The following is a 144,179-nucleotide window of genomic DNA, read 5'->3' as shown; positions in this document are numbered from 1 at the left end:
AGATTCTTTACCAGCTGAGCTATCAGGGAAGATGCCTTCAAGGTGCTGGGTATTATTAAGGTACTGGGGTGTGGTAGGCAGAATTCTAAAAATGATCTACAAGATCCCCTGAACAGTAGTATGGTAAATGGAATGAATGGATGAATAGAGTTAACGTTCTTACTCTAATCTGGTGTTCTGATTTTCATCATTTGGCTTTGTATTATGATTATCTCTCTTTTCCAAGGCCATTAGGATGACCCTTTTGGATCAAGATACTACCTCAACTTCTGCCAAAATCATCTTTTCTCTGTTACTTTCTTCTTATAGCATAAAATTCTCTGCAGCAAAACACAACTCAGCATTTCCTGAATCATCACCCAATACAGATACAGACCATTGCTTCCATTTATTTGGTAATCTATCAATACAATTGGTCTAGTAAAGAAAAGAAAATATGGACAATCAAGCTGGGAAAATAGCAAGGGCAGAAGTCTATTGCCCCTAATGAAGCTCTGTAAGAAATTACAGCTCAGGATGTGAGGACTGGAAGGTTAGACCATGAGAAATTGGCAATTTGGTAGATTTAAGGAGATACAAAGGCCATAAACAGGAGAAAAGGGTTGTTAGCAAGAAGTGGATCATAAGTGGAAGAAAGTGCAGTTGACATTAAAATTAGTGGCAATCTCAGAATGTACAGAATCAGCAACATAAGTAAGTAAAGTTGTATCCAATGCAAAAGTCTGCACAGTGTTCATCTCAGCGCCCTCTGCCTGCAGATTTCTGTGCCCCAGTTCCTATCTGAAATATCTAGATAGTGCGTGCGTGCATGCTGTCATGTCCAGCTCTTTTTGACTTTGTGGACTAGTTGCTCACAGGGCTCCACTGTCCATGGGATTCTCCAGGCATGAATACTGGAATGGGTTGCCATTTTCTCCTGCAGGGGATCTTTCCAGCTCAGGGACTGAACTGGCTTCTCCTGTGTCTCCTGCATTGGTAGGCAGATTCTTTTACCACTGAGCCACCTGGAAAGCCCACATCTATGTAGAAGGCACTTTATAAAATGTAATGTTTGTATTTCCAGGTAAAATTTGAAATCTTTATTGGAGTAAATTAACTTCAATTTAACTTTGTATGGATTTTATTTTTCTTAAAGACAATAAAAATAGCACAACCATACCTCTTCTTAGAAGAATATATTGCTCATATGTGATAGAAGATCCTAAGCATTTTTGTCCTAAAAAATTCTCTTTTCACTTAGGGAAGTTTTAAGTTAAGTAAGGTAAAGCTCCATATGGGAGATTTATTAATACTGATAAAACAATAACTTCTCCAAGGCAACTTTCAATTCTTCAAGCTCCACTGAAGAGTCTGTGAAGAAATATTGCTGTAATACATGAAATAGCTCTCATCTCTCCAACTTAGGACAACTTTTCTAAAGCTCTCAAATGTGGTATGGAAAAAATTACCTAGAATGCCTTTTTATTTTCACTTCCTTCTTTCTTTTTGGGTAAAAATGAGATCTACTGATTTCATAAACTGTTCATTCTATTAAACTTGAATTTTTATTTTGACTTTCTTTAGTTTTTATATCATTGCTTGGTGCTATATTAATTAATGTTTATTACCGAGTATGCCTTAAAAGCAAAGGATGTACTTGGCAATGTAAGTGAAGTTATCATAGGTTTATTTTGTGCTATCTATATATTTGCAAGCTACAGGAAAATAGAGCTTTTGATTTCATATTCAAAGTTATCTAGATTTAACTACCCTCCCTGAGCCCTTGAATTCACATTTGCTTGAAGTTTAAGTAATACAGGAGCTTTTAAGAGTCAAGATGTTAAGTGCCCAGCTCTAACCTTTGCTAATTATGTCACCTTGACCAATTAATTTAATCTTCAAGGATTTCAATTTTTCATCTGTAAATTGGGGATTATAATAATGCTATCCTTAGAGGAATTTTTGTGAGGTTTAAATGAGATATTGCATGCTGAAGGTGTCACACATGTATAGCTTTTATTAAAGTTGATATAACTCCCCACTATAAAGTGGGGAATTCTAGTAACTGTCTTAAGTTGTTATGAGACAATATTGTAGAATATCTAAACAAATAATGGGTAATATTAATATTTGAATGCTCCTTTTTATTTTTTTTCTCTTCCTGTAGATTTTTTTTTCATTTATTTTTATTAGCTGGAGGCTAATTACTTTACAATATTGTAGTGGTTTTTGCCATACATTGACATGACTCAGCCATGGATTTACATGTGTTCCTCATCCTGATCCCCCCTCCCACCTCCCTCCTTTTTAAAATGATCCTTCTCTCCTAATCCCCAATGCATGCGAATACATACGTTTTTAAACTACAACACCACAAAATGGATCCAGCAGTGCATTTTACCTCCTTAGTAGAATTCTGCTATGGAATGGTAAGGAGTGATAAAAGGCCTTTTAAAATGAACAGTGCAAAGAAACAGAGGAAAACAACAGAATGGGAAAGACTGGAGATCTTTTCAAGAAAATTGGAGATACCAAGGGAACATTTCACGGAAGGATAGGCATGATAAAGGACAGAAACAGTGAGAACCTAACAGAAGCAGAAGAGATTAAGAAGAAGTGGCGAGAATACACAGAAGAACTATACAAAAAAGGGCTAATGACTCACAAAACCATGGAAGTATAGTCACTCACCTAGAGTTGGACATCTTGGAGTGTGAAGTCAAGTGGGCTTTGGGAAGCATTATTATGTACAAAGCTATTGGAGGTGATAGCATTTCAGCTGAGCTATTTAAAATCCTAAAAGATGATGCTGTTAAAGTGCTACATACAATATGACAGCAAGTTTGTAAAACTCAACAGTGGCCATAGGACTGGAAAAGTTTGGTTTTCACTCCAATCCCAAAGAAGGGCAATGCCAGAGAATGTTCAAACTACTGTACAACTGCACTAATTTCACACGCTAGCAAGGTAATACTCAAATTCTCCAAGCTAGGCTTCAGCAGTACATTAACAGAGAACTTTCAGATGCACAAGTTGGATTTAGAAGGGCAGAGGAACCAGAGATCAAATAGCGAACAACTGTCGGATCATGGAGAAAGCAAAAGAGTTCCAGAGAAACATCTTCTTCTGCTTCGTTGACTACACTAATGCCTTTGGCTGTGTGGATCACAAGAAACTGTGGAAAATTCTCAAAGAGATGGGAATATCAGACCACCTTATCTGCTTCCAGAGAAACCCGTATGCAGATCAAGAAGCAATAATGAAGAGTATGTCAAGACTGTATATTGTCACCCTGTTTATTTAACTTATTTGCAGAGTGCATCATGTGAAATGCTGGACTGGATGAATCATAAGCTGGAATCAAGATAGCCAGGAAAAATATCAACAACCTCAGATATGCAGATGATACCTCTCTAATGGCAGAAAGAGAAGAGGAACTTAAGAACCTCTTGATGATAGTAAAAGAGGAGAGTTTCAAGTTGACTTGAAACTCAACATTCAGAAAACTAAGATTATGGCATCTGGGCACATTATTTCATGGCAAATAAAAGGGGAAAAAGTGGAAGCAGTGACAGATTTTATTTTTTTAGACTCCAAATCACTCTGGATGGTAACTGCAGCCACAAAATTAAAAGATAGTTGCTCCTTAGAAGGAAAGCTATGTCAAATCTAGAGAGTATATTAAAAAACAGAGAGAGTTCAGTTCAGTTACTCAGTCATGTCTGACTCTTTGCAATCTCATGGACCACAGCACGCAAGGCTCCCCTGTCCATCACCCAGTGCTTGCTCAAACTCGTGTCCATCAAGTTAGTGATGCCATCCAACCATCTCATCCTCTGTTGCTCCTTTCCCTCCCGCCTTCAATTTTTCCCAGCATCAGGGTCTTTTCCAATGAGTCAGTTCTTCACATCAAGTGGCCAAAATATTGGAGTTTCAGTTTCAGCATCAGTCCTTCCAATGAATATTCAGGACTGATTTCCTTTAGGGTAGACTGGTTTGATCTCCTTGCAGTCCAAGGGACTCTCAAGAGTCTTCTCCAACACCACAATTCAAAAGCACCAATTCTTCAGTGCTCAGCTTATTTCTTCCTCAAAAGCATCAATTCTTCAGTGATCAGTAAGAATCCCTTAGAAGAAATAAAGTAGCCCTCATAGTCAACAAAAGAGTCCAAGGTGCAGTACTTGGGTGCTATCTCAAAAATGACAGAATGATCTCTGTTTATTTCCAAGGCAAACCATTCAGTATTACAGTAATCCAAAGCTATGCCCCAAACAGTAATGCTGAGGAAGTTGAAGTTTAATGGTTCTATGAAGACCTACAAGACCTTCTAGAACTAACACCCCCCCCCCCAACAGATGTCCTTTTTATTATAAGGGACTGGAATGTAAAAGTAGGAAGTCAAGAGATACCTGGAGTAACAGGCAAATTTGGCCTTGGAGTACAGAATGAAGTAGGGCAATTGCTTAACAGAGTTTTGCCAAGAGAACGCATTGGTCATAGCAAACACTGTCTTCCAACAATACAGGAGAAGATTCTACACATGGATATCACCAGATGGTCAATATTGAAATCAGATTTATTATATTCTTTGCAGCAAAAATGGAGAAGCTGTATATAGTCAGCAAAAACAAGACCAGGAGCTGACTGTGGCTCGGATCATGAACTCCTTTGCTAAGAAAGGTTCATACAGTCAAACCTATGTTCTTCTTGTTGTTTTTTATCCAGTAGTCTTGTATGAGTGTGAGAGTTGGACAGTGAAGAAGTCTGATGGCCGAAGAATTGATGTTTTCAAATTGTGGTGCTGGTGAAGACTCTTGAGAATTGCTTGGACTGCAAAGAGATTAAACCAGGGAATCAACCCTGAATATTCACTGGAAGGACTGATGCTGAAGGTGAAGCTCCAATACTTTGGCCGTATGATTCCAAGAGCCAACTCACTGGAAAAGACTCTAATGCTGGAAATATTGAGGGCAAAAGGAGAAGAAGGTAGCAGAGGATGAGGTGGTTAGATATCATCACCAACTCAATGGACATGAATTTGAGCAGACTCCAGGAGACAGTGAAAGACAGAGAAGACTGATGTGCTACAGTCCACGGAGTCTCAAAGAACTGGACATGACTTAATGACTGAACAGCAACAACACAAGAATAAAATGGAATAGCACATGGACAAAGCAGTAGCCTTCTTTGCTTTGTCCTCATCATAAAAACATAAATCTGTTACTTTTAGTGCATACTTGATGAAAACTATGGCGGGAAGTTCTACTTCTATGGTCATTTCCCATTATTTTGTTTTCTTTTAACTCATATAAAATAGTATTACTCATGGCATAGGATTGTGTCCGATAGTTGCATAGTTGCACTCACATCCAACTTTATGATTTCCACCCTGGATCTCCTAAAGTGGTGCAGATAATTCATTCAGAAGGAATGCTGGAGGTGCTATAAGCAGTCCACCCCTGGGAACTTATTCCCCTAGTGGCAGGAGTGTCCTCATGTAGTTTCATCAACGGAGGCTTTCAGGAGACATATGACCAGGCTGCTCATTGCCCTAGGAGCTAAAAAATTCACTTTTGGAGATGTGACCACAACCACTACCTTCTGATTAGTTTAAAGGGATTTCACCATCTTTCCTGAAGCTAATGAAAGGGGAGGACACAGAGTCTCTAATTTGTGCCCCGTCTTTACAGTGTGTAGCAAGGGGAACAAATAACACATATGTAGTTTAAATACTTACTATTATGATTCAAGTACAGTACTCTGTAAATATTTATCACTTCAAAAATCAATTGAAAATGAATATTATCATGTCTCTCCTAAAACTTTAAAGCCAATTAAAATTGTTATATTCAAACAATGCCTGGAAATGCAAAATTCAACTATTCTTTTAACAAAAGATATAAAAATAGGGTTTATAAAACCTGCTAATTGGCCTTAAAATTGTTGCTTAGAAGAGCATTACAAATGTCCTCTTAGGAGCATATCAGATCATAAGGAAGAGCCTACGGTCAAACAACTCCCACAGTCTGAAATTTATTGACTTGACCAGGTTATGCCCTACTTGTTACACACACGTGCATATATAATTAAGTAGCATGTGTGATATAATAGGCCAAGAGACTGTAATCATTTATGTACCACTTACTTTCTCTAAATGTCAGCAGAGCTCTGGCTAATAGTCTTGGATCAATTGATAATTGTAACAGAAGGAGAATGTTGTTAATTAAATAGGCACCATAGCATAATCATTAATAATTAGTTAACTTTGTGGGTTTTAAGTGTCAGACAAATCAGCCATTGGGATCCCCATTAACAATTGTGTCATCTACAAATTACCATCTCTGAACTTCAAATTTCTTCACTTATAAACTGAGAATAATACCTTTGTGTGGGGTTATTATAAAGTTTAAACAATATTACACAGTAAAAGCTTGATAGGTGTTTGTTGTTATTTTTATTAATTATAATAGAATTTGGAACCATTCAAATTTTGTTCCACTAAAATTACATTAAGTAACTAAAGCATTTAAAGTATTGTTTACAAAGGTAGAATAGTTTGGATTCTCTGATTTCAAGTAATATTGAAAATTTGAATTTCTCAGTAGAAAAGGGAAACGTATATTTGATAAAAGAGATTAGAATCTGACTTACAAGTACCAGTATGGATATGTATTGTGAATACATTTTATGTTTATGAAGGAAAGCATTTCTTAACTCTGTACACTGGAAAGGTTTAGAGTCGATTGTCAGCTCAGTAGAAATGAGCAACCTAAGCAAACATTCTGTGGTCTCTAAGTATTATCTCCCACTATAAAGGAACCAAGGCTCATTAGAAGCCTGGCACACAGTATGTACAAGAAATGCATGGATTAATTTATAATGACCAGAATGCAAGCAGGCTATCATAGACTCTATGATTGTATTAAAAAGATTCAAGAGAACAACAGAAGCTTCCATTGGCCGAGAATGGGACAAATTGAGCATTAGTAAGCATAGTAAATCTAAAGGACAAAATATATCAAATTATATAAAACCCATGGGATCATGATAATATTAAAAAGAGAAGTGATACTGTTTAATAGTGATTTCACTTATTTTAAAATTGCCAAGTAAAGTATCAAGCACTTTCCTGACTTTTTATATCTACTCTTCCATTGGAAATCAAGTAGTAGATAATATTTTTCTCTTTATAGATGTATTCTAGCTAATAAAGGAAAAAGAAATCATGGTACTAGAATATCACCATTTCTCAGCTCTAAAGGATTGAGACATCTATTAGCAATGGCTGCCACTATCACAAAAAAGAGAAGCAACCAAATATATCTATACCTGCTGATAAGGGGACACAACACTGTCATTCAAATACCTTTGCAAAATAATTTCATGAAGAAATAAAACTTGGATTTAATCAAGTTCTCAACCCAATTTACAGAAAATACAGAGACTTCTGTTGAACATCAATACAGCACCATAGGGAAGTATCAAAAAGGACACAGTATGAGATGCTTAAAATGAACAACCTGTTTCTTCAACAAATAAATGACAAAGTTCAAGAGATAAAGGGATCAAGAGAGAAGAGAGGAAGAGCAGGGCATCTGTAGACTAAAGAGACATAAGAGCTTTATCAACCAATCAAAATGAATAGAACTTATTTGGATTCTGACTTTAAATAACAAACAATGAAAAAGAAAGAATATCATTTATGTGATGATTCAAACACTGAGTAGTCATTGGGCGATATTAAGAGATTGGTTAACATTTTTACAAGTGATAATGTTATTGTGCCTGTTTTATTAAAAATGCTAATTATCTTTTGAAATTCCTGTGATTTCTTTTCAGATAAAGTGATAAAGAAACACAGTCTTCCTATAGAAAATTATTTGGCATGTATTTTTCAGATACTTTTTTCACTTAAATTCATTTTTTTAAATGACAAAAATTTACTAAGCTTTTTATAATGTGTAACTAGCCTTCAGACCATGCGGCTATACTTGGAACAGCAGGTTGACATGTGTGCTTTAAGGCTCTCCTAACTCCCCAAGGACACGGACTGTGGCTCATTCACTCTCTATCCTGAGTGCTTAGAATAAGGCTGTTATAGTTGGTGCCAAAGAAATATTTGTTTGAATTCGTGCTCAACTCAGCTGTGTACTAATCATATTATCACAAATAATAAATATTCTTCTATATGAGTGAAATACACACTAAGCTTTTTAAATAGATAAATAAATAAAATATTTTATAATAAATAATAGTAAAATAATATATAACAATTATATAAAATACATAACAAATATAATAAATAAACAAAATGTATTTCTTTTATAATAAATATAATAAATAATTTATATTTATAATAAATAAAATGAATAAATATTTTACTTATTTTTGTAAAATAAAGTAAAAAATAAAATTAAATTAAAAGTAGAATAAAATAAAAATTTACTAAGCTTTTAAAAATGTGAAACTAGCCTTCAGACCATGCGGCTATACTTGGAACAGGTTGACATGTCTGCTTTAAGCCTTTCCTCAGCTCCCCAAGGACAAGGACTATGGCTCATTAACTCTCTATCCTGAGTGCTTAGAATAATGCTGTTATAGTCGGCGCTGAAGAAATATTTGTTTGAACTTGTGCTCAACTCAGCTGGGTACTAATCATATTATCACAAATAATAAATATTCTTCCATACGAGTGAAACACACACTAAACTTTCCCATGTATTTGATCACAGGACAAGATGCTTTACAAAAGCAAACATATAAGTTTTCCTACGAGAAAATGTGTTTCAATTGTGTTGAATTAGACTTAATTTCTTGCTGTGTATTTTTCAGGACAAGAAAAGAAAATGGGAAAAAGATGCACTTAACCCTTGCTCTGTGCTGGGCTCCTTGTGTGTAACTATCATTTAATCCTCACAGGAGTGGTTGGTGACATTTTAAACATTCTACAGTGGAGGAAGCAGTGGACTGGGGAGGGGGTATTGGTGAGCTTAACAGACTTTTAAACTTACCGCAGGAGTATTAAGTAGATTCACACCAGTTTGTCTGATTCCATACCTATATATGCTCCTTGCAATTAGAATAAACCTCTTGGAATAGGGAAGTAGGTGACTATTCTCCTTATGGCAGTCAAAAGGATCCATTAACTGTTTTTCATGTTGTATTAGACATCTACACATGATATAGAACCCAGAAAAACTTGGGTTATGTTTCAAAGGAAACCTCTCTAGAGAGAAGTTGAAGGTGATCATATATTCAGGTAATTTATAGTCATTGTGGACCAGAGTATTATCTTTTCTAATGCATTTTTAAAAATCACAAAGACAAACAAAATTAGGAAAATGTATATAAGGCCCTTTATAAATATAAGAAAGTCATCATACTGATTCTTAAGGTCAATTATGTCATAAATGAGTTGAAAATGTGATCTTACCAAGAAGCCTATATTTAAAAGCCATATTTCTGATAAATAATTAACCTATTCATAACACAGCCAGCTTTATCATTTGGACATACTTCTCTAGCCAATCATTACATCACTTATTCATTTAACTAACTTGTACTTTGCCTTGTCTGCAAAGAGCTTGGAGTACATTTATGAAATCCTGCAGTATTCAGTCTATGGCAGATAAAACAGTTTGTGGTGTTACCTTCCTGAGGCAATGTTGATTGTTATAAAGATGTATCTATATTAAATTATTTTTATATGAGATAGTCTATGGTATATCTAAGGGTTTTATCTATGTATATATTTGTTCTTTGTCCATTTCTCTATGGCCCAGTTAAGAAATACAATATGATTACAGCATGTTCCCCATTTTGCTGTCTTTACACAAAGAAATTCCCTAGTTTCCTTTTAAAGCAATTAACAGCAACATTGTTAGTTGCTGAATGTCTCAAGTTGAGCCAAAAAATATAGTTCATAGAGCAATAAAAGCAATATTCTTAATTTAAATCTGAGGTCCCTGGGGCAGTGTGTTATTGTTATCATTTCTGGATACAAATTTAAAAGCTATATATATATATATTTTTTTTTTTCTCAAGCATTATTCCTTGGGCATATATTAAAAGATCTGATTTTCATAAACAGAACTCTCCTATATTATGGTTCAAATAAGATGACATGCTGTGAAAAGTTTCCTAATGAATAATTTGTAATCTCAAGGGTCAATTACACCTTTAGAAAAGTTTCTATAGCTCAATCTGTGGAGTGAGGCAGAATTTTAGGAAATACCATACCAAGTTGTCAAAGGAAACAAAGTCTAAAAACTGGAGAGAAACAAGCCAGTCCGAAATGTGACTTGCCTAATGTTAAATTAATGTTAAGGATTAATTAGAAAGATAAATTGCTTAGCAGTATGTTGCTGTTTTTGCTGTTTAGTCACTAAGTTGTGTCCCACCCTTTGTGACCCCATGGACTGCACACCAAGCTTCCCTGCCCTTCACCATCTCCCAGAATTTGCTCAAACTCATGTCCACTGAGTCGGTGATGCCATCCAACCATCTCGTCTTTTGTTGACCCCTTCTCCTCTTGCTTTCAGTCTTTCCTAGCATCAGGGTCTCTTCTAATGACTCAGCTCTTTGCATCAGGTTGCCAAAATATTGGAGCTTCAGCATCAATACTTGAGATGAATATTCAGAACTGACTTCCTTTAGGATGGCCTGGTTTGATCTCCCTGCTGTCCAAGGGACTCTCAAGAGTCTTCTCCAGCACCACAGTTTGAAAGCATCAGCCTTTTGGCACTCAGCATTCTTTATGGTCCATCTCACTTATCCTTGCATGACTACTGGAAAAACCATAGCTTTGACTATGAAAAGGCTTAATAGTTTGGACTTGTTTAAATTCGATTAACAAATGTGAGTTTTCTATATAAATTTGTATTTTTTTTTAAAACCAAATAACTCTCTTCATAAAGCTGATATACCCAAGTATCACACCATGGGGGCTTCCCTGGTGCCTCAGATGGTAAGGAATCTGCCTGCAATGCAGGAGACTCAGGTTCAGCCCCTGGATTGGGAGGATCCCCTGGAGAAGGGAGTGGCTACATGCGCCAGTATTCTTGCCTGGAGAATCCCATGGAGAGAGGACCCTGGTGGGCTGCAGTCCATGGTGTCACAAACAGTCAGGCACAATTGAAGGGACTAACACCTTACTTTGTTTTGTCACAAAATGATCACTCTCAAGGTCAGAACCACAATGTCTACATTTGTGGGACAGTAACATCTACAGAGAGTTTTTGGTAGCAATTCTGACAACGTGACTCACTGGGAAGATGTGGCTGATATATCCATGTCTATGTTTTGGTGCTCCAGAGAAATTTAGTAATAAAAGCATCCTAGAATTCCTTGTGCTACTGCTTTTAATTTATGCAGCAAAGCAGATTTTGTATTTTAAACAGCTTGAGCCAAAATTCCTCTTGAGGAGAGGACTGTCTTTGGCTATGAACACATCTTGGCTAGGTTTTGAAATTGTGAACACAATATTAACAAAAAACATGATCTAAAGAAAGATAGCACTAAAAGAAGTAACTAAATACTCTGCATAACAGGTTAAAAGAACAACATGGGGAGCAACATGTTGGAACAACATGGGGAACAGCATGGGGGAACGGGACATGTGAGCAGAGCAGAGTAGATGAAGGTAAGATGGTGAGAGAGGGAGGAGGAAATAAACTGCATGACAAAGGGTTAGAGCTGGCAAGGAAACAGAGTAAGGGAGAGAGCAGGAAAGTCTTCTTTTCTGGGAGACAACTTAATCTTTCTCTGCCGACCAAAATTTTTAGTGAAATTTGCTACATGTACACATTTTTGATTCAGAGTTATGTTAAGAGGATACTGTCAGAGCAGTTGCCGGGATGATTCAGAGATGAGAGGAGTGATTCATATACAAAAAGAAATTCATTTATACCTGCAGAAAATATTGAGTTATCTGTCAAGCACTTTTCTAAATTTTGAAGATGCAGTAGTGACTAAAATCAGTGAAAGTCTCTGCCCTTGAGGAGATTATATTCTAGTGCAAAGACAGAAAATAAATACATTGATCAATTAGTAAGTTATCTGCTAAGGCTATGAATAAAAATGAAATAGCATGTATAATTGGAGCTGGAAAAGAGGGGGATAGATGTTTAAATTATGTAGGAAGGTGAAGTTTGAGCAAAGGTTTAAAGATATAAGAGTAAGCCACACTAATGGTGAGTGAGAGCATTTTAGGCAAGGAGAACAACTGTGGTCTGTTAGGATGTATTTCTGGGGCAGCAAAAAATCAGTGTGGTTGGAGTGGAGGGAGTGAGATGAAGTCAGAGCAATAATGAGGCCAGATAATGCAACAGCGTTTCTAAGCTACTGTAAGAACTCGGGCTTTTACTCTGAGTGAAACAGGATGCTAGCAAAATGAAAACTACCCTTTTTAGTTGTCCCACTGTCTTTGGATATTCTGTTGTATTATGTTTGTTAGTTTTTTCTCTTTGCTCTTTTCTTTTCTGAGGATTGTATTGATACGGCCTCTAGCTCAGAGTTTCCTCAGCCATGTCCGGTTTGCTAATGAACCCACCAAAAGTATCCTTCATTTCTGTTACAGTATCTTTTTTATCTCTAGCTTTTTTTTTTTTATTCTTGAGATTTCCATCTCTCTGTTCACATTATTAATACAAATCTGATCCTGCATGCTGTCTACTTCATCCATTAGAGCCCTTACGAAATTAATCATAACTGTTTTAAATTTCCAGTCTAAGTCCATGTCTGGTTCTGATGCTTGCTCTGTCTCTTCAAACTGTATTTTTTGCCTTTCATATGCCTTGTAATTTTTTGTTGATAGTCGGACATGATGTACTGGCCCACTATAACTGATCTTCAGTAGTGTTGTGGTGAGGAGCAGGGGTAGGAGACCTATGATTAGGTATCAGTCTTTTAGTGAGCCTGTGCCTTTGGAATGTGAACTTCACGTGTTTCTCAGTTTTTTTCCCTCTTCCCCTCTTAGGTGTAGCAGAATGGCGAGAGTGGGCTGGAGCTGGATATTTTCCTTTTCCCATATGAAAGACTAGAATCAGCTGCAGTTGAGCATTTCCCTTGCCCAGTGTCAGTCCAACAGACTAATATAGTTAAAATGATATTATGGTTAACTAGTTCCCCTGAGGTCAAACCTTGTTAAGAAGAGTGTTCTGATGTGTTTTAAAATGGTTACTTTTCTTCTCCTCCTATTAGAAGCACAATGGAATTTTTCTATAATGTTTCTGTGGCATCTGGTCAAACTCCTGTAGGCAAATCTCACAATATTGTGGGGTTCCCCTCAAGACTGGGTCCCTCTGGAGTTTCAACTCTCAGTTTTGCCTACACTAAGCCTCCAGCAAATCATCAATTATAGTTCAGGCTTTTCTACTCAGGCACTAGCTTGCACTGTGGTTTCTATTGGCAAGCCTGTGTTCCTGTAAGCTAGGACTCTCTGTATTTGCTCCCATATAAACTATAGAATTTTTTTTCTATTTCTGTGAAAAATGTTATTGACATTTTGAAAGAAATTGCATTGCATCTTTGCTTTTGCTCATTTGTAGATTGCTTTTGGTAGAATGGACATTTTAACAATATTAATTTTTTCAATCCATAAACATGGAGCATCTTTTCATTTATTTGTGTCTTCTTCAATTTCTTTCATCAGTTTTATTGTTTTCATGTGCAGATCTCCAAAATCATCCCCAAGAAAAAGAATTGCAAAAGGCAAAGTGTTTGTCTGAGGAGGCCTTACAAATAGCTGAGAAATTAAAATGAGCTAAAGCAATAGAGAAAGGGAAACACATACTCAACTGAATGCAGAGTTCCAGAGAATAGCCAGGAGAGATAAGAAAACCTTCCTCAGTGAACAATGCAAAGACATAAAGGAAAACAATAGAATGGGAAAGACTAGAGATCTCTTTAAGAAAATTGGAGTTACCAAGGGAACAATTCATACAAAGATAGGCACAATAAAGGACAAAAAGAGCAAGGACCTAACAGAAGCAGATGAAATTAAGAAAAGGTGTCAAGAATACACAGAAAAAATGCACCGAAAAGCTCTTAATGACTGAGTTAACCACGATGATGTGGTCACTCACCTAGAGCCAGACATCTGCAGTGTGAAGTCAAGTGGGCCTTAGGAAGCATCACTATGAACAAAGCTAGTGGAGGTGATGGGATTCCAGTGGAGCTATTTCACATCTTAAAAGATGATGCCATTAAAGTGCTGCACTCATTATGATAGCAAATTTGGAAAACTCAGCAGTGGCCACAGGACCAGAAAAGGTCAGGTTTCATTACAATCCCAAAGAAAAGCAATGTCAAAGAATGCTCAAATTACTCTACAATTGCACTCATTTCACATGCCAGCAAGATTATGCTCAAAATCCTTCAAACAAGGCTTCAGCAGCACACGAACCAAGAACTTTCAGATGTACAAGCTAGATTTAGAAAAGGCAGAGGAACCAGAGATCAAATTGTCAACATCTGTTGGGTCATAGAAAAAGCAAGGGAATTCCAAAATATAAACCTACTTCTTTTTCACTGACTATGCTAAAGCCTTTGATTGTGTGCATCAAAACAAACTGTGGAATATTCTTAAAGAGATGGGGTTGCTAGACCACCTAACCTCCTCCAGAGAAACCTGTATGCAGGTCAAGAAGCAACAGTTAGAACTGGACATGGAACAATGGACTGGCTCAAAATTGGGAAAGGAGTATGTCAAGGCTGTATATTGTCACCCTGCTTATTTAATTTATATAACTTTTGTGTGGAGTACATCATGAAAAATACTGGGCTAGAAAGCATTTCCAGGCTAGAAAATGCCTTGGAAGAATAGCTATGTCAAATCTAGACAGCATTTTAAAAAGCAGAGACATCACTTTGCCAAGAAATGTCCTTAAAGTCAAAGCTATGGCTTTTTCCAGTAGTCATGTATAGATGTGAAAGTTGGACCATAAACAAGGCTGAGTGCTGAAAAATTGACACTTTTGAACTATGGTGCTGGAGAAGACTCTTGAGAGTCCCTTGGACAGCAAGATCAAATCAGTCAATTCTAAAGGAAATGAACCCTGACTATTGGAGGCGGTTGGATGGCATCACCAACTCAATGGACATGAGTTTGTGCAAACTCCAGGAGTTGGTGATGGACAAGGAGGCCTAGCATGCTGCAGTCCATGGGGTTGCAAAGAGTCAGATATAACTGAGTGACTGAATTAAACTGCTTCATTGGAAAGACTGATGCTGAAACTGAAGCTCCAATACTTTGGCCACCTGATGCGAAGAGCTGACTCATTAGAAAAATCCTGATGCTGGTAAAAATTAAGGGCAAGAGGAGAAGGGGGCGACAGAGGGTGAAATGCTTAGATGGCAACACTGACTCAACGGACATGAGTTTGAGCAAACTCAAGTAGATAGTGAAGAACAGGGAAGCCTGGTGTGCTGTATTCCATGAGGTCTCTAAGAATTGAACTCAACTTAGTGACTGAACAACAGATCTCTCACCTTTTGGTTTATTCCTAGGTATTTTATTCTTATGCTGTTATTGTAATGGTATTATCCACAATTATGATGTTTGTCTTAGATATATTTATAGAAGTGAGATCTGTGTATATACTTATAGAAGTGAGATCTGTGTATATTCTGAATTTATTGGATAAAGGTTTGAGAAAGAGAGGACTCAACATAACCATAACTCTCTCTAAGATTTGTACTTCTAGAAAGTAGGCAGTTTGAATTGTCATTAGGTGAGATGTGGAAGAAAGATATAAAGATGGAAGTTTGAGGGAGAAACTTATGAATAGAGTCTTGGGCATGTTAACTTTAATATAACTATTTGGTATTCAAGAGGAGATGTCAAGTACACATTGGATAAATGAGTCTGGAGTTCAGGGAGAGGAAAGAGATAAAGATATAATTTTGGGAACTTGGATATGCATATGATATTCAAAGTTTTGAGAATATGTAAGATCCCAAGGGAGTGTAAATACAGGAAAAAATGCAGGGTAATTCAAGGTTAAGAGATTACAAATTTTGTAAAATCAAAAAGAATGAGAAATAGATACAACAATTTATGACTCTGAGAAAGAAAAGCCTGACAAGAATATTGGAATTCAAGAAAATGAAAATGCGAGGATTGAGCCATTATGACTTTATTTTATCTCTTGACCCTATGAGAATACTACATGAATTAATTGCTAGAGTTTCTTTCTACCTTAACCATTTGAATTCAACCCCAGTGGGATAAATACAAGTTTGTTTGTTTGTTTTTTGCATTAGTTCAGTTCAGTTCAGCCGCTCAGTCATGTCCAACTCTTTTGCACCATGGACTGCAGCACACCAGGCCTCCCTGTCCATCACCAGCTCCCGGAGTTTACTCAAACTCATGTCTATTGAGTCGCTGATGCCATCCAACCATCTCATCCTCTGTCATCCCCTTCTCCTCCCACTTTCAATCTTTCCCAGCATCAGGGTCTTTTCAAGTGAGTAAGCTCTTTACATCAGGTGGCCAAAGTATGGGAGTTTCAGTTTCAGCATCAGTCCTTCCAATGAATATTCAGGACTGATTTCCTTTAGAGTGGACTGGTTGGATCTCCTTGCAGTCCAAGGGACTCTCAAGAGTCTTCTCCAACACCACAGTTCAAAAGCATCAATTCTTTGGCGCTCAGCTTTCTTTATAGTCGAACTCTCACATACATACATGACTACTGGAAAAACCATAGCTTTGACTAGACGGACCTTTGTTGGCAAAGTGATGTCTCTGCTTTTTAATATGCTGTTTAGGTTGGTCATAACTTTTCTTCCAAGGAGCAAGCATCTTTTAATTTCATTACTAATTTGCATTAGTAGTCCTGCCTAAAATACAGGGTCTTATGGATTTGTTGAAGACAGCAGTGGTAAAATCCATAAATGCCAATTCCCTAGAATTTGTGAGCAAGTTTCTTATCTCATCAAAATAGCCAAATATGTAATTTACTCAGGAATCTAGAGAACATACCTTGCCCTTGATATGGATTAGAGATAGATAATTTCACTGACTTGTTGCTATATCAATTTCAGAGTCAAATGGCAAGGAATTAGGGGGTCCAGGCAAGTTATTTCATACAATAAATGAGCTCTACTAGATGCTGCAGTTCCATAGAGTGCTGAGGTATCACTGATTAAATTAAAGTTTATTGTCATTATTTTAGCATTTACTCAAAAGTTTACACTTTATGATTCTTAGGGGGGAAAGCAATACATGTGCTTTCTATAGCTTGAGTGGATTTATCAATAATACCACTATTATTTAGCTCTGACAATTCTAGAATTTTAAGCAAATTTTTGTTTTATTTATTTTAATTTACCTATAGGACCGTGTTACTCTTTACTGTGAAAAAGATGAAATAGTATATTTTGGAATGAGACAAGTCTCTGGACAAAATATACAACATGAAAAAAAAGGGGGCTTAGTGTTTAGGGATCAACATTCTTCTGTTAGGCAGAGAAATAAGTTAAAACTATCCTGAGGTGGTCATAACTTCATTGAATAAAATCAGTGCTTTTGTTAACCAGACATTCTCAACCTCAAAGCACTCAAGTTTCCCTCTAATTGCCCAAAGGAAGCCTAGGAACATGACCAATATTATTTTCCAATATTGTGAAATTAAAAATAAACATTTTTTGCTGTTTTATATTTCCTTAGTGTGTTACATCTATTTGACTTGTAAAAACACTATCTTGTGTAGATTTTAGCTTGAAATAGTTTTCTACTTAACATACCTTGACATATTTTCAATATACATATTTTCTTTGATTGCTTAAATTTGTTCAAGAAACGTGTCAAGAAGATTGGTCAGATGGAAATCTCATTGAAATATTCATTGGACTTTATTTAATTCATTTTCCCTTTGCAGGTTACTGGAATGATTGCATAAGATATGGATCAGAGGGATGAAGTTACGCTCTGATGAATTAAAATGTCCTTATAAAAATACTCAAATTGTGACAAATCAAGATAGTTGACTACAAGTCAGTGCTTTTAGAGAGAAATTAATGTCTCTTACAGGTCAATTTGAAGACTACAAGAGGCTATGTCAATCTTTTAAAACTCTATTTCCAGTTATTTGGCACCTACTATACCGTCAGTAAGTAATTACAGATGAATGAACAAATAAAATACAATGACACCAAATCCAAGGAACAGTAAATGAAGACTCTATGGAATTTGGAGACAAGAATCAAAGCCATACATAAAATCAAATCAGAAAGTGTATTGGAGACAGCCATGAAAACCACAGGGAGAGCCATGGTTTGATTTAGTGGTCCATATATATTGTATCAGATGTGCTTAAAGGAAGAAGGCTGACATAAATAAATTGTGCTACTTGTTTTCTATACTCTTTTTCTCCTGTCATGCAAAGTCATTTCAATACAGAGATAATTTGAAGTAAGTGTTTGGTATGCTTATGAGATTACCAGATATAGTAGCATTATAAGTTGACAACAAAATACTAAAGTATAAATGTCACTGTGAATTAAAAAAATATACTCCTCTGAAGAATTACAAATTTTGTATGTTTTTTTTAAATTTTTATTATGAAATAATTTCAGCCTTACAGATAAGTTTGCAAAATTATTACAAAGAATTCTCATATACACTTCACCGAGATCACCCAAATATTTTACCATAGTTTCTTTCTATCTCAGATATACCATTCCCTTACCTGTAAATATGTAATACTCCAATATATTTAACCATAGTACGATTATCAAAATCAGGAAATTAACAAAGACATAATACTGTTATCACAGACCTTATTTAAGTTTGACCAACTGCCTCCCTATTGTCCTTAATCGCAAAAGATTGTGTTTGTTTTTTTTTTTTTTTCCTGACATAGAATCTAATCTTGACCATACTTGGCATTTATTTGGCATACCTGGCATACTTGGCATAATATATTTGAAAACTATAGAAAAATCAGAATTACACAAGAATCTACACAGTCAAGGGAACAATGAGAAGACTGCCAGTGAGTCATGGGTCAGGGTTCTATTCATCATCTGACCCATTCCTCACACATTTCTATTCTAACTACAGCAGCATCAACTTAAGCCTGTATCGAACAACACTCAAAAGGTCAGGTTTCCCCTCCTTCTCCAGGGCTTGGCTACCGGAGGTTAAAGTCATAGGTCCTTTGGGGGAAATCACTACTGCCTGCTCTTGTTGTAGTTTTGTAGGGTCTTTTTTCACTGGGATGCCACCAGGTTTTCAACTGTTTGGTTCTGGGTTTAAGGACTTCTTAGTGCTGGGGATTAGACAGGGGTCTGTGGCTTTCTACAGGGAAGCTGACCTCAGCTTTCTGCCCAATTATTCTGAATTTCTTTTCATTCTATGTATTAAAAAGTGCCCATGTTGGCCCTTATCTATCTGTTGCTAAGAATGTCCTTTTCTATTAACTGTCTCCATACATCTCTGTGAGTAAGCCTTGCAGCTACCATGCTGGTCTTGACCATTATAATTACACCCACTTTGCTTCTGACATCTAAGTGTTGCCACCTGGCCTCTGTTTTCCTAGCATCTTATCATACCCACTGTTACTAGAGGGTGCAGGTTGTGATAGTTTCGCCCGTTGTTGGATCTGCTTACGTAGCTCAGCTACCCCAAGGCTCTAAATCACACTGGCAGCCCTCTCCTCAGCATTCCTTATCAGCTTTGTAAATGGAACGGAATGTACCACCTGGGGCCTACTGAGAAATGAGTTAACTAATTCTTTTTGGCTTTTTTTTTTTTTTTTGATCTTATACAGCAAATTTATTTTTAAAGGGATCACTTTCTGAGCCTGTTGATCTTTTTCTTCATAGTCTGCTATTGGCACTTCTGGCATCTGTACTTCTACTTGTTCTGAGCTTCCAAGCACCATTCCAACAGTGTACTAGAATCCTCTCCTGAAGCTCTTGCTAGAATATTAAATCCTGTGTCACAATGTAGGCAAAGCTCAGGGATATTGACAGTTTTGTTCCATATCACCACAATAAAGCAAAAATTGCAACAAAGTGAGTCACATGCATTTTTTTGGTTTCCTGGTGCATATAAAAGTTATGTTTATAATATGATGCAGTCTATTAAGTGCAATACCATTATGTCTAAAGTTATTTTTTTACATATCTTTGTTAAAAAGTATTTTTCCTAAAAGATGCTAACCATCATTTGACAATGCAGGGTTGCCACAAACCTTCAATTTGTAAAAAAAAAAAAATTCAATATTTGTAAGTGCAGTAAAATAAAGTGCAATAAAATGAGGCACACCTGTGGTGCTCCCATATTAACAAAAATCTTCCTTATCTAGGTATATATTTTAATTTCTATGAGCCAGGTCTCTCAGAATTCACTCTTTGATATACTACCTTGGGTCCTGCCAGTATATTAGCCAGGAATGGAAGTTCATGTACTTATATTCACTCTTATCCCTTAGTAGACCCAGGTAATGCTGAGATCTGACCTTTATTTTGGGTCTAGTAGCTAGGAGGGGAGATGGCAGCACCCTGAGAAAGGCAAGCATTGTGCTATATGGCAACTGTCTAATTGAGGCTTCTGTGTCATCTTTCAGCAAAAGGCAAGGGCTTTATTTTCCAACAAGGGGCAGTGGGAAGTGGGATCAAGATAACAGAATAGGAAGACCTTGAACTTGTCTCCTCCCACAAACACATTAAAACTGCAGCCACATATAGAGCAACTTTCTCTGAAAATGACCAAAAGACTTACAGAATGGCTCTTCTACAACAAAGAATACACCATCCAGATAGAAAAATCAATAAAGATACAGAAAATACAGAACATACAATAAGGAAGCAGTGTATAAAATGGTATATGATACCAGATGTACTTAAGAGATATCTATAGAATGTGCATGTGTGCATGCTAAGTTGCTTCAACTGTGTCTGACTCTGTGAGACCCTATGGACTGTAGCCTGCCAGCCTCCTCTGTCCATGGGATTCTCCAGGCAAGAATACTGAAGTGGGTTGCCATATCCTCCTCCAAGAGATCTTCCTGACCCAGGGATTGAACCTGCATCTCTTACATCTCTTGCATTGGGTTCTTCACCACTGGTGTCACCTGGGAAGCCCATCTATAGAACATTCCTTTCAAAAATAGCAGAATACATATTCTCTTCTACTGCACAAGAAACATTCTCCAGAACAGATCACATCCAAGACCACAAAACAAGTTTCAATAATTTTAAGATTGAAATCACATTGAGCATCTCTTCTAACTACATGGTATAAAATAGAAATTAAACACAGGAAATAAATGAAAAAAATCCAAACACCTGGAGACTAAACAACATGCTACCAAAAATCAACTAAACAAGGAAATCAAAGAGGAAGACAAAAATGACTTGAAGTGAATGGAAATAGACATATAACTTTGCAAAATCTATGAAACATATCAAAGGCAGTTTTAAGAGGGAAGGTTATAGTGATACAGGCCTACTTCAAGAACATGAAAAAAATCTCAAATAAAATTAACTTTCACCCTATAGGAACTAGAAAAAGAACAAACAAATCTCAAAATAAGAAGAAAGAGGAAAATAATAAAGATCAGATTAGAAATAAAAAATAGAAACCCCAATAGAATGGACAACCAAGAAAAAAAATGGACAAATTCTTAAAAATGTATACCCTGCAAAGACTGAAACAAAAACAAATACAAAATGTGAACAGACCAATTACCAGCATCAGACAAACAAAACAAAACAAAACTCCCAACAAACGAAATTTCAGGACCAGATGGCTGTGCAGAGGCATTCTATCAAAACTTTTAAAGAAGAGTTAATGCTTATCTTTCTCCAACTACTCCAGAAATATGAGGAGGAAGGGACACTCCCAAACTCATTTTACAAGGTCAGCCTGATGTTAATACCAAAGATTCTACAAAAACAAAACAACTAACAGGTCAGTATTACTGGTGTATGTAAATGCAAAACTCCTCAACAACTCCTCAACAATATTAGTAAAACAAATTCACTCACATATAAAAAGGACCATAATCATGATCAAATGGGATTTATTCCAGGTTTGCAGGAATGTCAATATTAGGAAATCAATGTGGTACACCACATTATGAAAATGAAGCATAAAACTCACCTTATCATTTCAATAGAGGCAGAAAAAGAATGACAAAATGACAAAATTTAAATGCATTCATGATAAAAACCCTTAACAAAATTGATGTAGTGGGAACATATAACATAGTAAATGCCATTTATGATTAACTCACAGCAAACATTATACTCAATGATGAAAAATGAATGCTTTTCCTCTAAGACAAGAAGCAAGACAAGGATGTGAACTCTCACTAATTTTATTTAACATGATATTGGGAGTCCTAGTCATAGTAAGCAGATGATTAAAATAAAAAAAAAATTAAATGCATCCAAACTTGAAGAGAAAAAATAAAACAGTAACTATTTGCAGGTGACACAATATTATTGAAAACCCTAAAGACACTAACAAAAACTATTAGAACTAATAAATGTGGTAAAGTTATAAAATATAAAATTAATATATAGACATAAGCTGCATTTCTATACACTAAAAATGAACTACCTGAAAGAAAAATCAAGAAAACAATTCAATTTGCAGTCAAACCAAAAATAATAAAATGCCTTGGAATAAATTTAACCAAGTAGGTAGAAGACGTATACTCCGAAAACTATAAGACTGAAGGAAGCTGAAGATGATACAAAGAGATTAAAATATATTCTATATTCAAGGATTTGATTAATTAATATTGCTAAAGTGTCCACACTACTCAAATAATCTACAAATTTAATGCAATCCCTATCAAAATACAGCATTTTTTCACAAAACTAGAACTAAAATTTGTATGGAAACACAAATTACCCTGAATAGACAAAGAAATTTTGAGAAAAAAAGAATAAAACCTAACATATTACAGTCCCTGACTTAAAACCGTATACAAAGTTACAGTAATAAAATATGTGGTACTGGCACATGTAATGGATGCTAGGTCAATGGAACAGAATAAAGAGCTGAGAAATAAACCCTCACACATATGGTCAATTAATCTAGGACAAAAGAGGCAAGAATATAAAGGAGGGAAAAGACAGTTTCCTCAATAAGTGGTACCTGGAAAACTGGACAGTTCAATTCAGTTGCTCAGTCGTGTCTGACCTTTTGTGACCTCATGGATTGCAGCATGCCAGGTTTCCCTGTTCATCACCAACTCCCAAAGCATGCTCAAACTCATGTCCATCGAGTTGGTGATGCCATCGAGCCATCTCATCCTCTGTTGTCCCCTTCTCCTCTTGCCATCAATCTTTCCCAGCATCAGGGTATTTTCCAAAGAGTCAGTTCTTCTCATCAGGTGGCCAAAGTATTGGAGTTTCAGCTTCAGCACAAGCCCTTCTAATGAATATTCAGGGTTGGTTTCCTTTAGAATTGACTGGTTTGATCTCCTTACAGTCCAAGGGACTCGCAAGAGTCTTATCTAACACCACAGTTCAAAAGCATCAATTCTTCAGTGCTCAGTTTTCTTTATGGTCCAGCTCTCACATCCATACATGACTACTGAAAACATAGCTTTGACTAGATGGACGTTTGTTGGCAAAGTAATGTCTCTGCTTTTGAATATGCTGTCGAGGTTTAGCATAGTTTTTTTTCCCCAAGGAGCAAGTGTCTTTTAATTTCATGGCTGCAATCATGAAAAACTGGACAGCTATATGAAAAAAAAGAAAGAAAAAGAAAGAAAGAAAAAAAAAATTAGAACATATTTTCTCACCATAAAAATTAACCCAAAATGTATTAAAAATTTACATTTAAGACCTAAAGATGTGAAACTCTTAGAAGACAATATAGACAGTATCCTCTTTGGCAGTCTTAGCAATAATTTTTTGGATCTGTCTCCTCAGGCAAGGGAAACAACAATAAAAAGAAACAAATGGAACCTAATCAAACTAAAAAGCTTTTGTTCAGCAAAGAAAACCATCAATAAATGTAAAGACCACTTGCTGAATGGGAGAAGATACTTGCCAATGATATATATCATAAGGACTTAATATTCAAAATATATAAGGAGTCATACAACTCAACATCAAAAGAAACCAAACAATCCAATTAAAATGTGGGTAGAGAATTTGAATGGGCATTTTTCCAATGAAGACGTATGATGGTCAACAGACACGTGAAATGATGCTCAACATAATCATCAGAGAAATGAAAATGAAAGCCACAATAAGATACCATCTCACATCTATTAGAACATCTATTATCAAAAGATAAAAAATAACTCTTGTTGGTAAGGGTGTGGATAAAAAGGAACCCTAGTACACTGTTGCTGGAAATGCAGATTGGTGCAACCACTATGGAAAACAGTATGGAGTTTCCTCAAATAATTAAAAATAGAACTACTATATGATTCAGCAATCAGACACCTGGGTATTTATCTGAAGTAAATGAAAACACTAATTAGAAAAGATATATGTACCATACTGTTTACAACAGCATATTTACATTAGCCAATATATAGATGCAATCAAAGTCCATCAAAATATGCATCTATAAAGAAGACATGGTGTGTATGTGTGTGTGTGTACACATATACATATAAAACACATGCATATATATATATATATATATATATATATATATATATATATATATATATATAATCATTTCAATTCAGTCACTCAGGAGTGTCTGACTTTTTGCAACCCCATGTACTGCAACACGCCAGACTTTCCTGTCCATCCCCAACTCCTGGAGCTTACTCAAACTCTCATCTGCCGAGTCGGTGATGCCATTCAACCATCTCATTCTCTGTCATCCCCTTCACCTCCCGCCTTCAATCTTTCCCAGCATCAGGGTCTTTCCCAGTGAGTCAGTTCTTCGCATCAGGTGGCCAAAGTATTGGAGTTCCAGCTTCAGCATCAGTCCTTCCAATGAATATTCAGGACTGATTTCCTTTAAGATGGACTAGTTTGATCTCCTTTCAGTCCAAGGGACTCTCAAGAGTCATCTCCAACACCACAGTTCAAAAGCATCAATTCTCTGGTGCTCAGCTTTCTTTATACTCCAACAATCACATCCGTACATCCAACTACTGGAAAAACCATAGCTTTAGCAATATCTTTTTTTTTCCCCAGATACTTTGTAAAATCTATTGTAAAATCTTTTGCAATAGATTTATACATATATATCACATATATGTTTTATATATGTATATGTGCTATATACATAATAATACCACAATATTTATATTTAATATATATTATTATACCAATATACATTAATAATACAATCAATAATTGTATCCTTATAATATATAACAAAATTAACATAATATATTAATATAGTATAATTATATTATTTTATATAATGCACATACATATATAAAACATATATACAAAATATATGTATAAAACTATTGCAATATTTCTCAACCATTAAAAATAATGAAATAGTGCCATTGGTGGCAACATGTATGTACATGGAGTGTATTACACTTGGTGAAACAAGTCACACGGAGAAATACAAACATGCTATGTTTACATTTGTACGTGGAATCTAAAAAACAAACAAAAACTGAACCAATATAAGAAAACAGAACCAGACTCACAGGTACAGAGCAAAAACTAGTGGTTACCAGAGGAAGAAGGGTGGAGGGAGTAGTGAAATAGGTGAAAGGGATTTAGAAGTACAAGTTACCAGTTATAAATCAACACTACAAGGATGCAATGTGCAGCAGAGGGGATGTAGCCATTAAAATAACTTCATATGGCATGCAATCTTTAAAAATTTTGAAAATTACTGTTGTATACCTGAAAGTATAAGGAAGTCGTGCAAGCATGCTAAGTCGCTCCAGTCAAGCATGACTGTTTTCGAACCCATGGACCATATCTCTCCAGGCTTCTCTAGCCATGGGATTCTCCAGGCAAGAATAGTAGAGTGGACTGCTATTTTCTTCTCCAGGGGAATCTTCCCAACCCAGGGATCGAAACAGCATCTTTTACGTCTTCTGCGTTGGCAGGCAGGTTCTTTACCACTACCACCACAACTAAGATAACGACATATGGTACAACTGAACAAAAGGTGGTGAGGGGGTGAGGAGTGGCTCATTTATGCAAACCTAGCAGTATCAGAGTAATCAGAGGACTTAACTTTAAGTGCATCTACCCATCCCATGTCAATACCCTAACTCTTCCCTATCCAGGCCCTGACTTTAGCACAGGAGGCTTACCGAGGCTGAAAGTTCAGCCTTCTCTGACATTGTTACTGTCATAATGGAGTCCTGTGCCTAATCTTTTTTTGCCTTTTCATACTGTTTGTGGGGTTCTCAAGGCAAGAATATTGAGGTGGTTTGCCATCACTTTCTCCAGCGGACCACATTTCCGGAGAACTCTCCACCATGACCCATCTCTCTTGGGTCATGGCCCCACATGTCATGGCTCACAGTTTCATTGAGTTAGACAAGGCTGTGGTCCATGCGATCAGTTTGATTAGTTTTCTGTGATTGTGGTTTTCATTCTCTCACCCTCTGACAGGTAAGGACAAGGGGCTTACAGAAGCTTCCTGATGGGAGTGACTGACTGGGTCTTTTTCTGATGGGCAGGCCATTCTCAGTAAATCTTTAATCCAATTTTCTGTTGATGGGTGGGGCTGTGTTCCCTCCCTGTTGCTTGACCTGAGATTGAACTATGGTGGAGGTAATGAAGATAATGACGACCTCCTTTAAAAGGTCTTGTGCTTACTGCTGCACTCAGTGCCCCTTACCTTGCAGCAGATCACTGCTGACCCACGCCTCTGCTGGAGACTCCTGGACACTCACAGGAAAGTCTGGGTCAGTCTCTTGTAGGGTCACTACTCCTTTCTCCTGGGTCCTGGTGCACACAAGATTTTGTTTGTGCCCTCCAAGAGTCTGTTTCCCCAGTCCTGTGGAAGTTCTGTGATCAAATCCCACTGGCTTCCAAAGTCAAATTCTCTGTGGGTTCTCAATCCCTTTGCCAGATCTCCAGGTTGGGACATCTGTTGTGGGTCCTAGAACTTTTCTAACAGTGCAATAATTTCTTTGGTATAATTGTTCTGCAGTTTGTGGATTGTCTGCTTGGTGGGGTTAATGGTGACCTCCTCCAAGAGGAAATCGGTCTTGATTTCCTCCTCCAAGGAAATAAGTCCTGAATATCCACTGGAAGAACTGATGTTGAAGCCGAAACTCCAATACTTTGGCCACCTGATGTGATGAACTGACTCATTTGAAAAGACCCTGATGCTGGGAAAGATTGAAGGTGGGAGAAGGGGGCAACAGAGGATGAGATGGTTGGATGGCATGACTGACTCAATGGACATATTTGAGCAAGCTCCAGAAGTTGGTAATGGACAGGGAAGCCTGATGTGCTGCAGTCCATGGGGTTGCAAAGAGTTGGACATGACTGAGTGACTGAACTGAATTGTGCCTAATCTTTACCCCTGATTGTCCACCAACTGCAGATGGGGATGTCTATAATGAAGCCAAAGAGGCCCTTCTAAACTTCACAAATTGCTTTATACTGCTGATTAGTATATCTGAGCTTATCATTTGCACTTTAAATGAATTAAAAATACTTAACAACACACATCCATTACCATCATCCTTATATTCTTTTCTCTATACTCCTCAAATGCAAGAGACATTCCCCAGATAATACATTCCCTCCACATTTTCCAGTCTCTTTTCACCAGCAATGACATCTTAAAAATTGTGAGCCACAGTGCATCAATACCTCACCTATCACCAGTGACGGGGTTCCCATTACAAGAGATCCAAGCTCATCTTTAGAATTTATTCTTTAAGATTTGTTCTTGTACCAATGGTATTATGTCAAATTCTTGAGTGTCTGAGACAGGTACTTTGGGGCAGTCAATTTATTGAGAGAGTGGTCTTAAGAGAAAGGTGAATGAGCAAAGCAGAAAAGAACAAGATAAAAGCTAAGCAACTGTGTGGCTATAGCTGGAAAGAAACTTCAGCCAGATTCTGCATGGAGCTCTGGAGCACTAATTACCCACAGAGCTGATTCTACATGGAAGGAAGGAGGGGTTAATAATTTTTTTTTTTTTATTCTGCTTCAGTCAATGATTGTCTTTTGGTTCTCCCTGGGGGCGCAGGCATAATTTCTTTAGTAAGGTGACTCCTGTTTGGTAAATGCTACAGCAAAGCCAATGCTGTAGACAACGGGTAGCGGTTTGCAACCAATATAACAACTGGGGGATGGACACACTATTTCAGTAAAGAGAATTCAGAACAGGTTTCATTACTCAGAGAGTCACATTCAATACACGGTAAGCAGGAGAAAGGCAACTGGGGACCAAATGACTTAATACTACTCCTACAATTCCATCTTCTACCGGTGCCTCCCATCAGCTCAAAGCAGTTGGTTGCAGAGGGAGACTGTGCCTGTTGATGCCTTCCATAAATGACATCAGCAGGGAGGTGGAGGGGGGAAAGTGATTCTGGAGGGGAAATGAAAACTCTACTACTCAACGTTTCAATCACTAATCACTCAAATATGTGTTTTTATCCTAGCAATCAAATGTATAAAAACTCAGTAAAATTTAAGTACCTCTATTCAGCCTTCAAACTCAACAGGATAAGTCCATGTTTGAGAATTCTTATAAATTTTGATGGGAAGGTGAATTTAAAAAAAAAAATTCTGAATGAAAGTTTGGCAATCCATTTCAAATGTTTTAAAATTGCACATATCATTTAACCTGGAAACTATAAAAACATAAATTTACCATATGAAAATGTTATGGAATTTCATAAATATTTATAGGAATTCCATCTAAGAAAAATATCATAGAATTTGACAAAAATTTAAGTCTTAGAGGAGTCATTTCCTATGATTGTTTATAGTAGGAAAATACTTCACAGTAGATATTTAAGAGAAAAAGCATGTCTTAAACAGTCAGTATAGAATTGTCAAATTTCATTAATTTTGAATTTTCAGAAGTAACAAGATTTTTAAAAAGCTAATGTTTGCCTTACCTTTGCAAATGGAGAAGGCAAATTCGGCTTCAGTGTGCAAACTTAAGTTCAAATATTAGGGGGAAAAAAGATAAATAACCCTGACAGAAAATAAATCAAAACACATTTTTTGAGGCAACCTGTGCTAAAAATTTGAACTCTTGATCAATTTTTTTGTCACAACCTGAGACTTACAAAGAAGCCCCAATCCATACCAAGCTTCATATATAGGAGTACCCTCATCAAGATAAGTGCAAAAAGTATTTTCTAATCTCAGAAGCCTGCAAAATGTCTTTAGCTCTTTCAGGTTTTCAAGACATCACGAGAGCAGTGACATTTGTATTTTACCCAGGACTATTTTCCCAGCTTTGCTCAGAAAGCAGTTACGCTTCTGTTCTGTGTCCCCGACCTCCTTGATGCTGCTATTTGTCTAGTGGAGTCTGCTTGACAACAGTGGTATGGCCTTTAATCAGAGCTGTTTTTAACCAGTGATATCCCAGCCAACAATTTGTTGTGAAAACTTGAGATCCACATAGTCTCTATTTATCTAATTTAATAAATTTCAGCTATACTTAAGTCACTGTCAAAATATTATGAAAATTTGGAAGTGACAAAAGAGATTATTGGGTGTTCTTTCAATGCAGTGCTGAGTGTGTTCTTTTGATTGACTGTCTATTGACTGGTATATTTTTTAAATCCAAGGGAGCACAGATTAACTTGCAGATTTATGTAGGGTAGAGATGTAAGTGATTTTTCCACAAGAATAGATAGCCACAGAAGCAATGATTTAGTAAGCTATTGTTCATTAATCAGCCTTGTATCTCATTCAGCTATCTTATGCTAACATTTGTTTATAAAAAAAAATCTTTAAATTCTTGACTAAGCCAGCCTTAACATTGTTTCATTAATGAGTTAAATGATATCTTTGATGTGTTCATTTTACATTTTTATGAGAGATATAGTATTTCCTTTAGAAAATATACTTTTGCAAGGCTATCTTAGGTGCCATGTCTCTGGTTACTTATTGAAACAGAACAAATTAGAAATTCTTAGTGATAATAAAACAACCTATCATCATGTTGAAGATGATGACAGTGATGGTGGTGTTTGCATGTAAGAAGATAAAAGAGAGACACCAACATGATAATTGATACAAGTTTAAAGAAAATATGCAGGTTGGAAAAAGTAGTGTGTCTGTCTCTTTATCATTTTTGATGATTATTATTTTTATACTGCACATACGAACAGATTTTTCGGTTACCATTGAACTATGATAAATTCTACCTTATGTGTATTCTTACATATTTTCCTATTGCTGTTTTCCTCAAAACTTTAAAAAGATGTGGGAAGAGTAATTACATCTGCATATGGATGAGCAAATAATGCAGTGATATAAGGTAGTTCCCACCTGCATGGAGGAAAATGCTATAAAAGGATAATATTCCCTTTAAGTCAACACAATTCATGGTGACAACAAAAGTTTTCACAACGAAATTTCTGGATGGGAAGTTATTAAATTACTAGACACTTTTTAAAGCAATAAAGTTACAGTTCTAACCATTGAAATCAATTTTGTGAAATAAATGCATACATAGGCCTTTATCTAATGTGAGATAAGAAAATTATGCACCAAAAACTAATGAGGCTTGAATCTCCATCAGAGGTAACAGACTGAATTTAATGCAAAGGATTTTACTATGTCATCAGCCTGTCCTTTCTGTCAAGTGTTTAATACTGAAGAGTTTTCCACAGAATGATTACATCTGTGTTTCAAATTTAGATTTCTGTTTCTGGATAGTTAACTATCACAATTGCTTTTAATTTAATGATCTGCCAGTGTCTGGATATTGCATTTGTTATTCTCCTGGAGGAATAGGGTGCATCTATATTCACTCTTTTTTCATTTGAACAATTGTTTCAGCAGAAGAGGATATCTGCAAACATTGCCTGAAGATGTGCTCATTTAGACTATTTCAAAATTCTTATTTGGCAAAGGTCTTTTGGTTCTTTCTTCTTGCAACTGTTTCACCTCTTCCTGTTGAACAATTCTTTAAGTAATACCTTTTACATTTAAAGCATTGTAAATGGGATATGATTAACCAAGATATTTTGACATAAACATTTAGTAATTTTCTTTTGTGTATGTAGTTTAGGCTTCAGAGTCTTAACAATTCAGTTTTATGACTAATCTCACAAATTATAATATTATGCTTTTAAGAGAATACTGCCCTATTTTGTGAGATCTTTTCCCCTTACTTACCATTTCAGACATTTGATGAAGGTAGATGTTGACTAACTGACAATTACAATCGTGAAAAGAAAAATATCAGTAATGAGGGCATGATGTCTTCTAGAAAACAGAGGGTGAATAAGAGACATCTGAGAGACAAGTGTAATGATACACTTATCTGGTTATGAGAAAGGATGTCAGGGTAAAAACAAATGATTGTTTAGTTTTTCTTATTTAAACATTGTATTTCAGAACAATCATGAAAAAATGTCTGCTATTTGCAGAACATCTGGAATTGGCTACTTCTGTCCCCTGGTCATGTTAAATAATTAAACTTGAAAAGGTAGAAAAGAGGGATAAGTTATTGGAACCCTGTGTCTTTAAAAAAAAAAAAAAGTATTTAGGATTTCTGACAGTCACCATCCAAATTGAAGTCTTTGATGGAATGTCATCATTTAAGCTTTTATGGAAGTTGAAAATATTCCAAGGATTTTGGATAATTCTAATGTAACATATGTAAAAATCAAAATTTCAAAGTCAAACTTAAAGATCCCACCCTATTAGATGTTTGGATATCAAGTAAAGCATCTCAAATAGTATTTTTTTTTTCAGAAAGTCATTCTTTTGAACCAAAATATATTTTCTTACTAATTCTCTTCTGCCTTTTCCATATCTGTACCAAAATAGAAGACAGCAAAACTAGCTGATGGCAAACTAATTATTAAGAAGATGCTGAAAGAGAGCAAAAAAGATAGAAGGACTAATGATAGTAATAATAGTAAAGCACAGACTGAAGGGCAATGAAACCACGTTCCAGTTTCTGAATTTCTCTTCTTGGATGATTTCCTGTCTACAATATTGATTGTTGTAATAACCACCATCCATAATTAACTCCAATTAGTTTTACAAAGACTCTATTCTTGTTAATAACAAAGACCTAGCTAAAACAACCTGAATACTACTATAATGTTGAACACTAGTTTTCATGTCCCCATGGGCTTTCTCTACCCTATGATAAATATTTCGGGACACTCTAAAGATTAAAGGCAAAAGAAGAAGGAGGCAGCAGAGGGTGAGATGGTTAAGTAGCATCACTGACTCAGTGGCCAAGAATTTGAGCAAACTCTAGAAGATAGTGGAGGACAGAAGAGCCTGTCACACTGCAAATCATGGGGTCACGAAGAATCGGACACAATTTACAGACTGAAAAGCAATTTGCTGCTCAGTCAGATCCAATTCTTTGTGACCTCATGGACTGCAGCATGCCAGGCTTCCCTGTCCTTCACCATCTCCTGGAGTTTGCTCAAACTCAGGTCCAAGCTTTGGACCTTAGACTACAGAAAAGGAAATGTCATCTTTTCTTGGGCTGAGGCAATTGGAGAGCTGGACTTTGTGCTGGGCAGATGTCTGGCGGGGTGGGGCTGGACTTCCCTATGGAGAGAGCTGGGCTGAGATATTGACTGCGAGCCTCAAGAGTTGTTGCTCAGTTGCTCAGTCGTGTCCGACTGTTCGCAACCGTGTGACTGCAGTATGCCAGGCTTCTCTGTCTTCCTCCACTTCCCAGAGTTTACACAATCTCAAGTCCATTGAGTCGGCGATGCCACCCAACCATCTCGTCCTCTGTCATCCCCTTCTCCTCTTGCCTTCAATCTTTCCCAACATCAGGGTCTTTCCCAACGATTCAGCTCTTCGCAACAAGTGAGCAAAATAAAATTATTCTGAATGTATGGAATATGGAATAAAGTGACCTGCTTACTAGACCGAGAAAACTCAATCTTAAAGCTAATCAATTATCAAATATCATTATTTTGGGTTCAAGGAAGAGAAATACAGACCAATTTATCCACCCATCTCAAGCAACCAAAATGTTGGACAAGATATGTAAAACATGGCTTTTCAGGCAACAGAGGACAGGGATAATGAATGACAGAGCAGAAATGAATAAGGTGAGTTATATGATAGCCCCAGATTACTTCTTGAGAGGCTTTCTAAGCAATAGCATGGGTTGTGGTGGGGGGCAGGTATGGGCAGAATACAGGATCTCCTTGAGTTCAGAATGGAGAGCATTTGGAATTCAGAAAGCCCAAGGCATTTCAAGCTCACAGAATACTGATTTGTAGAGAAGAGCACTGCGCAGAGAATTTCAGAGGTCCACGCAGGGTCCCGTTAGCGTCCTCACTGATGGAATAGTCCAAGATTTTGAGAAAGAAGTGGGAGCAGTTCTCAGAGCTCACATTGTGCCAGTGTTTGTATCTCATTTCTCCAGATTCTCTGACATCACCAAAGCAGCTCAAAAGCCAGCTCTGGAGTAATCAAATTGACTTCTTGTAACTTAACCATGTCTCAGATACAGATAAAGATATTTATAGGACATATAAATGAGCACACAAAAGGTGAAAATCACAACGTCTTTGTCATCTGGTCACAAATGTCTAGGCACAACAAGAAGCAGGAAAATATGACACATAATGAGAAAGTCCAATCAGTAGAAACATGCAGAAATGACAGATGACAAAATAAGTAGATCAAGACATTTAAGTAGTTATCATAATTTTAGTTATCAAAAAATTAAAAGATTGAACTTGTTAGAGGCATAGGAGACATAAGAAGACCCTACTAATTGTTCTAGAAATGAAAACTACAAAATTGAAGTTAAAAAAAAAATGCCTTGGAAGGTATTAATAGTATTTTTAAAATGTAGATGAAATCTTAATGAACTTGAAGAAGAATCAGTAGACACTATGTAAGATAAAGCACATAATTTTTTAAATAAATAATTTTTAAAAACTAAAATATGAACTCTTCACTTAACAAAACATAATATACATTATTTCAAGTGCGCATGGAACATTTACCAAGATTCAGAATCATAAAATGCTGCTGCTGCTGCTGGTAAATCGCTTCAGTCATGTCCGACTCTGTGTGACCCCATAGACGGCAGCCCACCAGGCTCCCCCATCCCTGGGATTCTCCAGGCAGGAACACTGGAGTGGGTTGCCATTTCCTTCTCCAATGCAGGAAAGTGAAAAGTGAAAGTGAAGTCGCTCAGTCCTATCCGAGTCTTAGCGACCCCATGGACTGCAGCATGCCAGGCTCCTCTGTCCATGGAATTTTCCAGGCAAGAGTACTGGAATGGGGGTGCCATTGCCTTCTCCATCATAAAATGAGCCTTATTCAATTTAAAAGAATTTAAATCATACGAAACATGCTCAATGATTGGAAAATCAACCAGATAATATATTTAGAAAACGCCCAAATGTTTGGAAACTAAATAACACATATCTAAATAACTCAAGTCAAAGAGAAATTGAAGGGAAAGTACAGAGTATGTTGAAATTAATGAAAATGAAAACAACACATCAAATTTTGTGAGATGATGATAAAGTAATGTCTGCAAAGAAATGTATAGCATTACGGGCCTCTTCTTTTATTTATATTTTTTAAAGACGATTTTAAATGACCTGAAATTCACCTAAAGAAGGAGCTTCCCTGTGTGGCACAGATGGTAAAGAATCTGCCTTCAGTGCAGGAGACCCAGGTTTGATCTTGGTCGGAAGATCCCCCGGAGAAGGGCATGGCAACCCACCTCAGTTTTCATGCCTGGAGAATGCCATGTACAGAGAAGCCTGGAGGGCTATAGTCCACAGTGTCACAAAAGAGCTGGACATGACTGAATGACTGACAGTTTCATCTTAAGAAACCAGAAAATACAGGAAAAACCTGACCTCAAAGTAAGTAGCAGAAAGTAAATTTGAACAGAAATCAATGCAGGCAAAAATAGGGAAGCAATAAAAAGCAAACAAACAAAAATCAATGAAATTTTAAAAGGATTTAAGAGAGCCAATAAAGTTTATAAATCCTAATCAGACAGATAGGGGAAAAAAATTAGAGAAAGCATAAGTTACCAAGTATTAGGAATGAGAAAGTTGCTATCCCTGTAGATTCTATAAATATTAGACGAATTCTAGGGAAATATTATAGAAAACTTTATATCAATAAATTTGAACATCTTAAATGAATGGGTAAATTCTTTGAAAGGTGAAACTAACCTGGATGACTTTATACTGAAAGATATAAGCCAGATAAAGAGAAATATTGTATGGTACCACTAGCTTTACAAATAGCTGAAGGAAGAAGAGAAGCAAAAAGCAAGGGAGAAAGGGAAGGGTACACCCAACTAAGCACAGAGTTCCAGAGAATAGAAAGGAGAGACAAGAAGGCCTTCTTCAATGAACAATGCAAAGAAACAGAGGAAAACAACAGAAGAGGAAAGACTAGAGAAATCTTCAAGAAAATTAGAAATATTAAAGGGAAATTTCATCCAAAGATGGACACAATAAAGGACAGTAATGGGAAAGGCATAATAGAAGCAGAAGAGATCAAGAAGAGATGGAAAGAATACACAGAAGAACAGTACAAAAAAAAAAAAAAAAAAAGATCTTAATGACCTTGATAACCATGATAATGTGGTCACTCACCCAGAGCCTGATAATCTGGAGTGTGAAATCAAGTGGGCCTTAGGAAGCACTTCTGTCAAAAAAGCTAGTGGAGGCAATGGAATTCCAGGAGAGCTATTTAAAATTCTAAAAAATGATGCTTTCAAAGTGCTGCCCTCCATATGTCAGCAAATTTGGAAAACCCAACAGTGACCACAGGACTGGAAAAGATCAATCCTCATCCCAGTTCCCAAGAAGGGCAGTACAAAAGAATGTTCAAACCACTGGGCAATTGCACTCATCTCCCATGCTAGTAAGGTTATTCTCAAAATTCTGCATTCTTGGCTTTAGCATTACGTGAACTGAGAACTTCCAGTTGTTCACACTGGGTTCGGAAAAGGCAGAGGAACTAGAAATCAAATTGCAAACAGTTTCTGTATCATACAGAAAGCAAGGGAATTCCAGAAAATATCTACTTTGTTTCACTGACTATGCTAATGCCTTTGACTGTGTGGATCAGAACAAACTGGAAAACTCTTAAGGAGATGGGAATATCAGCCTGTCTTACATATCTCATGAGAAACCTATATGCAGGTCAAGAAACAACAGCTAGAACCTTGTATGAAACAACTGATTGATTGGTTCAGGATTGGTAAAGGAATACGACAAGGCTGTTTATTGTCACGCTGCTGACTTAACTTATGCACAGAGTGCATCATGAGAAATGCCAGGCTGGGTGAGTTACAAGCTGGTATCAATATTGCTGGGAGAAATATCAACAACCTCAGATATGTGGAAGATACCATTCTAGTGACATAAAGGGAAGAGGAACTAAGAACCTGTTGATGAGGGTGAAGGAGGAGAGTGGAAAAGCCAGCTTAAAACTCAAGATTAAAAAAAAACTAAGATCATGGCATCTGGTATGATGGCAAATAGAAGGGGAAAATGTGGAAGCAGTGACAGATTTCCTCTTCTTGGACTCTACAATCACTGCAGATGGTGACTGCAGCCAAGAAAATAGAAGATTGCTTCATGTAAGGAAAGATTTAACAAACCTAGACAGTGTGTTAAAAAGCAAAGACATTACTTTACTGACAAAGCTTCATGTAGTCAAGGCTATAATCTTTCCAGTAGTCACCTACAGTTGTGAGAGCTGGACATAAAGAATGCAGAGCACCAAAGAATTGATGCTTTTGAACTGTGGTGCTGAGAAGACTCTTGAGAGTTTCCAGGACAGGAAGGCAATCAAATTAGTCAATCTTAAAGGAAATCAACCTTGAATATTCATTGGAAAAACTAATGCTGAAGCTGAAACTCCAATACTTGAGACACCTGATACAAACAACTAACTCATTGGAAAAGATCCTGATGCTGGAAAAGATTGATGGCAGAAGGAGAAAGAAGGCAACAGAAGATGAGATGGTTAAATGGCATTACTGATGCAATGCATATGAACTTGGGCAAACTCCAGGAGATGGTAAGGGACAGGGAAGCCTGGTGTGCTGCAGCCCATGGGGTCACAAATAGACATGACTTGGACACTGATAAACCACTTATATGTGGAACCTTTAAAAAAGCAGGGCAGTGGGAATAAAGGAAAAAAAAAAAAAAGTGAAGTTGAATTCAGAAGCAGGATAATGATGGCTTCCAGAGGCTGAGGAATGGGGGAAATGAGTAGATGGTCAAAGGGTATAAGGTGAATAAATTCTGATGATGCCTTGTGCAGCATGGCCATAAAGTTAATAATACTCTATTTCAAATTTGTTGAGAGTAAATCTTAAGCATTCTGACTAAAAACAGTAATAAATAAGTAAAAGTTAACTGTGTATAGCAACAGGTGTGTTAATTAACTTGATTGTAGGAATCATTTCACAATGTATATGTATATCAAATCATTACATTGTATGTTTAACATATATTACAATTTTGTCAATTGCACCTTAAGAAAAACTGGGAGAAAAACTAATAGATAGCTTAAATATACATGTTTGAAGGGGAATTTGTACTTACAAACCTTCACAGCACTATTCCAGATCCAGAAGCATACGTAGTGAATTCTTGCTTGTAATGTTTGTTTCAGGGAGATAGACATATGTCAAACTTCTAATATTGTATGCATTAAATTTATACAGGTTTTGTGTGCTATCTGTACTTCAGAAAAGTTGCAAAAAGAATCAACCATTTCTAAAAACAGAAAATTAAAGATTATACTCAGGTTCATGTAATTATTTTTACTTTTGACACTTAAGAGAGCAGCTTTTCCTTTTTAGTTTTCTCAGTCTGGCTTTTTCCTGAAGCTATCCATTCTCACATTTTGCAAAGTACTTAAATCTTCAATACCACCATATTTTCTGTAGTAGTCACTCAATAAAATATTTGTTGAATGAATGGTTGTTTGAATGAATGCATGGTAAACTGAAGTAAAAAAATATTCATTATGTATCTTTATTTCAAATATTGCCTTTTTTTCTTCAGTATTCTCTCACTAGGATTTTAAAATTTTATTCTGTAACACCTTTTCTTATTTGTCAAATATGGGTACATCTCCAGGGCTTACCCTTAACACAAATATTCTATTCCACTGGTTTTGGGTTACCAGACAATCTTGCATAGGATTGTGTCTCAGCTGCTATAGAGAAGCAAATGTCCACTTGGATTTTTCTTGATAAATAATTTATGTCTCATTCTTGTGTAAACCCTAGAGAACTAAACGAATTTTAAAAGCAGTTTTTTCTTGCTTTCTGAATTATTTCTCTTGTGGCTTGGCATAGGGAACATGACTTTTAGAAGTTTCAGTCTGTCTGAAAATGACATGAGTATTGTTTGAGAAAAATGTGAAATATATTTAAGTGACAATGGAATAGCAAGAAATAGTTGTTTTTCCAATTTCAGATATAATATTTCCATAAAAAACTGTGGCTGTATAGGGAGACCCAAGATGAACAGGTCATGGTGGAGAGTTCTGACAAAACATGGTCCACTGGAGAAGGGAATGGCAAACCACTTCAGTATTCTTGCCTTGAGAACCATTAACAGTATGAAAAGGAAAAAAGATAGGACACTAAAAGATGAACTCCCCAGGTCAGTAGGTGCCCAATATGCTACTGGAGAAGAGTGGAGAAATAACTCCAGAAAGAATAAAGAGATGGAGCCAAAGCAAAAACAACACCCAGTTGTGGATGTGACTGGTGATAGAAGTAAAGTATGATGCTGTAAAGAACAGTATTGCATAGGAAACTGGAATGTTAAGCCCATGAATCAAGACAAATAGGAAGTGGTCAAATGGGAGATGGCAAGAGTGAACATTGACATTTTAGGAACCAGTGATTTAAATTGAGAACTTCCCTGGTAGCTCAGACGGTAAAGCTTCTGCCGACAATGCGGGAGACTCAGGTTCAATCCCTGAGTGGGGAAGATTTCCTGGAGAAGGGAATGGCAACCCACTCCAGTATTCTTACCTGGAATACCATAGATGGAGGAGCCTGGTATGTCCATGGGGCCACAAGAGTCGGACATGACTAAGCGGAATTAAAATAGACTGGAATGGGCAAATTTAACTCAGATGACCATTATGTCTACTACTGTGGGCAAGAATCGCTTAGAAGAAATGGCGTAGCCCTCGCAGTCAACAAAATGCAGTACTTGGGTGCAATCTAAAAAAATGACGGAATGATTTCTGTTTGTTTCCAAGGCAAACCTTTCAGTATCACAGTAATACAAGTCTATGCCCCAACCAGTAACACTGAAGAAGCTGAAGTTGAACGAGTCTATGAAGACCTACAAGACCCTGTAGAACTAACCCCCCCAAAAAGATATTCTTTTCATTATAGGTGACTGGAATGCAAAAGTAGCAAGTTAAGAAATACCTGGAGTAACAGGAAAGTTTGGCCTTGGAGTGCAGAATGAAGTAGGGCAAAGGCTAACAGAGTTTTGCCAAGAGAATGCTCTGGTCACAGCAAACACGCTCTTCCAACAACACAAGAGGTGACTGCGCATGGACATCACCAGATGGTCAATACCGAAAACATATTGACTATATTCTTTGCAGCCAAAGATGGAGAAGCTCTATACAGTCAGCAAAAATAAGACCTGGAGCTGACTATGGCTCAGATCATGAACTCCTTATTGCCAAATTCAGACTTAAATTGAAGAAAGTAGGGAAAACCAGGAGACAATTCAGGTATGATCTAAAGCAAATACCTTGCAAATATACAGTGGAAGTGACAAATAGATTCAAGGGATTAGATCTGATGGACAGAATACCTGAAGAACTATGGACAGAGGTTTGTGACCTTGTACAAGAGGCAGTCATCAAGACAATCCCCAGGAAAAAGAAATCCAAAAAGGCAAAATGGTTCTCTAAGGAGGCCTTACAAACAGCTGAAAAAAGAAGAGAGGCTAAAGACAAAGGAAAAAAGAAAAGATATATCCATTTGAATGCAGGGTTCCAAAGAATTGCAAGTAGAGATAAGAAAGTCTTCCTCAGTGGTCAAATGCAAAGAAATAGAGGAAAGCAATAGAATGGGAAAGACTAGAGATCTCTTCAAGAAATTTAGAGATACCAAAGGAACATTTCATGCAAAGATGGGCTCAATAAAGGACAGAAATGGTATGGACCTAACAGAAGCAGAAGATATTAAGAAGAGGTGTCAAGAATACATAGAACAGCTATACAGAAAAGATCTTCATGACCCAGATAACCATGATGGTGTGATAACTCACCTAGAGCCAGACATCCTGGAGTCTAAAGTCAGGTAGGTGTTAAGAAGCATCACTATGAACAAAGCTAGCAGAAGTGATGGAATTCCAGCTGAACTCTGTCAAGCCTTAAAAGATGATGCTGTGAAAGTGCTGCACTCAATATATCAGCAAATTTGAAAAATTCAGCAGCGGCCACTGGACTGGGAAAGTCAGTTTTCATTCCAATCCCAAAGAAAGGCAATGTCTAAGAATGCTCAAACTGCTGCACAATTGCACTCATCTAACACACTAGCAAAGTAATACTTACAATTCTCCAAGAGAGGCTTCAACAGTACATGAACCATGAAATCCCAGATGTTCAAGCTGGATTTATAAAAGGCATCGGAACCAGAGATCAAATTGGCAACATCTGTTGGATCACTGATAAAGCAAGAGAGTTCCAAAAAAACATCTACTTCTACCTTAGTGACTCTGCCAAAGCCTTTGCCTGTGTGGATCACAACAGACTGTGGAAAATTCTTCGAGATAGGAATACCAGATCACCTTACCTGACTCTTGAGAAATCTCTATGCAGGTTAAACCAGATGTGGAACAGACCAGTTTCAAATCGGGAAAGGAGTACTTCAAGCCTGTATATTGTCACCCTGCTTATTTAACTTATATGCAGAGTACATCATACAAACTGCCAGGCTGGATGAAGCACAAGATGGAATCAAAATTGCCAGAAGAAATATCAATAACCTCAGATGTGCAGAGGACACTACCCTTATGGCAGAAAGCAAAGAAGAACTAAAGAGCCTCTTGATGAAAGTGAAAGAGGAGAGTAAAAAAGTTGGCTTCACACTCAGCATTCAAGAAACGAAAATCATGGCAACCAGTCTCATCACTTCATGGGAAATATATGGGGAAACAATGGAAACAGTGAGAGTCTTTATTTTGGGGGGCTCCAAAATCACTGCAGATGGTGACTGCAGCCCTGAAATTAAAAGATACTTGCTCCTTGGAGGAAAAGCTATGACCAACCTGGACAGAATATTAAAAAGCAGAGATGTTACTTTGCTGCCAAAGGTCCTTCTAGTCAAAGCTATGGTTTTTTTCCAGTAGTCATGTATGGATGTGAAAGTTGCACCATAAAGGAAGCTGTGTGCCAAAGAACTGATGGTTTTGAACTGTGGTTTTGGAGAAGACTACTGAGAGTACCTTTACTGCAGGGAGATCAAAGCAGTCAGTCTTAAAGGAAGTCAGTCCTGAACATTTGTTGAAAAGGCTGATGCTGAAGCTGAAACTCCAGTATTTTGTCCACCTGATGGGAAGAACTGACTCACTGGAAAAGACCCTGATGCTGGGAAAGATTGAAGGCATGAGAAGTAGGGGACGACAGAGGATGAGATGGTGGGATGGCATCACTGACTCTATGTCATCGAGTCACTCGACTTGATGTCCCTCGACTTGAGCAAGCTTCCGGAGTTGGTTGTTGATAGGGAAGCCTGGTGTGCTGCAATCCATGGGGTCGCGAAGAGTCAGACATGACTGAGCAACTGAACTGAACTGAAGATGACAAATTTGTTTTCTATATCTGTCGAGCTGTTTTTCTGTTTTATATATAAATTTTATTATTTTTGATTCCAAATATAAGTGATATCATACACTATTTTGATTATTCTTTATATGATGCTAAGTACAGTTATGTACAATGTAACATTCTAAAAGTCAACAAGTGTTGATACTCATGAATTGGCCTCTCTTGTGTGGGTTTCTGATAAACATCATTTCAGCTATGATTAACATAGCTAGAAACGTTATAAACAGCTGTGAAACTATTACAACTCCCAATTAAATTGTGGCTCCAGATGTTCCGTACTCAGAACTACAGCTCTACAAGGTGGTTGGTGCATGAAACTGATTACATCAAAGCTGTCAGTTTTGAGACATCTTGTGAGTGTTTACACTAGGCTACCATTAGTTCTCACATACTTACAATGTAAGGTTCAATATAATTGTCATCATAGCTCAGATAACCCAGGAAAAAAGCAAAAGAAACATTTTAAAGGGATCTACCCTACACTGAGGCTCGCAAGGATTTTCAATAGAATGGGACGTGGTTGGAAGCAGCCTTTCAAGTCACCAGATATGTTTCCTGCACATTGCACCTTCCTTCCTGGTCAGCTGCTATCACGATTTCAGAAAATAAGCAAACCACTCATCAGAAAAAAGTTTGTCAGCATTCTGTTTTTATCTAAAAGAATATTCACCAGGATGTCCCTGGTGATCCAGGGGCTAAGCCTCCAAGCTCCCAGTGCAGGAGTTCAGTCCCTGCTGAGGAATGAGCTCCCACATGCCGCAGCTAGAAGATCCTGTGTGCAGAAAGTAAGACCTGGCACAGCAAATAAATAAATAAAAATGAATATAAAAAAAGAACATTCACTTACGGAATCTGTGAGGATATAGAAAACAATCTCACATATACCTTCCTTCAATGTCAGATGAGTGTGGGGTTGTTGACCAGAAATTTATATGACCTAAGAAGAGAACAATATTAATTGGCAAAGTTTTGACCAATATTTTTGTAAATATCAGTGGCTACACATTCTGACACTGATAGGTCCCAAAGTCCAGCCTCAAATTCAGAAAATTAATAAAGAGATCCAGATAAGAAGGTGTGTGCTTATTGGTGTTCACAGGGCACAGAGGGTTCTCTGCCTCATACTGTAAACGATGATTCCTCTTGTAAACAGAAGTCGAGTATGTATGGCATTTGTAAAGATCATTATTTTCCTGGATTCAGATTGCACAGTCACTAAAAATTGATATTTGCTATGTAAGAGCTATTTTTATGTTTCATGTTTTAATATTTATCTATTGGAAAAGCAAGACGAATCCTCATCATGAATTTCGATGATGTCAGAGTCTTGTTAACATCCACTGTTCTGCTAAAGGCTTGGATCCCCTTCCCTCTCCTCCCTCCTCTCCTCTCACTCCTCTGTGGTGTGAAAACTGGCCAGTAATTTAGGCTTCCTTCACTTTGGGCCTCATCTGTGCTCTGCGGTGGGGGTGGGTGTTGGAGATATTGGGGTGAGAGAGTAACTGGAGTACAGTAGGTATTTATCCTGTGTTTGAAAAGGAGAAATGTGCTGCCCTTCTAGAGATAAGTAATATAAGACTAGGAGTTGGGGTTTGTTAATAAAGGGACTTAGAAAACAACAGTTTTCTTGTTTTCAGTTTTTTCTTATAGCCCAAAGAAGGACATATTAAACAGGTTTAAATATGTCTTTTGTTTCTACTTCACAGAGAAATCTGACATCCTGACATATCCTCTATGCTGTGAGAAAAAAAAAAAAATCTGAACCATTAAAAAAAAAGAGAGAGAGATGACTTCCTCCATACATCATGGTCCCTGTCCCACTGATGCCCATCTGGAATAAGCAATAACCTATTAAGGGGGCAGATTCATAGCAGATCGAGGCAGTGACCCGAAGTAAATTGAGAAATGACACTCAGTGGAGCTGAGACAAAAGGGAGGTAGACTTGCTGTCATGATTTCTCTATCCAGTGAAACCAGAGAAAGCTCTGCTTCTCCTTCTGCACCCTGGACCAACATCACTGCTGGGACATGGACACAGCCCTGGGTGGAGGCTGTGAGGTATAGAAAAGCTGGGTGTTTCTAGAAATTAGAGCATTGTTTCTGGAAAGGAGAAGGTTGCAATTTTCTGTTATTTTCTATCTATATTCTTTTAGTAGTTAGTTAACTTAAAATGATCAATTTCTCCTTGCCAAGGTGGAATTCTTTATCTCACAGATCCATGCAGATGACTTTGGGGAAGAATGAGGAGCTTGGAATGGATTAATACAATTTTGATGACTCCTTTTTTGCTGGAAATGAAGTAATTTGTACTCTCCTAAGTTTCTGAAAGTCCCTTGGACTGCAAGGAGATCCAACCAGTCCATTCTAAAGGAGATCAGTCCTGGGTGTTCATTGGAAGGACTGATGTAGAAGCTGAAACTCCAATACTTTGGCCACCTAATGCGAAGAGCTGACTCATTGGAAAAGACCCTGATGCTGGGAGGGATTTGGGGCAGGAGGAGAATGGGATGATGGAAGATGAGATGGCTGGATGGCATCACCAACTCAATGGACATGGGTTTGAGTAAACTCCAGGAGTTGGTGATGGACAGGGAGGCCTGGTGTGCTGCAGTTCACGGGGTGGCAAAGGGTCAGACACGACTGAGCGGCTGAACTAAACTGAACTGAACTGAACTGAAGTTTCCAATAATCAGTCATAGAAAAAGAAATTTGCAGACTCATGCTAAGGGCTTTCCACTGCTCCTGCTTTCTTGACAGGCTGACCACATGTGTTTCACAGGTCACTTTCAGGAAGAACTCACACTATTTCTGATCATTTTCTCCATCCTGAGCTTTCCAAAATCACTTTGTATCAGTTCTCTGTTGCCACTGTAAAAGTTACCACAGGCTTAATGGTTTAGAAGAAACACATTTATCACCTTACAATTTCTATAGATTAAATGTCTGATCTGGGCCTTATTGTTGTTGGCAGCCATGTTCCTTTCTGAAGGCACTAAAGGGTAAGTCCTTTTCTTTGCCCTTTCCAGAGTCTAGAAAACCCACATTCCTTGGCTTGAGATCCCCTTTCTTGTCTTCAAAGCCTGCAATGGCTAGTTGAGTTCTTTTCACATTATGTAACTCCAACAATCTCTTCTGCCTTCCTTTATCATTACCTTTGTGATTATAGGGAACCCACCCAGGTGATCCAGGATAATCTCTCTGTTTAAAGTTCAGATGATTATCAACCTTGATTACACCTCCTTCCAAATTTAATTTCTTTTTGCTGTATAATCTAACATATTCACTGGTTTTGAGCATTAGGATATGAATATCATTAAGAGCAGAGACATTACTTTGTCAACAAAGGTCCATCTGGTCAAGGCTATGGCTTTTCCAGTGGTCATGTATGGATGTGAGAGTTGGACTGTGAAGAAAGCTGAGCGCCAAAAAATTGATGCTTTTGAACTGTGGTGTTGGAGAAGACTCTTGAGAGTCCCTTGGACTGCAAGGAGATTCAACCAGTCCATCCTAAAGGAGATCAGTCCTGGGTGTTCATTGGAAGAACTGATGCTGAAGCTGAAACTCCAGTACTTTGGTCACCTCATGTGAAGAGTTGACTCATTGGAAAAGACCCTGATGCTGGGAGGGGTTGGGGTCAGGAGGAGAAGGGGATGACAGAGGATGAGATGGCTGGATGGCATCACCGATTCGATGGACATGAGTTTGAGTAAACTTCGGGAGCTGGTGATGGACAGGGAGGCCTGGCGTGCTGCGATTCACGGGGTCACAAAGAGTTGGACACGACTGAGCGACTGAACTGAACTGAAGATTTGACTCTTCTGTCTGCCACATGTCCTATTGTCCTTACCTCTTTCCCTGGCCACAAATGCACATATTCAGTGCTTGCAGGGTAACTTAACCAAGAGGTCTCACCAGTTGCTTGAATTTAACTCATGTTCTTTCTCAGGAAAAACTTTTCTTCATCAAGATTTTCTTTTGTTAATAATTGCTGTCTTACTTGGCACTATCCTGGTGGATCAGATAGTAAAGAATTCTGCCCGCAGTGCAGGAGACCTGGGTTTGATCCCTGGGTCAGGAAGATCCCCGGGAGAAGGGTAATGGCTCAGTTCAGTTCAGTCCCTCAGTTGTGTCTAACTCTTTGCAACCCCATGAACAGCAGCACACCAGGCCTCCCTGTCCATCACCAACTCCTGGAGTTTACTCAAACTCATGCCCATCGAGTCAGTGATGCCATCCAGCCATCTCATCCTCTGTTGTCCCCTTCTCCTCCTGCCCTCAATCTTTCCCAGAATCAGGGTCTTTTCAAATAAGTCAGCTCTTCGCATCATGTGGCCAAAGTATTTGGAATTCACCTTCAATATCAGTCCTTCCAATGAACACCCAGGACTGATCTCCTTTAGGATGGACTGGTTGGATCTCCTTGCAGTCCAAGGGACTCTCAAGAGTCTTCTCTAACACCACAGTTCAAAAGCATCAATTCTTTGGTGCTCAGGTTTCTTTATAGTCCAACTCTCACATCCATACATGACCACTGGAAAAACCATAGACTTGACTAGACAGACCTTTGTTGACAAAGTAATATCTCTGGTTTTTAATATGCTGTCTAGGTTGGCCATAACTTTCCTTCCAAGGAGTATGTGTCTTTTAATTTCATGGCTGCAGTCACCATCTGCAGTGATTTTGGAGCCCAGAAAAATAAAGTCAGCCACTGCTTCCAGTTTCCCCATCTATTTGCCATGAAGTGGTTGGACTGGATGTCATCATAGTTTTCTGAATGTTGAGCTTTAATCCCACTTTTTCACTCTCCTCTTTCACTTTCTTTTTTTTTTTTTTTAAAGAGCTATACCTTTTAAAAGTTTTATTTGAAAATGATCCTAACTTAAAAATCTCCTGGATTCATCATTGTGGTTCATAATGTAATAGTTATAGTACTAGGTCCTAAAATCTCTGATCATAAGTCTATTCCTACAGAGACAGAGTTTTCTTTTATAGCTTTTTTTTTTTTTTTTTGGTTCTATTAATTTTTTTTTTTTTGTCATACATTGATATGAATCAGCCATAGATTTACACGTATTCCCCATCCCGATCCCCCCTCCCACCTCCCTCTCCACCCGATTCCTCTGGGTCTTCCCAGTGCACCAGGCCCGAGCACTTGTCTCTTTCACTTTCATCAAGAGGCTCTTGATGATCTCCAGGAAGATCCCCTGGAGAAGGGTAATGACTACCCACTCCAATATTCTTGTTTAGAGAATTCCATGGACAGAGGAGCCAGATGGCTACAGTTTATGGGGTCTCAAAGCATCAGACATGGCTGAGCAACTAACACATTCTCTTATTCACTTGGTCTGAAATTTCAGAATTATGGTAGAGTACTTTTTTTTTTCTCCATTTCCATCAAAATCAAGTGTAAAATCAGTTTTGTATAATTCTGTAATGTTTCTGAAGTCTCTGTTTATTTCAAGCCCAATTGTTAGTACTAGAGTTTGGATCCTCATTATATCTCAACCAAATTTAATTAACTGTTAACACATTTCCCAGTCTTTAACCCTGCTCTCCACATTCCAGTTTAACCTATACCTGCTTCTGGAGTGGGCTCTAGGCAATTCTGGTCATGCCACTCTCTAATTATCTTTCTTAGAAGTCTTTAGTGGCATCCATTCCATATGATAGTCACATATTTCTGCAATATGGTCACAGGTCACAATCAACATTCTGCAACATTTGGATTCTCATTTAATCCTCAAAACAACAGTGTTAGGTGGGACTTTACAAAACCACTTAAAGCCAAGAGAGATTATTGATCTTGATCAAGGTCATCCAGTATGTAAATAGCATAATTGAGACTTGACTGTCTTCTCCCAGGTTCATTGCTGTTTGCATAACCATCTTGATAACTTTATTTCCTGCTACTCCTCTAACATGCAGACTATGATGGGCTTTCAGTCTTCCCCAATCTTTAACAAGTTCTCAGTTTTTTGTTGTTGCTTAAGATATCTAGTCTTTGTAAATTCATGTGTCCTCAAACCATCCCTGCTTACAAAAATTAAATCCAACCTTAAGGCCTATTTTAAAAGTTGTGATCTTCCTAAAGCCTTTGCCATCGCTCATTACTTTGATCTTTCTTGCCATATTGTTTTGCCAAAACTTATTGAGACTTGTATTAAAGCTATTTGGCCCCTTGACTTAAACCATAATCTGCTTGTTGGCATGCAGTCTAGAGGTTAGTACATGTGTTACCAAGCCCAGGCTTGCACTGCTCACTGCACGCAGATCAATATACAGAGAGATGAAACGATCGGGCAAAGAATAGAGACTTTATTCAGAAAGCCAGCAGAAATAGAAGATGATGGACTAGTGTCCCAAAGAACCATTTTACCAGAGTTAGAATTCAAGCTTCTTTTGTACCAAAAGGAAAGGGGCTCCAGTTGGTCGTTGCAGACCTCCTGGTGCTGACCAGCCCCCAGAAGGAATGTGATAATCCTTTGTTCTTGCGGCTTTCCTGTTAGGTCTGGTCACTGTGTTCCTGCAAACTCTCACCAAGGCAAGTGTTATTTTCTGTCCTCCAGATTTTTATCTATATGTGAATGAAAAGTGTTATGGCTTAAAGGTCAAGCCTGGGAGGCAGAGCCTTGAGAAAAGGCTATTATGTGTATCTTAAGCTATAGGGAACATTCCTTTACTGTTTGACTAGACGAAGCTGCAGACCCAGCATGACTAAGCACAGGCAAAGGAGCACTGAGGTTAGAGCTGGTCAAGTTTGTTCTTCTCCATTAGACATGGACTTTGGAGCCAGACTTCCTGGATTTAAATTCTGACTTTGCTCTTATTCATTGTGTGACCTTCAAAACATTAATCAGTATTTCTGTGCCTATCAGTAAAATGGGGTCAATTATTGGTGCGTATTCTATAGACTGGTATGAGGATCGAGTGAATTTATATTCATAAGCCTAATAGAATTATCTGTCTCAAAGTAAGCACTTAATAATTTAGCTTAATATCGTGGTTATTACCTTCTTAAGTTTTGTATTATATGCTTCTTCAACACATAGATGCAGATACAATGTAAATAAAAATTACATAATTAGATCCTTTATCTTGATTTCTCTACAGCAAACTTTTGTACTCCAATATTCTCAAAACAATCACTGCCTGCCTTTCGGATCAGCTCCCTTTTCTGTGGCACAACTACAATTGAGTTTTATGATGCTGATGGAGATACAAAAGCACATGTCAGAGAGGGTGTGGAGAAAAGGGAACCCTCTTACACTGTTGGTGGGAATGCAAACTAGTACAGCCACTATGGAAAACAGTGTGGAGATTCCTTAAAAAACTGGAAATAGAACTGCCATATGACCCAGCAATCCCACTTCTGGGCATACACACTGAGGAAACCAGATCTGAAAGAGATACGTGCACCCCAATGTTCATTGCAGCACTGTTTATAATAGCCAGGACGTGGAAGCAACCTACATGCCCATCAGCAGATGAATGGATAAGGAAGCTGTGGTACATATACACCATGGAATATTACTCAGCTATTAAAAAGAATTCATTTGAATCAGTTCTAATGAGATGGATGAAACTGGAGCCCATTATACAGAGTGAAGTAAGCCAGAAAGATAAAGAACATTACAGCATACTAACACATATATATGGAATTTAGAAAGATGGTAACGGCAACCCTATATGCAAAACAGAAAAAGAGACACAGAAGTACAGAACAGACTTTTGAACTCTGTGGGAGAAGGTGAGGGTGGGATGTTTTGAAAGAACAGCATGTATATTATCTATGGTGAAACAGATCACCAGCCCAGGTGGGATGCATGAGACAAGTGCTCGGGCCTGGTGCACTGGGAAGACCCAGAGGAATCGGGTGGAGAGGGAGGTGGGAGGGGGGATCGGGATGGGGAATACGTGTAACTCTAAGGCTGATTCATATCAATGTATGACAAAACCCACTGAAATGTTGTGAAGTAATTAGCCTCCAACTAATTAAAAAAAAAAAAAAAAAGCACATGTCATTTTTTTTGCATATGATACCAAGGTAGAAAGAGTTACCAATACGATAGAAAAATCAATCGTTTCAAAATTTTCATTAAATAAGAATGCTGATCAGAATCTAATAAGATTTTTATAAGGTAATTCAAATCTTACAATTTTTATTCTGTAAAATTTTATTCAATTTCTATCCCAAATTATATATACATTTCTTTTTTCTTGGGAGTGGTTTTGATCACTGCCTCCTGTACCATGCCATGAACCTCCATCCATAGTTCTTCAGGCATTCTGTCTATCAGGTTTAATCCTTTGAATGTATTTGTCAACTTCACTGTATAATTGTAAGAGGTTTGATTTAGGTCATACCTGAATGATCCACTGGTTTTTTCTACCTTCTTCAGTTCAAGTCTGAATTTTGCAACAAGGAGTTCATGATCTGCATCACAGTCTGTTCCCAGTCTTGTCTTTGCTGACTCTATAGAACTTCTCCATCTTCAATTGCAAAGAACATAATCAATCTGATTTCAGTATTGGCCATCTGGTGATGCCCATGTGTAGAGTCATCTCTTGTGTTGGTGGAAGAGGGTGTTTGATATGACCAGTGCATTCTCTTGGCAAAACTCTATTAGCCTTTTCCCTGCTTCGTTCTGTACTCCAAGGCCAAATTTGCCTGTTACTCCAGGTAGTTCTTCGCTTCCTACTTCTGCATTCCAGTTCCCTATAATGAAAAGGACGTTTTTTTGGGTGTTAGTATAAAAGGTCTTGGAGGTAATCATAGAACCATTCAACTTCAGTTTCTTCAGCATTAGTGGTCAGTGCATAGACTTGGATTACTGTGATATTGAATGGTTTGCTTGGAAACGAACATAGATCATTCTGTCATTTTTGAGATTGCAATAAAGTACTGCATTTCAGATTCTTTTGTTGACTATGAGGGCTACTTCATTTCCTCTAGGAGATTCTTGTCTACAGTAGCAGATACAAGAAAAGAAATGGAAAAAGGCGAAATGATTGTCTGAGGAGAATAGCTGAGAAAAGAAGAGAAGCGGGAGGTAAAGGAAAAAAGGAAAGATATACACATGTTATTACAGAGTTCCAAAGAATAACAAGGAGAGATAAGAAAGCCTTCCTCAATGGTCAATGCAAAGAAATAGAGGAAAACAATAGAATGGGAAAGAGTAGAGATCTCTTCAAGAAAATTAAAAATACCAAGGGAATATTTCTTGCAAAGACAGACTCAATAAAGGGACAGAAATGGTATGGACCTAACAGAAGCAGAAGATATTAAGAAGAGGTGGCAAGAATACACAGAAGAACTATACAAAAAAAGATTTTCACGACCCAGATAACCATGATGGTGTGATCGCTCACCTAGAGCCAGACATCCTGGAGTCCAAAGTCAGGTGGGCCTTAGGAAGTATCACTATGAACAAAGCTAGTGGAGGTGATGGAATTCCAGCTGAACTCTGTCAACCCCTAAAAGATGATGCTGTGCAAGTGCTGCACTCAATATGTTGGAAAATTTGGAAAACTTAGCAGTGGTCATAGGACTGGGAAATGTCAGTTTTCATTCCAATCCCAAAGAAAGGCAATGCCAAAGAATTTTCAAACTACTGCACAATTGCACTTATCTTACACACTAGCAAAGTAATGCTTACAATTCTCCAAGAGAGGCTTCAATGGTGCATGAACTGTGAAATTTCAGGTCTTCAAGTTGGATTTAGAAGAGGCGCAGGAACCAGAGATTAAATTGTGAACATCTGTTGGATCATCAAAATAGAAAGACAGTTCTATAAAAAATCTCTACTTCTGATTTATTGACTATGCCAAAGCTTTGATGGTATTCATCACAACAAACTGTGGAAAATTCTTCACGAGATGGGAGTACCAGACCACCTTACTTGCCTGCTGAGAAATGTGTATCCAGGTCAAGAAGCAACAGTTAGAACTGGACATGGAACAATGGACTGGTTTCAAATTGGGAAGGGAAGGAGTATTTTAAGACTGTATATTGTCACCCTGCTCATTTAACTTCTATACAGAATACATCATGCAAAATGCCAGGTAGGAAGAAACACAAGCTATAATGAAGATTGCTGGGAGAAATATCAATAACCTCAGATATGCAGATGTCACCACTCTTATGGTAGAGAGCAAAGAGGAACTAAAGAACCCCTTGATGAGACTGAAAGAGGAGAGTGAAAAAGTTGGCTTAAAACTCAGCATTCAAGAAACGAAGATCATAGCATCCAGTCCTATCACTTATGGCAAAGAGATGGGGAAACAATGGAAACAGTGACAGACTTTATTTTCTTGGGCTCTGAAATCACTGCAGATGGTTACTGCAGCCATGAATTAAAAGACACTTGCTCTTTGGAAGAAAAGCTATGACCAACCTAGACAACATATTAAAAAGCAGAAGGTCCTTCTAGTTAAAATGGTTTTTCCAGTAGTCATGTATGAATGTGAAAATTCAACCATAAAGAAAGCTGTGCACTGAAGAACTGATGCTTTTGAACTGTGGTTTTGGAGAAGACTATCAAAAGTCTCTTGGACTGCAAGGAGATCAAGCCAGTCTATTCTAAAGAAGTCAGTCCTGATTATTCATTGGAAGGACTGATGCTGAAGCTGAAGCTCCCATATTTTGACCACCTGATGTGAAGGACTGACTCATTCTGGAAAAGACCCTGATGCTGGGAAAGACTGAAGGCAGGACGAGAAGGGGACAACAGAGGATGAAATGGTTGGATAGCATTACGGACTCGATGGTCATGAGTTTGAGCAAGCTTCAGGATTGGGAAGCCTGGCATGCTATAGTCCATAGGTTTGTAAAGAGTCAAACACAACTGAGCAACTGAACTGACCTCAGTTTTCTCATCTGTAAAATAGTAATTTCAAGATTATAGTCAGATGCTCTTTATTAGTATCTGAAGAAGTTTTGGCTCTAGAGGAAGGGTGGAAAAATCAGCAAGATGTAGAGATAAGGTCCTGGCTTTGAATTAGACATGAATCACAATGCTAGTTACATCTCTACTGGCTTCACATAAATTTTTCAACCTAAATCTCTTTCCATATGTATAATTATCTCATTTTCACTAAGGGCTAAATAAATGATATTATATGTGAAATACCAAATGTGGTGATTGGCACATAGAAATAACTAGAACTTCTAAACACAATTTTAATGTTACCATCAAGGTATAAAAAATGAGAAACAAATAAATGTTTGCATTAATGTTTTTAGAGTAGAGAAAATGGACTTGACCCTTTTGGTTATAGGACCCATGATATATTTAGTACCGAGGAAGGAAGTGATGACTTTTCCTGCTAAATGGATGGGGAGGGAAGGGGGAGGGGGGTTCAGGATGGGGAGCACATGTACACCCATGACTGATTCATGTCAATGTATGGCAAAAACCACTACAATATTGTAAAGTAATTAGCCTCCAATTAAAATAAATAAATAAATTTTAAAAAATGGAAGCTGTGAAGAAAAAACAAGATAACTTAACTCCATTTGGGCAACATAAATCTGGAAACAGCATATAATGGTTCAGCTTTTCAATGTTTGACACAAAAGCCATTCATTCAGCCTGGAAATGTCTGGTTATTTCACCCAGAACTCACTGTTAAGATCATGCCATTACAATTAGTCATCTTTGGGGAGGAAATCTCACCAGATGATACAGTTAGACCCAATTTGTACAAGTACCAAACACTTGGAACATATTAAAAATGACATTTCCACTTATTTTATAACATAAATGTTTGTCTTCTGGCATTTCTCAAATGTGAGCATTTGAAGGGAGTGTTGAAACAACTTTTCAGGATGGAAGGTTAATGATAAAGAAATGACACAGGTTACACAGTGTATGAAAGCCACATTTTAACAATTACTTTTTGACATCTCAAACAGTGACTTGCCCCTTACTGCAGTCATTTCCAAATACCAATCTTTCTACCTGAATGAGGCAGAAAGAAAGAAATCAAAGTCTACAGTATCTTGACTAATCTTTAAAGGTATGTAATTACTGCTACCAAATTTAAAAAACTCAACAAAAGTGAGTTCAGTCAAAAGGTCCAGGAAGTGTCTACTCAGGGCCAGGTTTTAGGGAAACCATGTTGAACTAGACACATGGCTATAGTGACTTACAGTTTAATTGTAATTTCTCACACTAAGATGTGCTAATTAACAAGATAAAGGTAATAAATAACTTAAAGTTACACAGGAGAGGAATATTAAAGGACTATCTGTGATTAGATTTGGTTTCCAATATGTGTTCCCAGTGCATGTTGATGATCTACTTCTAACACCTGCCATGCTCTATTTTAGAGGTTTCTCAAGCCCACCCTATCTGTCCACAGTCGGGTTGGAGAAATGATCCCTCAGGAAATGTTCTCAGTCAAAGAGGGAGAAAACATGGAAAATGAGTAGCCCAGCTAATTTGTTTTGTGTGTGTGTGTGTGTGCCTGCACACGTGTGTGCATGCATACACATTTTGTTTTATTGTAACAAAGCAACTTGTACACTTTTAATGTTTAAAACTGAGCATCATCTTTCTTTTCCAGTGAAACAAAAAGAAAACTTTATAAACAAACAGGATCAAAATTACAGTAGAGAATGTCAACTGCAAATAAGATCCTACAGGCTCTGCTGATTCTCCCATTGAGTGTCAGGGCTCAAGTCATCATTAGGAAAGAATTTTATTTTAAAAGTATCATCTTAAACTGCAGGGATGTCCATTAAACACCACAATCAAACATGCCAAATGAGAAGCCATGTTGTCAAAATGCCCACTTAACCCACTCAAACGTCTCAAACCGACCATTTGCTGACCTTCTATAACCCCAGTTTCGTTGTTTTTTTTTTTTTTTTTTTCTCTTTTTAAACAAGAGAAAGTAGACAGATACATGTTGGTAAATGCTAACTGTCCAGATTCACATAGAGACACAGTATCTTAAGACACAGATAACACCGTGTCTTATCTCTGAGCACAATATATAGAGAAAGGAGGGGAAAAGCTAGAATTTCACACATTACTGCATAGGGCCTAACACCCTCCCGTTTCCAGCAGGGCTAAAGGAGCAGGAGGTTTCTCTCTTTTTTCCCCCCACAGAGCATGGTGGTGTTGATCCCATAAATTTTTGTTGAGACAGGAAGGGATAAAAATGAATTTGGAAAAGGAAGGGGTAGAGATTCTTTTCCCACTGAATTCTGCTGAAGATATTTCCCCCCAAAATAAGTTGTGAACCATGGTATAAAGGAGAAAAGAGACATCAAAAACATGGCAACTGAGCACAAGAGAAGGGGAGGGGGGAGACTGCAACTTGCTCCCAGGGACTGGAGAGAATTTTAAAAGGTTGGAATCCATCAATGTTCCATCAGTCATCTTCTTCACCCTTCCTCATCCTCATCCCCTTCTTCATCAATATCTTCCAATCCTTCTTCCTCTTCATTGGCATCATCATCTTCTTCTCCTTCCCCTTCCTCATTATCCATGTCAGGAACCAAGCAGTACTGTAACAGATTTGGCCAAATATCATCTTTGATGATCTTTCCTAACTCATCTGCAGCTGCATCAGAATGATCAGTAAACCAGGTGAAGAAGCTTTCTGGTTCCTCATGCTGTCTCTTCCTGCTGGCTTGATTCTGTGTTTGACTTGATCGTTTCATCAAATCCTTTCCAAGTTTCCATTTGATTTCAGTGGACTTTGAAGATAGATCACCACTCTTATTCAGATGAAATTCTTTGGAGAGAAGTTTATTTTTGAAGTAAGGGTTTTCATCAAAATAAAAATCAATTCTGTAACCTGATTTAATGTCTTCAAATTCTGTCTCTTCAACTCTTGTCAAATAATGCAGCACCTCTTCATCCTCTTCCCCAAGCAGTGCAGACACTTGTGGATGTTTAACATATGTTGTTACCCCCAAATTTGGGATTTTGACAGTCAATTTCGACCTCTTCTGAAAAAATGGTTGGCAGAGTTTGTTATATTTCTGTTCTACTTTAAAAATCTCTTCACTGGCTTGTTCATTAAGTCTGTCTATTTCATTTTGTACTTTATCAATATGTTCGATTGCTTCTTGCTGTTCTTTTTCTTCCTTTGGCAAGTTTGAAGAAGCAGATGCCTCACCTGGCCTGGAGGCAAGAGTCAGCTACATTGTTTGCAGTTTCTTAGCTTGGAGTGGAAGTGAAAACTGGTGTTTGGGGGCCATGCTGGGAAAAAAGCCAAGAGCCCTCCCAGGGGAAGAGAAAGTTACTGCAAGCTCAGAGAACTCTAATTTGCTTTTTATATGGGACTGTTCTCAGATGTACTCTATGTTATATCCCAAAAGTTCCCAGTGGAATTGAGTTCCCACTGCCTATAGTGGTAACATGTTCACTAAGATACTGTTTCACCTTTCTTTCCTTCTGTTTCACCCACTTTTCTACCATTTCTTTTGAGATTATCTCCAAGATAAACCTCTTGAAATCAAGTCCTTGTCTAGAGTCTACATTATGGAAGACTAAACTAAGCCTTCTTAGGGAAAAGAATAAGTAGATTATTCCAAAGAAAGTGAAAAGCATGCCTAGAAGCCTAGAGGTAAGAGAATGCACAGCATGGTTGAGAAACTTGCAGTACATCTTGATTGTTGTGTACTAAGGAAGAGTAGCTAGAGTTGAAGCCAGAATGGTAAAGTAGGACAGTACCTGAAAATTCTAAATTGTGTGAAGTTTGGGCTTCATATTAAAAGAATCAGGAGATGTCTAGGAGGAGGAGTTGCACGGAAATTGGGAGGAGGATGGGACTATGAGAGAATTAGTAATTGGAGTTGACAGTGCTTGACAGGGTGTCATGGAGAGCAGAATCCAACATAACATATGGGATTTTAACTCAGATATAGGATAGATTACCATATTATACAAATCTTGGGGGAGCACCTTTAAGTTGAATTTTATATTAACTGTCCTCCTTGCTTACTGCAAAATGAATAATGGCCTCTGGAGTTCTTCAGTGGCCATGCTATGTAAGGTTGAACTAAAGAATATGCGATCAGCTTAGGGAGGCCAGAGATGAGTTAATTTTTATATGTGCTGAATGTAAGATTCCTGTGGAGATTTTAGTAGCTGAATTGATCTGGTACTCAGGAGACAGGCTTCAGCTGAAGACCAAGATTCATAAATAATCAGCAAATGTATTGAGGGCATACGGATAGTAAGATCAGGGAGACTTAGAGGAGAATTCTGAGGAACCTGACATTTAAGATTTTTTAAAACACTGAAATTTTCAAAAAAAATGCAAACTATAGTAAGAAGGAATATCCAACATGTAGAAGAAAACCCAGCGTGTGACTGCACTGAAATAAAAAGAAAGGAATGCTATAGGAGGTACAAATGATCAGCAATGTCAAATACTGCCTAAAGTCAGGAAAGATACAGACAGAAATACCTGTTCAATTGAGTAAATGGCTCAGCAAGAACATTTTGCCAAACATTTGACATGGCTGCCAGATCGCTGAGACTTGAGTGCTGAGACAGAGATAAAAAAGTAAACGTAGCTTGTATTCAGTCTTCTCAGGAAGTTTGGCTTAACTAATAATGTTTAGAATTATAATATCCAAGACTTATTAAGTAGCTTATCTTCCAGGCATTTACAAATGTATATATATATATTCAGTCTATCTTATGTGGTATTACAGAGGAGGAAATCACAGTCAGTTAAATGAGTTGCTAAAAACATTACATTAATTGTAACTAACTAATAAGTGGCAGATCTGGGATACACACAGAGATAATCTGTCTCTAGAGTCTCTCTATGAGCAAGAGGAAAGAAATAATATAGTATCACTGACTCAAGGGACATGAATTGAGCAAACTCTGGGAGATAGCAGAGGACAGAGAAGCTTGGCATGCTACAGTCCATGGGGTGTCAAATAGCTAGACACAACTCAAGACTGAACCAAAACAGCAAAGAGGGACCTGGGATTAAAAGGGACTTCTGAGAAGAGAGGCTTGAATATATTTAGATTCTAACAAAAAAAGCCACTAGAGGGAGAATCTTTGAAGAGACAGAGATAGTGAGAATACATTTCACAAACTTGGGCAGAAGGGACACATTTCTTTGTTGCAGGAGAGATGGGCAGGATGAGTGCTATTATTGGTCTGTTTGGTGGTAGGAATTGAAAAATATCAGTTGATGACTGTCATTCAAAGAAGGATGTTGATTAAGAATGAGATAGTGAGTGAAAGAGTCAGTTATAAGAAGAAAGTGAATATATTTGACATAGTTTCTGTGGTAAATGGGAAAGGAACAAAACATAAGAAACGCTGGTGTGATGTGGTAAATTGAAGTCTCATGGGAAGCTGTGAATCATAAATTTCAGTGTCACTAATCTGAGTAAGGTGCTATTTCTGTCCAACGCTTAGCAGCCTACAACAGAGAAGATGAATAGATGGAAGCTAAGTGTCATGTTTTATTTTGTTTTGTTTTGGTACAGTAGGGTGCAAGGAGTCAAGTAAATGTGATTGCTGAGGGTTTTGGCAAGAATGTTGTTGAAATGGAATCTGATGCACAGTAAAAGAAATTAACTCAGAAGGAAATGATAGGGAGACAGTTGATATAAATATGTACACATTAGAGGTCCTACAGAAGTCAAATGACTGAAGATCTGGGAGCAACTGAGTAAAAGAATACAGTCTATTTTGAAGACATAGTTGTCTGAATTTATCATTGAAGACGTAAAATATATTTCAAGTGATGACAAAATCCAGAGGGTAACTATAAAAAAGAGTCATAGACCTGAAGAAGAATAAAAAGCCTTTAAAGAGAAACATATCAAAGAACTGAGGATGTTTTATGTCACTAGATGGATGTTGATATCTTTAAAGATATTAATAACACAGGAGATAAACCAGAAGTCTATAAACTAGGAGTTAAATCTTTCAATAAGTGAACATTTAAGACTAGGAAAACATTTATTGACTATTATAAGGAGGTGCTATGTGTAATAAAATGGCTCAAACATAAAAGGAACAGGGGATTTTATATTTTACAAAGATCCTGAGATAAATAAGGTGAAAGAGTAGCTTTAGGACTTCTCTAATCCATGACCAAGTTCCTAGTTTCAGATAAGTTCTCCCACTAAAAAAAAAAAAAAAAAAAAAGAAAAAGAAATCTGGGAAAACTATATGAAGCAACTGGTTTCAGACACTGAGCAATAGACAGTATACATCTGTGATTCCAGACACAAGAAAAACACATGGGATTAGGCCTACAATTGCATTGATTTTTCTGCTTGGAGGAGCTTTTGAACCTCAGTGCAGGGAAGTGGAGCCTATATTAAGCAGAATATTTTGCTAAGCTAAGAAGATAGAGATGAGAATTTGGAGTTACTAAGAAGATATCTAGCTTTCAGGCAGAAAGGAGGAAGCTGCACAGAGAAGGGGATCCAGAAATCTCCATAGGAATTGTCTTGATTATTCCATGAAATGTTAAGCAATTAATGTTCAGGATGATTCTCTATCTATAGATTTTGCAAATAATAGATAAGGGGGAGCTATGAGATGAACTAAGATTCTAAGTTGAACTGAGAGTCCAACTAAGACATTGGAGTTCTAAGAAACCCGAAAAATAAAACCAAAAAATGGAGTTGATGTGCTAATAAAGTAATTCTCTAACAAATCAAAACAAGGCAACAAAGTCTATATTATCAACAATATAGCATATGCAATGTGCATCAAATGATAAAATATTACCAGACATGTGAAGAAGCAAGGAGATATGATTCAAAATCAGAACAAAACATTGATGGGAACATACAGCAAGGTGACAGAGATCTTGCAATTATGACAAAGACTTCAGATAGATCATAGATATGTTCTTAAATTTTATAGAAATATATGAACATAGTACAGAGATGAGAGGATATCAGTAAAGAACTGGAAATCCTTAACCTGAAAACTATAAAATCTAAAATGAAAAGTTTAGTGGGTGAGTTTAACAAGTGGAAAACCCAGGAAGTAAAGATTGTTAAGCTTCAAAAACTTGAAGACAGAATAATGTTAATAGAAACTATCCAAACTGAAGCATAGAAAGAGAAAAGGTTGAAAAATCGTTAGTGAATTATGAGACAATATCAGGTAATATAATATATACACAGTATAATTGGGATTACAGATTACAGAATAAAAGAGAGAGGTTGGAACAGAAAGCTATTTTAGGAAATAATGGCAAAAAATTTTTATAATTATTACAAAAAATGTCAACTCTCAAAACTGCGAGTCTGATCATGCCATCTTGGCTAATTTTCTCTTTCCCCACAAGAACCAAAAAAAAAAAGAGAAAATTTGAAAGCAACAGAGCAAAAAAGATTATTAACATTCCTGGGGGAATGGTTTCTCATCAAAATATAAGCCATGAGACAATGGGCCATGGCTTTTTCTTCAATGTTGAAAGGAAAAAAAAAAAATCTCAGACTAGAATTTTAAGCACAGGATTGTTATTGTTTAAAAATAGAAGTCAAATAAAGGCATTTTCAGATGAAAGTTATGAGAATTCATTACCAGCATACTTGTACTGTGTGTGTGTATGTGTGTGTTAGTTGCTCAGTCGTGTCCAAATCTTTGTAACCCCGTGAACTGTAGCCCGCCAGGCTCTTCTGTCCATGGAATTCTCCAGGCAAGAATACTGGAGTGGGTTACCATTCCCTTCCCTGGGGATCTTCCCAACCCAGGGATCAAACCTGGGTCTCCAGAATTGCAGGCAGACTCTTTACCATTTGAGCCAGCGGGAAAGCCCAGCTGTATTGTAAGAAATGGTAAAGGGTGCCCTTGGTGTTGGTGAAACATGATTTGCACAAAGGAAAGAAGAAAGGCAGACTGGTAAATACATAATAGATTATAAAAGGTTTTTTTTTTTTTTTTTTTTTTTTTACTTTTTAAATTACTTAAATAAGGGATACTTACTTAAAGTGAAAATAATAATGTGAGGTTTGATTTAAAACACATGTGTAGGTTGAATGCATTTCAAAGTAGCACAAAATATGGTGTGGGAGTATTAAATTTAATTATCAATATATTGCTGCAATATTCAAAAATTTCAAGTGAAATGCCATTAGTTTGTAGTGGACAATAATAATTCAAAATAACATGTTGTCATCTTCAGAGCAAACAGGGACAAAACTGTAAGTCAGAGTAATAAAATGGAAACTAAAATAAAGGTATACATTCAAAAAGAAGGCAGGAAAAGAGGAAGCATGGAACAAAAACTAGAAATAGCTCAAACATAAAACAGTTGGCAAAACAGTAGTCTTATGGTCAACCACAAACTATATTCATTGTAATTAGATAAAGCTGCCTAATTAAAACACAGAGATTATCAGATTGTATAACAAAGCAAGATCCAACTAATTACACGCTGTTTACAAAAGATGGCCATTACATACAATACCACAGATAGTTTAAAAAGATAGGAAAATATCATAAAAATGCTAATCATAAACATAGTGTCTATTGACATTGAGAATATAGACTTCAAGCATGAAGTATTGTCAGAAGTAAACATTAGCATTTCATAGCACTGAAACTTTATGCTGTCAATTCACCAGGAAGACAAAATAATTATAAATGTGTATATATCTAAAAATACACCTTCACTATATATGAAGTAAAAACTAACATGAGCAAAGAAAGGGAGAAACATTAATAAATATATAGTTGGAAATGTTAGCACTCCCAATAAATGATAAAACAGATGAAAAAATCTGATAAGGATATAGACTATTCAAACATTTTCAGCCAACTAAATTTTTTTAACATTTATAGAATACAATAATAACCAACAGCTGCAGAATACCAGTGTACATGGTACATGAAACAAAATAAGACCATATGTTGAACTAGACAAGGCAGCTTTGGCTTGAGAGGTTTCAGTCTAAGTGACAAGCTTTATGGAGCGCCAAGTTTCACATACAACAAACAGTGTGAATGTGCTATTATTCTGGGAACACATTGTTTTGTTGTGCTTTTTTGCTACAATATGAAGTTTCCAGATACCACTAGATGTATTAACATGAAGCAGAATAGTATGGGGTTGAATCTGGGAAGGAGAAACTCAAAATAATACCATAGCAGAGGGTATAAATGATAATAAAATATCAGAGGAGATGTTGCCTTAAGCACCGACCAAGAATATCTGGGATGCAGCGTATGGTAAAATATACTCCATAGCAGGCATTAGAAGCAAGGCTGACTAACTCGTACACTGTGGCCTTAAAACCCAGAGCACTTTCACCTCTCCAGAGGCCTGGAAAAGCCTAGAAAGAGGTCCTCTCTTCTTTCCCCTCTCCCTCTGCCTTCAGATGCCTGTGCGAAGTCCAGGCAGTGAATCATGGTGCATGCTGGTGGGCCAGCCCTTTTGCGGGATGGCAGCATGGTGGGAGAGCATGCCTGCCCACTGGGTGGTCTACTCTCCAACCCTGGAGGGCAGCATTGCGGGGTCTTCCCTTGCAGTGACAGCTTGAGAGCAGAGTATGACCTGTGACAGTTGGTGTCCTGGAGGACAGGCATTTAAAAAGTTTCTTCCCTCTTTGATGCAGTATTAGTTGAAACAAATGCAGCCACAACTATAAACAAAGGAGGCGTTATGCTTCCAGAAAAATCAAAAGGGAAAGTATTGCAAGACCTCAGCACTTTGTGAATGGAGAAATTCCAGACATTGAAGCTGGGTTTAGAAAAGGCAAACCAACCAGACCTCAAATTGGCAGCATATGTTGGATCATGGAGAAAGCAAGGGAATTCCAGAAAGACATCTACTTCTGCTTCATTGACTACACTAAAGCCTTTGATTGTGTGGATCACAACAAACTGTGAAAAATTCTTAAAGAGACAGAAGAACCAGAACACCTTAACCTGTCTTCTGAGAAACCTGCATGCAGGTCAGGAATCAACAGTTAGAACCAGACATGGAACAACTGACTGGTTTAAGATTGGAAAGGGAGTATGACAAAGCTGTATATTGTCATACTGTTTAACTTTTATGCAGAGCACATTATGCAAAATGTCAGGATGGATAAATCAAAAGCTGGAATCAACATTGCCAGGAGAAATATTAACAACCTCAGATACACAGGTGATACCACTCTGATGGCAGAAAATGAAGAGGAACTAAAGAGTCTCTGATGAGGGTCAAAGAAGAGAGTAAAAAGCTGGCTTGAAACTCATCATTCAAAAAACTAAGATCATGGCACCTGGTCCCATCACTTCATGGCAAATAGAAGGGGATAAAGTGGAAACAGTGACAAATTTTCTTCTCTTGGGCTCCAAAATAATTGCCAATGGTGACTGCAGCCATGAAATTAAAAGATGCTTAATTGATGCTTTTGAATTGTGGTGCTGGAGACTCTTTGGACTGCAAGGTGGTCAAAACAGTCAACTCAAAAGGAAATCAACCCTGAACATTCATTAGAAGCACTGCTGCTGAAGCTGAAGCTCCAATACTTTTTGGCCACCTGATGCAGAGAGCTGACTCACTGGAAAAGACTCTGACGCAAAGTGTGAAAGCAAAAAGAGAAGGGGTTGTGTCGGTTGGAGAGCATCACTGATTCAGTGGACAAGAATGTGAGCAAACTTTGGGAGATGGTGGAGGACAGAGGAGCCTGATGCGCTGCAGCCCATGTTGCAGAGTCAGACACGACTTAGCTTCTGAACAAAAACAACAAATGATATCCAAATGACATTCAGTGTCTCTAAAATTTAGTTTCACTGTGCTCATATAAACATTTCAAAGTAAAAAATATAAGAATGAAAAAAAATGTCCAGACTCAGAAGCATCAGGTGACCACTGCCCCTCCCATGTCACTGGATGATCTCATCTTGGTGCTGAAGTTTTGCAGCATTCTCTGATTTTCATCAGCCCTATGGCAACCCCTAGGTTTACCTCAAAACTCAAACTTACTTTCTGATGCCGGAATCTTTGTTCTGATGCCTGTTTGTTTTCAAAATTATTGTACACATCAAGCTTTTGTGAATATATTGCATACACTGTTGCTTGTTTTCAACACTATGTCAATTTTAACCCAGTCCTGGGAGATTAGCCCACATTCTCACAAGAGTGAGAATGAATGGCTTCCAAAAAAATTAAATAAATCTATGTAGTTGCTGGGAGTGTTGACTTCTTGGGTCAGAATATTTATTTACTTTCTACACATCAGGGCTGAGGAGTAGTGTATATCATTCAGTAATATAAAAAAATATATAAATACCTCCCAATTCAAGATGGTATCTTGAACATACAAGCTTAATCTGTCTTCTTATTATCCTTAGGAAGAAACTGCCAAAATTGAAATGTCAGAAAAAAGATAGTTGGGAAAGAATAATTTCATAACAGTGCTGAAACACAGGGAAGGGAAGGGGGGACAGGAAATTTTGAAACAAACGTGATAAATAGAGGGCAGCTTTGATCTGACTAAAGCAATACCAATCATAATGATAATAATATATTTTAACATTAATAGATGCTAACACTAATGTAGCAGATACTATATGTCAAGAAACGTTCTAAATCCCTGTTATACATTAATATGAAACTAGTAACAACTTCATGAAGTAAGAAAAGTTTCCTCATTTTAAAGTTGAAACAAAGGCACAGAGAGCTTATACTACTTTAGAAAGAGCAATAATAGAGATCAAGGAGCAGGTTATAGTTCAGTGATGTTTGACTTTTTCTTTTCCTTATCACTGACAGTTAGTCTGTCAGGAAGTCCTGTTTGTTGTATCCAAATAATATACCTAAGCCTGCTCTATTTCTTGCCCTTCACAATGCCTCTCTTCTTGACTTGCATTGCTTGAATAAGCTAATGGAAGGGCACCCTACCTTATCTGTTTGCTTCATTCTTATTCCCCTAAACTCAACCTCCATGAAGCAACAAAGATGTATTTTTAAAAACAGAATTCAGGTCATAATGTACTCCCTCTCCCTTTAAAAAATCCCCTGATAGCTTCTTCTTGCAGTTAGAATAAAATCATCTCATTATCGTAGCTTGATGGATCCTCTGTTACTTTGCGCTTGTGTTTCACAAGCCTTCTATGCTTTCAAGAGCATGCCAAGTCTTTGTGACCTTGTAGGGACTTGCATCTGCTGTACCCTAGTTACGAAAAGGGTCTCTCCTCAACTATTTGCATAGCTGATTCCATCCTATTTTTCGGATCTCAATTCAAAATTTACCTCCTCTTCTGACAACCCTATCTAGAGTATGCTCTCCTGATGTCGTTATCACAATCTCCAATTGGTCACATAATTAATAAAAATCTGTTAATATTTTGTTTCCTTGATTCTAATCTGTTTCCTCTACAATAATTTAATCTCTCCAAGGACAAAGACTTGATCTCATTTTCTCTCTCTACAGCCCTTTGCACAATATAGTGTGTTTAGTGAATATACAATAAATATTTATTAAATGGAAAAATACATTGGAAGAGGGGAAAAATACTCTCCAGAAATGTTCTGGAGAAATTAGCATATTAAAAAGGGCCATCTCTCATACTGTGGTGGGAAGATTTGTAATTAGAAGTAGTTCTGGTAAAGTGACATTCATTAGCAGGTAATATAAGATGTTTTGCAAAGTAATTCAGTACTAGGAGGAGGGAAAAATCTCTCTTATAAAAAAGGCCAAGGAAATTAGTACATGAGAAAAAGGATCCAAATAACTTTAATTAGAGGGGTAGAAATTTTTGTTGTAGAGCAGATGTGAATTTTCTGAAGGACATTTTCTTCCTTTTGGCAAGACACCTGACTTTAGAAACTCTGAGACTGGCCACAGAGCTGTGTGAAGCTTCTCCCCCAAGGTTCCTAGTAATGAGCTCCATCCTTTGCTGCACACTCTAATGGGTGTGCTTATGTGTGTAAGAGGATGGTTGTGTGAGTCACAAACAGGAAGAGTGCATTCACTATTTTCCATTGCAATGCACAACGCCCTCCTCCATGTAGAACACCTTGTTCTCCAAGAACTAGGTGAGAGAAAGTCATTGGTATTCATGACAGTCAGTGGACCCTTTGATCCGTGAAGTCTTCAAGAATCAGCAAGAGATTAGGTGAAGAGTAAAAAAAAAAAAAAAAAAAAAAACAAACCCAGAAAGTAAAGAGAAAGGAGGACTTGAAAAACCCAAGGTAGGAATGAATGGCAGATAGGAGTGTGTCCCTGAGGTAGGAATGAATGGCAGATCAGAGCATGTCCCATGAGATGCCAGGTCAGAGGGATTTCCGAGAGAGGCGCCACCTGGGGGCTTCTACCCTGGTCTTAGGTACTGAGCCTTGTGCTGCCTTGGGCACGGAGCAGGCAGACCAGTCACAGGACCTGGTTCCTTTTTGTTCCAGCTCTCACACATCCCTTGTACTTTGAAATATGCATCAAGATCTCCAGAGATGAGCTAATTAAACTTTTACAGACATCCAGACGGCATTCAGTTTGGAGAGAGGCAGCCCAGAAAGATCCAGAATAGTTAAGAATTCACTCCTGAGCCTTGAAAGAACCTCAACAAAGACAACTGACCTCAGACAATGCTCAGCTTTAAAAGCAAGGTGATCGATCCCCCCTGCCCATGTATTTTCTTCTTCCTCCAGCTATTAGTGACACACATGAGGAAGTAAGGAGAAACATACTTTCATGAGTTCAAGGACCACCTGCCACATAGCCAGTGAACCATGCCCCACCCCTTCCTGGGTATATAGAATACAAGTTCTGCCCTGAGATTAAGACAATGAGAGTTTCCTAAATAAATAAAAAATTCTCTCTGGAAGAGTCTGTAGCATTATACTGAAAGACTAAGCAAAAATAAAACAGCCACCAGGGAAGCAAAGTAAAGCAAGCAAATACCAAAATACATATTAGAATTCAAATAAGTTAACTCTGCTGAGTAAATACCTTGAAGTATTTTACCCCTGAATTTGCTGTTTAGTTGCTGAGTCGTGTCTGACTCGTTTGCAACCCCATGGACTGTAGCTCACCATGGGATTTCCCAGGTAAGAATACTGGCGTGGGTTGCCATTTCCTTCTCCAGGGGATCTTCCTGACCCAGGAGTTGAACCTGCATCTCCTGCATTGGCAGGCAGATCCTTTACCACTGAGCCACCGGGGAAGCCCTGTCGCCTTTGTGCGTGCGTGCTCTGTCGCTTCTGTCACGTCTGACTCTCTGTGACCCTATTCACTTTAGCCTATCAGGTTCCTCTGTCCATGGGATTCTCCGGCAAGAACTGGAGTGGGTTGCCATGACCTCCTCCGGGGGATCTTCCCAACCCAGGGATCAAACCTGTGTCTCCTGTAGCTCCTTCATTGCAGGCAGATTCTGTACCACTGAGCCCAAGTCACCTTTAGGACTGGATTATTGCTTTCCAGTTTTTAGACCTTGTTTCCTTTGACAACTTGGTATGGTATTTCCTACAATTCTGCCTGAGCCATGGCTCAATCCACAGATCGAAATATAGAAGCATTTCTAAAGGTGTAATTGACACTTGAGATCACAAATTATTCATTGTGAAACTTCACAGCATCTTATTTGAACCATGATGTGGAATTGTTCTGTTCAGGAAAAACAGAGCTTTGGACATATATCAAAAAGTAATGCTTGAGAAAAAAAAAAAAAAAAAAAACATAGCTTTTAAAGTTGTATCTGGAATAGAAAGTTCCAAAACTGACAAGGGAAAGAAACTGACAGCAAAGAATCTGCCTGCCAATACAGGAGACATGGGTTCTATCCCTGAGTTGAGATGATCTCCTGGGGAAGAAAATGGCACCCCACTCCAGTATTCTTGCCTGGGAAATCTCATGGACAGAGGATCCCGACGGGATTGCAAAGAGTCAGACCCGAATTGGCACCTAAACAACAACCCAACAAATTGACAATAAAATTGAACTCTGTGTTTCCTACTTACTCTCTACCAATGCTGCTTAAAAGGAGAACTGCCTGCCTGAATATGTCTGGGTCATTTACAAAGAGTTCACAACACTCCAATTTAAGGAGGCCTGCTGTGGAAACCGGTGTTACAACTGTCAAGGCAACACAGACCTATAATAATGAACCTGACACTTCATTTATAAATACGATCAGAGAAATTCAGGACTGTGATACAACTTAGAGAAAACAACTCGAATGAACAAAAGAAGAGAAAAGAAATATTAAAGAATATTTCTTAGCATCACCTTTAAAAGTGTGTGTGTGTTAGTCAGTTAGTCATGTCTGACTCTTCGTGACCCCATAAACTATAGCCCTGCCAGCTTCCTCTGCCCATGGGATTCGCCAGGCAAGAATACTGCACTGGGTTGCCATTCCCTTCTCCAGGGGATCTTCCCGACCCAAAGGTCAAACCCAGCCCTCCTATGTTGAAGGCAGATTCTTTACTATCTGAGCCACCAAGGAAGCCCTAAAAGTAAATACCTTAATTACAAATCATCTTTACTATTTTGAGTGGTAACCATGAGGATTAACTTAGAAATGGACAACTGATTCAAGCCAGGCCAGGGGAAAAACCCTCTTGACACTTTTCCTGGAACTATTGGGGAAAAAAATGTCAATTATGCATTAACAAGTTGTAAGGTTATGCTAGAATCTGAAAAAATAAAGATTGAAAAAACTAGCCTGTGAGAGAGGAAAAAGCAGGAGAAAGTGAAGTCTAGCAATGGGGAGAGAGAAAGGGAGCATCTTGATGTCATGGTTGGAACAGATGAGTATAATGCTTCTGAGCAACAGGGCCGCACTCCTGGGAATTTTCCCACTTTTATTACAGGTGGCAATGGCACTTGAAAACTAGTTTTAATCAGCTTTCTGCAATTAAAAAAAAATAGACTTTAATGTCCAAACATCCCTTACTGCAGAGGCTATTCCCAATCATCCTTGATAATCAAACTTCCTTACTCCCACATTTATTCATGACCCTTAATCTGTGATGTTTCTCGGTAGAAGGAATCTCCACTGGATGGATTCTGATTGGATGGATTCTGATTGTTATTGACTGTGTTCAGTCACTAGAATGTGAGCCCCATAAGGAAGCTAATCACATCTGCTCTGTCCCTGCTGTGTCCCTCATGCCTACAGCAGTGCTTTTTGTTCATGCAGGGAGTATGAAGAATACCTATTGAATGAACTATTTGGTTTACACAACTGTCTTATTCTATAAGAATCACAGTACAGATTTTACAGGACAAAAAGCAAATTTTAGAAAAGTCTCATAATGTGTGCAAGGTTACACATTAGTTCATTGTACTTTTAAAATTAGACTCTAGATTTGCAGATGCCAAGTGCAACATATTTCTGTTATTCCATACCCATGAAATATGGACAAAATAGACTTCTGAGTTGAGACAAAATTATGAATTAAAGAAATGAGTTTCTTGAGTGAAAAGATTTCTAATGTTCAAGTCTTCATGCAATTTTGCTTTAGATTCAATTACATTTTAGCTGAAGATAAAAATTATTTCTTAATGAGTTATGACCCAGCTCCACCCTTTCTATGTTGCTCCACAACCTGCAGTGGTGCCCTTACATCTATAGTCCTTACCAAGCCTCCCAAATCAAAAAGAAATAGATTAATTTAAATTGCTTTTATTGGTGATGAATGAGTGCAGAATAAGGTTATATGGCTTTTAAATCAGCACTAAAAGTTGAAAATGAAGTGTGAAATGAAAAATAGGAGGAGACAGAAAATAACCTGTATTACAAGGTTAAGCCTGACTGCTTGTGCTATTTTTTGAGCCAGTGGCTGTGTGCCTCATTGTTAGGCAACCCATAAGCTGGTGCTTGGCCCTCCAGATTGCACTTTTAAATAAACAAAAATAGAATTTATATTTTGAAAATACAGGATTATTTTCTCACTTTTTCCTGAACTCTGGCAGAATTTTAAATTTTACCTTAACATACTTCTCCCACCTCAAATATTAATTACCATCACTTTTTAATTGTCAAAAAAAAGTATTCATATTTTAATCTTACCATCTAAATTCTGTGTGCTTGTTATTTCCATGAGCAATGATATCTACTAAGCATATAATGCAGCATATGTCATTTTAAAAAGATTTGAAAACCATTGATCTGGTCGCATGTCTTCAACTTAAACGTGAGGACAAGTGTGTGTGTGCTCAATCGTGTGTGACTATTTGCGACTCCATGGACTGTAACCCGCCAGGCTCCTCTGTCCATGGAATTTTCAAGACAAGAATACTGGAGTGGGTTGCCATTTCCTGCTCCAGGGCGTCTTCCTGACGCAGGGGTCTAACCCGTGTCTCTACTTCCCCCTCATTGGCAGGCGGGCTCTTTACCCCTGAGCCGCCTGGGGAGCCCCAGCTGAGACGAGGACCATGAGCACAGGAACCATGGCCTGTCCCCAGTCACACATCTGGTTTGTGCAAGTGGCTCTCCGCCTGTGCTCCCCAGCCTCAGGCGCAGTTGCATTCTTACCCAGTCACACTATATTCCTAGTCTCTCACTTCTTGAGGTTGAAAGAAAATACTTGAGTCGTGACCACTTGGTAAGGTTCAGAGCAATGAATACCCATTCATGTTCTCAAGAATATCTCTTATTGTTGAATTGAAAAGTACTCCCTTGAACTGAGAAAGAAAGTAGTAACCAGGCGCAATCTGAGAACCAAACGCCTTCATAGACTCACCTTGTCTTTTAAAATAAAGTGAAAGGGATTTGAATCTGAATATCCCTTATAGTAGAAACTTGACATTACTCCATGTAACTCCGGGGACAAATGGAAGACTTCTTACCTCAAAAACTTACATTCTGATTATTTGGTTTGTGCTTCTACTACATTTTTGTTCTTTCTTAAGTCTCTCCTTTCAATGGATCACTGTTCTCTGGCTCAGCACACACCCCACCTGAACCCACTATAGCAAGAAAGTGTCCTGGCCTCCTGCAAGGTGTGGAGCATCTCTCTCCCTCTGTCCTCCTCCTCTGTGTTTCACCAAACAGCTGTTCCAAGCCTCCCAAATCATTTGCAAAACTTAACCCAACATAAATCATCAATCCATTTCCCTGAACATTGTGCTATCAACCTTACATTAATATATTATTTTCCTAGCAGATAGTTTTTCCACAGTCAATTTAAGAGTTGTTTTATCCCTTCTCCACATTAATAAATTTTTCAAAGTTCCATTTCTTCTGTCTGATTTTTGTGACCATCTTTCTATTTTGACCCTCCTGCACTTGAAAGAATTCTCCTCCCACGAGATATTCATTTTGCAATTTGGATCAAGGGTTTTACTTTCAAAGGATAAATCTTGATGAGTAGAGTTCCAGAGAATAGCACAGAGAGAGAAAAAAACCTTCCTCAGTGATCAACACAAAGAAATAGAGGAAAACAATAGAATGGGGAAGACTAGAGGGCTCTTCAAGAATATTATAGATACCAAGGGAACATTTTATGCAAAGATGGGCACAATAAAGGACAGAAATGGTATGGACCTAACCGAAGCAGAAGATATTAAGAAGAGGTGGCAAGAATACACAGAAAAACTATATGAAAAATATCTTCACGACCCAGATAACCACAATGGTGTGAACACTCACCTAGCGTCAGATATCCTGGAATGCGAATCAGGTGGGCCTTTGGAAGCCTTGTTACAAACAAAGAGAGTGGAGGTGATAGAATTCCAGTTGAGCTATTTCAAATCCTAAAAAATGATGCTGTGAAAGTGCTGCACTCAATATGCCCACAAATTTGGAAAACTCAACAATGGCCACAGGACTGGAAAAGGTCAGTTTTTTTCCAATCCCAAAGAAAGGCAATGCCAAAGAATGCTCAAACTACTGCACAATTGCACTCATCTCACACACTAGTGAAGTAATGCTCAAAATTCTCCAAGCCAGGCTTCAATAATATGTGAACTATGAACTTCCTGACATTCAGCTGGTTTTAGCAAAGGCAGAGGAACCAGAGATCAATTTGCCAACATCCTTTGGATCGTTTAAAAAGCAAGACAGTTCCAGAAAAACATTTACTTCTGCTTCATTGACTATGCTAAAGCCTTTGACTGTATGGATCACAATAAACTGTGGGAAATTCTGAAAGAGATGGGAATACCAGGCTACCTGACCTGCCTCCTGAGAAATCTCTATGCAGGTCAGGAAGCAACAGTTAGAACTGGACGTGGAACAGGAAAGTGAAAGGAGTATGTCAAGGTTGCATATTTTCACACTGTTTATTTAACTTATATGCAGAGTATATCATGTGAAATGCCAGGCTGGATGAAGCACAAGCTGGAATCAAGATTGCCAGGAGAAATATCAATAACCTCAGATATGCAGATGACACCACCTTTATGGCAGAAAGCCAAGAAGAACTAAAGAGCCTCTTGATGAAAGTGAAAGAGGAGAGTGAAAAAGTTAGCTTAAAACTCAACATTCAGAAAACTAAGATCATGGCACCCGGTCCCATCACTTCATGGCAAATAGATGGGAAAACAGTGGAAACAGTGACAGACTTTATTTTCCTGGGCTCCAAAATCACTGCAGATGGTGACTGCAGCCATGAATTAAAAGACACTTGCTTCTTGGAAGGAAAGCTATGACTAATCTAGATAGCATATTAAAAAGCAGATATATTACCTTGCCAACAAAGTGTCATCTAGGCAAAGCTATAGTTTTTCTAGTAGTCATGTATGGATGTAAGAATTGGACCATAAAGAAAGCTGAGCGCCAGAGAATTGGTGCTTTTGAACTGTGATGTTGGAGAAGACTCTTGAGAGTCCCTTGGACTGCAAGGAGATCCAACCAGTCCATCCTAAAGGAGATTAGTCCTGATTATCCACTGGAAGAACTGATGCTGAAGCTGAAGCTCCAATACTTTGGCCACCTGATGTGAAGAACTGATTCATTGGAAAGGACTCTGATGCTGGGAAAGATTGAAGGCAGGAGGAAAAGGGGAAAACAGAGGATGAGATGGTTGGATGGCATTGGTCGATGGACATGAATTTGAGCAAGCTTCGGGAATTGGTGATGGACAGGGAAGCTTGGTGTGCTGCAGTCCATGGGGTCTCAAAGAGTCAGACATGACTGAGTGACTGAACTGAATTGAGAGGTAGATGTGGTGGTGGTAGAGGCTACTTACTATTTCCTTTAAAGATTTGAGCTCTTCTATGATCCTGCACTCATAATAGATATATAAAACTATTGTATGTATAGCTTCACAATACATGACTCCTAAATGGCAACTTCCCTGTCTCAGTGATCTGTCTACTTTACCAGAAGGACTCCCATACAAGTTCGATCATGTCCACCATCATATTAATAAAAAACATGAAATAATTTTTTTCTCAGAATTGGAATCTTCTCTGAAACGTAAATCTGTTTTTAAAATTGTAAAGAAACCAGACCATGAAAACAATTTTTTAATCTTGATTTTCAAGATTTATCCCATTTTGTTTAACATAATCTTTTTTAACTGTTTCCTTTGGCCATGCTAAATTCTGCTTTTAATGCTGCTAATTCCTGTGACATTATGCAGTCCTTTTAAACCAGTTATTTCCACAGTTTCCTCATCTGTAAAGTTAAATTGTTGAATGAAATTACCTCTATGGGTTTTTCCAGGTTTATAAAGATTATAATTATAATTTATCCTTTTTTTTCTCTTTTTTGGATGGGATTTACACTACTACTAATAATAATCTTAAGATTTTATACTTGAAAGTCCATTAGGTATATTTCACATGCTTGCCACTTTATACCTTATAAATCTACAGACATTATTAAAACCTGCAGTAAATGTAAAGCATAAAATAATACTGTAAAGTTTCAAATAAAAATTTGTTTCTGAAACTTTGATTAACTTACAAGAGCTTACACAACAAGCTAGTAAGTTTTAAAGCTGAAACTCAAAGTTTGATCTGCTGATGCATCCAGTACCCCTTCTGAAACCTCATGCTTCATTCTCCAACCTAAGTAGACAACCGTAAAACATGCACTATAAAACACTGCTGCCACAGTCCAGTGAGGAGAGAGATGAGCAAACAAGTCACACTGCAAGGTGTTGGGGTAGAGATTATTTCAAGTATACCTGGTAGATACTATGGGGTAGAGAGGAGAGAAGTTATTTTTGGAACTGACAAAGACTTCAGGGAGACCAAGAGGTTTGAATAAGAAATCAAAATAGAGAAGGGCATGTTTGGCCCAGAGATCCACAGACACCAGGGAAATAAGGGCTACATCCTGGGAAATCATGTGCTTTACTACGTCTACATGTGGCACAGTTGTTTGGTACAAATTGGGAGGCACCTTTTGGAATTTCATGATAAATGTCCACCGATGTCATGCTAAGAGTTTAAACTTCACTGAATGCATTCTGAAAATTTTCAGCATAATGGTGACAGTGATAAGTTTACACTTCAGAAAGATCATCTTCCATGGTGAAAGGTAACTCCATGGTGGAGTGAATGAAGGCTTGTACTGGGTCAAACACTTGCACACAGGTATATTCATTAAACAATCATCATAGCAACTTAGAACCATATAACATGGCACACAAAGATCTGCATGCAAATATCTACATAAGCTTTATTTATAGTCTTAAAACACTTAGAAGTAATCAAAATGTCCCTGAATAGGTGAATGAATAGACAGACCTTATTACATCCATGTGAGCTTCCCCAGTGGCTCAGGGAACCTACCTTCAAAGAAGGAGACTGCCTGCAATGCAAGCGATGTGGGTTTGATCCCTGGGCTGGGAAGATCCCCTGGAGAAGGAAATGGCAACCCACTCTGATATTCTTGCTTGGGAAATCTGTGAATAGAGAAGCCTGGTGGGCTAGAGTCTATGGGGTTGCAAGTTGGGCATGACTTAGCAACTAAACCACCACCACCAGTACATCCATGCAATGGAACATTATTCACAAATGAAATGAGCTATTAAGCTAAAAAAAAAAAAAAAAAAGGAAGGAAGGAATGTTAAATGTATATTGATAAGTGAAAGAAGCCAGAATGAAAAGGCTACATACTATATCATTATAACTATATGATATTTGGGAAAAGAGAAAGCTATAGTAACAATAGGATCAGTAGTTGCTAGGTTACATGGGCTAAATATAGAGGAACAGTAATATAAGGAAGAACTGGACTTTGGTAGACAAAGAAAGGGGATTATTCATATAATGGGAAGATTCTCAGTTTATTATTCATATCATCAATTATAACTATACAAAAAATAAATGAAAGTCATAGACAGATCTGCGTGGAAGTGAGGTGAGACACAGTGGAAATCTATTTCTTAGTTACACTTTTCCTATCTAAGGTGATTTATCCTAATTTGATATAAAAACTGTTGCAATTTCTGTTAAGAATCCATGATATAGCATTTTTTAAATTACAATATAATGTCTTATCCTATTATTTTATGAGGAAATTGTCATATGTATAGAGAAAGTATTACCCTTGAAACAATGTCCATAGTATAGTTGCTTTGGAATAATTTGAATTTCATGTTAGAAATTCAGAGGTATGAGTCCTATTATAGACTTCTGATACTATTTTTTGGTGTTGGACTTAAGAATATACATTTAAGACTTTAGGAAAAATGTTTTCTGTGCACATTATATTCACTATTCACTTTAAATGTCTTAGGAGCTGCACATATACCTGTGAACAAGAGAGCAAAAACTTTCTGCTTCCTTGGTGAATATTGTAGGAGTAAGATGAAAAATAAGTGCACAGATAGATATATAAGACAATTTTAGACAATGGAAGCACTAGTGAAACTGTGTAGGGAGGTTGCTTTCTGCAAGGTGATTTGGGGAAAATGTCTCTTAAGGGGAGCCATTTAATTGAGCCATCAAAGATTCTAAGTATTGATAGACAGCCATGCATAGGTATAGAGCTATATAAGAAAGGGTTCTGAGCAAAGGGCACAGCAAGAATAAAGGTCCCCAGATAGGAAAACCCTTTTGTAGTACAGGTGCCAAAGGAAGTCATGGTACCTGGAGCATGACAACTGAGAGAAGGTCGAAGAGGTAGACCGATCTGGTTACTTATGGCTGTTTAACAATGCAGCCCGAAGCAGGTGGTGTAAAACCTGTGATGTAAAAGAATTTTGTTATGCTCACAAGTTGGCAGGTCAAGGTTTTGGCCAGGAAATAGCAAAGATGTCTTTTCTCTGCTCCACCATGTCTGGGGCTTCATTTTAGAGACATCTGGATGCTTCTTTATTCTCATGTCTGGAACCTGGACTGAAGAGAATTGAGCCTTGGTGGGACTGTTGACCAAAGTATAGGCATATGCCCTCTCCATGTGGCTTGGGCATCCCACAGTATGGAGGCTGATTTCTAAGGAGGGTCCCAAAAGGAAACATCCAGAGAGTAAGCATTTTGAATGATCTGAACAGAAGTGGTATGGACTTTGATGGCCCAGCCTTTGAGGTGAGGTAGCATCATTTCAGTATTCTCTTGTTTGAAGAAATCATTTGGGTTCAAGGGAAGAGGATATAGACCCTGACTCTCAAAGGAAGAAGCATCAAATAATTTGCAGGCATCTTTAAAAACTTAAAATAGCCAAGAGCCAGATAATAAAGGACATTTTAGGCCACTATAAGAAGTTGGATTATAATATAATCACTAATCTAATTGCCTTATGTAGTTAATCACTTGATCAAAGATGAAGTAATTAACCTAATTAATCAAAATTGTAAATATGATCAAATCCATAAATATAACTTTGCAAACAGGCATCAGTTAAATGAGAAGAAGCTTACATTATTTCTTAATTTTTTCAAACAGCATTCCATAATAGATTGTTTAACTTGTTTTATCACAGAATTTTAAAGGATAGAAAAGATCTTCATATCATCTAGTAAAGCACCCTCATTTACAGGATGAGAAAACTGTGATGAAGTGACTGGCTTGCTAAAGGTTACATAGCCAATTATTGGGTTATCTAGAATGACACATTTTAGTAGGGAATGGGGAACAATATCTTGGTATTAATATTATGCTGTAGTACTGTAATAATGCAATTTCCCCCTACCATTTTCCAGTTATAAAGAATTTTCATGTAGGTTATTTGATTGTGTTCTCATTATTTCATACAATGGTAAAGACTGGTATTAATGTCTCCATTATATAGATCAGGTCACAGAGCCTATATAAAAAAGGTTGGACCAGACATGCAGGCTGCCTGCTGTTCAGTTCAGGATTTTTTAGTCAAATGGAGAGGAAAGTGATATTTTTATCCAAATAAAAGAAAGTAGATATAAAGTTTCTATCTACTCAGTGCCTAACAGGCTGATGCTAAAGCAATTTTCAAGGATTCAAATATTTCAAAGCATTCATATGCTTGGTATTTTATATGCTAAGTATGGAGAAAATTAGCTGCTTTTTCCCTTTCAATCAGATTTTCTGGCATATTATTAACACATTTATGCCAATATGCAACAAAATGTTAGAAACATTGATATCCACACGGGGCGGGGGGGGGGGGGGGGAGGAAGTTCATACTTCTTTGCAGAGTGTTATTACTTTACCTTTAGACCTGCTTTAGATACTTGGTATCTGCTTTTGTGAATACACAGGATCTGCTGTGTCCTAGATTCTCAGCAGATGTCATAAATGAATGAAGCAAAAATTTTTCAAAGAAGAAAATGGTATAACCATTAAGAATATTTGCTGAAAGTGTCTTAATGGCTATTGATTCCTTATCTGTAACATTCGGCCAACTCCCAGGTTTTATCAATTTTTATTCTCTACTCTTTTAAGCCATGTAAGTTACTAAACTGATTAACTTGGGTTCCTTAGCTGAAAATCAAAATATCTGGGGGAAAGTAACTTATTTTGAGGTAAATGAAAATGTAATAGATATCGCATCTTGCATATTTTTATAATAAATGATGAAATATCATATCTAGTGTTTTATGGAAGCATACTTTAAAACCATTTAAAAGACTCAAGAAAAACCACTGATAAAGCATAAAATAAAGAGTTCTAGTCTTCAAGGGATTTGCTTCTAATTATGGAGAAAAGATAAACTTTAAAGAAGTGGTTAAATAAGATCCTAGTGAGTTTAAGATTGAGAGCAACAGTATGAGCTGCAGTGAATAGGTACTGTCTGAAGTGAGGAAATTCAGTAGCAGATAACCCTTTCGAAAACAGCTGTATACAAGTGATTTGGCCTTGAGCCACGTTCATTTTCCTTCAGAGTAACAAAAGTCCATATACTCAAAGCTATGGTCTCTCCAGTAGTCATGTACAAATATGAGAGTTGGACCATACAGAAAGCTGAGTGTTAAAGAATTGATGTTTTTGAACTGTGGTGTTGGACGAGACTCTTGAGAGTCCCTTGGACAGCAAGGAGATCAAACCAATCCATCTTAAAGGAAATCAACCCTGAATATTCATCGGAAGGACTGATGCTTAAGCTGAAGCTCCAATACTTTGGCCACCTGGTGAGAAGAGCCAATTCACTGCAAAAGACTCTGATGCTGGGAAAGATTCACTATCTGGGAGGTAATGAAAGACCATGAAACCTAGTGTGCTGCAGTCCACGGGGTTGCAAAGAGTTGGACATAACTTAGCGACTGAACAGCAACAACAGTAAGAAAAAACTGAATATAAAGTAGAGCTTATGCTAAACATTGAAGGATGAGCAAATCTCACTTGCAGAGAGATTTTAAAGGAATTTTATGTGAGTCTCTGTCTGAAGTTTTAATACTAGGGGGTAGTGGAAAACAAAGTTGAGTGGCACAGACTGGGGAAAAATATTTTGAGTCAATTTTAATCATTTAAACTTCATCCTAAATTAGTGGAGAGTCTAAAAGCTTTATCAAGAAAACAGTGTCCTGATTGCAGTTATTTCCTCTTTTAACAAAGTGCAATTAAGAATATTTTGCAGATATAGCTATCAACTGAAAAAGTCTGATTCTTTATCCTTTGAATCTGGGCTTGTCCATGGGGCTTGTTTGACAATGTGGGGTATCAGTAAATTTCATATAGGTAGAGGCTTAAATAGTTCCTACAAACTTGGCCTCACTCCCTCTTGATTTTGCTGTCACATGAACAAACCTAAGCTAGCCTATTAGATCAGAGACCAGTCATTCTCGATGCTCCAGCAAGCCTAGCTGAAGATGCTGGCATGTTAATATGGCCGCTACAGAGTGTCTAGCCCCAGACAAGTTGACTGCGGACAGCAGTTGAGATAAGCTGCCTGAGAACAGAAGAGCCACCTGGTTGGCCCACAGAATTGTGAGCAAATAAATGGTTGCTCTTTCAAGTCCCTTAATCTTAAGGTGGCATGCTGCACAGCAAAAGCTTACTGACATGCAAATAATCATGGAAATGGTACATATGTTACACTTGACCTTAACACTGTCAATGTACTGTGAGCAGGACTTTTGACCAGATGCCCTCCATCCCTAAGACTAGGTAAGGCACCAATCTTGTTGCACTTTTTATTCTATGTTGTATTTTTTTTTCCCTTTGTTCTTCCCCAACTATAAACTTACCATATAAATGACACCACCCTTATGGCAGAAAGTGAAGAAGAACTAAAGAGCCTCTTGATGAAAGTGAAAGAGGAGCGTGAAAAAGTTAGCTTAAAGCTCAACATTCAGAAAACTAAGATCATGCCATCCAGTCCCATCACTTCACAGCAAATAGATGGGGAAACAGTGGAAAGAGTGGCAGACTTTATTTTTTTGAGCTCCAAAATCACAGCAGATGGTGATTGCAGCCATGAAATTAAAAAAAAAAAAAAAAGACGTTTACTCTTTGAAAGGAAAGTTATGACCAACCTAGATAGCATATTAAAAAGCAGAGACATTACTTTGTCAACAAAGGTCCATCTGGTCAAGGCTATGGTTTTTCCAGTGGTCATGTATGGATGTGAGAGTTGGACTGTGACAAAAGCTGAGCACTGAAGAATTGATGCTTTTGAACTGTGGTGTTGGAAAACTCTTGAGAGTCCCTTGGACTGCAAGGAGATCCAACCAGTCCATCCTAAAGGAGATCAGTCCTGGGTGTTCATTGGAAGGACTGATGTTGAAACTGAAACTCCAGTACTTTGGCCATCTGATGTGAAGAGCTGACTCATTGGAAAAGACCCTGATGCTGGGAAAGATTGAGGGCAAGAGAAGGGGACGACAGAGGATGAGATGATTGGATGGCATCACTGACTCAATGGACATGAATTTGGGTAAACTCTGGGAGTTGGTGATGGACAGGGAGGCCTGGTGTGCTGCAGCCCATGCAGTCTCAAAGAGTCAGACACGACTGAGCAACTGAACTGAACTATAAACTCTGAGGAGCCAAGATCATTTTTACCTTGATTCCTGCTATATCACATTATTTTTCACAATATCTGCCAATAGCAAGCATTCAATAAATGTTTACTAGATGAAACAACTTAGATAACTGCCATGATCTAAGACAAAAAAGACATACATAGGTTTTGCAGGTATCTTAACATTAACTCAGAATCCTAACTGTATAGATGACTGCCATAGGACCATCAAGTAGGACCTGCATCCCACTGCCTTGTAATAATCTGACTCCTGCCATTGTCTTTCCAGCCACTGTCTTAAATTCTCAGCTGAGATGAATCCAGTGCTCTGTTTTGTTTAAACCATCTTCTAGGCTTGATCTGTCTCAGGTTTGACCCACATGGACACTAATAGTTGTCAATGACTCATAGACAAAAACTGGATATTAATTTCTGTGCAATGTAAAAATTGCAGTAAAATGGATATTAATGTCCTCAACTATTTCCTGAATTTATATCTTTGCTCCATAATCAAACAGTTTTCATTATATCTAAAATACTGTGTAAATTGCATGCTGAACTTAATTTAATGTCAATTATAATTAACATCTTTTCAATGCAAGCTAGAAAATGTTTTATTCCATCCAGTAGCAGCATAATACTAAACAGAAGTCTACTCAGTTTAATTTTGCTAAAATCTGATTTCTACTACTTTGCTTTTTTCAGTGAGGGATTCATTTTTGACTTTCATTTATGTAACTTCCTTAAGGAAAAGTCAGTAAATACACTTAACACTGTGTTTCTTCTTGGATAACATGAAGAAAATGCTATGTCAGACCCACATTTTTTATTTTAGGTTAAAGAAAAATCTTTAGTCAGTCAATGATAATAAACATGAAATTAGAAAACACATTTCTTCAGTTCTGTAGCCTGGAATGTCATTTGTTCTCTGTGATTTCAGTTCTCTTATTGTTATACTTTGAACTGATGTCATATGTGTTCCAAATGTAATTGCCCTGCGTTGCTTCCTGCTAGATGAGGATGAACTTCAACAGTTTTCCAAAAACAACTCCATATCATCATCTTTTCTGCTCAGGGGCAGACCATTCCCTGAAGACAGTGTGGATGCCGCCTTCTCATTTGTATGCACAGCTTTTATAGGGAAGCAGAAATATAGGAGCTTATCCAAATGCTGTACTGCTTTCTTTTTTTATAGCTATAGTACATTTGATTTATAGCTACTTCAGCAAACTGTCACACTCATTATCATTGTAAGTTAAGGCACTTATATCCTTTTGATTTTTCACATGCCTTATATTATTGCAACTTTTAAGAGACTCTAGTTATATATCATAGACAAAATCAGAATTACATTAAATTTTTCAGTCCGTAATGATTCCAAACTGGATATAAAAGATGTTATATCTTAGTGCTGCCAATTATATCAGATTATACTGATAAAATTCTAAAGAATTAATTTAAACAAGAGTTAGGCAACTGTTATTCTAAAAAATATAATGCCAAATGCACACTGTCTAAAATAGTTCATGTACTAATACTAGGAGTAAAACTTTATATGGAATGCCTGCCTACAAAAGCATTGATCTTAGATTTAGAGAAATATCTATATCCACAAGAGAAATGGCTTCATTAATTCGATGGCATGCTTATTTGCATTTCATTAGCTGAAAGGGTCAAAGTTAAGCAACTTGAAAACCCAGAAATGAATTAATTCACATACCAAACGATCTATGAGTAAATCTTAGAAAATATTGATTGACTATTTTAAATTATCTCAGCTTGCCTACTCAATTTATAAGCCAAATCACAAATCCACTGAATAAACAGATTCATTCAGAGAGCTAAGTCTTTTATCATGTGTTCAGACAAAAGAATATCCACACTTCAACAAGTTCCAGAGATCTATTGTGCAGCATAATGACTATACTTAACAATACTATATTGTGTACTTGAAAGTTGCTGTGATAGTAGAAATTTTTCTCACCATGACAATAAGAACAACAAATTGGTAATTATATGAAGTAAAGGATGTTGCAACTAACATTATTATGGTAGATATTTCACACCATATACATGAATCAAATTATCACAATGTGTGCCTTAAACTTCAATAATGTTATATGTCAATTGTATCTCAATAAACCTGGGGAAAAGATCATCTTGTACATCCAGTCTGTGTGCTTCTGAATTTAGAATATGTCTAGCAGTTAAATTGGTAAATACTCCAATTTAATATTTTAATTTCATTAATTAAACAATTTATTGATATATAATTGACATACAATGCATTAGTTTAAGGTAAAATATAATGAGTAAATATAATATTTACTTATATTACAAAACTATTAACACAATAAGTTTAGAGTTAACATCTACCACCCCACATAGTTATAATTTTCTTTCCTTTGATGAAAAATTTTAAGATCCACTCTCAACATTAACTTAATTTGGCCACATTTTATCACATTCTCACTCTGTTATTACATTTTCAGTGAATATTATGTGAAGAGTTGATGGAAGGTGCTTTTATTTTGGGACCTGACTACAGAGTTCTTTTGTGGGGTAGAAATATTCACGTATACATGTTAGAGGGGTTCTTTGGTCATGATAAAGGAGCACTCTGTGATAGCCACAATGGGTTTGCATTTGAAATACTGGTATGATTGGTGTTTAGTCCTTAACTCCTGTCCAACACTTGTGTGGCCTCATAGACTATAGTGCCCCAGGCTCCTCTGTCCATGGGCCTTCCTAGGCAATAATGCTGAAACTGGTTGCCGTTTCCTTCTCCGGAGGATCGTTCTGACCCAGGGATCAAAGCCGTGTCTTCTGCATCAGCAGGAGTATTCTTTACCACTGAGCCACCAAGGAAGCCCGTACTGGAATGGAGATCTACATAAAGACATGCACATATTAGGAGGATGTGTGCCAGAGAAAAAAGCAGTGCAAGGAGAACCTGGTGATTTGAGATTCAGAGGACTCTTAGCCAGCAGAATTCAGAAGAAAATTTTGCCAATAGGAACTGTTTCCAAAGTTACAATGTCCATTTGATCTAAACTTGAGTTAGGCCATATCATGGTTCAGTGAAATCATGCCTTCTCCAGCCTAGTGCTGTCTACCTCAGATTTTACTTAAAAGTTGTGCACACCTGAATGCCTGTGGAAATGGGGAGGGGAGGTTAAAGAAGATGGTCTGGGACCACCTGTCAACTCAAGAGACAGGAAAAAGGAGCACCTGGAAATGTTTCTTTTAAAAATTGTTTTTCTTAAGCCTGAAAAATATCAAACATTCAGAAACATTGTATATATAAGGAAGACTTTATTTCTGAAACAATTTGTGCATAAGTTGCATATTACTTAATTGCACTGGAATATTTAGTGCATATTTTCTATAAACAGAGGTATTCTCTCCCATTACCCAGTAAAAACATCAAAGGCAGGACATTAACACTGGTGTACTGTCACTAAATACTCCTTAGATCTCATTCAAGTTTTGTTAATTCTCACAGTGTCTTTTTTAACGCAAAGATCTAGTTAAGCATCACATTTTGCGTTTTGTTGCTATGTTTCTTTAATCTCCTTCAATCTGGAACAATTTTTCAGTCTTGATTTTTTTCTATTAATCCCCAAAACTTTTGAAGAATAGAAGCTATTTTATAGAATATGCTTCAGTTTGGTTTGTCTGATGTTGTTTCACAATTATATTTAGATTATACACCTCTGGCAGGAATAGCTCTATAGTGATGCTGTGTTTTGTTTTGTTTTGATCCTATTATGTGTCACACAATTTAAGTGTGTTCTCTTATTGGTGATATTGACTTTAATTATTAATCTAAGATAGAGTCAACCCATCTTATCTCTTATAAAACTATTCATTTTCCATTTGAAATTATAAGCATTTTTGTGAAATACATTGTAAATATGTAGACATCTTGTTTCTCACCAAAATTTTAGTATGTAAATATGTTTAAGTCTGTAAAGAGCCATGGATTCCTATTCATTTCAATGGGTTATACTTGTTATTTACTTTGATGCCAAAATGTTTTAGATTTGTTAGTAGGAGGTCCTTCATCCTGGTTCCTGTGTCTTTAGGCATCTCATGCTCACAACAATATTTGAGAACCTTATTTTCTGGCACAACAAATGTTTTAGGATTATGCTCTGTTTTATATATACCAGACATAGAATCAGTTATTTCTACAAAAGCTTTTCTTCCTTTTAGGTCGATCATAATATTGAGAAAATATCTGGTACAGGCTATGATTATTGAAATTGGGATATCACCACATGTGGGCTCTGTTTGTGTACAAGGTCAGGGTGTCTATGTATATACATATATACTCACTTACAGCCAGAAATCCTGGAATGTGAAGGCAAGTGGGCCTTAGGAAACACTACTACAAAAAAAGATAGTGGAGGTGATGGAATTCCAGCTGAACTATTTAAAATTCTAAAAGATGATGCTGTTAAAGTGCTGTCCTCAATATGTCAGCAAATTTGAAAAATTCACCAGTGGCCACAGGATTGGAAAAAGTCATTTTTTTTTTTCATTCAAATCCCCAAGAAGGGGAATGTCAAAAAATGCTTAAACTACTGTACAATTGTGCTCATTTCACATGCTAGCAAGGTAATGCTCAGAATCCTTCAATTTAGGCTTCAGTGGTACATGAACTGAGAATTTCCAGATGTACAAGCTGTATTTGGAAATGGCAGAGGAACCACAGATCAAATTGCCAACATCCATTGGATCATAGGAAAAGCAAGGAGATCACAGAAAAACATCTGTGTCATTGACTATGCTAAAGCCTTTGACTGTATGGATCACAACAAACTGTGGAAAATTCTTAAAGAGAAGGGAATACCAGACCACCTTATCAGTCTCCTGAGAAACCGGTACGCAGGTGAAGGAACAATGATTAAAACCGGACATGGAACAACTGACTGTTTCAAAATTTGGAAAGGAGTATGTCAAGGTTGTGTATTGTCACCCTGCTTATTTAATTTATATGCAGAGTACATTATGCAAATGCCGGGTTGGATGGCTCACAAGCTGGTATCAAGATACTGGAAGAAATATCAACAACCTCAAATATCCAGATGATACCACCCTAATGGTAGAAAGTGAAGAGGAACTAAAGAACCCCTTGATGAAGATGAAAAAGTAGTGTGAAAAGGTAGACTTAAAACTCAACATTCAAAAAACTAAGATCACGGCATCCAGTCCCATCATTTCATGGCAAATAGATGGTGAAACAATGGAAATAGTGACAGACTTTCTTTTCTAGGGCTCCAAAATCACTGTTAACGGTGACTGCAGCCATGAAATTAAAAGATTCTTGCTCCTTGGAAGAAACACTATAACAAGTCTAGACAGTGTATTAAAAATTAGAGATATTACTTTGCTGACAAAGATCCATATAGTCAAAGCTAGGTTTTTTCCATTAGTTTAATACAAATGTGAGAGTTGGACCATAAAGAAGGCTGAGTGCCAAAGAATTGATCCTTTTGAACAGTAGTGCTGGAGAAGACTCTTGAGAATCCCTTGGACAGCAAAAAGATCAAACCAGTCATTCCTAAAGGAAATCAACCTGGACTATTCATTGGAAGGACTGAAGCTGATGCTGAAGCTTCAATACTTTGGCCACCTGATGCAAAGAGCCAACTCACTGGAAAAAACCCTGACGCTGGAAGACTGAGGGCATGAGGAGAAGGCAGCAACAGAGGATGAGATGGTGGGATGGCATCTCCAACTCAGTGGACATGAAGTTCAGCAAACTCTGGGAGATGGTGAAGGACAGGGAATCCTGGTGTGCTGTAGTCCATAGGATCACAAAGACTCAGACACAACTTTGTGACTGAACAACGACATATACTTTTGTATCAATTATCTATCTATCTATCTATGTCCTCTGTATCTATACACACACATGGATATTTCCTGTTTAAGTTCAATACCATATGCCTGTGGTACATTCTAGTTTTCCCATTTTCTGTATTTGTAACTTCCTTCAACAGTGAGAAAGTTGACTCCTATTGTCTCTAATTTATGTACTAATTTTCACACTATACCAATACACAATCAATCTCCTATTGTAATCTCAAGTCCCCACCTTGATCATTATGTGAACACCCCCTTTCCATCTCAACTTTCCATGTGCTCTTATCTAGTAACTTTAAGACAACTATTCAGGTGGGAAAAGGAAAGGAAAGAAGAGAAAACCTAACAGGAAAAAAAAAATGAATAATGAGGTCAAAGTTAACTGAGTGGTAAATCATCATGAGAAGGGATCAGGTAAGCAGAAGCTTTTTGTCCATTTCTCTCAAGATTTGAGGTAGGAAGAAATCCAGGAACAGGTGTTATGATGTGAATTAAAATTAGATCCAGAAGAGTTTCTATAAGGAAACATTCTCTGAAGTAATGGAACAATTAGATGTTACCCCTGAGATACCTCTACATTCAAATGTGAGTGAGACAAAGGTTATTGAACAAGTTTCATTTATTTATTCATGTACTCACATGATTCATATATTCACTGAAGTATTTGAGTGGTTATAATTTGTCAGACATGTCATAAGACATGAGGAATACAAAGATAATGATTGGTTTTCTGGGCTTTCTTCCTCTTCTAATTATTTTCCCTTCAGACTATTCCCATCTCAATAATTTAATGTTACTATATCTCTCTGGTCAAAAAGAACAAGGTCTAGTAAACTGCACATATCTTAGTGAGCATTATATTAGTTCTTTACCTATCCCAGGTAGGTTTGAATTTTATAGTATGACAGTAGGAGGAAGATGCAGAGAGACTGTGAAAAATCAACCACCGTAACATTACTGTTACTGTTGAAAGTGTTTAACAATTAGGATGGCAGAGAACAAATAAAAAGAGGTGGCAGTTATCAACAAGTAGTACCTCCATGTGGATATACTGGCCAAATATTAAATATGAATTTTCAGTAATTGAGAAAGGAAAGCAAAAATTTATAATACAGTATAGATGGGAGACTAAAGTCTGGATCTGTGAATGCATGAGTACAGAGCACACGCTTTGATCTGGAAAAAGCCAAAGAGTTTATAACAAGAGTCCTAAGGCACAGAGGGTAGATGAATTAAGGAGGTATAGTGGAAGAAGGGTTTATCCAGTTGAGGAGGTAAGATCTGTGGCCCATACAGTAAAGTTTCCACCTGTGTAGTGACAGAGTAAAAAATAGATACTAAAGTTTGGAGATCAAGAGAAGATTTCTTACTTTTTCAAGCTCTGTTGATTTATGCTTTATATAGAAAAGTTTCACACATTTAATGTGTACATTTTTGTGAGTTTGGATGTGTGCATACACCCATGATTCCATCACCATATCAAGGTAATAAATCTATCCATATCCATAACCTCCAAAATATTCTTGTGGTCCCTCCTCTTTTAGTTTGGTGATTAGTACACTTTACATGAGATCTACTCTCTTAACAATTTTTTCAGGTGCACAAGACTATCTATTAACTACAGGTACTATGTTGTATAGCAGATCTCTAGAGCTTATTTATCTTGTATGACTGTAACTTTATACTATTAAGCAACATAGATGAACTTGGGTACATTATGCTAAGTGAAATAAGTCAGTCACAAATGGACACATATTATTTTATATACCTCATTTATAAGAATTTATAAAATAGTCAAACTCATAGAACTGTTTCTGTGAGTGATGGTTGTCAAGAGAAGAAAAAAGGGATGTTGAGCAATGCGTAATTATTGTCCAAAGAGAGAATGTTTTCTACGTGTAATTTCCAAATATGTTGTTTAATAAATTGTGTGTGTGTGTGTTGGTAGCTAAGTTATGTCCAACTCTTTGTGGCCCTATGGACTGTAGTCCGCCAGGATCCTCTGTCCCATTAGTTAAATCTCTTCCTAAAACTCCTATTGCATTTTTCTATCAGGGAAAATAATATCCATTGCCCTGAATTCTATGACTCCCACATGTTTTGTGTGTTGTTAGTGCTAAGATGCAGGGTAACTTTCCAGAGAGTTCCCAGGATCCAGGGGCAGAAGTTTATCTACTTTATGTTTTAAAAATGTTGACTTCACCTACTCATTCAGCAAAGTGTATATTATGTACCAGACTAACGGTATATGCATAGACTTCAGGGGAGATAATGATCAGGTCGGTTTAAATCTTGGATTCTCTCTTTCTCCAACTCTAACCAGTCTTCCACACCTAGAAAGAGGCTGCTGAGATCTGCAGGCAGATGGCTGAAAGAGGAGTGCCTTAGGGAGAGCCTGCATGGGGAGTGGTACTGTTTGCCAAAGTGACTCAGATGGTAAAGAATCTGCCTGCAATGCAGGAGACCTAGGTTCAGTCCCTGGATCAAGAAGAATCCCTGGAGAAGGGAAGAGCTACCCACTCCAGTATTCTTGCCTGGAGAATTCCATGGACAGTGGAGCCTGGTGGGCTACAGTCCATGGGGTCCCAAAGAGTCAGACATACTGAGCGACTAACAATCTTCATTTTCATCTTACGTACTTATTTAGGGCTTCCCTGATGGCTCAGTGGTAAAGAATCTGCCTGCCAATGCAGGAGACACAGGAGTTATGAGTTTGATCCCTGGGTCAGGAAGGTCCTCTGGAAAAGCAAACGGCAACTCACTCCAGTATTTGTGCCTGAAATCCCACAGACAGAGGAGCCTGGAGAACTAGAGTTCACAGGGTCACAAAGGGTGGGGCACGACTGAGCGACTGAGTATGCATCTTGATTTTACCACTTGAAGTTCCATGCTCCCAGGAAATTGCTTAGTAGCCCCAGGCTAACCAGACAGTTGCCCACTGCAGTAGAGAGGGCTGATCAGACTTTCCCCACTATAGCTCAGGTTGGAGCCTGGAAGGTGGTGTAAAGAGCCTCCTGGATGAGATCCTGCATACATCATAGGAAAGAGCCTAGCCGGCAGAGATGAGTGTACTTCCATTGGCAAGGCTGATATAGTTCACTTTATAAAGATTAAAAACCTTCATATGGCCAAAATGTTATACACAAAGTTAATGGGCAAATATTAATCTTGAGAAAGCTTTATTTCCAATTAGATGCCAAAGGGTTATATGCTCAGCTGTGGTAATACAATATTTACCATGTAGCTTCCAGAGCAGTCAGGGAGAATGAAATAGTCATGTAATATTAATTCTTGATGCCAAGACTCTGAGAAATTGTGTGAATGAAATATTTTGGGAGCTATGTGACTAGATAGCTAAGTCTTGAGGTTAGGCAGAGCTTCTCTGAAGAGGTAACACATGAGTTGATTTAAGGATATGTCAGAAGGATTCTGGTGAAAATTTCTGGAATGGGGTGGAGAAAAACAAGAAGAAAAGAAGTCCAATGTGATGCCAAAGCATAATATGAGGTCCACAGAATCCAATTCCTTTAATAATAAAATATATAACAGAATATGATTTGGTGATTTTATGAATGTATAAATGTTTTAAATCATCAAAAATGTATTTAAATGCATGCAGTTTATTATAGGTCAATTAGTCCTGAGTGAAGTTGTATAAAACACCATGCAGACTAGATCATAGCTTACCAGGGAGAATGGCTTACATAAAGCTTTGGGTTTAAACCCAAAACACTGAGAAGACACCAGACCTTTAGGAGAGGGAAGATCTGACTACATTTGTGAACATACAGTACATGTGCTATGGTTTCACCCATGCTGACCATCTGCCTGAAACTATTCCAAGCACTCAATTAAGTCCTTTTGTTCCACACAACCTTACGAAGCTCTACTATCCTCATTTTCATTTAGAGAAACTGAGACAAAGTGAGATTATAGAACTTATTAAAGCTCTTCTGAATTCAGAGTCCATATGTCAACCATTATGTCCCTACTTTCTCAATTCTGTATTAGCTGCTGAGGGCAGAATACAATTGCCTTGTGCAAAGCTTGCAGCACTTAACAAGTTGCTTTTACACGATCTCATTTAATGCTTCTGATGACATAATAAGGTTTGGGTTTTTTGTACTCCTTTTACAACTGTACCAATTAAGCAGCAGACATTTTTAGCAGTTTTCCTGCAGGTCACATGAATTGAGTCTCGGTCTTGTGGTTTTATAAGCCTACTGCTCTCTTTCCAACCCATGCTTACTAATGTCAGAGAAAACTTACAGGGAGTGGAGCAGATAGGCAAGGAAGATTTTATTTCAGACTAGATAGAAATAGGAGAGAGACTAAACTCAGCTCCACTGAAACAAAAGGCAGGAGAGGTTTTTAAGCACTGGGATAATCTAGTGGAAGAGAGAATTAGGGGGAAGGTGGTCAATATAATTAGGCCACCTGGGTTTGCTTAATACAAGTTGGGCTCCTTCTCCCCCACAGAGACTAGGAGATAAGGGCACTTTCTTGATGATTCAAAAGAATGACTCTCAGGTCCTTGGAAAAGACATTGCTGGTTTTTAAAACTAGAAAGTGACTGGGAGGAGACCTACATTTCAAGGGGGGAAGGTGGCAGAAATTCTCTAAGAGGGAGCTCAGAGGCTTGTAGTTAGGAAGAAGCCCATCTAATGTTTAGTCAGACTGAAGGGAGCATTACATCCATCTTGTTCACTAGCTCTGTGGCGTCCACTGTGGTTAGGGATATTCACATTCCATGATGCCAAATAACAGTCAGGAGGGCTTAAGAGACACCACTAACATAAGTGCATACTTTGGGAATCTCTTCCTTTTTTTTTTCTAGATCCGACTTAATTACCTTTCTTCAGGAAACCTTCCCAGTCACATTATAAAGTGTCCTTGTAGTAGCTTCACTCCTTTCAAAACAGCACATCTACAATTGGTTGTTTTCTGACTGCCATCCTGTTAGGCAGTCAGCTCTCGCAACTGGCAAGATATCATCCGTTGCTTAGAACTATGCCTGACATTTCATAACTGAGCCATTCAGGCTGCCCTGGTGAACAGATATGCAAGTGAGTCAAAGAAGGATAAACATGAGAAAAAACAGAGAAGGAATGAAGGATAAGTCGAATTTCAGCTCCTCTGTCCATGGGATTCTCCGGGCAAGAATACTGGACTGGGTTGCCATTTCCTTCTCCAGGGGATCTTCCCAACCTGGGAATCAAACCTGGGTTTGAATCTGCACTATATGCAGATTCTTTACCAGCTGCTACAAGCCAACCACCACCACCAGACTTTCAGCTAAGCCATTACAGATTTCTTTTAGTCAAATTTTAATTCTTTCTATAAATCCATGCTTTCGGTATATGTCTTATCACTAGTAGACTGGGGATTCTAGTGAGGAAAGTACTACCTTTTCCATCAGATTATAAGTTCACAAAAACAAGGAGCTTTATCCCCTCTTATTAGACTCTGGGTAGCAATCTGTAAATGCACAAAATTTAATAAGGTATATCACTGAATGGTTTTTTAATGAAGAATGAATAAATACAAATGTGAATATAAATGAATCATTTATAGGGTTGCCTTTCCATCTGTTTTGAGAAACTTAGTTCTTCATAAAAATATTTTCTGGTGAGAATACTAGAATCTTGTGTGGGGGTCATGCTATAAAGAATGCTTCTGGAAAGCAAAACTGTTACAGGGCTGAAATCAGAAAACCTTGTTGAGTGTCTTATAGGTTAATTCCATGACATGCTGCAGTCCATGGGGTTGCAAAGAGTCAGACACAGCTGAGTGACTGAATTGAACTGAACATGACATGACAACCAAAATAATAAAAATTCAGGCTTCTGAATCACAACAACAAATACTATTTACTCTACAAGATATTCAAAGCAGTATACTATTGGTGAAAGGATTCATAGACTAACAAGGTTGGCTCTCATTAAAAAGTCTGACTTTCCAAGTATTCCACTGAATCTGGAGGACACTTCAGAATTTCTTCAAACATTTCTACTTTGATTCAGGGAGTGGTACTTCAGTTCAAAGAGTTCAGAGCTGTGAGCACTTCATTTTTTCCATTTTCCTCCTGTTCCCTACCAACAACACTCAGCAGTTTATAGAATCAGCTGAACAATTCAACACTTCTTCACAGGCACAGAACTTTTTCAGTATTTGAGCATGATGTGAAGTATAATAAGATAAAAACAGCTAATTAAGTAAAACTATGACAAAACCACCACACAACTGACATCTGGCACTTTAATGGTTGTCAGGTGTCAGCTAAGGCAAAGGAGTTTTATAGTCTGGTTTCAAAAATAGCAGTGGTGGTATCTTCTTATTAGCTCAGAAAAGATATATTTCATAAAAATGACCTCATTTATTCTTCCCATTTATCAAGAATAATCAAGTAACCATGCTTAAGAAACATAAGGGAAGCATCCATGCCCTTTAGTTTGAATCCAAGATATTTAAATCAAGTTGAATAGACACAGATTTAAATTGAGATAATTGGAAGCAATGTATTTTAGAGTATTGTATTTTTGTAAGTATTAATGAGAGTGTTTAATAGGAGATGTGAGGCTTCTAATAATAGAATATCCAATTCACATTGCCTTTAAAACTATGAACTCTCATGTAACAATCAATCATTCTGGTAGTAGATGACTGCAGAGTTCATTAATTTTGGAGTATAATGGCATGGAAGGTACTGGTAAGCTTCTGTGCCACTGTCTTGGTTTTCTCTTCATGATCTCACGATGGCAGTTATGGTACAAACTAATGTTGATTCTATGACAAGAGCAAGAACAGTTGCATCATTTTTGTTGTCATTGTTCAGTTGCTAAGAAATGCAACCCCGTGGGTTGTAGCCCACCAGACTCCTTTGTCCATGGGATTTCTGAGGTAAGAATACTGGAGTGGGTCGCCATTTCCTTCTCCAGGGGATCTTCCAGACCCAGGGATTGAACTTATCTCTCTTGCATTGGCAGGCAGGTTTTCTTTCTTTCTTTCTTTCTTTCTTTCTTTTAACCACTCAGCCATCAGGGAAACCCCCTGCATCACCTTACCCAATTATATTTACCAGAAAAAAAAAAATGCTTATTCTGTGGAAATCTCAAGCTATTTACCCTCATTTCATTCACCAGGTTTTTAATGCATACCTGTGGATAGCTCATTCACTAGAGAAGGATGATGCCTGCCTTAGTCACTTATCATCACTTGCAGGGACTGTGGAGAACTACCTTTCTTGACTATATTGAAAAAAATGTGGTTGTACCATGAAGAAAGAAATGAGGAAAGAAATGAGGAAAGATATTAACTATTGGACAGACAAGAAAAACAGGTGCTGCTGGGAGTATCAAATGAGATGATATATGAAAACATGAATTAAAATGTAAGTCCACTTACAAATCCATAGTCACATTATTAATGACCTGAATTAGCTAACAGATTGCCAGAATCAGTAGTGTTTTGCTAAGTTTATGCACACAAATAACTAAATTATATAAAACTATAACATCTAGGTCCCACAGGATATGAGAAACTTCCCCATGTGATCTTTTAAAATTTATTTATTTTAAATTGAAGGATAGATAACTGTTTTACAGAATTGTGCTGTTTTCTCTCAAACCTCAACATGAATCAGCCATAGGTATGCATACATCCCCTCCCTTTCAAGCCTCCCTCCCATCCCACCTCTCTAGGTTGATACAGAGCCCCTGTTTGAGTTCCCTGAGCCTCACAGCACATTCCTGTTGGCTATCTATTTTACATATGGTAATGTAAGTTTCCATGTTTCCCCATGTAATTTTGATGTGAATCCTTTCTTAAGAACTATTGATTTAGATAATAGTGACAGAGAAATAGATAGAGAAGACAGAGAATGCATGAGTTCTACCAAAATGCAGCAGATTAGGCACCAGATAAACATATATCTTTCTCTGTTCCCTTTTGAAACCCCAGGTAAAATGAAGACATATAAACAGACAAAAAAAGAGAAGTATTCAGTCAATGAGAGGTATCTACATCATTTGGTAAAATGGAAAGCAGATGGGTGAAAAGAGCAGGAAGGGTTGTAAAACAATTGCCTACAGCTCTTCTATGAAATGTCACAAAAATACCAGGAGATTTGCAAAACAGAAGCATGAAAAGGCTGATGAATTAGAAATCCCACGCAGTGTTGAAGTCAGGGGCAATGAAGTATAGGTCCAAAAGAGAAAAATTAGATGTAGGTTTTTATAAAGAAAAATTAAGTGCTCAAATCTTGTCCTGTTGAAGCTAGACAACTGTCTCTGTCTCAGTGTGACTGAAGAATGGATGATTGTTCTCTGGTTAAGCCTAGAGGCTCTGGGAACACCAGACAAAGATGAATATCAAATAAAGCAATATAGTATTAGCAACAAGCAGATTAACTGAAACTCTAAATAAGGAATAGTGATATGCCATTTCCCTCATCCCGCCAGTCACCAAAACGTTGCTATCCATGTCAATGCCTTCCACCACTACCCCATCTCAAACAGGAGACTGGAGGATTGTTCTCTGGGAAAACAGGCTAGCCTAGGAAAATGCAAGGAACTAATAATAATATGGGCTCAGCATTCACTCTCTCATTGGTGTAATCTTTCCATTGACCAAGTTCACTCCAAAACACACAAAGCTCCATAATACCTTTTCAGGGTCTCACTCTTAAGTCTCATTCTTAGTTATGAGCAAAAATCAATGATCATTTGCAATTTAAATACTTTTTTAATGAGAAAAAGATATAAGCAAACAAATATAGAACTAAAGAAAAGGTGAAATCAAAGGAAACAGGGTCAATACATGGGACAAAGCCAAATTGGGGGGGCGGGGGGGGGGGGGAAACGGCTATGGAGAAATAAGAAAGAAACATTGTAGCCACAGAACAGGATAAAAGATCATATTTAAATTAACTATGAGGGAAAAAAAGGTTCTTAGGAATTTTGTATTAATATATGTATAAATACAAGTAAAGAAATGCAATCGGAGAAAGGTTAAGGATAAAGTTGAGACAGTATCATAGACAGTGGTAAAAGAAATAGAAAATAGAAAAACATAATCAGAGGTTCCTCAAAGAGATCCCATATCTGACTGACAGAGATTCGCCTTCCTGGATCACAGACTAGTCATGGCAAAGGTGTGTATAACTCGGTGAATCTCTGAGCCCTAACGTGCAGGGCTGCCCAAGACAAGACAGATGGGCCTTAATGAAGAGATTTCACAGAACGTGATCCCTTGGAGGAGGGAATGGTAAACCACTCCAATATTCTTGCTGTTCGAACCCTGTGGACAGTATGAAAAGGCAAAATGACATGACACTGAAAAATGAGCCTGACAGGTTGGATGGAAGGTGTCTAATATGTTATTAGGGAAGAGTGGAGGGCAATTACTAATAGCTCCAGAAAGAATGAAGCACCTGGGCCAAAGTGGAAAACATGCTCAGTTGCCAGTATGTCTGGGCTTCCCTGGTGGTTTGGTGGTGAAAAATCTCCCTGCAGTACAGGAGACCCAGGTTTGATTCCTGGGTTGAGAAGACCCCTTGCAGAAGGAAATGGCAACCCACTCCAGTATTTATTTCTGGAAAATTCCTTGGACAGAGGATCCTGGCCTGCCTACAGTCCATGGAATCACAAAAGAGTTGGACATGATTTGACGACTAGAACAAAACAGAAACAAACTGGTGGTGATGGAAAATTCCAATACTGTAAAGCACAATATTGCATAGTAACTTGAAATGTTAGGTCCATGAGTCAAGGTAAACTGAACCTGGTCAAACCATACAATTGTGCTCATTTCACAAAGGGGAGAAGGCAGGAATGAACATCGACATCTTAGGAATCAGTGAATTAAAATGGGCAAGAATGGGCGAATTTAATTCAGATGACAATTATACCTACCACTGCAGGCAAGAACCCCTTAGAAGTAATGGAGTTACCCTCATAGTCAACAAAAGAGTCTGAAATGAATTATTTGGGTACAATCTCAAAAATGATAGAATGATCTTGGTTCATTTCCAAGGCAAACCATTCAACATCACAGTAATCCAAGTCTATGCCCCAACCACTAATGTCAACAAAGCTGAAGTTAATCAATTCTATGAAGACCTACAAGATCTTGCAGAACTAACGCTACCACCAACAACAAAAAATGTCCTTTTCATCATTAGAGGTTAGAATAAAAAAGTAGGAAGTCAAGAGATACCTGGAGTAACAGTCAGGTTTGGCTGTGGAGTACAAAATGAAGCAGAGCAAAAGCTAACAGACTTTCATCAAGAAAACACGAGACAGCAAAAGAGACACAGATGTATAGAACAGTCTTTTGGACTCTGTGGGAGAGGGCAAGGGTGGGATGATTTGAGAGAACAGCACTGAAACATGTATATTATCATATGAGAAATGGATCACCAGTCCAGGTTCAATGCATGAGACAGGGTGCTCAGGGCTGGTGCACTGGGATGACCCTGAGGGGTGGGATGGGGAAGGGGGTGGGAAGGGGGTTCAGGATGGGGAACACATGTACACCCATGGCTGATTCAAGTCAACATATGGCAAAACCACTACAATATTGTAAAGTAATTAGCCTTCAATTAAAATGAATAAATTTATTTAAGAAAAATCTAAAAAAGAAAAAGAAAGCACACTGATCAATCACAACAACCACCCTCTTCCAACAACACAAGAGATGATTCTACACATGAACATCACCAGATGGTAAATACCTAAATCAGATTGATTATATTCTTTGCAGTCAAAGATGGAGAAGCTCTATACAGTCAGCAAAAACAAGACCCAGAGCTGACTGTGGCTCAGATCATGAGCTCTGTATTGCAAAATGCAGGGTAAAGTAGAAGAAATTAGGGAAAACCAGTAGATCATTCAAGTATGACCTAAAGAAAATCCCTTATGATTATACAGTAAAGGTGACAAATAGACTCAGGGATTAGATCTGGTAGACAGAGTGCCTGAAAACAATGAACAGAGGTTCATAACATTGTATAGGAGGCAGTAATCAAAACCATGCCCAAGAAAAAGAAATGAAAGAAAACAAAATGGTTGCCTGAGGAGGCTTTACAAATAGCTAAAAAAAAAAAAAAAAAAAAAAGATGAGAAAGCCATGGGGGAAAGGGAAAGATATACCTAAATGAAGGCAGAGTTCCAGAGAACAGCAAGGAGAGATAAGAAGGCCTTCTTAAATGAACAGTGCAAAGAAATAGAGGAAAACAAGAATGGGAAAAAAGAAAGATCACTCCAAGAATTGGAGAGATCAAGGAAACATTTCATGAGAGAATGGGCATGATAAAAGGCAGAAAGGGTAAGGACCTAACAAAAGCAGAGGAGATTAAGAAGATATGGCAAGAATACATAGAAGAACTCTACAAAAAAAAGATCATAATGGCCTGGATAACCACGATGTGTGGTCACTCACCTAGAGCCAGACATCCTGGAATGTGAAGTCAAATGGGCCTTGGGAAGCATTACTATGAACAAAGATAGTGGAGGTAATAGAATTCCAGTTGAACCATTTGAAATCCTAAAAGATAATGCTGTTAAAGTGCTGCCCTTAATATGTCAGCAAACTTGGAAAACTCAGGAGGAACACAGAGCTAGAAAAAGTCAGCTTTCATTCCAACCCCAAAGAAGGGCAATGCCAAAGAATGTGCAAACTACTATGTGCTCATTTCACATGCTAGCAAGGTTATGCTCAACATCTTTTAAGCTAGGCTTTAGCACTATGTGAACTGAGAACTTCCAGCTATACAAGCTGGGCTTAAACAAGGCAGAGAAACCAGAGATCAAATTGCCAGCATCCGTTATATCATAGAGAAAGCAAGGAAATTCCAGAAAAACGTTTACTTCTTTTTCATTGATGATGCTTTTGACTGTGTGGATCACAGCAAACTGTGGAAAATTCTTAAAGAGATGGGAATACCAGACACCTTCCCTGTCTCCTGAGAAGCCTGTATGCAGGTCAACAAGCAACAATTAAACCGAACATGGAACAACAGACTGGTTCTAAATTGGGAAAGAATATGACAAGGCTGTATATTGTCACCCTGCTTATTTAACTTATAGGCATAGTACATCATGCAAATGCCAGGCTGGATGAATCACAAGCTGGAATCAAGATTGCTGGAAGAAATATCAACAACCTCAGATATGCAGATAACACCACCCTAATGGCCGAAAGTGAAGAGAAACTAAACAGCCTCTTGATAAAGGTGAAAGAGTAGCGTGAAAAAGCTGGCTTAAAACTCAACATTCAAACAAAGATCATGACATCCAGTCCTATCACTTCATGACAAATAGAAGGGGAAAATTTGGAAGCAGTGACAGAATTTATTACCTTGGTCTCCAATATCACTTGCAGATGGTGACTGCAGACATGAAATTAAAAGACTTTTGTGTCCTTGGAAGGGAAGCTGTGACAAATCTAGACACTATATTAAAAGTAGAGACATCACTTTGCTGATGTATAGTCAAAGTTATGATTTTTCTAGTAATCATGTATGGATATGAGATTTGGGCCATAAAGAAAGTTGAGCACTGAAGAATTGATGTTTTTGAATTGTGCTTCTGGAGAAGGCTCTTGAGAGTCCCTTGGACAGCAAGGAGATCAAACTTGTCAATCTTAAAGGAAGTTAAGCCTGAATAGTCATTGGAAGGACTGATGCTAAAGCTGAAGCTCCAATACTTTGGCCACTGATGCAAAGAGCTGACTCACTAAAAAAACAAAACAAAGCAAAACAAAACAAAAAACCCTGATTTGGGAAAGACTGAAAGCAAAAGGAGAAGGGGGTGGCAAGATGGTTAGATTGCATCACTAGCCTTTACTCAGTGGCTCAATGGACATGAATCTGAGCAAACTCTGGAAGATAGGGAAGGATTGGGGACCTGGCATGCTCCAATCCATTCAGTCGCCAAGGGTAGGACTTGAATTAGAGACTGAACTATAACAAAGAAATTCCAAAAAGATAGGAATTTGGGGAGTAGAATGTCCAAAATATAAGAAAATTTGACTTTCCTGAAAGCCAGTCATTCCCAGAATGAAAGTTTCCACAAAATAATTAGCACATAGAATGAAGAATGATCCACATAAATTTACATGATGGGTTGGTTGGTTTTTTTCTCTAAGTCATGTCTGACTCTTGCAATCCAATGGACTGTAACCCCCCAGGTATCTCTGTCCATGGGAGTTTCCATGGACAGGAATTCCATGGCAGGAATACTGTAGTGAGTTGCCATTTTCCTTTCCAACGGATCTTCCTGAGCCATGGATTGAACCTGAGTCTCTTTTGTCTCCTGCATTGGCAGGTAGGTTCCTTACCACTGAGCCACCTGGGAAGCCCAATTTGCCTGATAGTAAACGCAAAACACCAGAAATATTGGGGATACAATGAAATGAAAGCTTGTTGAAAGGACACAATTACCACCACCACCCTAGAAAGAATAACAACAAAAAAGAAAACATGTAAAGGATCTCAAAACAGATTGTGTCAGGGTTCTCCATTACCCATTGAAAACTAGAATGGGACATTAAGTTTGGAAACTGATCAAAGATAATATCCAATTTACACTTTTATAAATAAATCATTAGCCACATGTGACAAAAAAATGAAGATGTAGACAGCTTAATCTCAAAAGTACCTCTAATGTGCCCTTTATCTGTAAGCTTTCAGAGGATTTCCTCTATAAAAAGGAGGGAATGGATTAACAGAGAAACATAGGTTTCAGAAAGCAGAGAAACCAAATATGATTGATGTAGAATGATTCCACAATAATTGTGAAAATTATATCCAGAATTACAAGCTGAATCTCTAATACTTTGGCCATGTGATGCAAAGAGCTTACTTATTTGAAAAGACCCTGATGCTGGGGAAGATTGAGGGCAGGAGGAGAAGGGGACGACAGAGGATGAGATGGTTGGATGGCATCGCCGACTCAATGGACATGGATTTGGGTGGATCCAGGAGTTGGTGATGGACAGGGAGGCCTGGTGTACTGCAGTTCATGGGGTCACAAAGAGTCGGACACAACTGAGTGAGTGAATTGAACTGAACTGAGTAGGCCTGGAGAGAAACTGCATCAGATTGGAACAGAGTAACAGAGAGTACTCTCAAGGAAAAATAATACTTTGTAAATTATCTAATGTATTTGATTTTATTAGACTTGATAATTTTACAATTCTCTTGGAGAAGTTGAATAAAGAATTCATGATAGGTACAACTAAAGTTAATGAAATGGGGGGAAAAGATGATAAAAAATTTAAAAATCAATACTGATATTCGTGTAGGGAATATGGAGGAAATGATTTAATATTGAAGGCAGCTCTTTTGCCTCTTTTCTGTTTGTCTATTTCTGTCCCCATCTAGGTAAAGAATCAACCTATCAATGCAGGAGACATAGAAGAGGCAGGTTTGATCCCTGGGGTTGGAAATACCCCGTGGAGTAAGAAATGGCAACCCACTCCAGTATTCTTACCTGGAAAATCCCATGGAGAGAGGACCTGGGTGGGCTACAGTTCATGGAGTCGCAATGAGTTGGACACAACTGAGTGACTAGGCATGCAGGCACTAATCTTAAACACCTAATTATAGGAATGAGATCACTAAGCCATGGAAACAAACTATGGATTTATGCTTTACTAAATACACACCATGCCTTGCCTCACTTGTCGATTCTTCTCCTAGCTAAAAGGAAGAAAGAATGATCAGTTCTCTACCCCTAACAACTCCCTAAAGAATCCTGGAGGCAGATCACACAGAAAAGATAGCATGTGAAGGGAGTCAGCCACTTTGCACACAATGAAGAATAATGCAGAAGGCAAACTCCTGCTGAATGGTTCACTGAAATTCTTCCCCCACAGTTTTCCCTCTAAAAATTGTCATGACTGAGCAGAATCTTCAGAGTTGGTCTCTGGACAGGAGTCCACCTTCTCCCCAGATTGTGGGCTCTTCTGAATAAAGCACCTTTCCTTTATAGTGGCACCTGCCTCTCGAATTATTGGCTTTTGAGTGGCCAGCAGCCAAACATGAGTTTGATAACAATGTGAAGTGAAAGTCTCAGTCGTGTCCAACTCTTTGCGACCATATGGACTATACAGTCCATGGAATTCTTCAGGCCAGAACACTGGAGTGGGTAGCCTTTCTCCTCTCCAGGGGATCTTCCCAACCCAGGGATCAAACCCAGGTCTCCTGCACTGCAGGCAGATTCTTTACCAGCTGAGCCACAAGGGAAGCCCAAGAATACAGGAGTGGGTAGCCTATCCCTCTCCAGTGGATCTTCCCCACCCAGTAATCGAACTGGAGTCTCCTGCATTGCAGACAGATTCTTTACCAACTGAGCTATTAGGGAAGCCCTGGCTAACAATATGGGAAGTAAAAACAAAAGCAGTGATTTCAGCATTAAAACTGGTTTGCTTCTTAAACAGAGAATCGTATTTCTGATTTTGTACTTCTCTTTCTGAAAGGACATATATTGTTTCCATGTACAGTATTAACTCTATAAGTATTAAAATTGAAGATAATGAATTAGTAATATTAGGCAAAAAAAATACACATGCAAATATATACATAGAGTAGTTATAGTGGTTAGCTCTAAACTGCTATTTTTTTCTTCATAAGATTTGTGGATGATATTTGTGTGTTTTTTTTTTAAAGTGCTATATATATAACTTTACAAAAACAAAATTGAAAATAGAAAAATAATATATAGTCAATTTCAAGGCAAAAAGCAGAAAATTATAATACTGTGGTACAGAGACAACATCTTGAAATACTTTATCATTTTATGCTTGTATGTATTTTTTACAAAACTAAGATCATACTACATATTTGAATCTGGTTTTTCAGTTCTTACATTGAAAATATACTGAACATTGTCCATGGCATTATTTATAAAATATGTAATACATGGAAATTAGCTCCGTGCTGCCTTACATAACAGAGTTAGTTTCTTCTGTGTATTCATTCAACAAATTGTTTGATTTCTTACAAAATTCAAAGCACTGTGCTTGGCTCTGGGGATAGAGACACAAACAAGGAAGCTGTGGTCTGAGCTCTCAGAATGTTTACAGTCTATTGAAGAAAACAAATCATACAAATCATTATCCAAGTACTATTGGTACCTCAAAGCAAGCTTATAATAATAGATTAATTATTAATAAATAAATAAACTAAAAATCGAAACTGATTTGAGAGATCCGAGATCTCCTAAAGAAATTCATTTTATCTGAGACCTGACAGAGGATTCTGGAAACAGGAAATAGCACGATTCTTTGTTTTTGACCCAAATATTTAAAGCAAAATGATTGTTTTAGGGATTCTAAAAAAGGGGCAATTTATGTACAGTTGATCTGAATTATACCTGAGAAGTGCACTTGTACCGTATCTTCTCCTATAGCCTAGTCTCAAGATGCTGGGTGACTAATAATAATCTGGATTAGTAAATAAGAGAACTAAGTAAATTTATAAATGATTATAGCTCCAGATAAACATAAATGCTTACATTGTAGTTTATATTGCAAGGCATAGGTTAGGTAATGTGAGGGATTCCTTGGTAGCTCAGTGGTAAAGAATCCCCTGCAATGCAGGAGATGTAGGTTCAATACCAGGGTCAGGACGATACCCTGGAGAAGGAAATGGCAACCCTCTCCAGTATTCTTGCCTGGGAAATCCCATGTACCGAGGCGCCTGGCAGGCTACAATCCATGAGGTCTCAAAAGAGTTGGACCCAATGTGCCAGCTAAACACAACAATGAAGGAGTTAAGTATCATATGTTTCCTGACTTTAAGGAGCTTTAATCATGCTTTCTAGCCAAAAGAGATGTAATCTAAGAGAATCACCCCAGAATTTAAATGAGATATAACAATTTGTGAATTTTTATTTTACCGTTGTTATTCTATTGATTATCATAAAAGAGGCAGCATATATTCCCATAATGAGAGCATTTTGTCACAATCATATTTCTCTCACTATATTTCTCACAGATTCAAATAAATTTATACTCATGTTTAAAGAATAATTAATAACTGAGATCTACAAATAATATTCAGATACATACTTGTCATGACCAAGTAAATTAGTTCACTTCAGCAGAAGAAAAAATAATGAAACTAATTTTGCTTATTGCAGTTTCAGTGCTAAATATTAAAAAGGAAATCTTAACTATTAATTCAATTGATTTGTCATGTGGATCTTTAAAAATGTTTTCTCATAAATAAGCAACTTTAATTAGCATTCTATTTTTGCAAGTAAACTTGGATTTTAAAAATGTGCAGTTTCTCCTAGTTCAGGGTGATAGATGGCCCAATTACTCTACAAAGACTTGCTGTACAAGCTTTAAAGAGCAAATCATTATTTGCCATCTTGAAGAGGAATGCTTGCAAGCTTCTTGAACATAAGGCCAAGACTTATGCCTCTTTTTTATTCCACTAAGTTGGATAGTGAAATAGTTAAATGTAAAACCCCAGAAAATGAAGTCCTGGTGGAATATTTACAGTGGGCCCATAATATAAATGTATTTCCTGCTTTATTCTCTTCTTCTTTCTCCTCTTCTTTTTTTCCCCTTCCTGTTTACTCTACTCATTCTAGTTTTTCTTCTTCTAATATTTTATGTAGTTTCAGTAATTTTGGAAGATATACTGATGTAGTTTTTAGCCTGAAAGTATGTCCCTTTCCTCCTAAAAGACATGCTAGCCTCAGTCATCACAGGAACTGGAGGCAGAGGTAAAAGGAGAAGAGAGGGAAATCCATTCTTGAGCATTAAGAGGTATTCGTAGCAAGCAGTTTTGTATTCTACACTTAAAAGTAAATGAGCCAAAATAGCTTCTGGCAATATAGTATGTGTGTAAATAAAAACATAGAACAGACTGGATGTAGCAGATGTAGATGTAGATGTAGATATAGATGAAGATGTAGCCAAAGAAATGGTGCTTCTGAACTGTGGTGTTGGAGAAAACTCTTGAGAGTCCCTTGGACTGCAAGGAGATCAAACCATTGAACCCTAAGGGAAATCAGTCCCGAATATTCATTGGAAGTCCTAAATATTCATTCATCAGCTGAAGCTGAAACTGCAATACTCTGGCCACCCAATGTGAAGAGCTGACTCATTTGAAAAGACCCTGATGCTGGGAAAGATTGAAGGCAGGAGGAGAAGGGGACGACAGAGGATGAGATGGTTGGATGGCATCACTGACTTGATGGACATGAGTTTGAGCAAGCTCCGGCAGTTGGTGATGGACAGGGAAGCCTGGCGTACTGCAGTCCGAGGGGTTGCAAAGAGTTAGACATGACTGAGCGACTGAACTGAACTGAGCAGATATAGATCTGAAGATTACACAAACTCAGGTTTTCAATAAAATAATTTAAATTATTTTTTCTAAGATATACTTTGTACATGCTGATGCTTTTTACTGCCAGTTCAAAAAAAGCTGATTAAAAGATGATTTAAATGATGATGAACTTACTATTTCCCACACCAAGGCACCCAGAGCTATGTGGCCCCAGAGTTCATGAATTAGAGGCTGAATGACACTCTCATGCTCTTTCCTTCTTGTTTCATCATGTTTGGAGTTGACCTTTGTCATCAGGCCTTTAAGTGATCAGAGTTCTAAAAAGAAAACCCTCTAATATCGGAAGTAGAGGGTTTCTTGAAAAGTAGTTTCTTTTCAAATGCTTTTTCAAAGCAGGGAGGTGAACTGTTTCCAGACTTTATAAACAGCTGTGTACATTATTTAAAATTTACTTATAAGAATAATCTTCTTGAAGAAGGAAGCTCAAATGGTGCTTACTTTGTGCCCCTACACTCCCCTTGCCTCTTGTTTAATTTATGATCCTTTTGATAAAGAACATCATGCCCACTATACATGGGAGTATCATAGTACTGTTGTCTTGCCTCAACCAATTAAATTTTGCACGGTTAAATACTGACTCATCACATTCTTGATAGTAAATCAGAGTAACATTCATATATACTGCATTTATGTTAATTACAATAATTACAAAGGGTCAAATGACCAGAAGAGTACAAATATAATGATTATTACAGAAATAAGTTAGGTCCTTCCTATATATTATCTTGCTATGATACATGACATCAAGCTAGGAATAGAGAAAACATGTGTTAATCAAGTAAGGGTACATTATGATTTGTTTGATAGTTAGAAAGATAAGCTCAATAACTTCTTCTAACAAATTTATGTTGAAAACAAACAAACAAAAAGTGATAGAACCAATACATGAAAGAGTTTAAAGTGACTTCAGGTACTCTTTTCCATCATTACCAGTTTTGTTTTCCCACCATCAACATGTCAAAATTTATCTCTAGTTTTGATGACTTTGTAAAATACTATGGTATTTTAGTATTATAGTACATTTAATACTATAATATGCTATTATTACTATATTAAACTATATATGAAAGCCGTTTTTGTAAATCTTCCCCTTGTTTTGGCATAAAATATTTTACTTATCTTCACCTCAATGAGATTTAAATATTTTAATATACATTTTTGTTGTTTAGTCCCTCAGTTGTGTGACTGCATCACATGAGGCTTCCCTGTCCTTCACTATGTCCCAGAGTTTGCTCAAATCTGTGTCCATTGAATTGCTGACGCCATCCAACCCTCTCATCCCCTGTTAACCTCTTCTCCACCTGCCCTCAATATTTCCCAGTACCAGGGTCTTTTCCAATGAGTTGGCCCTTCCTATTAGGTGGCCAAAGGATTGGAGCTTAGGCTTCAGCATCAGTCCTTTCAAAGAATATTCAGGGTTGCTTTCCTTTAGGACTGACTGGTTTGATCCCCTTTCTGTTGAAGGGACTCTCAAGAGTCTTCCCCAGCACCACAATTCAAAAGCACCAGTTCTTAAGAATTCAGCCTTCTTTATGGTCCACTTCTCACATCCACACATGATTACTGGAAAAACCTAGCTTTGACTATACAGACTTTTGTCAGCAAAGAGATGTCTCTACTTTTTAAAACACTGTCTAGGTTTGCTCTCCAAAGGAGCAAGTGTCTTTTAACTTCGTGGCTGCAGCCACCATCTGCAGTGATTTTGGAGTCCAAAAAAAATAAAGTCTGTCACTGTTTCCATTTTTTCCCCATCTCTTTGCCATGAACTGATGGGACGAGATGCCATGATCTTAGTTTTCTGAATGTTGAATTTTAAGCCAGCTTTTTCATTCTCCTCTTTCACCTTCATCAGGAGGCTCTTTAGTTCCTCTTCACTTTCTGCCATAAGGGTGGTGTCATCTGCATATCTGAGGTTATTGATATTTCTCCCAGCAATCTGATTCCTGCTTGAACTTCATCCAGCCTGGTATTTCACAAGATGTACTCTGCATTTAAGTTAAATAAACAGGGTGACGATATACATTAAATAATTAATAAATGTACACTGTCCCATTCTTATTTTTAGAGTTCTAATGACTAAGTTTCTGAGTTTCTGTCTGAGTTTCTGACTAATGTCTGTTTCCTAATGACTGCTGTATATAACTGGAGAACAACCAAGGCAAAGGCAGGTTGCCTGGCAGTGTTCCATTTCCCGGATGCGTGCTTAGTCATGCAGTCGTGTCCGATTCTTTGCGACTCCATGGACTGTCGCCCACCAGACTCCTCTGTCCGTGGGATTCTCCAGACAAGAATGCTGGAGTGGGCTGTGGTGCCCTTCTCCAGGAAATCTCCTCAACTCAAGGCTGGAACCTGCATCTCTTATGTCTCCTGCACCGGCAGGCAGGTTCTTTACCGCTAGTGCCACCTGGGACCTTTTTTCTAATAATGTTTTCAGAGAAGAATTTTTTTAGAGCTGTCCAGCCATTTACCATTTCAAAAAATTTTCCCACACTTAAGAAATATCAAGTATGTAATTGTGATAGATTTACATGTGTAAAAGTTAAATCTGAGTAATTTCTGGTGTGAATGAGAGTGTGAAATTGTCTGCTCACCTGAATTTATGTAATACTAGGAGAAGAGCACACATGTGCTAATATTCTTTGTGTTCCTGTACATATTTTTGCTGGCTTAGAGTTTATATTTCTAATTCAAACAAACAAAAATTCTGTTTTTTATTTGGTCTTAATACTTTCATCTAACTTGTGTTTGTAAAATGCCAATTCTGCCACATCATCTGTATTGTGTGTATATATTGTTTTCTTTTTTTGAAAACTGACTTTTAGAGAAGTTTTAGGTTTACACTGAAAGTGAGGGAAAGGCACAGATATTTCTCATAGGATCTCTGCCCTACACATGCACAGCCTTCCCATCATCAACGTCACTCACCGTAGTGGTGCATTTGCTACAACTGATGGGCCTACATTGACTCATCATATCAGTCTAATTCCATACTTTACGTTAGGGTCCAATCCTGATGTCGCATATTCTATGTGTTTGGACAAAGGTGTAATGACAGGCATCCATCACTTGTGATACCATGCAGAGTATTTTCAGAAATACTAAAAACTCTGTGTGCTCTACCTAATCACTCCCTTCCTGCCTCTATTTTTAACAAAATCTATAAATGTAATTGTAGAACTACTTTGCAGAGTTGCCCATAAAGAGTAACTATAAAGTCGTTAGGCACACTCTGGGCATTTAACAATGAAGTTGTTGTTATAGTTGTTGTTATTATTATTATTCAGTAAGCAAAATTGATCAGTTTTCTATTATTCTAGCTTATAGCATTTAATGTCACTCACCAGATGGGAATCAGAGAAAGAGGGAGTTGGGAATAGAATTGAAGATTGGTAATACTGGAAAGGATCTGAGAGATCACCCAGTCTGTCTAATCTGAGATCCTTTAATCAGATAAAGAAACTGAAACACAAACTTGCTAAGTGTCTTGCTCTAAATATCATATAGAAAAATATTACTTAAAATTCCTTTCATATATGAACACATTGTAATAAAATAACATTATAATATTAACATTTTGAATTATTAAAATACTATGTCTATCAGCATAGAGATGACCAGTGAGAAACAGGACCAAAACTTAGTCCTTGGATCTTTCACTTCAGATTTTTTTTCCACATGAATAAAACTTCTTAAATAGGCATAATAACTTAACATTCCCAAACTATGAACACCTGTCCTCTCATAGAGAGCTTTGTGAATTTAAATGCATGAATAAATTTTGTTCAAGTAGTTTAAATTTCATACCTACCTAAAGAATATATTGTATATTCTCTTAGGGATGTGTTCTATAGAAAGGGAAACTAGTGTCAACAAATATTGTAGCAAATTTAGGAAGAAAATACTTGCTCCAATTTTTTTAATGACATACACTTGTATCATAAATGCATCTGGTAGATTTGAAATGCCAAATTCACATTTTCAGTCCCCTAAAATAAAATTGTGCTAGAGTAAAGTAGAAATCATTAGACCAAGCAACTTGTTTCCATGATCTTTCATTCAAACTTAGTGTTCCTGTAAATCTGCATTCCATTTCAAGATTCATTGTGTGGGGCTTAGAATAAGCTATGTGCATAACTGAGGAGCAGAGTTTTTCACAAGCATTTCCTCAGGTAACTGATAGACTTAGTGCCATCCTAGATGTATCTTGGGTGCAATCAACAGTCTTAAGATTGAAAAGGCGGGGGGAGGATTTATACCTTTCATTATTGTTAAATGATAGAACACTTTCTGTATAAAGTCATCTGCTAATATGCTTGTGTGAGTGTCAAGTTCCTCCAGCTGTGTCTGCCTCTTTGCCACCCTATGGATGTGTAGCCTACAAGGCTCCTCTGTCCATGGGATTCTCCAGACAAGAATACTGGAGTGGGTTGCCATGCCCTTCTCCAGAGGATCTTCCTAACCCAGGGATTGAACCCAGGTCTCTCACATGGCAGGAAGATTCTTTACCCACTGACCTATCAGGGAAGCCCCAGTGGTAAAGAACCCACCTGCAATGCAGGAGATGCAAGAGACGCAGGTTTGATCTCTAGGTCAGGAAGATCCCCTGAAGGAGGGTGCAGCAACCCACTCCAGTATTCTTGCCTGGAGAATCCCAAGGACAGAGGCACCCTGCAGGCTACAGTGCATAGGGTCACACAGAGTAGGACATGTCTGAAGCGACTTAGCATGCTTGCATCAAAGTATCCAGAAAAGCAGAAAAGACCCCTGATAAATGTAGCATTCTTTGTGATTGGAATGAAAACTTACCTTTTCCAGTCCTGTGGCCACTGCTGAGTTTTCCAAATTTGTATATATTAAGTGCAGCAGTTTCACAGCATCATCTTTCAGGATTTGAAATAGCTCAACTGGAATTCCATCACCTCCACCAGCTTTGTTCTTAGTGATGCTTCCTAAGGCCCACTTGACTTCACATTCCAGGATGTCTAGCTCTAGGTGAGTGTGAGTGATCACACCATCATGATTATATGGGATGTGAAGATATGTTTTGTAAAGTTTTTCTGTGTATTCTTGCCACCTCTTTTAATATCTTCTGTTTCTGTTAGGTACATACCATTTCTGTCCCATTGAGCCCATCTTTGCATGAAATGTTCCCTTGCTATCTCTAATTTTCTTGAAGAGATCTCTAGTCTTTCCCATTCTATTGTTTTCCTCTATTTCTTTGCATTGATCGCTGAGGAAGGCTTTCTTATCTCTACTTGCTGTTCTTTGGAACTCTGCATTTAAATGGGTATATCTTTTCTTTTCTCGTTTGCTTTTTGCTTCTTTTCTTTTCACAGCTATTTGTCAGGCCTCCTCAGACAGCCATTTTGCTTTTTTTGCATTTCTTTTTCTTGGGGAAAAACCTTACGGCAGAACGTGAAGAAGAACTAAGGAAACTCTTGATGAAAGTGAAAGAGGTGAGTAAAAAAGTTGGCTTAAAGCTCAACATTCAGAAAACTAAGATCATGGCATCCAGTCCCATCACTTCATGGCAAATAGATGGGGAAACAGTGGAAACTGTGGCTGACTTTATTTTTCTGGGCTGCAAAATCACTGTAGATGGTGATTGCAGCCATGAAATTAAAAGACGCTTACTCCTTGGAAGGAAAGTTATGGCCAACCTAGATAGCATATTAAAAAGCAGAGACATTATTTTGTCAACAAAGGTCCATCTAGTCAAGGTTATGGTTTTTCCAGTGTCATGTATGGATGTGAGAGTTGGACTATAAAGAAAACTGAGCACCCAAGAATTGATGCTTTTGAACTGTGGTGTCGGAGAAGACTCTTGAAAGTCCTTTGGACTGCAAGATCCAACCCGTCCATCCTGGAGTACATCTCCATAAAGGAGATCAGTCCTGGGTGTTCACTGGAAGGACTGATGTTGAAGCTGAAACTCCAATACTTTGGTTACCTGATGCGAAGAGCTGATTCATTTGAAAAGTCCCAGATGCTGGGAAAGATTGAGGGCAGGAGGAGAAGGGGACGACAGAGGGTGAGATGGTTGGATGGCATCACTGACTCAATGGACATGGGTTTGGGTGGACGCCAGGAGTTGGTGATGGACAGGGAGGCCTGGTGTGCTGCAATTCATAGGGTCACAAAGAGTCGGACATGACTGAACTGAACTGAAATGTAGCTTGCTTGTCTTTGCTTTGTCCCAGCTTTTTTCTTCAAATAAACCTGCTAATAGAAAAGTAAAATAAATAAAATTGAGGACCCTGGTTGTTATGCCAACTAAAAATTGGCACTTGCCATTTACCTCTACAATGAATAAACTATGAGCTGCTTCAGCTGCTGACCTTCAACGCTCCCTGAAAGGAGTTCAAGGTGGAGATCAGGGATGAGGCACTTGTGCTCTGAGAAAATCTGGCAAATCTTCAGACAGATAATTTCAGAAGAAGACTTTATGAGCCCAATTCTTGCATCTCCTCATATCTAGAAAAGCATTAAAATCCTTCATGGTGACATCTGCTCCTCATGACTAGCAATAACTTTCATGAGACTAGCAGAAAAATTCAGCAAAAAACATGGGCTAGATTACATGCCCTTCATCAAAACTATATATATGCAGCAATTTCCCCCTACCTCTTTGGGGGAGTTTCTCCGAGCTATCTGAAATGCTGTCTATAGGCACGAGTCTATGGACTATAGTCCTCATTTTGCCCAAAATAACTGACAGCTCTCACATTGTCCATTTTTTTCCAGTCGATAGTTAACTTGCACATAAATTCTCATAATCTATGAAAATTGGAGTTCCACAAAGGTGAATCAATCTACCATACAAATGCACATGTGAGAATGACTCTAATTAGAAAATAACCAAAAAAGAAGTCAAGAAAGACATATTTTATTTTATATGGAATGTGTGTGTGTGTGTGTGTGTTTGTGGGAGAGATCAATATTGAAAAAAAATATGAAGAATAATCTTTTAAAAACATATGCAGCATTAACAAAACAATATATTTTCCCATAGATGCATACAAATGCAATAAATAAGATATATTATAAATTAATGACAATGATTTTCTCAAGAGGAAAAAAAAAGGGCCTGACAAAGTGAGAAGAGGGAATTTCTACTTAATCATATTTTATACTTCACTTTGTGTAAAAATATGTGAAGCAAATACCTTTGTTAGCCAGATTCTAGAAAAGTTGATAAAGATGATATAACTGTTTTTGAAGTCCTTCCTTTTCATTTTGAGTGAAGATATAAAGCTCCATGTCTTTTTTTTTTTTCTTAGCAAGAAATTTTCCTATGGTTTTCTTTTTGAATTTTAATTCTTGAAAGCAATCAATCAGCTAGATAAATCTCCTCATTGTCTGTCTGTTTGTCTATCATCTCTATCATCATTTACTTTTATCTGTCTATTCACTTATTTAGTGCATTTTTACATGTAAACTTTTATTCTTTTAAATCTCATCTTGTCTTTCTTCTCTTGGGGCATAGAGCAGTTCTTCATTTACTTATAAAGCAGAACCAATTCAGCTTTCTTGAGGGAGAAAAAAGCCCAAAGGTACATTGGAATGGGTTTCACTTTCACCTCACCCACATCTCAGTGGATGAGCTGAAGGCATAAGACCTAATTCAATAGTTCTTATTGTCACTTGAGGCATTGTTCAGAATTATTTCTTATTGCATTATTTACATCAAGAATAAGTAAATGGGAAGTCTATACAAACACACACACACATACATACATACCACACAATTGTTTATCTAGACAAAATTAAGTTAAAGATTAAAAAGATCAGTTGATCCCAAGTGGTCTTTTACTTTTAATAATCTATGTGGCTGAAATACTTATAACTGAAGGATCTGATCATTTAATCTAACAAACTGCTTTTAACAAATGAATATGATTAAATGACTTAACACAACTGAAGTAAGTCATTTACATAATAGAATGAATTGCATAATTTAGATCAGGGGTCCCAAGTGCACAGGATCGAAAGCCTGATGATCTGAGGTGGAGCTGATGTAATAATAATAGCAATAAAGTGTACAATAAATGTAATGCTCGTGAATCATCCTCAAACCACCCTCCTCCCCATCTGTGGAAAAATTGTCTTCCACTAAACTTGTCCGTGGTGCCAAAAAGGTTGGGGACCACTGATTGAGATCATATTTTCTGAATGAAATAGATGAGATTAGCCACTCTCTGGGGGTGGGTTATGTGGGAGGGAAGACCAAGAGAATGAGAAGGAAAGTGACTTTATTCAAGTGCTTAATCTTGTTCTCATTTTGTAAATACCCCACCTCATCTCAGCACTTTATATTCTGATAAGAAGTAATAACCTTGAAGGATAATTTGGAGAGAGTATTTGAAATCAGGTCTGTCTTCGCAAGCCCACGATAATCAATGAAACTGTAGGACAATGTTTCTCAAAGTGTGGTCTCTGGAACAGCAACATTGGCACAACTGAAAACCCATTGTTGCTGTTGTTCAGTCACTAAGTTGTGTCCAACTTTTTGTGACCCCATGGACTCCAGTATGCCTGGCTCTCCTGTCTTTCACTGTCTCCTAGAGTTTGCTCAGATTCATGTCCATTAAATTGGTAATGCTATCTAACCATCTCATCCTCTGCCACCCTCTTCCCTTTTGCCCTCAATCTTTCTCAGCATCAGGTCTGAGAGTTATCAAGGAGCTGACTCTTTGCATCATCAGGCCAAATTATTGGAGCTTCAGCTTCAGCATCGGTCCTTCTAATGAATATTCATCAGCACCACCTTTCTAGATTCCATATATATGTGCTAAGATGCAATATTTGTCTTTCTGTTTCTGACTTACTTCACTTTGTATAAAAGGCTCTAGGTTCATCCACCTCATTAAAACCAACTCAAATTTCCTTTAGGATTGACTGGTTTGATCCCCTTGCAGTCCAAGGGACTCTCAGAACTCTTCTCCAGCCCTCTAATTTGAAAGCATCCATTTTTCAGCACTCAGCCTTCTTTATTGTCCAACTCTCACATCTGTATGAGGCAAATGGAAAAACCTTAACTTTGACTATATGGACTTTTGTTGGCAAAATAATGTCAGACATCAATTTTCTCTTCAAGAAAGGAAACCTATTAGAAATGCTAATTCTTGATCCAGAGTCTCTGGGAAAGACCTAGCAATTTGTGTTTTATCAAGGTGATGCAGATGTTAAGCCCAAATTTGAAAACCACTTGTATGGTGTAGTCTGCTATGGGTGGAAAGATTTGAGTGCATACATGCTAAGTCATTTCAGTCATGTCTGACTCTTTGCAACTCTGTGAGCTCTAGCCCACCAGGTTCCTTTCTCCATGGAATTCTCCAGGCAAGAACACTGGAGTGGGTTGTCATTCCTTTCTCCAAGGTGTCTTCCCAACCCAGGGGGTCTAACCGGGGTCTCCTGCATTGCAGGCAGATTCTTTACTGTCTGAGCCACCAGGGATGCCCCTTGAGTACATAGTAGACTATAAATAATAAAAAGGAATTTGGTATTGAGATCAGAAGACAGAGGATGTACTGAAACGTAAGAGGTAAGGTGTAAGGGAGGTGGGTGTGCACATATTTTGTTTTTGACTGTAGGTCCTAGTAATAAGAAAAAAATAACCAATCCTTGTGTATATCCTAGATCTGCCTGCTTTTGTTGCATTATCAGGCTGTTTATTCCATTTTTGTGTTCATTTTTGTGATATGATAATTATGTATGTTGTTTAGGCAATAAAAATTAAATTATAATTTTAAGTTGAATTATTTTAAGGATTTATAATTTGAAGTGAATGTAAAATGCAATTGCTGCCTTTTAGGGAATTTTTTTTCTTCCTTTTTTCTAGCCCAAGACATGCATATCAATGAGTTTTTACTGATGTAGCCAAAATTTTGAGAATGATGTGGATATATATCTATGAATACTGAGTGAGAAGTGCAGCATATTAAAAAGCAAAGATGTTTCTTTGCCAACAAAGGTCCACATAGTCAAAGCTATGGTTTTTCCAGTAGTCATGTATGGATACAAGACTTGGACCATAAAGAAAGCTGAGCACTGAAGAATTGATGCTTTTGAACTATGGTATTGGAGAAGACTCTTGAGAGTCCCTTGGACAGCAAGGAGATCAAACCAGTCAATCATAAAGGAAATCAGTCCTGAATATTCACTGGAAGGACTGATGCTGAAGCTGAAACTCAAATACTTGGCCACCTGATGTGAAGAGCTGACTCACTGGAAAAGACCCTGATGCTGGGAAAGATTAAGGGCAGAAGGAGAAGGGGACGACAGAGATTGAAATTGTTGGATGGCATCACTGACTCAATGGACATGAGTTTGAGCAAGCTCTGGCAGTTGGTGATGGACAGGGAAGCCTGGCATGCTGCAGTCCAAGGTGTTGCAAAGAGTTGGACACAACTGAGTGACTGAACTGAACTGAACAGATTTTATTTTCATCTACTTTTAACTATGAATGAAGCTTAAAAGATAAACCATTAAAAAGTCTGCTATAGGACTATTTAAATTTTCTTTCAAATTAAAAGGAGTCATCCCATTACACTAAAAATGTAATAAAAAATGTGTTGTGACCAAAATGAACTGCATATGGCAATACTATCCATTAGCTAAACGTAATGCATAAGGCTAATAGTTCTATTTGATGTGCTGGAATACAACTGCTACAGTAGTTTATATTATATTAACTTAAATTGTGATTTTGTCATTTAAGAATATTACTGTTCATGCAAAAATCTGTAGCTCTATTTTTTATTCCCCAAGTGTAAATGTAACTAAGAACAAGGATGAGCCTAGTGAATCATTAGAATGGTTGATGAAAAATCATGAAGAAAATATTCATGTATTTGATGAATGACAGTGAAAGGAAAGGCTAAATTCAAGCTTCTGTAATGACTTTCAGTATCTTTTGGTTACTAATACTCCCTGTATCACCCTGAATGTGGTTTTGAAGCTGATAATCTTATGGAAGTATATTTGTTCACTGATAGTTATTTTTTAATCTACTCACAAGTTCAATCCAACTATTTCACAGGTCTCCAGGAGTTTTCAGATTCATTGGTCCAGGTACACTATGAAAAAAATAATATATTTCTTCTTAAGATCCATCTTCCAATTCTCATCAAAATTAGATGGCCAAAAAAAAGGTAAAAAAAAAGAAGTTATAGGGGAGAAAACTTGAACACTTAAAGTTTCTGTAAAACTGACTCAAAAACTGGGCTAAACTTACAACTAATTTCAATTTCTTTTTATGTATAGTTAATCTATCCTCAAGGCAATTTACTTGAGACAAAAGCATTCTTTTCCTTGACTTGGCTCTTAGAGCCTATTTTTGTCAAGTACATTTTTTGTTACCAACGTCCAACTATTAATTGGCAGACAAAGTGTCAAATACTTGGTGAAAATGTATTAGAATTTGCTGAGTTGATCATATGCAAATTTCACTCTGGTATCATTGAAAACACTTTATGTATCTGTTGGAATCCTGTTTTTAAATGAAAGGAAACTGAGTTCTTTGTGGAACTTGAATGTATTTTTAATCTGCTTCCTTGGATCTTTCACTTTTGAGATAGAGGTATTTAAAACAGCCTTATACCTCCAAAAGCAGCAGCTCTCCAAAAGAAATACTGTATTCTAGACTCTCCACTATTAAAATATTTAGCTAAATTGTTGGAAATTCTTAAACAAAAGTCATCAGCATAATAAAAATACAATTTGAAAAATTGCCCTAAATGAGAAGTGAAAGGGTACCCTTAATAAACTACAGTGACATTTCTTGTCAATTATGTTCTGGGTGATTTACAAAGTCAAAAAGTTTTTTGTTGGCTATAGACAGTGCAAGGTCAGGCTTCAAGAAGAAATGGTTAAATTTGAAAATCTTCCTTGAAAGAGCAATTTGTATTTCTCTGGAAACAGTGGATTTCCAATAGTGAAGTGTCTGGCCTCAGGATGGAAGAAGAAGATTCATCAGCATCTTATAATTTTCTGTATGTAGGTCTTTTGTTTCTTTAGGTAAGTTTATTCCTAAGTATTTTATTCTTTTTGTTGAAATGGTGAATGAGATTATTTCCTTAATTTCTCTTTCTGGTCTTTCATTGTTAGTGTATAGGGATGCAAAGGATTTCTGTGTATTAATTTTATATTCTGCAACTTACTATATTCACTGATTAGTTCTAGAAAATTTCTGGTGGCATCTTTAGGGTTTCCTATGTAAAGAATCATGTCATTTGCAAACAGTGAGAATTTTACTTCTTCTTTTACAATCTGGATTCCTTTTATTTCTTCTTGTTCTGATTGCTGTGGCTAGGACTTCCAAAACTGTGTTGAATAAGACTGAGAATTTGCACCTTTGTCTTGTTCCTGGTTTTAGAATAAATGCTGTCAATTTTTTTGCCATTGAGAACAATGTTTGCTGTGGGTTTGTCATCTATGTACTTTATTGTGCTGAGGTATATTCCTTCTATACTTACTTCCTGGAGAGCTTTTATCATAAATGGTTGTTTAATTTTGTCAAAAGTCTTCTCTGTGTCTATTGAGATGATCATATCTTTTTAATCTTTCAATTACTTAATATGGTATATCAATTGATTGACTTGTGTATATTGAAGAATCATTGGATCCCTGCAATAAAGCCCACTTGATCATTATATAGGATCTCTTTAATGTGTTGTTGGATCCTGTTTCCTACACTCTCAAGCATGTTCTCCAGCACCACAGTTTGAAAATGAAAGTGAAATTCACTCATTCATGTCCAACTCTTTGAGACCCCATGGACTATACAGTCCATGGAATTCTCCAGGCAAGGATACTGGAGTGGGTAGCCATTCCCTTCTCCAGGGGGGGACTTCCCAAACCCAGGGATCAAGCCCAGTTCTCCCACATTGCAGGAATTCTTTACTGTCTGAGCCGCCAGGGAAGCCCACAGTTTGAAAGCATCATTTAAAACCTGTGTTTCCTTATTAATTTTCTGTCTGTATGATCTGTCTATTGATGTGAATGGGATACTAAATCCCCTACTATTATTTCACTAGCATCAATTTCCCAAGCATCATTTAAAACCTGTGTTTCCTTATTAATTTTCTGGCTGTATGATCTGTCCATTGATATGAATGGGATACTAAATCCCCTACTATTATTTTGTTACCATCGATTTCCCCTTTAATAGGTGTTTGCACTTGCCTTATATATTGAGGGGCTCCTATGTTGGGTGCATATATATTTATAATTGTTATATCTTTTTCTTAGATTGATCCCTTGATCATTATGTAGTGTCCTTCTTTGTCTCTTGCAATAGTCTTTATAATAAAGTTTATTTTATCTGACTCTTAAAATTCCCTTGGACAGCAAAGAGACCAAACTAGTCAATCCTAAAGGAAACCAGCCCTGAATATCCATTGGAAGGACTGTAGCTCCAATACTTTGGCCACCTGATCCAAAGAGTTGACTCACTGGAAAAGAACAGGATGCTGGGAAAGATTGAAGGCAGGAGGAGAAGGGGGTGACAGAGAATGAAATGGTTGGATGATATCACTGACCCAATGCACATGAGTCTGAGCAAACTCCAGGAGATAGTGAAGAATAGGGAAGCCTGGCGTGCTACAGCCTATGGAGTTGCAAAGTCAGACATGACTGAGTGACTGAACAAGAACAATTTTATCTGATATGAGCATTGCTATTCCTGCTTTCTTTTGACTTCCATTCGCACAGAATATCTCTTTCCAGCTCCTCACTTCCATTATGTATGTGTCCCTAGGTCTGGGGTGGGTTTCTTGTAGACAGTATATATAGGAGTCTTATTTTTGTACTCATTTAGCCAATCTGTGTCTTTTGGTTCGAGGATTTAGCCCATTTACATTTATGGTAGTTGTTGGTGTGTATGATCCTGTTATCATTTGCTGTATTGTTTTGGGTTTGTTTTTGTGTGTGCTCAGTTGCTCAGCCATGTTCAACTCTTTGTGACCCCCATGGAATTTTCAAGGCAAGAATATTGGAGCAGGTTGCCATTTCATCCTTCTGGGGATCTTCCTAACACAAGGATCAAACTCATGTCTCTTGCATCTTCTGCATTGGCAGGCAGATTCTTTACCTCTAGTGGCACCTAGGTCTCTTCTTTTTGTGTTTCCTGTCTAGGGAAGTTCCTTTAGTATTTGTTGTAGAGATGGTTTAGTGGTGTTGAATTCTCTTAAATTTTGCTTATCAGTAAAGCTTTTGATTTCTTCTTTGAATCTGAATGAGATTCTTGCTGGATAGAGTAATCTTGGTTGCTTCTCTTTCATCACTTTAAGTATGTCCTATTCTGGCCTGAGGAGTTTCTATTGAAAGATTAGCTGTTAGCCTTATGGGGATTCCCTTTTATGTTATTTGTTGCTTTTCCCTTGTTGCTTTTAATATTTGCTCTCTGTGTTTAATTTTTGTTAGTTTGATTAATATGTGTCTTGCATGTTTGCCCTTGGGTTTATCCTGTATGGGACCCTCTGGATTTCCTGGATTTGGGTGACTATTTCCTTTCCCATTTTAGAGAAATTTTCAATTTTGAACCCCTATGATTCAAATGTTATTACTTTTAATGTTGTCCCATAGGTCTCTAAGGCTGTTCTCATTACTTTTTATTCTTTTTCCTTTACTGTGTTGTTTCAGAACACATTATTTCCGCCATTCTATCTTCCAGCTCACTATCTGTTCTTCTGCCTCAGTTACTCTACTGTGATTTCCCTCCAGTGTATTTTCAATCTCAGTTGTTGTGTTCTTCATTGTTGATTGTTTATTCTATAATTCTTCTATGTCTGTGTTAAACATTTCTTGCATTTTCTCAGTTTGTAACTCTAGTCTATTTATCTATGCCTCCATTTTATTATGATTACTCTGAATACTTTTTCATGTAGATTGCCTATTTCTTCTGCATTTATTTGGTCTTGTGGGTTTTTACCATGTTCCTTTATTTGCTGGATGTTTCTCTGTCTTTTCATTTTGTTTAATTTACTGCAATTGGGGTCTCCTTTCTGGAGGCTAGGAGGTTGTAATTCCCCTCAAATGTGGAGTCTGTCTCCCTTGGGTGGGACTGGACCAATAATGTGTGAAGGTTTCCTGGTTGGGGGGATTTGTGCCTGTTTTCTGATTGGATGGAGCTAATTCTTGTCTCTCTGAAGGTCAGTAACAAGTCCAGTACTGTGTTTTGAGGTGTCTATTGGTTTGATATGGCTTAGGGCAGCCTGTCTGGTAATGTGCAAGGTTGTGCTCTTGTTTTGCTGAAGAGTTAATGTAGGGTCTCCACCACTGGTGCTTGCTGGCTTTTGGCTGTGGCTTTATCTAAGTGTTGAGACGGAGGCCTTTGGGAGGGCTGTCACCTATTAATGTTCTGTGTGGTCTTGTTCTATGGAGTTGGGATTTCTCTAGTCGTCCGAATTCCTGGGGTCCAGTTTGCTACCTCTGGAGTTCACGCCTGACCACTTACTGTAGCATCAACATTTCTCTGGCCACACAGCACAGAAGACAAAACCCTTAGACTATTGGTGAAGTAACTCTCAGCAGTCAAGATCACCCAGAGATTGACACACTTACATAGAGAAGAAATGAGGGAAAAATGAAGAAAGAGAGAATAAAAAAGATATAAATAAGAGTCAAAAGAGAAGACAGCAATCAAGCCAATAATAAAACCTCTAAATGAAAATGGATACTGAAAACTATTAACAGACTTTCAAAGATACAAAGTGAAAAATGAAAGACAAAAAAGCAAAGCCATGGAAAAATTGGATTCACAAAATAAAAAACATCTAAAATAAAAATCAAGAACATGAAATTTATTTTAAAAATAAAGTGCTTTTTTAAGAGGAAAAGGTAAGTTATGAAAAATAATAATTAAAGGAGTAATAAAGAACCAGATTAGGACAATATGAGAAAAGAAATAAAAAGGTGGAGAAAAGAGGGAGGGAATATATAGAGTGGTAGTGAGAGGAATGTGCAAGTAATTTCTTCACTTTCTTTCTCCATTTGATTTGCCTACTCAGAAAGTCCTCCGACATACCTAGGAAGGTCTCTGAACCTGTTGTGGGCAGTGCGGGGGTCTGCTCAGATTGAGGTCTTGTCTTGCTCCATATTGTACTTTCTCTCAAAGTCTGCTCCATATTGTACTTTCTCTCAAAGTCTGCAGTTGCTTCTAAAGTGCAGCTTCAGGTTAATGCTGGAATTTAAACCACTGCAGCTGTAATTTCTGGGAGGGTGTCTTTCGCCTTCTTTTCTTTGCTCACGCAGACCCTGTGTTCCACATTGGTTTTGAGCCCGCCTTGGCTTTTTTGTCTCTCTCCCATGTCTGTTGACCACCAGACACAAGGAGATGAAAGTAGCCGCTTATTTGGGCTCGCTTGGTCAGTTGCGCCAGGGAGAGAGAAGGGTTTAGCAGATGCTCTGGGCTGTGTGGGGGAGCTCAGGGAGACTGGGCCACGGTTGCTGTGGTCTGAAGCGAGTCAGGCCTCCCCAGGGGAGTTGGCTCTGGGTGGTAGGGCCTTTGGCAGACCCAAGTCATCCAGGCTCCCAAGAAGACGGTGGCAACGATAGCTGGGAGGTGGTTGCAATCTCTGGGACTTAGATTGTAGAGGTCTCCTGTCTTCTACCTCTGGCACCACGCTGCCTCGCTGGCTAGCTCTCTTTCAGCATTCACTTGGGTGCGTTCCCTTGTTCTGAGCTCCTGCACTCAAAGTGCAGAGTTAGTCTTCCTGCAGGAGTGATTCTTTGTTTTTCTGGCGGACCCGCAGTTTTTCTGGTCTGCCTCCGCTGTGCTGTGCCAGCCCCCTCAGGGTATCTGAGAGGCAGTCAGCCCATCCCTGAAGCCAGCGCCTCCGCACCCGGCCCCCCGCTGGCTGCAGGCAGCACCTGAGCTGCTTCTCTGTTGGGAAGTACCTTTCAGCAGAATCGTTGTGGTCAATTTTCTCCGTTTTGTCTTCAGAGCACATGTCTCCCTGTGCTCCGCTCTGAGGTTTCTCTGACCCCGTCTGTGAGGGGGTTTCCTATGTGTGGAAACCTCCTCTCCTCATGTCTCCCTTCCCCAGGGTGCAGTTACCCATCCCAAAACCGTTTGTCTCCCTTTTCCCTACCTAACTCCGATGAAATTGATTTGCCTTTCTGGAAGTCTGAGGTCCTCTGCCAGCGTTCAAAAGATGTTCTGTGGGAGCTGCTCTGCACGTAGGTGATTTTTTAATGTATTTGTGAGGGAGAAGGTGTTCTCCCATCCTATTCCTCTGCCATTTTGAAGGTCTTCTGAAACAGACGATTTAGAAACACTCACCGGGCCCTTAAATCTGACCGCTGTGTTAATGGTGTAGTACTTGTTATGACATTCTGTGAAGTAGTGATGGCTAGTTTGTGTGTTAGGGATCATGGGCAGCAATATACACAGTTATACACTGTGGTCCTCTTTGGAACAGACCTTTCTTGTTTTTATTGTCCCGTGCATTTAGTTCTTCTCTTGACATACGAATTGTTTGGGATTCCTGTCTGCAATCTCTTAGCATCCAAACCCTTAATTGTATACTTTCCATCTTTGTATTTCTTCTCTCACCTCCATCCTAACTGTTTGTCTTAAGCCTGGTCCCCCAGGTAGGTGAAATAAAGCATGAAGGAGGTGCCTTTAATGCCAATGATACAAACTGAAATTGAGACTGACCGATGACAAAAGCTTCATGGAAGTGGATATCATCACCTAATAGAATTGCTTCAGACCCCCAGGTTATTAAAATGACTGTAGCTTTGTGTGGAGATAAAAATGAGATGCTCTTGAGGCAAGGGCTGCAGGCTTTCTATTAGTTTCCTCTGATGTCAGCGTTTCTATTGGGGCAGGGTCATTCTAAGGCAGCACTTAGGATAACAAGGTAGTTTGCATAATGCTGTACTGAATAGAAAATAAATATGTCTATATACCTTTTTTTGAAGCTCAAATCTAACTACAGTGTTTCATTTCTTTCAAAACACAAATTAAGTATATTGTATAATTATTCTGAATGTTAATTATATGTTTCAAGGTATTCAGGGGCTCTAAATACTGATTTTTTTGTAAGGATAACTTCAAATTCCTGCTATTCTGTTTGTTTATTTCCCTTTGAATTAAATCTGTCTAATTACATGACTGTGCCTAATAGCACAATGAAATAATGAGCAGGGGAAAAATAAAGGGATAGATCATTTCAACAGAAGTGTGTCATCCTTTATACATAAAAATGGTCAAATCAAATCAAACAAAAACAAACATAAATACAGAGAACAGAGTAGAGATTTCCTCAGGGGAAGAGGCAGGGGGAGGGTGAAATGGGTAAAATGGTCACTCAGTGGTGACAAATAGAAACTCAGCTTTTGATGGTGAGCATGCTGTAGGGTATACAGAAGTAAAAATATAATGTTGTACACATGAAATTTCTATAATGTTGTAAACCAGTGTTATCTCCATAAAAAACAAATCTAAAATAAAAAAGGAAAAAAAAATGACCTTGAGATTTCCTTCCCCTTTGTGGAAGTTGATGCCCATTGCTTTCGTCTGCCCAAGTCTTTCTACCTTTAAAAGAAACTGTAGGTATTTGTAACATGGCTGAGTGCATGGGTGGGAGGGCTGTCTATAGCTTTCACTTCCTCTTTACATCACTTTACAATCAAGCTTTCAAGAAGGAACCTCTTTCAAGTGAATTTAGAGAAATTGTCCAGGATATTTAAAAACACAAAATCAATAAATTCCTTGGTAATTTTCATGAGTGTGTAGTGAGTGTTTGATAAGAAAGATTAATACAACATCACATGTAATTTAAGGATGACTGCCAATCAATAAGTCTCAACAAAGAGAACAGTACAGAAAGCCAAGGACATCTCTAATACAATGCATATGCTAGGAAGAATACAAAGCTACTTTTACATCATGGAGTGAAAGAACAAGAGATTTTCTAATGTCGTCCTCACAATGGCCACAACTTTTTTCAAAATCTAGATATCTTGCTACCCTTGATCTAGTTTAGTGCAGTTCAATACACACTAAAAATCAACTAATGGATTAGGTGCTTGGAGAGTTACTGGCTATACAAACATGAAGAAGGTATGACTCCTGCCGTGAAAAAGTTAAAAGTGGAAATATGATACATAACACCTTAACATATAAACACATTAGTCTTGGGTTTCAGGGAGATATAGAAGCAAGGAAGAGGCAGTTAATATGAACAGCTATTCTAGGTAGTTTTAATTGCTTCATCATCCTGTAAAGTGTCCAGTGTCCATTTAGGCTTCCAAGGGGCCAGTGGTCAAAGAAAGCTGTTGCAACTGGTGTGCAACACAGCAGCACGGAAACCTCTTCACTGTGCGGGGTGTGAGGTCACTGCCCCAAGATGAACATGCAATGTGCTCAGATGGAAGTGGGGTCACTCACACAGTTTCTTTCTCTAGTAAACTGTCCAAGAGTAGTTAGTGGGTTGAATGGTGGCCTCTAAAAAAGAGACATTCATGTCCTAATCCCCAGAACCTATGTACCTTAGATGACATAATAATAAATGTTGCTTTAAAATGGCACAAGATGTCATTGAGATAAGGATTTTTGAGAGAAGTAGCTCTGATCGTCTAAATGGATTACCATATATCTAAGAGATGGGCAAAAGTCATATTGAGAGAGAAGAGGAGGAGGCAAGATGCATGTTGAGGCAGAAGCTGAAATGGTGTGACTGTAAGCTCGGGGACACCTGAACCCCTAGGACCTGGGAAGAAGGAGGGACAGATTTTCTCTAGGAAGAAATGATTTTCTCGTAGGAGGGAGTATGGCCCTGCTGATACTGTGATTTTGGGATTTGATGTCCACAGCTGTAGCAGAATAAATTTCTGTCATTTAGCCCACTCAGTTTGAGATTTGTTACAGCAACCATAGGAAACCAATACACCGAGCAAGGGCAGACCAACCTCTAACAGAAGGAAAAGTACCAAGGAGAAAGGAGGGGTGAGCTCCTTCTCCTGGTTGAGTCAGATGCCATTCTTTAATTGCAGGGGAAATGTGAAAAACGCTTTCTATTTAGTGTACCTCAGGGTTTGCCGCAGGAGGAGAAGAGTGGAAGGCTTTTAGACTTTGGGGTCAGTTTTCATTAGTGATTCCATGATGGTGGCTAAATGTATTTTAAGTCCTATTTTTTATTTTATTTTTAATTGGAGTATATTGCTTTACAATATTGTCTTGGTTTCTTCCGTAAATCAGCATGGATCAACCATAAGTACATACACATCCCTTCCCTCTTGAGCCTTCCTTCCAACTTCCAGGTCATATATTTAAAGTCTGCTGGTTTTACACATTGAACTTGGGCCCTAACTCGCATTTTCTGCCTATTTCTATCCACATTTTCTAGTCCAATCAACATCTCTCACAGTCTGAACCAGAAGAGACTGATGCAATTTATGGTGATATTTCTCTACCTCTTTTACCAGAATCCTTATAAATCACATATTTCTTTTCCAAACAAGCCTTAGACTGCAATGTAGCAAAACCTTATCATTTCTATTAAGACTATATTAATTAAAGTGAATATATTAACTATGCTATGTGAATATCAAACTTTAATGAATTTATTTTACATTTCAATTAATTCATGCTAGCAAATAATCCCAAAACAAATTTTTCATTTGAAGAAAAAGACTTCTTGATTGCCTTGGAAGAGGACAGAATTCCTTTTCTCCCTGACCTTTAAGCTAGGCTTAATCTCTGTCAGCGGGATCTCAAGTTGGAAGGGAGCAGGCATGGGAATGGGTTTTTATTTGTATTCATTTGAATATTTTTTGCTAAGACCCTCGAAAGAATGTTATGATACAGCCACTACTGTGCATTAACAACTTTGTAACAGAACGGAGCCTTCTTTTCTAGAGATCAACTTTCCATTCTCATATATTTAATTCTAATCAAACTTTTCCTTTACCCATTCAGTCATCAATATTTATCAGTCTCCTACTTAAAATGCAAATTATATTAATTGGGTTTACAGGACTCAGATTCAGAGTGGACAAAAGTTATATACAATTTTATTACTTGGTGAAAAAAGCTACTATCTTGGAATATGCTCAGTAAACATTAATACATAGGGGAAAAGGAATTCCTATGTTGGGCTAAGAAATTAAGGAGCTGTTTTATGGGCTGTGGATGCCAATTGCAGTTTGTTATGAAAATTAAGGAAAGATAAAAGACTCCCATTTAGATGAGTGAGATGGATCATTCTAGATAGAGGGAGGAGGTTTGCAAAGCACAGTCATAGAAGAAAGAATATCTCATTTTATAAATGCTGGTAATATGATATGGCTAGAACTAGGTGTATGTAGGATGCAGTGATAGGAAGTGAGCTAACCTTATTGCCAGGGGTGGAACCCGAGGAGGCATTACAAGGAACAGTCATGAGCACATTTTATTTTTGAAAATTTACTGTTTAGCAGTGTTGGGTAACCCTATAATTATATGTGATGAATAATACTTTAATATCTGCTTTGCTCAATGAATTATAAATCTTTTTCCATTTTTTCCCCTTTTGTCTCTACAACTTAACATGGTGTCTGGTGGGTAGCAGGAATACAAGCATTTGCTGACTTAATAAAAATGAGGGGAAGAGTCTGGAAGAGGAGAGGAAAAGAAGATGAGAGAAGGAATTCATTAGAATGCTTTTTATAGAAATGATATCAGAGGATGACATTGATGTGTTAGGCTAAAGTGAGAGTGATTTTCCAAATTCCTGGCACGTGAAACTTTACTCATAAAAGACTTCAAGTAAGGCTCATTTTCTCTCAAATTTTAATGTTCTTCATGTTCATGGAATACTTCATCTCCTACCCAGACTGCAAACTCCTCAAGGAGCTTATTATTATGTTGAATCTCTAGTGCAGCAACATAACAGTCATGCCCACTTCATTTTATGATCACAAATGAATGAATCAAGGGATAAATTAACTCTAACTACCTGTGTATAATTGAGTATGGAAAGAGGGAAAACCTACAACATGGCCGAACTTCAAAATTTCAACTTCAAATTTAAGTGATCATGCACAATACTGAAAACTAAAAGGAATGGGAATTGAACAAACTTTTATTTTCCTTCTACTAAAGAGGACATATATATATATATATATATATATATATATATATATATATATATATTTTTTTTTTTTTTCTATCATGTGCCTTCAGCAAGATAGTTTGAGAACTAAAGTTAAAAAGGGATGGTTAGGAGTGGCAGACATATGGTGAGTTTTCCAGTAACACAGATTTTATTTTTCACAGCCTAAAGTGTGAGGCTCCCCAAACTCAGTTTCCATTAAAAAAACAGAAGGAGCAGATGTTTACCTAGAGCTAATCATATGACCACGTGTGATTCACTTGCACAAATTTACATTTGTCACATTCACAGAAAACATCTGAAGTCTGCCGCTATGTCCCCACATGAAACAGCCTAATTCTGAGGAGAATTTCAATGAATTACCTTATTGAAAGAACCCAAGGTCAGAGCTCCATTCTCCATGCTATATAGGTTCAAACCTTACAGAATTAGTAGGGAATTGTTAGAGATGGGAGTGCTGTGTAGGGACTTTATGTGGTTCCCGTTGCCAGGGCAACAACTCTCTTTGTTTTCACTCAAAGCTGCAGCTTTATTTGAAGCCTGAGTCTCAGGTATACTGGAGAAACAGTTACAAAATCAAAAAGAAAAGAAAGCAACTGTATTTTGAGGAAACAATTTTTAAGGTAAACCATTACTTCATTGGCCCTTCTTTTTTAAATTTATTCAAGGTGGAAACTTAGATTTCTTTTCCTTCCAAATATATTTATAATATAAAAACTAAAATTTTGCAAAGTTTATGTACAAATTTTTTTCTACATTACTGAACAATATTATCAATTTATGACAATAATTTCAGGGAAGATTTTTGAACTCTTTCTGAAACTTCAAGGTATTGCCTATAAATCTCAAAAATGTTGGGGTTTTGAAATTTAAAGGAAGAAGAAGTATATAAAGATCAATTGGCTGCCTATGGGGGATGGGGAAATATATGCAGAAAAGTGCTTTAGTCAAGAAGACAGCTAGCTGTCTAATTTTCTAGCTAGAAAATTAGAATGCCACAATACACCAGAACTACATAGGGTTGAAGAAAATCTTAGCCAAAGCCCCAGCTGTTAGTAGTACCCACTACTTCTTGTGAACCCCATAAATGAGATTAGGCTTCTGTGGGTGTGGTTTTCTCTTTTTAAAAAAAGTATCTTAGACAAGACCATGTTCTACAGGCCATTAACAGGTAAACACACACACATACACACACAAGGTCAGTTAATTTTGAGAAATGACAATTGAAGTGTTCTGTAATGTTTATAATATGTTGTATATGAAGCCTGTTTCCATATATATTAAGTCACTTAAATTCTCACAAGAATAGAATTACAAGCAGGTATTATTACAAAATTTAAGGAAACAGATGTTGAGAGGTTAAGAAATCATCTGAAGGTCACAAAACTACTGAGAAGCAAAGCTGGGCTTCCCCTGTGAAGTTGAGTTCTAGGGTCCAAGGTCTGTTAAACTATCATGTGAATTTCTTTATAGAGTTCCTCATTTCAAGATTTCCTATTCATTTGATATGTCTATTATTGTATAAATCTTTAATATGGAGATGATATTATGCAAAGTTTCTTAAATGTATTAACCACTGAATATTTTTTTCCACAGAGTATTATAAGGGACTGTGGAAGATATGCTGAGAAATGCTGGGCTGGGCAACCCATGTTCTTGCATCTCTATAATAAGATGATTCTGAGAATAAGCAGAGAATTTCACACTTTACAGTGCTCTATAAATTGTTTGCTTCTAATATTAACATTTTGTAGAGTATTTTGAAGAATACTAAATTAAGAACTTGCAGTTTTATGAATGATAACGTGAAATGGAAAAAATGAAGTTGTTTTACGTCCATATTTATTGAATTTTTAAATTTTCTATAATTATTTTAAGGACGTGTTATTTAAAACTGTTTTATTCATCCAAAATTTCCAAGTGAATTCAACTATGAAACAATAAAAACAAGAAAGATCAATGCATTGTTTCTATAAAAACATATTCTATAGACAAATATAAATATATTTCTCTCATTCATTCTTTTCAATTTACTGTAGAACTTTTGCATCAGGTAACTAAGTATGATGAGCATAGACAATGTAGATTGAATAAATCTGGGGAGAATGTATGGAGTAAATTAAAAAGAGTATTTAAAAAATCCTTTATGAGAAAATGTGCTTAGTCTTGAGATGCTGGTCTTGATTTCTAAGACTGCTGCTGAACATAAATGCCTTGGCATGTATGTGAGTGAACTGCATGTGTATACTCAAGCTATTGCCTCCATTAAGTTTTTGTTATTCCTTATGAGGCTGCTGCCTAAAATTTCAGGCTATAAGAGGTTCTGTTCAGTTCAGTTTAGTTCAGTCGTTCAGTCATGTCTGACTCATTGTGACTCCATGGACTGCAGCACCCCAGGCCTCTCTGTCCATCACCAACTCCTGAAGCTCACCCAAACTCATGCCCATCGAGTCAGTGATCCCATCCAAACATCTCATCCTTTGTCATCCCCTTCTCCCACCTTCAATCTTTCACAGCATCAGGGGCTTTTCCAGTGAGTCAGTTCTTTGCATCAGGTGGCCAAATATTGGAGTTTCAGTCTCATCATCAACCCTTCCAATGAATATTCAGGACTAATTTCCTTTAGGATGGACTAGTTAGATCTCCTTACAGTCCAAAGGACTCTCAGGAGTCTTCTCCAACACCATAGTTCAAAAGCATCAATTCTTCAGTGCTCAGCATTCTTTACAGTCCAACTCTCACATCCATACATGACTACTTGAAAAAAAAAAAAAAGCTTTGACTTGATGGATCTTTGTTGGCAAAGTAATGTCTCTGCTTTTTAATATGTTGTCTAGATTGGTCATAACTTTTCTTCCAAGAAGCAAGCATCTTTTAATTTCATGGCTGCAGTCACCATCTGCAGTGATTTTAGAGCCCCCCCAAAATAAAATCTGTCACTGTTTCCCCATCTCTTTGCCATGAAGTGATGGGACCAGATGTCATGATCTTAGTTTTTGAATGCTGAGTTTAAGCCAACTTTTTCACTCTCCTTTTTCTCTTTCATCAAGAGGTTCTTTAGTTCTTCTTCACTTTCAGCCATAAGAGTGGTGTCATCTGCATATCTGAGGTTATTGATATTTCTCTTGGCAATCTTGATTCCAGCTTGTGCTTCATCTAATCCAGAATTTCTCATGATGTACTCGCCATATAAATTAAATAAACAGTGTGATAACATATAGCCTTGAGTACTCCTTTCCTGGTTTGGAACCAGTCTGTTGTTCCATGTCCAGTTCTAACTGTTGCTTCTTGACCTGCATAGAGATTTCTCAGGAAGCAGGTCAAGTGGTCTTGTATTCCCACCTCTTGAAGAATTTTCCACAGTTTTCTGTGATCCACGCAGTCAAAGGCTTTGGCATAATCAGTAAAGCAGAAATTCACGTTTTTCTGGAACTCTCTTGCTTTTTTGATGATCAATGGATGTTGGCAATTTGATCTCTGATTCCTCTGCCTTTTCTAAATCCAACCTGAACACCTGGAAGTTCATGGTTCACATACTGTTGAAACCTTGCTTGGAGAATCTTGCGCTAATGTGTGAGATGAGTGCAATTGCGCAGTGGTTTGAGCATTCTTTGGGATTGCCTTTCTTTGGGATTGGAATGAAGACTGACCTTTTCCAGTCCTGTGGCCACTGCTGAGTTTTCCAGATTTGCTGGCATTTGAGTGTAGCACTTTCACAGCATCGTCTTTTAGGATTTGAAATAGCTCGCTGTAATTCCATCACCTCCACTAGCTTTGTTCATAGTGATACTTCCTAAGGCCCACTTGACTTCCAGGATATTTGGCTTAGGTGAGTGATCATACATCATGATTATCTGTTTCATGAAGATCTTTTTTGTAAATGTGAGTGAACTGTGTATGCCTTTCCTTGCTGCCTCTTCTTAATATCTTCTGCTTCTGTTAGGTCCTTTATTGTGGCCATCTTTGCATGAAATGTTCCATTGGTGTCTCTAATTTTCTTGAAGAGATGTCTAGTTTTTCCCATTCTATTGTTTTCCTCTATTTCTTTGCACTGATCACTGATCATTAAGAGGTTATAGTATGCTATGGTAGAGTTATAAGAGGTTAAAGTATGCTATAGACTGGCATGCTTTAGGTATCTAAGGTATTATAATTAACAGTTTTATACACTTACGTTGGAGACTTGGGTGTATGTGTCTCCAGACTAGTAATCCAAAAAACTATTGATCTTAACTTGAAGTCAAATACAATACTGTTGAGTTTCTTTTATCATTGAGTCTCTCTATTATTCAAAGTCTCTCTCTGAGCCTTACTGAGACTGTAGCACGTCTATTTCTCCACTGCCACCACCATATGGAACTCATGGTTCAATGTATCTTCAGTGAAATGACATGCAGCTACAAGATTTTTTACTTTAGTTAGAAATTTCCAAAGTAATTTTCTTTCTATTCTCAAAACATAAACTTAGAAAGCAAGGTAGTATAAACTCCAAAGTTAGAAGTTTTTCATTTTCTCTTTTTTTAAACTAATTTTTAAAGGATATTCAGATCTTGTTATGTTTTATTAACTCTTGAGAATAAAATACAGTTCCGTTATGTTGTGATAGTGTCTCGTAACACTGGTTGGTTTGAATATTAAAATCTTGGACTTGTCAGATCAGTGCTACAAACTGTGAGAGAGACATGACCTAATCAAAATAGAATACCTGTATTTTAAATTCTTAATTATTTATCTGGATAATAAAGGTGATCAATCTGAGGTTAATTTCTGGTTTATATAAGAAAAGAAAAAATTAAACTCTAAAGCATTTGATCTTTCATTTATGAAAAAAATCTCTCTGCTATATGATATCATCAATATTTGTCAAATATTTCTTAAAAATTCAACAACAACAGGAAGCTCTGCCTCACCAAAAATTTCCTGTTTGTTCACTACTAATCTCACATGTGGATGATAAAGGGAAGGAGACTTGATTTAGAGCAGCTGAAGAGCAATTGCTATAAATACGCATGGCAGAGGCACAAAATAAGATTGTCATCGTGAAAATGCTTTAGAGGTGATATTTCTTGGTCTGAAATTATTATCTTTGTGCCATAATATGGCTTTACAAAAGTTAAATTTGCTCGTACTGATGTTAACATTTTCACTTAGCAACTCATTAAGCTCGTCATCACTTTAATGCAGTCAAGTTTTAAATGAAACTTAATATTGAGTTTCTGGTTCAGTTTCAGTTAATTTTATAGCAAAAATACCTGGACCTTGATGTGATCCATTAAGATCTTTATGTTGTCTTTCCTTGATTCACATTAAGGTTGTATCCAAAGCATGCTTATCAGATAGGACTAGACATTGAATCTGAATGTCGTGCTTTTCTAAATTAAGAATAATAATAATTAAAATTTACATAAAATAAAACTTTCCAGAGAATTGGCTTAAATAATAAATAAGCATGACCCCAGGTCAGTTTCTGATTGTACAGTTGTCAAAACCTAACAGCCTTGGCAGAGTCATTTTTTGTTTAATAAATCTTGAATATACCACCATGTGTGTGCAATGTAATATCTCATTGAGTTTTTTTTAAAATCCACAACTGTAATCAAAAGTTCAAAAGCAATAGTGTGAAGTAAAGAATTCACTCTTGTGAAATGTAAAATTCAGAGTATTTTCTCTTTAGAAGTGAACAATAAAAGCATCAGAAGAGCCATATGAACATATTGCCTAAATTTAAAGCAGCCAAATAAATGAATTCAAAATCAGTAAGAAAATTGCTTTATCCTGGCAGTGGAATAATTCTAAAGGAACACATATATATACGCATATATATATACTCCCTCAAAAATAAAAGGTCACATTTGTCCAATGAATAGTAGTGTCAGGAGTCCCTTCTGCTGACCTCTGTAAGTAAGAAAGTAGCATTCCAAAACAGTGATTGTTGAGGAACATCAATCCTTCCCTATTTAAGCATCTATCTTACCGGAGAAATGAACTGTGATTCCACAGCAGTGTTGAATCAAAAGATGCTTTGTGATAATTCCTTTCAGCTTCTAAGCCTGACATACATATGACTCTATTTAAATGAATTTTTCCTGTTTAAGTGATATGTATTAGTTAATTTTGTCTTTTATATTGAGTCTTTAAATACATAGATTTACACTCTAATACATTCTTTCCTTATACATATTTCAAATATTGATTTGGTTTCATGGTGCTATTTTCTTCATTATTGTTCAGTCACCCAGTCCAACTCTCACATCCATACATGACAATTGGAAAAACCATAGCTTTGAGTAGACAGACTTTTGTGATGGGATACTGTTTGCTAAAATTTTGTTGAGGACTTTTGCATCTATGTTCATCAGTGACAGTGGGCCTGTAATTTTCTTTTTTTGTGTGTTGTCTTTGTACGGTTTTAGTATTAGGGTAATGGTGGCCTTGTAGAATGAGTTTGGAAGTTTTCCTTCCTCTGCAATTTTTGGAAACCATTTTAGAAAGACAGGCATTAGCTCTTCCCTGAATGCTTGATAGAGTTCTCCTGTGAGGCCATCTGGTCCTGGATTTTTGTTTTTTGAGAAATAGTTCATCACAACTTCAATTTTAGTGCTTAATTGGGTTGTTCATCATTTTTATTTCTTCCTCATTCAATCTTGGAAGATTGAACTTTTCTAAAATTCTGTCCATTTTTTCCAGGTTATCCATTTTATTGCTGTATTGTTCATGGTCTCTCATAATCCTTTGTATTTCTGTATTGTCAGATGTAACCTCTCCTTTTTCATTTCTAATTTTGTTGATTTGATTCTTTTCCTTTTTTTCTTGATGAGTCTGGCTAAAGGTTTGTCAATTTTGTTTATCTTCTCAAGAAACAAGCTTTAGTTTTATTAATCTTTACTATTGTTTCTTTCATTTCTTTTTCACTTATTACTGCTCTGATCTTTATGATTTATTTCCTTCTGCTAATTTTGGGGTTTTATGCTCTTCTTTTCCCAGCTGTTTCAGGTGTAAAGTTAGGTTGTCTATTCAATGCTTTTCTTGTTCCTTGAGGTAGCATTGTATTGCTATAAACTTCCCTCTTAGAACTGTGTTTGCTGCATCCCATAGGTGTTGAGTTGTAAAGTTTTTGTTGTCATTTGCTTCAAGAAATTTTTGATTTCTCTTTTGATTTCTTCAGGAACCTGTTGGTAACTTAGAAATGTATTGTTCAATCTCTGTGTGTTTGTGTTTTTTATGTTTTTTTGTTTTTTTTTTCTTGTAACTGATACCTAGTCTCATAGCACTGTGGTCGGAGAAGATGCTTGATTTCAATTTTCTTAAATTTCCTGAGGTTTGATTTGTGACCCAAGATGCGGTCTACCCTGGAGAATGTTCCATGTGCACTTGAGAAGGTGTATTCTTTGGCATTTGGATGGAATGTCCAGAAGATATCAATGATATCCATCTCATCTAATGTATCATTTAAGATTTGTGTTTTCTTATCAATTTTCTGTTTTGAGACCTGTCCATTGGTATGAATGGGGTGTTAAAGTCTCCTACTATTATTGTGTTATTCTCAATTTCTCCTTTTATGTCTGTTAATGTTTGTCTTATGCATTGAGGTGAACACAAGACAAATTGCAGTAACAAAATCAGGCAAATAATAATTAAAATAATGGAATATACACATATACATATACACGCATAGTCAAAATCAAAACAGTCCAATAAAAATAAAGTACAGTAGATTGACATGGCAAACACAGGAAATCAAAAATTATATTTACCAGTTAAGAGCACAACTAACTAAAGCACAAACTAGAAAACAAAACTACAGCAAGGAGCCAGGTGGGGAATAAAGCAATGAAAACAAAGCTAACAAATATATTGAGAGAATATGAAATAAAGAAAAGAAAGAAAGAACAGTTATGCAAAGTTGAATAGAGGTTAGATGAAGAGGATTTGTATACATTATAGATTAACTGCAAGGGGAAAAGAACAGTAGGAAAAACAAAGGAATAAATGTATAAACATGTAGTAGATTTAAAAAGATTAAAAATTAAAATTAAAAAAAGAGAAAAGAAAAAAAAAAGAAAAGAAAAAGAAGAAAAAGGAAAAGGAAAACCCCACAGAACTGCAAAAGCCCAATGTAGAGGCAGAGGTTTACATCAACAATAAAAAGTGTGGCTGAATATACACATATACACAAAGACCCATAAGCCAAACCAAAACAGTCCAACCAAAATAAAGTACAATATATTGAACTGGCAAACAAAGCAAACAAAAAAGATTTCTAATGGTTAAGAACAAAACTAACTAAAGCACAAACTGTCAAACCAAATTAAAACAAGATGTCAAGTGAGGGGTAAAGCAATGAAAACAAAGCTAACAAATATGTTGAGGGGAAAGGAAAAAAAGGAAAGAAAGAAGAGACATACAAAGTTAAATTGAAGTAGATATAGTAAATTCATATACATTAAAGATTAACTGTAAGGGGAAAATAACAGCAGGAAAAGCTAACAAAAGAATAAGTGTAGAAAAAATAATAATATGTTAAATTAAAATTTTTTAAAAAAAGGAAGAAGAAAAAAAAAATAAGGAAAGCTCCACAGAACTGCAAAAGCCCAATGTACAGGCACAGGCTTATAACAACAATAAAAAATGTGACTGAGGGGGAATAAAAGCTCAAAACTTCACTAGATTTCATAGTGCCAATAAAATCGACAACTACAACGCAGGGGCAGAGGAGGGGGCAAGAGAAAAAGAAATCCAAAAAAGTCTACAGAACAAGTCAAAACACAGGAATAATAAATGTTTGTCTTGAGTCACTGCTGTGAGTCCTTTCCCTCGCTGGGAGTCACAGTCCACTTCATCTCCCTAGGATGCCCTCCAACACTGTGCTGGTCTCTGGACCTGCTGTGGAGGCAGCTCAGATTCTAATCTGGTCCTCCTGTGTGTTCTTGCCTGCAATGTCCACAACTATCAGAGCTAGTGTGTTTTCTTTTGTGAGAGCTCTCAATGTCATTTTATATATTCCATAGACACAGAGTTGATCATATGGATTTAATCTGCAGCTTGTACACCTGGTGAGAAGGTTTTGGGTCTTCTTCTTTAGCCACACTGCCCCTGGGCTTCAACTGTGGTTTTATTTCCACCTATGCATGTTGGTCATCTACTGGGGTTTAGCTCCTCAGGCTGCCCTGGAGGACTTGGGTCTGCCTCAGTCAAGGCCAGGTGTGGAGAAGGTGCAGCTGCTTGGGACTCAACGGTTCTGGCAGCACCGGGTACTCACAGGGGAGTTGGTGGCTAGGGCAGAAGGGAATATAGTGCTCTAGAAGGGTATGGCAACCAATATTGGCCAATACGCTCTTGTATTCTTGTCTGGAGAACACCCCTGACAGAGAAGCCTGGCAGGCCACAGTCTATAGGGTCTCAAACAGTCAGACACTACCGAAGCAACCCTGCATGCATAGACCCAAGACTTTCTTTTTTTTTTTTTATCCTGTGGCAGCTCTGCCCTAGTGAGGGTTGAATGTGAAGATGGAGCAGCTGCTTGACTTGTGGGAACCCTGGCGGCGCCAAGTGTGCAGGGACACAGACTGCCTCCACTGCAGGAGTTATGGCCCTATCAGAGTCCTTTTTTGAGCCTCTTGTAGCTGGTGATCAGAAGGCCTCTTTGGCCAGTCTTTCTCTGTAGCTCCACCCGCTCAGGCACTTAGAGGGCTCCCTTGCCTGGGGTCCTTCTCTGTTGTTTGGGGCATCAGGCACTAAAGGCATCCCCCTGGTTGATATCCTACTCTGTAAATTGGCATGTCAGGCACTTAAAGGGCACTCTGGGTGGGCTCCTACTCTAGTTCAGTGCATCAGGCATTCAATGGGCCAGTCTCTCTACTGTTCAGCTGCTGATGCTGGCTTTTGGGGAGACAGAGGCTGTGGTGATGGCTCCACCCGCTATGCATGACTCAGCAGTCTCACCTTGCTTCCATGGCTGCCTGGCTTTCCTCCACAGGCATTTCCCTCTACAGTCTCCTCCCTTACGTCCCCTCGATCCATCTCTCTGCAGTCAACAGCAGCCCTCGCCCTGGGAATGCTCCATAATCCCTAAATTCCTGCACCCAGCCACTGTGTCTTCCAGGGGACCAGCGTTTCTATCCGGGGGCTGTATGGCTGTGGCAAGGACTGTCTGATTCTCATTCCATTTGGGCTTCCACAGATCAGCTGTTTCACTCTCAACCTTAAATGTTTCTCCTCTGATTCAGACAATGGCCCCGAAGTGGGACTTGGACCCCTGCTTCAGTTCCTCACCCACTGAGGGCAGGTCCAGTCCTAACACTCCTTCTTTTTCCCCTAGTTCCTTCATTCTACCAAGTTTTGTGTGGTTCTATATATTCTTTTCCACTGGTCAGGTACCCCTGCCTGCTCTCAGCTGGTGTTCTGCATGCTCTTCTGTGTCTGAAGGTGTATTCTTGATGTGTCTGTGGAGAGAGATGTACTCCACATCCACCTACTCCTCCACCATCTTGTTTCCTACAGCTTACTTTCTTTTATAAAGAACCTGATTGAAGAATGAAGACAAGTCTCATAGGACACAACCACCTTCTTGATTTGTTTGTCCACCTCTCCTTTTGTTACTATTCTTGCTGCTTTGAAATTGAAAGTTGTTCAGTCATGTCTGACTCTTTGTGGACCCCATGGACTATACAGTCCATGGAATTCTCCAGGCAGAATACAGGAGTGGGTAGCCTTTCCCTCCTCCAGGGTATCTTCCCAACCCAGGGATCGAACCCAGGTCTCCTGCATTGCAGTTGTATTCTTTATCAGCTGAACCACAAGGGAAGCCCAAGAATACTGGAATGGGTAGTCTATCCCTTTTCCAGCAGATCTTCCCAACCCAGGAATTGAAGTGGGGTCTCCTGCATTGCAGGCAGATTCCTTACCAGCTGAGACACCAGGGATGCATTTTTGCTGCTAGAACTTTTTAAAATAGCATTTTTATAAATAGGAAAATATATATACACAGAAAAGTTTTACTCCCTATTCATCACTACTACCCTGACCCCATGCCCACTTCTTCTTTCCTAGCGATCCCTACTGATAGTCTCTGTAGTTTCTGGTTTATCTGTCCTGTATTTATCTTTTCAAAAGTAAGCAGGAATGTGTGTTTCTCTTTATGTCCTTTCTTTTCTTATATGAAAACAACATGCTATAATACACTTTTATGCTTTGTGTTTTCATTTAACAGAATGTTCTGTAAGTTATCCAATTCATAGAGATCTCTCTCATTTTTTACAGCTGTGTGGATATATTATACTTCATTCAAATATATATATCTATATGCATCTAGATTATTTCCAGTATTTTACATTTATAAGCATTCTTGCAATAAATTACCTAGAGCATATGTATTTTAAAAATGTTCTACATGTAGTTTGAGCATAGATTCCTAGAAGTGAGACTGCTGAATCAAAACATTGATGCATATAAAGTCTTATTAGGCATTGACAATTTTCCTACCCAAGTGTTGGACAATTCCCACTTGAGGATGAATGTTTTCCAACATTCTCACCCATACAATATATTATCATAGATTTTTAAAAAGTTTTACTAGTCTGATAGGTAAGAAATGGTATGTATTATTCTAATTTGAATTTATATATGAGTGAGTGAACATAACTTCATATGTCTAAGGACCATTCTTACATTTTTTATGTAAATTGTCTATCAGTGACTTGTCACTGTTTTTCTTCAGCTTCTTAAGCCTGGATCTTTTAATTCTTAATAATTTTTAATTAAAAATAAAATGGACATATTCTCTCTGACAATCTTATCTTCTCATGTTCGATGGAGGAGTAAACATTCTAACCAGTGAGCAACCAAGAAGACAGAAGGACCAAGGATGAGGAGCATTGGTCCAAGAGAATACCTGCCTCTCAACATAGAGTTATTTGCCATGCACTGCTTCTTTGTGCTTGATGAGAGTTCAATGCCAGATGGCACTTTTTATTGTATAACTGTCATTTTAGCTAGCCACCACCCAAGATGATGTGGCTGTGTTTGCTTTCCTGATAAGTGCCTTTGTCTTCTTTGCCAAGAGCATTTGGGAGAAAAGGCATCATAATATGTAATATCAGAGCACCACAAAGTTCATTATTTTCCCCTAGTTCTCTTTTCCAAATGTAAGTGTTTTTGATGCAAATTTTAATTCCAAAAGAAATAATAAAGATGAAATGATTTCAGATTAAACATCTATATGTTTCTTCTTTACAAAGTTATATTGCAGAAAAGAAATTTAAAACAATAAATAGTAATAACAATAGAAAATAAGAAAATACATGATCATTGGTTCATATATTTTGAAAATTCCTGAAAGATAAAAAACAAAAAGGAATGGATTGATAGATAAATAAGGGTAGAGGAAATCTGAACTAAAACATACATAAGAAAGAGGAATTACTCCCCACAAAGGATCAAAAATACCCAAAAAAAAGATGGCTTCTGGACAACTGTCATAGAAACTAATTAAAAGAAAGCATTGTGAATATCTGGGTCACAAGGGCTACTACCCTCTTTCCAATATCATCACTATGCAGTGAAAAGTTACACTCAGAAAACACACTGATTCCACTTAGTATGAATTTGGGCTAGAAACAGAGACCAAAGCAAGTCTTAAGAAACATCAGAACAACTGTGAAGGAAGAAGACAGGAAAAATTGTCAACTTCAAACTTTATTTAAGGTCAGGACTTACTGCCATTTTGTTCATTGTTTTCTGACTGTTGTGTAGGTCTTTTGCTTTTTTCTCTCCTTTTGCTGTCTTTTGTAATCCGATGACCTTCTGTAGTGGTATGCTCTGATTACTTTCTCTTTATACTATGTGTATATACTGAGTATTTTGCATTGTGTTTACCATGAGGCTTACATGAAATACACTTATAATAGTCTATTTTAAGCTGATAACAATTTAATTTTGTTGCACACAAAACCACTATACTTTTATTAACTTTAGCATTCAAGTTTTTGATATCACAATTTACATCCTTTTACATTGTGTATCCATTAACAAATAACTGTTACTATAGTTTATTTATTTTTACCTTTTATTTTTTTTATTTTTACCTTTTAACATTTATACTACAATAATAAGTGACAGCATTAGTGTCTTCTGAATGTCAGTAAATTTTTAACTTTGTAATGTGTTTTCACTTTCATATGATTTCATATTCCTAAATGTCTTTATCTCTGCTTCAGTTTTAAAGGATAGCTTTATTATTTAAAGTATTCATGGTTGATACCTTGTTTGTTTGTTTGTTTTTATTTTCTTTTAGCATTTTGAATATATCATGTCACTTTTTCCTGGTCTGCAAGGTTTCTGCTGAGCAATATACTGGTAACCTTATTGGCAGGGAGAAAGGTATGGATTTCTTAAATGTGATGATCTTCTTATCTCTTCTTGCATACAAGCTTCTTTCTTTGTCTTTAATTTTTGACAGTTATTGCAATTGTGTCTCAGTAAAGTCTACTTTGGATTGAAACTTATTGGAGTATTTTGAGCTTCATGTACCTGAATGCTCATATCTTTCCCCAGATTAGGAGTTTTATGCCAGTATTGCTTTATAAAAACTTTCTGTTCTTTTCTCTCTTCTGCTCCTGGAATTCACATAATGCAAATATTATTTCACTTGATGGAGTCCTTTAAGTCTCATAGGCTTTCTTCATTTCTTTTCATTCTTTTTTTCCCTTTGACTGGATAATTTCAAATGAATTATCATTGAGTACACTGATTCTTCTGCTTGGTTGAGTCTGCTGCTAAAACACTCTGTTGCATTTGTTTTTTTAAGTTTCATGAATGTATTTTTCAGCTCCAAAATTGTTTGATTCTTTTTATATGTTTTCTATTTCTCTTGGAACTTCTTATTTTGTTCTTGTATTGTTTTCCTGATTTTGTTAGATTGTTTATCTGTGCTCTCTTATAGTTGTCTGAGCTTATTGTGACCGATTATTTTGAATTGTCAGGAAATCCATTTATCTCCATTTCTTTGGGATCAGTACTGAAAGTTTATTGCATTGCTTTGGTGTTATGATGTTTCCCTGATTCTTTGTGAGCCCCGTTGCCTTGCACAATTGTCTCACATTCGAGGAAACTCTCACCTACTGCAAATTTTATGGATTTTGATAAGTCCCCTGTGAGTGAAATCTGAGGTGTACTACTGTTCTGGGATTAGTCACATGGGACGTAATGCAGAGGGGCAGATATTGGCTCTGGATCTGAGGGGGCATGGTGTCGTGTTTGTTCAGCCAGTTGGGGTCCATGACGTCACCAACTGCGTGATCCTGTGGTGAGACGTGCGGCAGGTCATGGTCGCCACAGGACTGTTGAAGCCAGATGGCAGTGGTGGCTGAAACTGCAGGTGTGCATACTTGACTGTTGGGGCTGACTGTAGGTGCCGGTGTGGTGGCAGGGGATGGCTGTATGCCCACGTGCAGTACTGAGTCCCAGAGCCAGCTATCGAGGAAAGAAAGTGAAAGAGGAAGTCGCTCAGTCCTGTCTTACTCTTTGCGACCCCATGGACTGTCCATGGAATTCTCGAGGCCAGAATACTGGAGTGGGTAGCCTTTCCCTTCTCCAGGGGATCTCCTCAACCCAGGAATCGAACCCAGGTCTCCTGCATCACAGGAGGATTCTTTACCAGCTGAGCCACAAGGGAAGCCCAAGAATACTGGAGTGAGTAGCCTATCCCTTCTCCAGGGGATCTTCCTGACCCAGGAATCAAACCGGGGTCTCCTGCACTGTGGGCAGACTCTTTGCCAACTGAGCTACCAGGGAAGCCCTGAAGGGTGAGTCTGCATGGGTCGGGAATCGAACCTAGGTGAACTGCTTGGAAGGCAGCTATGCTCACTACTACACCACCGATGCCGCACTATGGGGGAAGTCAGGGCTAACTCTAGGTGCATAAGCAGCTATGATGATCCAGGCTGTTGCGACAGCAGGGGCTACTTGTATGCATGCATAGTGGCATAGGTCTATGAAAGTGCTTGGAACCAGCTCCTGGCACATGAGCAGCTGTGGGTGTTTTGGCTGTCAACAAGCACTAATATGGGTGCAAGGGCTGGTCTCAAGGGTATTCAGGGCAGTGGAGTCTGGGGATAGGAGTTGGGGCTGGAAATATGCAGTACACTACTGCAAAGGATAGCCCCAGGCATGCCTGGCAGTGAAATCCAATGACAGTACTTAGGGCTGGCTCTGAGTGTTTGGGCAGCTTCAGGGACCTAGGTTATGAGTACATACTCTTGTGGCTATAGGACTAGCCGTGGGTGCATGCATAGTAGTGGGTGTTGAGCACAGAGGCCTGGACTAGCATTGCATACTTGTATAGGCACGAAGGCCAGGACTGTCTGCTGACATGGATTCCAGGGCCCAGGACCTCTGTGGCAGGGCCGGTTAGAGTAGCTCTGGCAGGTGGGATGGAGAGGAACTCAAATAGCTGGAGTCTGTGAACACAAAAGTTTGTGGGCCCTCAGTTGTGAAATCTTCAGGGAGTGTGCGGCTGCTTTGCTGGCCGCTGCTTTCTTCGGTGGAAAAAGCAGTGGGGTCCTCAGCAGAGCTGTACACTGCGTACTACAACAGGGTTCTCATGGATCTAAGCTCTGGGGGTCCACAGCATTGATAAAGGCTCTTGAGATGCTCAGCAGCAAAGGCTGTTGTGGTCCTCTTTGGAGCAGGCCATCGGGAGTCATGGTCACCATGCATGCCTGATGCTGATCGCCCGTGCCTTTTCCCCTTGTTCCTTTTAATCTCTAGATGTCTCAGCTGGTCTCCAGGCGTGATGAAACTGAGTCAGGTCTTCTGTGCAGTGCCCCCAAAATCTGAGGAAGCTGGTCACTCATCCCACTCTCTTTTCCCCGGTGAGGGGAATTTCCATCTTGGCCATGAGTAGTGCCTGCCTTGGGGGGCGGGGGCTCATCAGGCCAAAGAAACTGTTCTTCCTACTTTCTGTGTGGTTAGTCACAAGTTTCTTTCCTTTTTTATTTTTTGGCTCTGCTGTGTTGCTGAAGCTCCTTAAGTGGATTCCTGAGTTAGCTCAGAGCTATTTTCGTTGGTGGATAGCTGTCTAATTGTTTATCTTTCTTGAGGGATAGAGGCTAGGATCACCTTCTCCACAATTTTGGTGATGTTAACTCATTTAACTTGCATTCTAAGTAAAATGAAGCTAGAATATAGTAGAGATAGAACTTTTAAGGTTATGAGAAAAATAATTTGTGCTTGGATTTATATAATGAACGTCAGCTCACTGGCTTAGGGGTATGATTCTCATTTTGTGTGCGAGGGTCCTGAATTCAAATTCCGGGTGAGCCTGGCCTTTAAGTTTGGCTTCCCTGTTGGCTCAGACATTAAAGAATCTGCCTGCAGTGTGGGGGTCCTGGGTTTGATCCCGCAGTCAGGAAGATCCCCTGAAGAAGGGAATGGCTACCCACTCCCGTATTCTTGCCTGGAGAATTCCATGGGCAGAAGAGCCTGGGGGCTACAGTTCATAGGATCACAGAGTGGGACATGACTGAGCCAGTAACACACACACAGAGAATTATATAAGTGCTAAACTGTGTCTTGACAGGTTTCCAAGGTGGCTCAGTGGTAAAGAATCCTCCTGCCAATGCAGCACATGCAGATTGGATCCCTGGTTCGAGAAGATCCCCTTGGGAAGGAAATGGCGACCTGCTGTAGTATTCTTGCCTGGAAAATCTTGCACACAGAGGAGCCTGGCAGGGTGTTGCAAAAGAGTTCATGGTGTTGCAAAAGAGTCATGTAAGACTTAGCGATAAACAACAGTAATAACAAGTTAAGTCCCAAGTGGAACAGAAAATGAAACAAAAACAAACAAATAAACAACAAAAAGCCTTAGGCATAAGAATAACCCAGAAAATTGACCTCAGTAGAGCATTTCTGGAAAAAAAAAAAAAATGAGTGAATGAGGTTTCCTAAAAATAAATATATATTTTTTTGATTTGCAAGAACTGATGCCAAGAACTACTTATATTTTCTTTATGGATTTTTGTGTGTGTGTGTGTGTGTGTTTCTTCTAAAAAACCAGTAGAACTTTTCTTTATTCTTGGAATTCAGGAATTTTACCCACAAAACCTGTCCAGAATTTTGTATATGCTTTAAAATTATAAATTCATATGCTTCCTCAACTTAGAGAAGTTTTCTGTCTTATATTTGTTTAGTAATATTCTTTTGCCTGTCTATTCCTCTTTCTTCTGTGATACATTTTTTTCTTTTTTTGGTCAATTAGCTTTTCTTCAAATGCATCCAAATATCTGACTCTTTTTCTTTATTATTTCTATTACTTTGCATTTATGCCATCTTTGACATATTTCTTTGATTTTGTCTTCTAGGCCACTAAGTAAGATTTTAGTAGTGAATATTCTTTCCTTTATATAATCAACTGTATTTAAAACTATAAATAGATAAAAATATATTTCCTGAAATAAGCTTTATGCTCTGATTCAGTTTTGCTAAGTGGTTTTGCTTCTTTTGTGTTTATTCCAGCTGCTGTCTTCTCTCTCCAGGAGATCTATCTTTCTATATATTGATTCTATTTTCATTTCCTGTCTCTAATAGCTGAGCCCATTCATAAGTGCTGGCTCTCTAGGGTTTACTTATCAGAAAACTCTGACAGGAGTCCTGCAGTTAATGGAAAATATAGAATTCACTGTTACCTCTCAGTGATGGTCAGTT

The 144,179-nt window shown here is 37.7% G+C and overlaps 1 protein-coding gene and 1 long non-coding RNA gene across 2 annotated transcripts; one reads left to right on the top strand and one right to left on the bottom strand.

Annotated features, from left to right (window-relative positions):
* Positions 1-55,306: 55,306 nt before the first annotated feature.
* Positions 55,307-120,503, bottom strand: LOC122693181 (protein SET-like). Its single transcript, XM_043900753.1, has 4 exons — positions 120,404-120,503; positions 102,017-102,099; positions 57,343-57,422; positions 55,307-56,051 (listed from the first exon to the last, which is right to left on the bottom strand). The coding sequence occupies exons 1-4, from the start codon at positions 120,501-120,503 to the stop codon at positions 55,307-55,309; spliced, it is 1,008 nt and encodes a 335-aa protein (XP_043756688.1).
* Positions 120,504-139,116: 18,613 nt separating this feature from the next.
* Positions 139,117-143,090, top strand: LOC122695638. The gene is made up of 3 exons (XR_006341455.1): positions 139,117-139,181; positions 139,771-139,856; positions 143,056-143,090. It is a non-coding gene; the product is annotated as an uncharacterized LOC122695638 (long non-coding RNA).
* Positions 143,091-144,179: the final 1,089 nt, after the last annotated feature.

Source organism: Cervus elaphus, chromosome 5 (assembly GCF_910594005.1).
Source record: "Cervus elaphus chromosome 5, mCerEla1.1, whole genome shotgun sequence".
Lineage (NCBI taxonomy): Eukaryota > Metazoa > Chordata > Mammalia > Artiodactyla > Cervidae > Cervus > Cervus elaphus.
This window is presented reverse-complemented; position numbering and strand designations above follow the sequence as displayed.

Excerpts from the sequence above, each read along its gene's own strand:
- LOC122693181 (XM_043900753.1), bottom strand. The coding sequence starts at position 120,503 with ATGGAGCAGACTTTGAGAGAAAGTACAATATGGAGCAAGACAAGACCT. Across the intron at positions 57,423-102,016 it reads AGCACAGTGCTTTGAATTTT|CACTCAAGTCTCAGCGATCT; the intron begins GTAAGAAATCAA and ends TCTCTGTCTCAG. Across the intron at positions 56,052-57,342 it reads CCATTTACTCAATTGAACAG|GCCAGGTGAGGCATCTGCTT; the intron begins GTATTTCTGTCT and ends TCTTGCCTCCAG.